We start from the raw sequence: 144,179 nt of genomic DNA, 5'->3' as shown, positions 1-144,179 counted from the left end.
ATGTTGAATGTATAACACATATAATCTTTAATACCCCTACTAATAGGGGTATTGCTTCTGTCACATGTGTCATTCCTCAATCTGTCTCCATTAAGTGATTTTTCTCCTCTTTATGGAGAATATTTCTCTTCTTACATATTTTTATTAGATATCAAATATCTGAGTTCTATTCTGGTGGAGTATTTGCAGCCCTTTGAAAACCTCTGGATTGTGTTTGGTGGTGCAGTAATTATATGGAAATAGACTGACATTTTCAAGTCTTGCTTTGAAGGTTTGTAAGTCATATCTAAAATAAAACCTTTCATACATGGCTAATTAGCCCCATGGCTGAAATAATATGCTTGTCAGGATTCTGTTTAGTACCTACCGGCTGAATGAGATCTTTCTATTCTGGCTTGTAAAGATGCCACCTATTTCTAGCCCTGGTGAATTTGGAGTAGTCTGCCTGCTTACTCTTAGTGGCTGCCCCCAGCTATGGACAGTGTCTTCACATGCATTTGTTTCTTAGAACAGGTGACAACTCTACTCAGGCGTAACTAGGATTCTTAGCTTCAGTGAAAAGAATGTCAGGATGAGCCAGTATAGAACAGAGATAGAATTTATAAGAGCTTTTAAGTAGATTATAAACATGAATATTGAGAATTTGAAAAGAGGCTCTGGAGAAGTAAGACACATTCCAAAGCCGGGTGCTTACAATATTGTCTTCACGTTGGCCATAAGTACTATTTTGGTAGATTTTGAGGCTGTTAGAGACCTATTTCTAGGGAAACTAAATGATTACTAATGATTACTGGGTGGTCCCAAGGCTATACCGACAAGGCTGCAATTGATGGGGTAAATGTTTAGGCCACAGGGATGCACAAAGTTAATGTTCAGTCTTGCTTGAGACTCCCAGAAACTATGAGACAGGAAAAAGGCCCTACCCAAGTCACGTACATTCATGCTGTCAGCCTAGGTCACTGCTATTTCAGCATAACATTTGTGTATGAAATGAATGCTTTATGTGAGCCACCTTCACAGCAAATGCTGTTGGTGCTGGAACTCTTGCTTCTCAGCTGGTTCCCTAGTGAGGGGTTCATGTCTTCCTACTTTTCCCTGTCTTCCTAGCCTACCTCATACTGTGTTTGGTTTGGATTTCTCTTTATGTATTGCTGCCTAAGTGAACACTTCATAGCTTTGGGCTAGGGCCATCAAGGTCTCTGTTCATTTCTGTCAGGGATCATTGTCTGTTACCACCTGCTATCCAAGGCATAGAAACCATTCTGATGGCCACTTTGAAACCTTCTAAAGCTTCTAGAAGCTGCCTATCATCCTTGACTCATACCCATTTCCTGTTTTCAAAGCCAGTAGTCTAATAACCCCTTACCCCTTGTCCTTGGCTGCATTTCATTTTCTTCTGCTTTCCTTAACCATGTTCAAGGACTATTGTGATTACATTGAACACACTAGAAAATTCTGGATACACTCCCTAATTTAAGATTGTCCAATAAGAGATCTTAATTTCTCCTTTGACAAAGAGGTAAACAAGCATTGTGTAGGTTATTGGGGTTTAGGGTGTGGACATTATTGGGAGGCCATAATTTCACTCACCACATGCATGTCTACTTTCCAGGTGCTAGCCAGTGTGACATGTCAGGGACATAGAATCTTGTTTCCCTACACAGATAATAGTCACAATTCTCTTCTGCTGTCAGGATTGAGTTTCTAGTTTTGCTCTCTCCAGCTCGCTCTCTCTCTCTCTCTCTCTCTCTCTCTCTCTCTCTCTCTCTCTCTCTCTCTCAACCCTTTATCTGATTAGGACTCATATAAGCAAAGAGAAGGACATTATTGTAGTCTATTTTGTGGTGCTGTAATGGACCACCACAAACTGGTACTTTATAATGAGCAGAAATTTATTTGTTTATTATTCCAGAGGCTGCAATGTCCAAGACCAAGGGTCTGATATCTAGAAAAAGACTTCTTGTTATGCTATTTCATGATAGAAGTGCAAGGAGAAAAGTATGAAGAAAAAGGACATTAAGAAATAGGGAAAGAGAGAGGGAGGGGGAGAGAAATAGGAAGAGGAGAGATAGAGGAAATGAGAAAAGATAGAGAGAGGGAGAAGAAGAGGGAGGGGGAGAGAGAGGGAAAGGGAAGGAGGCAGGGAAAGTGTGTGTGTGTGTGTGTGTGTATGTGTGTGTGTGTGTGTGTGTGTGTGTGAGAGAGAGAGAGAGAGAGAGAGAGAGAGAGAGAGAGAGAGAGAGAGAGAGAGAGAGAACATGCCAAGCTCATCATTTTAAGGAACTTACTCCCACTATAACAGGATTAATTCATTCTTAAGAGCCAAGCCTTCATGGTCTAATCACACTTGAAGGTTATTATCGCTGTTGGAGTAGTGATTAAGTTTTCAATACATATGCCTTGGAGGACACGTGCAAGCCACAACAAGAAACTCAGACACGTGACTTTGGCTCTCTGCCGCTTTCCATAAGCTGTAGTCATTTTTAACTCTTGTAGAGGAACAAAGAGCCTTCACAAGTGTCTTCCAAGTTTATTATATAGACATAAAAGTTTATAAATGATAAAGAAGAGGTGACTAATATAGCCATTCTCTTCATGTGATTCATTAAGAATCAAGTCTAGGAAAGTCTGTGTGGGGGCAGGGAGGGAGAGCCCAAGAAGGTAACAAAAGGATTTGATAGGAGGTTTACCAGAGAAGTGGGCCCCCACCTACAAATGCCTTAAAAGGTCAAGGAAAGAGGCAGCCACAGGTCAAGCCAGCCTCTGATTATCTGGTCTAGTGAACACCTCATTGGGGCTAGATGTGGCCAGATCCTTCCCTTTCAAAGACCTGCAGCCACCGAGCCCAGAGTTCACATCCCCACCAACAGATGAATGCCTTGAATGACTGAATGAATAAGCAGTGTTGCAGATGGTGATGGAGAAGGAAAAGAGCTTTTTTTTTTCTTTTTTTCTCTAAGGCATCAGCCATATGGAAGGAACTTCAAGCTAGAATTGTGATAATGATCAGGATTTAGGAGCCAGCTGGTTATTCTGATCTGACTGATATGCCTCCTCACCCCCAATCTGCTATTTCACACTGAAGGAGGAAGACTGTGTTGTTTCTACACTTGGCAGTGAGATGGAGCCAGTATGACCAATGGATTACGTCAGGTCTCATGGACTGGGATGGCAGCTAAATCTGCCAGCCTAATGAAAATATGATGCAGTCCCACTGAAAGCAGGAGTAATTAATTCACTTTTCTCTGCTGACAACTTCCTACCTCCCCTCTTCTCTGTGCTTACTTCTCACACAAGGGCCCTCCCACCACCATGCTGCTCCCCCTTGAAACAAATCAATCCAGGAACAAAGAAGAGTGACTAAATGGACACAGGCAGCTGAAGAATGTTTGTGTGTTTGTTATCTTGGGCCCAGTCCCCCAAATCCTGGCTTGATGTATTCTATCAAGTTCTATCAAGAGATTTATATAAACTGAGACTGAGCAATTTTCCAACAGCATTAGCTTCCTGCATTGCCTATAGCTATTTTTCATCATATTTCTAAGTGTTTATTGCATGCACACTATGTGTATCACTTGCTTTCTTGGTGAAATAAATGTTGTAAGAGGGTTAATTAGACTTAGAAAAGATGAAAAATAACAACCAAACGAAGCATGCCCTTCACAAACATGGTGCACTCAGATGTAAACAAATGGAAAATGCTGCAACTGAAGCCATCAGAAGGAACAGCTCCAATATTAATTAAGCTGTGCTTTTACAGCAACAGCATCAACAACAAATGCATTAGGTCACCAGCCCCCGACGAAATGGTGAAGCACTTCCAACACCTCATTTGCTTCAGGCTCCACCTCCCTGGTTGGCCATGTCTACTGTTTCCTTTTCCAGGTCCTCACTTTAAACCACTCGCCCACATCTAAGACTGAATAATTGTTTTATAAATGAATGCTTCAGAGAACAAAGAACAGCGTAAGTGAGGTTCTAAGGGACCAGTTGGCTGTCCTCCAAGAATCTTGGGGTGTTATGTCTCATCCCAGTGGAATGAAGCTCCACCAACTGCCTTTTAGACATTCCCTCTCAGCTCAGTGTCATTATACTTCTTGCGTCTCTGTCATCTTTGGCTCCTACCTGCCAAATCTTCCCCTTGTGCATCTTCCAGTCTTGACTACTTGCTTGGCTTTAAAGGCAATATTTGTATGAGTGCTCGCTCTGTACCAGGCACAACATATCTTTGAGCCATTTGTCATTTATTGTTGTTGTAGTCCTTCTCATTGTGTATTATTTGTCACATCTAAAACACAAGACAAGTAAGGATCAGAATTAGCACAGGCTTCCTACACAGCCAAAGGAAAGAATTCTAGTACTGACTTAGACCCATTGAATTCCAAGGTGTCATGAGATGAGTTCTCTGCCTCATGGTATAAGTAAAGGAAAAAAAAATAGATCTAGATGGGCCTTTGGAGGCACATGGAACACAGAGCCCAGCTTTGATCCCTTCAGTAGTTAATTCTGCCAGTCCAGGTTTCTAGTCCTACCTTCCGAGGATGAAGAGGATGTGGCACTCCCTGTGTTGGCTGTCATAGCAGCTTCCTTTACTCAGAACTACACTTTTCTCCTTTGAAAATCCTAGAGACCTAAATCTCTTGAGCTGCTGTCTGCTTTTATGTCCCTCCTTTTGAGCCATCTAGGTGATATGTTCTGACACTGGCCAAAATTCCCTTTCATCATCCTAGTAGCACTAGGTACTCTGATAGTCAAAGACACCCTGATGTCTCCAGGAGGACCGAGAGGGAGAGTTTGTTTGCAGGTAAATAATGAATCATTAACTATATTTACATACCAGAACATCAGCGGGATTGCAATAATGCTAACAAGTGCCGAGCACAGCTGGTTCCCAGGGAGGGTGGGGATGATTCACCACCTGCTTAAGAAAGCCCAGCCTCATTTCCTCCCCAGCTCAAGGGGATTTAAACCTCCACTCTGGCAGCCTGTCTTGAGGTGGGAGGGGAATGTGCATCTCTGGCCTAGAAGAGGAAGTGTGGAGCAGACAAGCCTAGGCAAAGACCATCTTGAACTATGCTCTACTCTCTCCTTGCCTTTCTCCTGGGTGCTTTTTTGGGTGGGTGCTCTCCCCCCTGGAAAGCCTCCCTTCAAATCTTTGCTCCCATCCCAATACCTTTAACCTGGAGTCTTTACTGCTAGCTTGCCTCTCTTGACCGCAGTCCCCCGCAATTACCAAGATATGCATTGGCCTTTCACCCCACTTGCACGATTGGCTCTCAGTTTCATATCATTTAGAAAGGACTTGGAACTCCTTGTCTCCCATTGCCCTGGAACATTTTTCATCCCTAGCTCTTCCAGAGCATTGCTCCCTGGGATTGATTCCCTGTGCCAGAGACGCAAGAAAATAAAGGCGTAGCACTTTCACTAACTAGGGGGCTTCTTCTCTAAATAACTCTTTCTTTTTTTTACAGGTGTCAGTACTCAGATTATCCACCAATGGCCAGCTGTCAGGGTGCAGCCTGTGGGCAGTTCACTCTCTCTGGAGTGTACCATAACAGGGAAATCAAACCCCAACCTCTACTGGTACTGGCAGGCCACAGGAGGGACCCTCCAGCAGCTCTTCTACTCTATTAATGTAGGTGAGGTAGAATCAGTGGTGTCTCGGAACCTCTCAGCCTCCAGGCCCAAGGATGGCCAGTTCACCCTGAGCTCTGAGAAGCTGCTCCTCAGTCACTCTGGCTTCTACTTCTGTGCTTGGAGTCTCACACTGAGAGGGGCGGGGCAGGCATCTGTGCAAAAACCACACCCTTTCCTTAGTCCTACCACCCTCACTAGGAGCCCTCACTAGGGATGGGTGGAGGGCGTTTGTGACTGAGTTTTTGGCTGTCAGCCAAGTTGAAGTCTAGAAAACAACTAGATTCAAGTCAGAGCTCTTCAAAGAAATTCATTGAATTCCCTATTCCATGACTCCCGTGTGTAGAACCTGTGAGTCGCCTACGCATAGTAAAGTTTCCAGTTCATGGGTATCTGGCGGTAGGATATCATATGCCAGTCCTCAAAGCAAGCTACTCTCCTCTAATGACTTACACTTGTCCCAAACTCCCATTGAGCTGCACTGGGCATACTCATGGACGTACATGGCCAAGAGAAGTGGGATCTACCTGTAGCTGTACGTGATGTCAAGTAGACTGGTGAGCGGGTAGGGGAATGCCAACTCATGGAGCTCAATTAGTTAATTTCACCTCTGAGAGTCTCTCCATCTTTCTGCTGAGGCTAGAACGTTTATAGATGCTTGGACCTGAGACATTAATCCGGGAGGAACAAGATGTCATCAGACAGGTATGCAGGATAGAAATTAATGCAGGGAGGTTCTCAGCATGCTGACTAAGGGCGAATGTAAAAGTTTTACAGAAAATGTTCATTCAGGAATTATGACTGCTGTTTTTGTTGTTTTGTTTTGAGACAAATTCTACTGTGTAGTCAAGGCTTGCCCCAAATTTGAAGCCACCCTCCTGCCTCAGCCTCACAAGCAGTGCCACAAGTCCAGAATGGTCTTGTTGTCATTTAAACTTCCCAGTTCTCTGTCTCTCATCTCTTCTTTTGTACCGAAACAGGGATGAGACCGACAGATGGTGGCATAAGAAATACAGGAGGCTGAGGATAAAAAGGAGGACCATGCTTGATAGAAAAGGTTTAAAAAGGAATAGTGACTTGGATGGAAATGAAGGAGAGAAAAAGACTGACATGAGTGGTTGGAAAGAAATACACTGGTTACCTTGGCAACTGAGATTCCTTTAACCCTCGGTCCTCTCTAGACCATATTCATAACAAGGAATTTTCCCCCAATGTCTCTTTTCCTCCACAAGAGGGCACAAGAAGTCTTAAAATCCTCTGCTCCTGGCATCACATACGTACATATCTAGGATGATTCTGACCTATGTTTATTTTCAGTATGATTTAATATACAGAGAAAAAAATCAAAAGAGAGATGCTAAGTGATCAACAGAACACGGGACAATGCCCAACTCTATTACACTTGAAGGATGACCTCTGTGCAAAGTAGCTAGAAGACAGAGAGCCATTATGAAGATTAAAACAACGACATATTAAAGATGGAACCAGGCAAAGTCACAAGTAACACATTTGGCTTCAAGTCTAGATTTCCTAGTTGCTAAGACTTAAGGGAAGTTATGCAATCTCTTTAGATCTTATTTCCTTCACCAGTAAATGTTGCCTCTGTGGATTGTTAGGTAGTAAATGAGATTATATTTTGCCAAGTACTATTACAAAGACTAATTTTCGGCAGGTGTCTTTTTCCTCTCTCGAAGCTTACAAAGTATTTTGATTGCAGCTCCTCCAAATCATCTCATTTTTAAACATTTAAACAGAAAATATGTAACAAACATTAGAATGCTAGATACACTTGTGTGGCAAACCAGTGCCAATTGTACCACATACTGGGTCTACTCTAAATTGACCCCCAATCTTTCTTGTTGGCACGCTACACTGCCTCAGGATTTGTTTTCAAAGAGAAAGATCACAGGTGTTGCCGTTAATCAGGTGGCATACGTGAAACACTTTAAACAGAGGTTTCATTCCTGTGTAGCTCTGTAGATAAAGTCTAGAAAACTTACTTTCAAAGGAGAAACAATTTTAGCTAGATTTAATACAACTTCATTCCAAGTGAGTGGGTTGTTTGAATAAAAACACAGAGGTCTCAGTGAATTTAAGATCGGGAAAATAGTGAGGGAGAAACAAGTCATGGTGGTGGCCGCGAGTAACCTAGCACATCCCTAGACCACAAGAGGCTGTTTAAGCTGGGCTCTGCTGACTCCCCATGGGAGACCTCGATTTGGGGGTTCTGGGGATGCGGGGTGGCATGGGAAAGAGGGCTGGGGGTGGGAGGAGGGAGGATGGGGGTCTGTGGATAGCATGTGGAGTGAGTAGAAAATTTCTTAATAAAGAAAAATGAAAGAAAAAAATTAAAGGGGGAAAAAAGGAGGCCTTGAAAACCAGGTATTATACACACTAGAACAAGTTAGCATCCTGCATTTAGTTTTTGGCTCCTATTCGTGCATAAGGATCCTATTGCCGTAACTGTTTCCATAGCACCCAGAACCTACAACCCCAGTCACTGTAACTACAGAGGAAATGGGAAGGCAGTTCAGGATGGCATATCCTAATCATAGGTGCCACCCCCTGCCAACATCAATCTCATGCTTCCTGGCTAGATGTGGCTATTTTCTAGAGAACCACAGGGACTCCAATTTTGACTCTGACTTTATAGGTGTGCCTACATAACTATTCCCACATCTCTCAATTTTCACACATGCATTACTGAGGACCATGGAAGTCAGGGAGACTGCCTTCAGGGATCTCAGCTATCATCGGAGTGATGTGGTGACACCCTGGGTCCTCTTGACCTCTTTAGGAAGGTAGAGCAAGGCCCCACTTTGGGAAGCAGCTGACTCTAAGACTGGGCTACTTCATATGATTTTCAAGGACTGTATGATTTATGTTGGGTATGAGATAGGCAATTAATAGACTGCTATAGGGTAGAATTGGTTTGTGTGGATCTTGAGACTGACTTCTCTCTGCCACCTTTGAGAGTTTCTGAAGGTCTGGCTTTCTGTTCTTTCCTGTATTGTATGTAGTTCTCTTCCTCATCTTGCCCATATGGGATGGGAAATCTAAAACACATGGACCTTTCAGGCTTTATTCATAGAGGATATACCTCAGTAAAAGCCAGCCAGTGCAACCCAGACAGAAGTTCACATGTCAAGAGACTATCCATTTTGCATTCTGTTCATTATTTAGTTAGTCTCTGTTCCCATGACTCATTACTTAAATGGACTCTCATTACATTAGTAGAAGGAAATGGAAGATACATGTGAAGAGAAGTTGGAGGGAGTGTGGGGACAGGTGGGAGGAGGGGGTGTCAGAGAGATGTGGGACCAGAGGAACCCCAATGAGGTCAGAGCAGTTATTGCAGCTGTCTCCAAGGTGCATACTGTAGGCTTCTATTTCCTGTGTGACCTCCAGCAGGTGTGAGAGAGGTTAGGTGGGGGGCTTGAGCTGAGATATATGGATTCCCCTTTAGAGACCCTCCTTCCCATCTTGTTCTTCCTCACTGTCATGGTGATAGCTAGAGGCCAATGTAGAAAGAACTGCATAAGAAGGGCTTGGGGGCAGGATGTGGCAAGTGTGGTTCCCAAAATGCTCAGAATGTGGGTGAGGGGAGGAACTTTCACAGGCACCCAAGATGTAGGACCCGGTAAATGTCAAACCACATCCTGTTGTGACTCTCTGAGATGGAGCTAGGGCAGGTGGCTGTTCTTACTTGGTGCTGATGTTACTTAGAGATAAACAGCCTGGCCTCCAGAACTGGGCTGAGATACTTCCATGCCTTCCCCCATTGTCTGCAGTAACCTAAAAGACTCCAGCATGCATCTCTTCACTTGCTGATATTTGATGCAAAGCCCTTCTTCTTATCACTGTTTTCTTATTTCATTCATGGTCCTGTATATCTTTCCTGGAAGAGGTCAAGGAAGCAGGTGTTAGGATCCCAATGTGCCTAATAAACTGTGGGACTCAAGGTCAGCACTGTCCCATTTTGGGTCAGGTGTCTTGTAAGGTATGTCATAGATGTGTGTGTCTGGAGCTGGGAAGAACTTAAATTTCCCCAGTTACCATTCTCAGTGCTACAAGGACTGCAGAATTTTAACCACCAAACCAACAAGCAGAACCTAAGACTCCTCATGGAGCACGTTGATTCAGGGAGATTGAGGGGGTCTGGAAGGCTGGAGATGATAAATGAAGAGTCTCGCACCCTGAGACTGGGGGCGGAGGAGGGTGAAGAGCTGATTCTCTGAGTTTTAGCCAGTCCTGGACTCCAGGCAGAGTTCAGAGAATGTGTGCTCCATATCAGGCTGAGATTTTGTGAATCACTTGTACAAGAATAAAGAAGGCAGTTTGAGATAGTGTGAGGATGGAGGGATAAATATAATGAACTACAGAATTAGAATCTTTAGAGGCTAGAAAAGTTGGAGATGCACTGGAGAAATGTGAGAAAATTGAAGTACTTTTTGTTCTCTCCTACACCCTCAAAGATAGAAAAGCAACGGTTTGTACACAGGAGCAGCACATGTGTGAAAGAACTAGAATTTTGAGTCACAAGTGATCTCTGAGTCAATGGCAGGATGTAGATTTAAAAAAAACTGAAAAGTTACCCCCACACAAATGACACCTAAGACCTTAAAAACAAGGGGTACAACTAGGTTCCTCTTCACCCTATGTAGGTCGGAACCCACCTGGTGTTGAGTCCTTCTGAAGGTGGTGCTTTCAGAAGGATAGAAGGATACGCTTGAGCTGAAATGTTTTTATAAGAAAGTATCTGATGTGTGAGGCACTGAATGCCCAGAACTGTGTATTTGAAGGGGAAAAATGAGAAAACTGGCAACATGGAGCACTGGAAAACATATTTAGGTGAACACAAATTACAGCACTTGATAGTGATTGACCCCATGCTAAAAACCGAAACATTGCATGGACTGAGTAAGGGGTTGTGATTGAGTGAGTCTATTTAACACAAAGGGAAGCTGAATCTTTGGTGGCCACCTGCTTAAAGTCACATAGCTGGGAAGATGCAGGAATAAAGCCCAAATCCAGATCCTTTTATCTTTAAAGTCTATGTTCATTGCAGTCACAGTTTTTAAAGTGAAGATTATTCTCCCTCATAGGTTTATGTAGTCCTCTCTAAGAGTTCCAACTGCCTTCTGAAGCTCTCTCAAGGGACAGAACTATAACCTGAGGAAAGTATGCATGGTAAGACTCATGGATACTTAAATAGGTAGAAATTCTTTGTAGAGATACCTAGTGGCTGAAGGACTTATTCAGACAAGTGGGAAGAGTGAGAGAGTTCAACACTGTGCTGTTGTTTTTTAACATGCAGATGGTCTGTAAGTCCAAGGTCCTTTTAAGACCATTGATCATATGGTGAATGTGTAGAGCTGTGATTGCTCATGTGTCCTAAGACTTGGAGCTGACGTCACTGTTTCCAAACCTATCACTTATCTAGAACAATGAGTCTGGTTAGAACACGGTGGGTGGCTGTGCTTATGGCATCAAGACACTGGTACATTCATAGATAAGAGCTGAAATCAGTTTTCTAAAAGTCCGATGAAACTTTGGAAACAGACACAATAGTTGGCCCATTTTAACTCTGTTTGCTGACCAGCAGATGGTATTTACTCTTCTCTGAGATACTGACCCCCCACCCCCACCCAGGCAGCCATCTTCGTCTTCAGTAAATATCTACAGGAGATGAAAAGACTATGGATAGAGAGAGAAAATAAACATGTAGCTGGGACTTAGGTGATGGGAATAGTTACCTGAATATATCTTGCCTGTTGGAAGGAGATATTTCATGTAAGATCTAGCATTGGCAAAGTAAATCTTAAAGAGAGGCAACGTGGTAGAAAATGAAGGGATTTTTGATCTGCAAATACACAGGTTAGGAAAGGCTTTTAGAGGGAGGAGGAAATATATAACAAACCTAACACTATGGCATGTTTTGTGTTTGGGTCCAGATCTCCTGAGCAAGCTGAGAACTGACTTGGGGCCTCTAGCCACTCTTCTACTCCCCAACACTCTAAGTGGAACTGACGAGGCATGGCTGCATTTGTGTTTTAATACAGAACTTCAGCAGAGGACTCCAAGACCCAATCCTCCACTCCTACATCTATACCTCATAAATAACTCTTCTATAGGACATGTAGGACCATGCATCACACAGTTCTCTCTGGACCACTACAAAGAAGAAAAATGGGGAAATGGCTCAAAATAAGACCTGGAGTTGTTAATAGAATCCCTTGGAAGTATGTCAGCTCTTTTTCTCCTTCCTCCATAATTGTTTTTTTTTTTTTTTTTTTTTTTTCTTTTTTTAGTTTTGGTGCCTGTCCTGGATCTTGCTCTGTAGACCAGGCTGGCCTCGAACTCACAGAGATCCGCCCAGCTCTGCCTCCTGAGTGCTGGGATTAAAGGTGTGCGTCACCACCACCCGACCCTAATTGCTTTCTTTAAGAAAGAACAGACCTTTGTCTCCCAGATGATCCTACAGACTCCTGAAGCATCTCCATTCCTCACGCTTACATAGCCCAGCACTGAGTACTGTAGTGGGAAGATCTCCAAGGATACTGGTGCCAATAGGAAAATTCCTCTGGGCAAATGGAGTTGACTCCAGTGCCATCCACGCAGGAATCCTTTTGCCTTCCAGGAAATTATCACTATCACATGACTGCTAGATGTCTCCTTACCCTTCATAATTCACAGATCGATAAAGGTTATGAGTTAGTTCCTCTCTGAGAGTGCTACCTATGAGGAACTCAGCGATGTCTCACAACATTGTGAGAACTTGGGAACCTCCAGGAGTTTTTTCAGAGAATGTTTTATGTGAGTCTCTTCAGCCAGTAAGCATGCTTTGTCTCGGCACTGGTGACATTTGTGGAGTTTGCTGTGGACCCTGTCATACATTTTTTTTGTCTATCTTACTGACAAACAAGTTATATCAGACTTGAGTCTAGAACAAGTGGACCTATTCAGATAAGTGAAGAATCTCTCTGGTGTTTCCCTTTACAACAATAACTCTGGACCAAACTGATGTTTCAGAACTTCCACCCTGAGATGTCCTGTGCTCTGGTCTTATGAGAACAGTCACACTCACTCTCTGTGTCCTCAAATCACACCTCTTCAGTAGCCTTGCTGTGCTCACTTGTTTTAGATCCTACGACAAACATTATAAATAGCCCTAGCTCCACCATTTTTTGCTCAGCTTACCCTCAGGCTGAATGGAAAGGACCCCTGGATTGGTCCAAAGGGATCCACTTTGATTCTAGAGAAAGAGGCTGAGGCTCTGAGTGCTGGGAGCGTTGTGAATTGTGTCCTTTGGGACAGACAGGGAAACTGCAGTTAAGACTTGGAGAGAGATTTGGAGGCTTCCCTCCATCCTGCAAAGTGTTGGATGGGGTTGAGGTAGAGTCTGTAACTTCCTTCACCTCTGTTATGTGCCCTGGACTGAGAGGGCTGAACTACCTCTGGCCTTGTGTCTTCCAGAGGAAAGGCCTGCTGGCGAACTCTCCTCCTCCAGCCTGCCACCTCTTCTGTGCCTGCCTTCTGCACCCAACAGCAAACAGTTGCCAAGCCTTCAGACCCAGTTATCTCCCGCACGGAGCTATCCTCTCCCCACCTCCACTCGGGTCTAGTGCTAAAGGTGCTTAGTCTGTGGCCGATCTACTTATTCATACCCTGTTCTCTAACATCCCTCCCTACTCTAATCTCCTTGGTCCACACAACAACTCCAGTTTCTCCAAAGCATTTGCTGGCATCTCTCATGTACTTATCTTTCCACCCCCACATGAGAATGGAAACACCACATGTGCTTATTACCTCCATAGGTCTAGGGAGTGGAAGACATCTTTTGTGAGTGCAGGTGTAGGACTTAAAACCCATCCCCACTGTTATTATATATTTTAGCCATCATCAAAACAACTACAGTAAAAAATATACACAAGTGACAAAGATAATTACCCATAGAAAACCCAAACCACAAAGCCTTAGCGTAATTGGAGGCATCTATAAAGTTACCATTTAAAGATGTAACTATAATGTTACAATCTCCTAGGCGGAGCCTGACAAGAAGCTTATCCTTTCTGGGCTATGAAAACTCCCAATCTGGAGCATTCCAATTTTACTTTCTGGACATGTAATGTCTTGAAAGGAATAGTGTAGCTCCAGGATCATGCCCACCCAGAACCTCCAAGGGAGGTTTTGTTTGGAAAAAGGTCTCCTCATCTGCAATTGGTAAAGGGCTAAAAATGGAAATGTTCAGGACTTAAGGTGAGTCTCAAATCCAATGACTCATGTGTAGAAAGAGAGGAGAGGGGCATGCACACACGGAAACATGGGGGAGAGTGCCACATGAAGGCCAAGGCAGAGCTGGCACAAGACCAGGAGTACTGAGAGCAATGGGAAGGAGGAGGAGCAAGAAAGGATTCTTCCCTGAAACTGCCAGAGAGCACTGACCTGCTGGCAATGTGATGCTTTTGGACTTGGGGCCTCCAGAACTGCAAGAGAATTGATTTCTACTGCCCTAAACCACTCGGTGACACTTTGTTGTATGTCTTGTACATGTTGTGTTGGCAGCCCTGGAAAACTGATATTCTGTGGAACTTAGGCAGCCTCAGTGTGATTCTTTCTAGAGGTACTTTCCTAGAGCTTGTGAGCAGCTGCTCCAGGGTCACCATGACACTGTGAATGAGCACACCATCATGGTGACTGCTCCAGGGTCACTTTGACACCATGAGTGAGCACACCATCAAGGTCACCAGGAGGGGGAAGCTTCTAGAATCATTATCTTTGGAAAAACATATTGCAGTTTCCACGGTTACTATTTGATCTGCAAACTACCGTGTCTACAGCTGTGAACTAGGGAAATAATTTCCTTTTAGTGTCACTGTAATTACAAATGCATGTGTCACTGCTTAGCCTAAGACCCAGAGACAGTGAGCAGTCTCTCAGGAAGGCACTTCCTCCTTATCCTCTCCTTTCTTTGCTTTTAGACTTTGTTTCTCATCCCAACACTAACAACTGACTTTGATGTAGGCCCTGTCACTGTTCTGTGCTATGCATTCTCTATTCTCTGCCCAGTAAATTGTTCTAATGATTAAACCACACAGTTTACACTGCTAAGGTAACTGTCTCTGTCTAGGAGTGGCACCTAACATCCTCAGCCCAGGGTGCTCTGGTCTCAATCTAACAAGGAAATTTACATACTGGAAAGGTTACACTTCATGTGTAATACCTTAGTCTCTACTGGACCCCACCCAGTATCTGACCCTGTGTGCCATGATCCTGGGGAGACCACTGTTCCTAAACTTCATCTGCCAGTTTTTCTAATCTCATTGTCTTCTCTAAGACCCGAGGCTAGACATGGAGAGTTCCACAGATTTTTTTTTTCTGAGACAGGGTTTCTCTGTGTAGCTTTACAGCCTGTTCTGGAACTTGTGCTGTAGCCCAGGCTAGCCTCGAACTCACAGAGATCCACCTGCCTCTGCCTCCTGAGTGCTAGGATTAAAGGCGTGTGCCACACAGCCACCTAGCCAAGTTCCACAGATCTTTAGTTAAAACTTTCAAACAAGATAAGCCAGTGATACTAAGGATAGACACAGATAAAACCCAAAGCTGTAACAACAGGCCTGGGCTCTGTAATCTCTAGGTCTGCCTAGCCTCTGCGCTGTGATGGGTGGGGTTATTGTTAGGGGTAGTTTTCTTTCTCTGTCCATATCCTGCTGGTGTTCCAGGACACAGTCATTGCCCTTTGGACAAAATGGCTCCTTGGAGGATCTTGAGTAGACAGGAGAAAGATACATTTTTGGCAAGGAAGCAGGTTTGCCACCTCTGTTTGGCTTTTCAGACCAGTAGGAGTGTCAGTAACAGCACTAAACAGTAAAGGGTCCCAAAGATGCTGCTGATGAGACACAACCAGGCCCAGCTCAACATTTTTTATTGATTTAGTCTGTTTCAGAGTCAAGAGGTCAGTCTTTGGGTAGTGGCAAGGAAGGACAGATATCCATGGAGGAAGAAGAGATGCTTTGAATAAAGAATAACTCCGGAGGAACAGGGATTGGAGAAGGTGCAGGAGAATCCAGGACTAGGATGGAGAACAAGCCAGGATGCACAAGAGTTGGTCTCAGGAATTTTTTTTCTTGACCTGAGGAGGAAAAGGTATTGTTAGAGAGCCAGGAACCATGAAGTAGGGGGAGGGGTCAGATTAGGTGGATTCTCCAGTATGATTTTGAAAAGAGCTCCCTGGTGCTCTTCATCTGCCAAGAGTGCATACATAACCGTTTCTTCATTTTTCTCTTTGGTCAGTGTCCCTTATGGTCTTTTTGAGGTGACAGGATATATTGGGGGCTGGGTCCTCCTCTGAGATCCCCTTACATTCCAGGTACAGTAGTCTATACCCTCCCTTCAACTGCTTGTCCGATCTTTCCATTCTTACCATGGCCATCAGCACCAGGGCGCTGACGAGCACAGCATACAGGGTGGCCTTCCCCAGTAGGATCTCATAGAGGATGGTGGCAGACAGGACCCCCTGGCGATAGGATTCTGTTGACAGGAAAGGAAAATGGACAGTCCCTGTGAGCAGGTGGCAATGGTCACCCTCGTCCTCGGTGTCTGTAGGTTCTTGGCTTTCCAGAGCCCAGACCGTGGAAGAACTCAGAGAAAGGGGGGAGGCTTACTCACCTGAGGTGATGCCACAGTCTGAAAGAAAAAAGAGGGAGAAAAAAATGGGTGAGAGAATGTCACAGCTTGGGACTATTGAGCCCTAAACAGCAAAATTTAAAGCTGAACTCGAAGGCCACAGACAAGTGCAAGTCAGGTGGTATAAGCACCCTCCTCACACTGTCTTTCTTAGGTTGAAGGACAAGTACAAGCCACTATCACTGTAGCCTTAAAAATCTAGGACCAATAATGTGGCTGAGACACAGCACATAGATGCTGGGCTGCATGGTAGGTGTGAGGGAACCTATCAGCACAGATCGGAGGCACTAAAGGACTGGGGAACCAATGGGCCTGAGCTGCCCCATTAAGTTTAAGTACTCTGTGGGAGGAAGTAAATGCTATGGTTTTCTAACACCATGTCCCTGATCATCACTTCCAGCACTCCGGCTTTCTGCTAGGTCTATTCTTTGCTTCTACATGGATCTTTCCATTTTTCTGGGATACTGGCGCTATACAGTCTCCTCACCAACACCCTAGGTCCCACTTACCTGCACGGCCCCATGCCTCTGCACTGATGTTCTGGGTGACAGGCTTGGGCGAGGGCTTGTCCCAATCATCTTCAGCTGTAAGTCCATAGAACTGGACTTGGCAGCGGAAGTGGTTGCGATGATTGTGCCAGAAGGTTGCAGAGACCCTCAGGCGGCTGCTCAGGCAGTAGGTGATGTTATTGGTCTCCTTGTAGGGCTGAGGGTCTGTGCTGACTCCACTGCGGAGCTCCTTCCCGTTCACCCACCAGCTCAGTTCCACATGGTCAGGGTAGAAGCCCCTGGCCAGGCACACGAGGGTAGCCATTTGTTTGTCGACAATCTCTGCTTCTGATGGCTCAAACAAGGTGACCTTGGGTGGACTCACCTTGCTCAGGTCCTCTGGAAAGTAAAGAGGGGTGGAATTAGCATTTTGTTGACCACTCTCTGAGACGACTGAGGGCTGAGAGAGTTTCTGAAAAAGCAAGTGTGTTGTAGCAGGCCCCATTTGCTTTGGAATCACTACTCCATTTCTCTTTTCTTCTTGCCCATTACTTGTATTCATCCAGTATTCCCTGGCCTTCCACTCTCATAAGGGGATACTATAAATGGTCCTGCCCAACACTCTGCACAATGTTCCTTTATTGACATTGTTTTAATCATCCTCCATCAAGTAAAGGTTACTTCTGATTATTATATGTAGCAGTTAAAAGGAGCCTGCTACAGAAATCAGAATTACAGAAACTGAATCTCAAGCAATGACCTTCCATGCCCATGTGACCATGGGAGAGTCTTTTGAATGTTTCTGCATCAGTTTTTCAATGCTTGCAAAATGAAATGCACAGCACTGACTTCCAGAACTGACATAAGGATTCAAGATATCCTGCCTTAGCCAGGGTTTCTGTATCTGAAGCTAAAGGGCAGAGGAATGAAGGATAATTAAGAATGAGATAGCCATTTGGCATAAGGAAGCTTCCCTCAGACCACAGTCTATAGATGGCCTATTTTCATAACCTGGATGTGAAGATACCTTGGTCTACAGTGTGTTCAGGAGGATGTAAGTTTTACTGAATTTTGTGGTGTGTGAAATAAACCTATCAACTTCTCTGCCTCCGAATACCACCAGTTCTTTGCATTTTTCTGGCTGTTCTTTGTTTCCAAGCAATTTGGTGAAAATGCAGAGATAGATACATTTTGTTTCAGCAAACCACAGTCTTCTGGATAAGGGAGAAACTTTCCTCTGCCCCTTCCTTATATTTCTACGGATATCACCTCATTCCAGGGCTCATGTCATTGGCATCTAATCTGCAGAATTCTTATGCAAGATCACAGGCTTAGTGCTTGTTGTCAATCTCTGCAGCCATCACTTTGGAGTTCTGTTTCTTGTTAGTAGAAGTCTCCACATTTTTCATTACACCCCCTTTTTTTTTGACAGCATCTTCCTCTGTGGTCCATAATGGCCTAGAACTCACTATATAGTCCAAGCTGGCTTAGAACTCATTGTGTAGCCCAGGTTGACCTCACATTCATGGCATTCCACTTGGGTCAGTCTCTCTAGTGTCTAGTGTTGGGATTGTAGATGTGGGTCACCACACCTTGCCACATTTTTATTTTTGGCTAAGCACCGAAGCATCCTGGCTGCCTCTGCTTCTGCTCAGCCTCTTCCCCTAATGCCTCATTTTTTATTTATTTAAGTCCAATGGACCTCCATGGAAATGGTAATAATCTTACTTCTCTCTGTGGTACATGACTCTTATCAATTTTTCTGCTTTTGGTCTGACTAGCCTAACTTTGTCTCATAGATACTGGCATTGAGAGTCTCCCAGGCTTCTATGGAACTGACCATCTTGCTCAGTACTCATCTAGTTCCTGTTGCAAAAGCCAAAGACTTGCCTGAGTCAGGCATTCCGTTCTCTATTAATCAACACCATAGTCAGGACAAATAGAAGCAGCTACTCACTATACCCTAAGTATTACTTGTATCACTCCACAGGGAGACTGGGAGTAGCTGTAAATCCATTTGTGTGAGTCCCTGAGGATTTGTGGGAGGTAGAATTGCCTGTGAGAGTGAACTGTGTTTTAGTAAGCTACTGTTGGTATGTGATTTGTTTGTGAACTGGACTTGCTGTGGGAAAAATTATAAAATTCCTTTTCCTCCTTCTCAAACCACCTCCACATCTGTATCTACAGAAGAGGATCACACATTAACTTACTTAAGCTTACCTTATCACCAAAGAGCCAGGACTGAATTTAGCCTCATCTGGTTATAATGTCTGACTATTTTCTCTATCCCACCTGACCACAGGAAACCAGAATTTCCTTTAGGCACACTTTTACATGGCTGAGTCCCCTTGGATTCCGCTTCGTGTTCTAACCACAAATGGTGTCCACTGTTGTTATGGTTATCAAATAATACAGGTTCACATTCCCAACCTGTGAGTTATTTCTCTTCTATAACCTTGGCCCCCATTGCCAAGTGATAGTTAAGGTCTATTCTAGTATCAGGATCCTAAGGTTGTTCAAGCATTTTTCCTCATCTCCCAGGCTAAATATTTGATTTTAATGTGTGCTTATGATCAACAAACTCCCTTCATGATCTGGTCTGTCTAGCCTGGAATACATGGTATGAACAATGAAGATTTTGAGTCAGGATTCAGGGGAATAACCTGAGGATATATAGACCCAGTGAATAAGATCTCCCTGACTTGGGGCTGACTAGCCATAAGAAGGTATAGAAGCATGTCACTAGGCTCCCATCCCTGCTTCAAGGGATTCCAAACTTAGAAGGGAAACAGTGGATGGAGTTTAAAAACCAATAGCATGTCAACACCACCAGACTTTTGATTCTTCTGTTCTGGCTTATGTTTATCTGTCTGTCCTTGGTTTCTTGCCTGGCACATTCTCCTCCTTTGAAAAGACCCTCGTTTGAACAACTTTTGCCAATGAGACCATCCTAGAGGTCAGCGGCAACACCCCTGACAACCCCCTGCCTCTATATCTGCCCTTTTCTCTCCTGTTACTTTGCTCTCCTGTTACTTATTTTCAAAAACAAGTTTGTTCCGGAGTCCTGATAAATCCTTTTCTCCACCGCCCACCCAGTGCGTGCAAACCTCAGAGAAAAAAGAACTAAACCGACTCTGTCCTGGCTTGCGAGAGCAATGCTTGGCACCCAATATCCTCCCTCACGCAGCCCTCCCAGAAGCGGTGAAGTTGGAAGCTGTATCCTATTGCAGACTCGACAGGGAGCCCTAACCCCGATCTACCCCAAACTCCCCCGGGGACCCAGGAACTAAGGGTGGGAGCGCGCGCGAGATGCCCGAATCTTACCTAAGACCGTGAGCCTGGTGCCCGGACCGAAATACTGCTCATAGGAGCACAGAGGCGCAAACCCACACGCAAACCCGCGCAATGCGGTGCAGCGAGCTCGTCCCCAGCTTTGTGACAATCTCCACGCTACTCAGCCTTGCACAGGGCCTGGGAACCCGGTGCAAAGACGCCAGCGGCCCCGAGGCTCGCCGCTGCAGTTGCCTTGCCGAGAAGCTCACCTAGCATGGTCAACTGGCTGCCAGTCCCGAAAACAAGGTCTGCGGAGCACAACCGGGGGACTCCCCACAGAAACCCGGCCAAGGCACCCGCGCCCACTGCAGCCCCATCCCGCAGCCACCGTGCTTGGGACCCCAGCTTACCTAACACGAGGAGCCTCGTGCCTGGCCCAAAATACTGAGTATCTTGGTTCACGGCACCAGAGCCCAGCACAAAAACACCACAAACTCACCTAGCACTGACAGTCGGGTGCCTGCACCGAAGTACTGGGTGTTTTGGCTCACAGCCCCTTGCTACAGCACAAAAACTGGCCCTGGCCATTCTTACCTGGGAATCCCAGTAAGGAGATGCTTGCCCATTCCCTCGGCCCCTCCTATCACTAGGTCCCAACTTACCAAGCACGGTCAGTCTGGTTCCTGGGCCAAAATACAGCGTTTCTGTGCTCACAGCCTCCAGGCTCAGGACAAAAACTCAGTGTTGCCCACCCCTGCTATCCCAACCCTGGCTCAGATCCCCATCAACCATGAGTGCTCTCTTGATGCCAGCATCCAGTCCAGAAATCCCTCCCGCCTGGGCAGGTCAGCTCAGACTGAGAGGAAGCTGAACAGCTGCCCTACTCGGTCCATCTTACCCCCATGGTAGCCCTCCAGCTGCCCTGCTTACCCAACACTGTCAGCTTGGAGCCTTCCCCAAAGTACAGCTGCCCGGTGTTTGCACAGTTCGGGGGTTGCTGGCACAAACCCCGTCTTCTCTGATGCAGGGCCTTGGATGGCTAAGCGCCCAACTAAGGCTTTCTGGCTCCAGGGGTCTGTCTCCCTGGCTGATTATGTTACCTTCTCTCCCACCTGTGCGGCTGCTGCCTTCTTACCTAGCACCGTGAGTCGAGTCCCTGGTCCGAAGAACTGTTCAGCATAGGAACACAGCAGAGAAGGGCTGCCAAGAACTCTTCCTCCTTCCTCACCTTCCTTAGTGTAGACCCAGGGTTACCCGCTTTCTCCATCTAACTCCAGAACTGACAAGGCAATCTGGACACTGCATGAGGCCAACCTAAATTTGAAGAGGAGATGCAACATTTGGCTTGGGAATCAATATCCACCTAATTCCCTCGGGGGTTGACTCAATGAACTTGAAATCTGAAGGCTTCCTGGTAGGGTTGGATAGCCTCTGATGAGAAAAGACTTGTAATACCTTTCCCACAACGTGTTTATTTATTTGCTTAATATTTTTAATGAGTTCTTAATTTACTACGCATGTACAGATACTTTGCCAAGGGTAAGCCTTATAAAAGGGGCTGAATGGTGAACCTACTTCCCTGGACTGGCTTTCACATTCATGGGAAGCTGTCTAGAGCAAGGAAATTCATAGCCAACTGTAAGACCTTGTGGGACCACTCACATAGACCCCCTCCTCACATGGCAAATGCATTCCTTGGGCTGAGAGTTAATGTTTTCAGGGGTAGAGCTTTTTGTAAAAGCACCTCCTCTATTTGAATCATTGTGCCCCCCCCCCCCAGTCCCCACAATGTTACACCATGATACAAAAAAGTTTCTCCCCACAGGTGCCCTCCCCTAGTCCCCGGGCAGGGGCAGGAAGCCCAGGTGGCAGAGAGGTTAGCCTGACTGAGAGGGGCTGGGGAAAGACTAAAGCTGGGTAAATTTAAAGAAAGGAGGAGCTTGGAGAAGATCTTGGTACTAATGGTGGTGGTGTTGATGGGGGCAGGGAGCCCCTGTTCTGAACATGCTCTCACCCTGGGATACCATCTATGTCACTGGGTCTCCCCTCTTTGACTGACAGTGCCCACCTCCTCAGGCTAGCATTTATAGTGAGGTGGGTAGGAGGAGGGAGGCGGAAGGGCCCCCCTCATAGGAGAAACTCCAGAGCAGTTGATGCAACTTAGAACACAGAGACCAATAGCACAGAAACTGCCATCATTCCTATTGCTTCCCAGACAAAGCTCAGCTTGCTCACTCACTTAGTCCACAAATATTTAGCGGGTACCTATATGTGTTAGGTTATGCGCTGTTTGTAAGGAAATGAGCCTGTTCTCAGAGGGGTATGTGCTGATATCATTTCTCAGCCTTGATTTTGATTATTTCTGTCTCTGACCCTTGCACCCTGGTAAATGGCTAACCCCCGAAGCATCCAGACACATAGTGTGTGCTTTTTCTCCTGCTTTCTGGTAAGCATGACCGCTCTCTAGAGTGCACAGATGAGACCACTTTTGAAGAATCTGTCCCTTCTCGTGCCCTTGTCTGATTAGCTAGCTGCTGAGTGCAGTATAGTGGACAGTACACAGTAACTTCAAAGCACTGGCTTTTATTTCTGCTCTTTTTCTTCATGGCTTAGTCCCTTTATGGATAGGTGGGTTTCTTGAGGACTGTGGTTTAGTTACCTCTGTTCCGTGGGTGGTCAGAAGTAATACATTACAGTTGTATGTGTTTAGTGAGTGGGTACTGTGAATATACATGTAAATGCATGTCTCTGTGTAGCTATATATGCATGATTGCATAGATTAAACTCTGAATCATATACAATAAAGAGGGGAAGGCTGTGTGGAAGTGTAGATGGCTGTTTTGGGAGGACTCCACAGAGATGACTGCATCTAAAATAAGATCACTTTTATTTCCCTCATTATTCACACATTTATTAGAAAATTACTACCAAGTGTCTATCCTGATACCAAAATACCATGAAGTATTTTGAAGTACAAAAAAAAAAAAAAAAATACCCTGGTTATGGAAGAACCAGCAATTACATGTGGGGGGGAGATCAGATAAGAAACAGTAATTGTCATGAAGGAGGTCTTCATAAGAGCCCAGATGGTAAAATACAGGATGTAGTTGATCTAGTCTTAGGGAGTTCAAAGTAAGGACTGGGCAACAGAATGCTAGAGAAGATTCCAGGAAGACACTTAAAGCCACGTAGGGTTACTGGGGGAAGAAGGGGCTCCACATTGCTCCAGATGGAACAGGCAGAAGAACATACAGAATGGCCTGAAAGGGATGAGAGGAGTGGGGAATGTGGGATTATGAGGTAAAATGAATCATCAGCTCTTTATGCTATTCTCAGGATGGTAGCTACCCCACCATGGTGACATGACTACCCAATCATGGTGACATGACTACCCCACCATGGTGACATGACTACCCAATCATGGTGACATGACTACCCCAACATGGTGACATGACTACCTCACCACGGTGACATGACTACCCCACCATGGTGACATGACTACCCCATCATGACATGACTACCCCACCATGAGAACATGAATATACTGCCATGGTGACAATGAGGACACAGGGAGCTCGTGAAGGCTTCCTAGATGTAGAAATAAGTCTTGCTCTTGTTTTTAGGAAGCTGTATTTTCTGTACTTCTGGGCACAACCATGGGGTGTTGTTTAAATCTACCTATTTCACTAAGTAATAATTTACCAACAGATTGGTATCTTAAACAAAAGGCATGTCTTCCATTGAAATATAGTTTTCCAAGACTGCATGATTGTGCCCAGCTGGAAAGCTGCTTGGTGAACAAACATGTGTTCACTGAGAGGCTGAAAGGAAGATTGGTCACACACAGGAAACCAAGCCTTGTTAGCCACTAGAAAATGACCAGTTGCAGAGGGATACTTTTGGGTAACCTGTAGCTGATGCTCCCAGAGTGCTGTTCTGAGCATCAGAAACTTTCTGTACTCAGAACCTGTCTTTCTCTCTTGAGAATTTTTAGTTCCCATCATCACCTTCCAAATTTAGCTAGCCTCTTCTGTTACTCTCAGGGTGGGGGCCCTCAGTTTTCTTACCTGAGGGGGGGCCACCATTTTTTGAATATTTATTTCTTCTTTCATGATTGATTAGGGAGTTCAGGGAGAGACAAGAATAAGTCATTCTAGAACATGTTTATTGTTTATGTTTATTGTTTTTAAGTGTGCTAGGCACTCTCCAGGTCACAGGGATTTCAGATGAACATGTGTAAGCACACATGACCAGAAGGCAGACTTTAGGATGCACAGACAAGTGAGAACAGCTCTTCAGAAGTACTGGAAAAAGAGAATCCGAGTTCACATAATGGGTTGGAAGCTCTGGGCTCTGCCTCCAGGTCTGGCCTCAGGAATGCTTTCTTTTAACCTGCAGAAGAGAAAGGTTTTAGATTTACGAAGGGCCATGCACAGTGGAGCTTGAGGAAAGGCCATTCAGAGAAATGACAGGGCTCCTCAAATATCCCTTGGGGTTTTGGGGTACCACAGCTTGTCCTCTGCATGACTCATTCACTGCAGTTTTTGAAGTTTCTGCTTGTCTTTTATGGTATGGGAGCAAAACTATCTATTGCTCTCCTCTGGTTCTGCTAGAGCCCTTAAACCCCTGGGTCTTAGTGTCCTGTGTGCCACCCGTCACCTCCCATGTATGGTCCACTTGCCCATTCCTTACCATGGCCATCAGCACTAGGGTACTGACAAGCACTGCATACAGGGTGGCTTTCCCCAGCAGGATCTCATAAAGGACGGTGGCCGACAGGACCCCTTGTTGGTAGGATGCTGTTGAGAGTAAAGGAGAGCAGGTAAGTACCTTTGGACAGGCAGCTCGCTCTGCAGTCGGGGCCATGAGAAGTGAAGAGGGAGTCAACTCACCTGAGGTTATGCCACAATCTGCAAGAAAAGGGAGACAGGAAAATGGATGAGACCTCTTTTTATTAAGCAGACTGAAAATTAAGCCAGCCTTGAGGCTAGCACAGTTTGACAGGTCCAGATCTGCCTCTCCAAGTGGCCCCAGAACCCTCTCTCTTCAGTTGTGTCAATGCAAACCCATTATTCTTGAAACCCACGGCTTCGGCACCAAAGATAATGATTCAGAGGCTGAGCTGCACAGGGCCATGGAAAGGAGACCCCACAGGTAAGGCTGCTGGCTGAGGATCTGGTGTTAGGATTAGCTGTGGTTGTCTAGCTTATCTTCTTGGCAAACTTTAGGCCCCTGCCACCGTTTTTGTTTGTTTGTTTGTTTGTTTTTTGCATCTGGGCTTCCTTCTGGCTTTTGCTTATATTTTTCCATTTCTCTTTGACACTAGTGATGCCCATTCATCTTACCAGCTGCTCCCCAGGTCCCACATACCTGCTCGGCCCCGGGCCTCTGCACTGACGTTCTGGGTGACAGGCTTGGGTGAAGGCTTGTCCCACTCATCTTCATCTGTAAGTCCATAGAACTGGACTTGGCAGCGGAAGTGGTTGCGATGATTGTGCCAGAAGGTTGCAGAGACCCTCAGGCGGCTGCTCAGGCAGTAGGTGATGTTATTGGTCTCCTTGTAGGGCTGAGGGTCTGTGCTGACTCCACTGCGGAGCTCCTTCCCGTTCACCCACCAGCTCAGTTCCACATGGTCAGGGTAGAAGCCCCTGGCCAGGCACACGAGGGTAGCCATTTGTTTGTCGACGATCTCTGCTTCTGATGGCTCAAACAAGGTGACCTTGGGCGGACTCACCTTGCTCAGGTCCTCTGAAAATGAAGAGAGGAGGACAGGTCTGAGAGCTATCTAGCCCTTGCTTGTACTGTGTGAGAGGGGGCTGGAAATGGTCATTATAAAGTACATTACAAACTATAGTGTAGTAGGTTCTGCTACCATTCTGTCACTGTCTAACTCTGTTGTGGGTCTCCCTTGATGTTCCCTCTTTTTTATGGGTTTATCTAAGTATATGCTCTGTATACTCTCTCCCCCATTTTCCTGAGGTGGAATGGTCTCCTGATTTTCTGGACTTTCTTGTAATGCCTCACATACTGTGACTTCGTTTGATCTCCTATGAAAAAGAATATACCCAGTTTTTTTTCTTTCAAAATCATAATATGTGCATGGCTATCTGATCTTTTAGATTTGAAATAGTTGAATTGGGAGAGCTTGAATTTTGAGGCAAAAGTGTCATATTAACATCATGATCCTAAGAACTAAGGTGATTTTTTTTATTACTATTTTCTTTTTGGGGGCGTGGTGAATGTATTAATGTGCTTGGGTGATTCTGCATACTATCAATATTTGTTGCCTAAAATAGACGTTTTCGACATAACATCCAGAAAAGTCTCTAAGTTTCTGAATACCTTGCTCAACACTCCCCGCCCCGCCCCCGCTCTCTGCATGTACTTGCTTTGAGGTCCCAGCTTGTCTCTGGCTCATGGCCTATCTGATGTTCCACATTTACTCCTACACTGAGGTGTAAGAGGGCTGTGGCGGCTTGCTCAGGAAAACTGCAATCCTTTGGAAGATATTATTCATAGGTTGAACTCTTCTATTTTTCCATGCTCAACAAGCCTCCTTGATGAGTTTCATAATTCTAGTTCACAGCCTAACTTTGATTTCTTTAATGTAGTGAATGATTAATTGCTCCTATAAACAAATCTTAAAGCACAAGGGTCCTTTCAGAAGCGGGTCTCCTCTGGAATGGCCTGGGCCACTCGCACACTTGGAAGATAGAACAGAAAAACCTTCTAGGATTGTTGAAAAGAATGACACCCTCTGAAGACACCAGAGATGCAAAAATTCACATACAACCTCCAAGCATCAAGCATTGTTCCTTTCTGTGGAGTTTAACATCCTCCCTCCCTGGCTCTGTTCTGACATGAAGGCAAGGTTCTTCTGATGCAGAAACACAAATTGCTCTGTCTGAAGTTGGGGACTTGTGGGGGAAATTGAAAAATGGGTTTGAAAAAAGACAAACAGTGGCTTGAAGGAAAATCAATAATAGAAATAAAGGTAGTCACATGAGGTGACCTTTGAATTCTTTAAACAAACTTGGGAGAGAGAAAAAAGTATGGGAGGAGTGAGAGAGAAGGAGGAAAGAGTAGGAGAGATGTAGAGTCAATACTCATGCATGAGGTTCTCAAAAGTAAAATGCAAACAAAACCAATAATTTTAACTTAGTCCTTTAAGCTAAAGTTAATTTTAAATAGTCCTTCCTATTTTATGTGTCTTACAGACCCTGGGACAGCTTAGCATTAAAAAAAAAAAAAAAAAACACTTTTGTTTTAGGGCTATCACCAGACAGTTCCCCAACTTTATTCCTTTGAGCTCCGGGCATTTGAATCCAGTGCTCAGTAGTTTCCTTTAGTATCTATGGTATGGGTCCTATCTTCAAGAAAATATCTGTGCAAGCTTCCAGTCCTGGGAGAACCAAGCTGTCCCATTCTTCCATTTTTTTTTTTCTCTCTCTCAGACCTCGTCACTTCCCTACCCCGCTCCCTCAGCCTGTCTGCTTTCCTCGAAATCATATTGGTTATGTTGGGCTTTCACAACAGATACATTAGCTTATTATCCCAAGACAGATCTGGAGTCTGAGGACCGCTTATCTCTTTTTTCTTCTTTATACATAATCTGTAGCTGTTGCTAATATATCATTTTTCTGGTTGTAAGCTTATTCATATCTATGCCTGAGATACCCACCAAGTACAATGTACTTCAAATTCCCCTGTAGGCAGCCTACAGCTCCTGTAATGCTATAACAAAGACTTATGCCCTCTACTCAAGATCAGCCCTTAAGTCACCACCAGCCTGGTCCCCGCTGCCATCTAGCCCTTTAAAACACACCAGGAAAACAAACAGGGGTCTTCAGAGACTGATAGAGAGAGGAAGAAAGATGAAGGCAGGATTAGAAGTCTGCAACTGGAGGTCAGTGTCAATATTTCAAATCAGAAGACAGAGCCATGTACCAAAACAAGTCAACAGTGCAGAAAAGGAATGGGAATGGAAAGGGCGGAGAAGTGGTACTAGAGAGAAAACAAGGCAATGCATCGTTTAGAAACTGCAGAGATGGGAGTCCAAAGAGTAATAAAAAGAAGGCAAAAGACTCAAAGCCCCAAAGCAAGGCATCCTGTGACTAGAAGGAGAAAACCAACTCAGGGATCCGCAAGCTGCCAGGCTCTAGGGAAAGCAGGAGAGGGTACAGGGTTCCAGACGGGAGCGGGTGACCTGCCTTCCAATTTTATACCTAAGTTCGTTTCCCAGGCCATTGTGATCCAACACAGGCACCCCTCCAGTCAGCAACAGAGCCCCCATACCTGTCACAGTGAGCCGGGTCCCTGCTGCAAAGTAGAGGGGCGAATTATAGGAACACAACGGCAAGTGGCCTGGGTAAAACCCGCTAGCGGCCCCAAGCCAGAGATCTAGCTTAGTTCTCTGAGCGTTGGATGACTGCCACTCTGCTTGCAGGCAGGATTCTGGACCACAGTCATCCCATGAGGCATGTGACAGGAGGGGACAGGAGGAAGGGACGCAGAAGGAGCACATCCATGCAAACAGAAAGGTAAGATCACGCTGGGGATAGGAAGGAGACCACTCAGAGATTGAAGACTTCTGGGGAAAGAAGCAGTTGCGGGTTCACCTTGTCATAAGGGGGTTAGAGGAGCCTTTTAGACCCCAGCAAGTAAAAGAATAACTAAATTCCTCGACCCCTTCCACCAGTGCTGGGGGTTCACAGACACTCTGGCTCTAAGGGACAGTAGCCCCATCTCTTTGGTTCTGTAGCTTACCTAGAACAGAGAGTCGAGTCCCTTCTCCAAAATTCTGGGCCTGATTGTTACACAGTACAACAGGAGAGTGACAAACAGCTCCCTCCCTCCCCCCAGCTGCTGGGGCCCTCCTTGAGACACTGACTCCACACGGAATTCCCAGGGGCTTCAGCACATTCTCCACCCTTTCATCCTCTGAGCCACAACCTAAGCTGAGTTTTCAGTCCCTTCTTTCTCCTAGGAACTTTCCCGCACCCCCAGGCTTACAACATACCCTCCCGAGAAAGAAACCCTTTACATACCCAGGACAGACAGCTTGGTCCCATGACCGAAAAATAATCTTTCGTTGGAAACACAACATTAAAGCCTGGTGGTAAAACTGCTTGCTGATTTCTGTCCTCCTCCCCATGCCCACCTGCCAGCTAGCTTCCCTCATTCTCAAGGATGCTTTTATCTCTGGGAGTGGAACTAATATAATTGACAGTCAGTTTTCCTGGTGGGTCCATGCATCCTCCTCTCCAAGATCTGTCTTCTGGCTGTGTGAGAAGGCCAAACAGCAGGACTATGAGCAGTATATGAGGCTGACTCCCAGTTGAGCCTGCCTGCATTTAGCAGGGTGCCCAGGCTTGGCACAGCCAGCCTGTGAAATATTGGAGATGGACATTCATCCCTTCTTGTAAGCATGAGCACAGGAATTTAGATCTTCCTGACAGAAGTACATTGCGGCGTAGGCACCCCAGACAGGGGCTGCCTCTGGTGCACAGCCATTTGGCCCTAACTTACCTACAACAGTGAGCCGGCTTCCTTCTCCAAAATAGACCATGTTTCCAGAACACAGCCTCCCAAGTCCACTTCAAAACTCTTCACTGTTTGTGAGCCCATCTCCTTTCTCTTTCCTGTCCTCCATCCCTGGTCCCTCTTGACTCAGCCAGGAACCTTCAGACCACCTTTGTGGATTCAGCCTCCCTAGAATGTAGTCCTTGTCGTGAACCGGCTTTCTCCCTTAGGTAAGACTCATGAGCTAGATCTTTCTTCTGGCTCCCAGGACAGAGTCATACTTTTCACCCCACACCCAAAGACCCTTAGACCTTACCTATTACCGAAAGCCTGGTCCCTGAGCCGAAGGTGTAGTCATAGTTTGCACATCAAAATATAGGAATTCTAAAATGGACACAAAGGACATGCTTTGTCCTAAGACAGACCTGGGAATTTACCTGAAAGATATCTTACCTACAACCGTGAGTCTGGTTCCTTTACCAAAGAAAACTTCTGTGTTTGCACAGTGCCATGGGGCAAGGAGGAAAACAAGCCTAAGATGTGAAGAGAGGACGGTCCCGGCTAGTGTCTAGAGGATCCTAGGAGAAATGACACTAGCTGGGACCATCCTCTCTTTACATCTTAGACTTGTGGGGATGTAGAACACGGCAGATTCCATCGAGTGGGACCGACATCCCTTTTGTGAAGAATGCCCTCTCTCAGAGACTACATATATATATATATATATATATATATATATATATATATATATATATATATATATATGGTCTCTCTCTGAGGGTCCATCAAAGTGAGGTAGGCTTGCCGAGAGCAGGTTCCCAGGACCAGCCCAGAGCTGAGATCTCCATGGCTTCTTTTTGAGCAATCTGTAGAATTGTTCACATCTGGTTCACCTTTCCGTTGGTGGTGGTCTGGTTCCATAGGGGTTGGCAGAAGGGGCCACAAGTCTACATCCCCACAAGTCTAAGATGCATCCTTTGCCTCTGGGGCCACTGAGCCATTCTTCTTATGTTTGCGATCTTTCTGCATAGGAGGCTTCCGACGAAAAGGCCCTTTTCTTTTCCATGATCTTGACCTGGCAAGCAGCAGGGGTAAAGTGGAAGCATTCTGGATCTAAACATATCTAGGCCTGGGTCCCGGGAGAAAAACAGAGGACTGTGGGGCCTCGGGGACAGACAGAAAGGTTTTTGTAAAGGTTTCCCATAGAATTGAATCACCGTGCCCCCTGTCCCCACAATGTTACAGCTTTATACAAAAACGACCCACCCATAGGTCCACCCCTTGAAGGTTGGAAGAAACCACCAGAGCAGCTGGTCCTCTGAGGGGAGCTGAAGATAGAAAAGGTGACATCGCCCCCATTGTGCAAGATGGTGTAAGAAGTGAGCCAATATAGGGAGTTTCCTCCTTGCCCCCTGGCCTTCTTTTGAATGTCTTTGTCCTTGGAGCTGGGTGTCATTGCAGTGCTGTTTGCTGAAGGGGCTGGATCCCCTCTTGTATCCACCCTTCTCAAGCTGTCGTCATATAAGGGAACCACCCACCCTATGAAGGAGTAACAGCCCCCAATCTAGCCTGGCTCTGCCCTTGCTCCAAGGCTGTGTGTCACTCAGAGGTTACATCTTCCTCCCAAGAGCAAGACTGTATAGTATGCGGACTCTCTCTCTTGAGACAGACTCAAGCCTTCTCAAGGGGTTAACTAGACTCTGGACTTCTTAGAATGATGGTAAAGATGCATCATATTTCCAGGAATGGGTATGAAATAAGGTGAAGTGACCACAAGTGTTATCATGTCATTACTCATCAAGTTAGGCAAAGGGAGATGGGGACAAGTCTCCTTGGAGGCTGGGTAGGGAGAGACACAGTTTGGAAATCATCCTAATTAATCTATAACAACAGGGCCATGTGATCATAGTCACAAGGTAGTCTTTCTCTGAAGACATTTCAAAGCTTTGGCAGATAGTTCAAATTTCGTGGTTCAGGATGAGTCTGGCAGGGAGTGGAGGTGCACACATCCAGCTCTGTGAGATGAAGCAAGCAAATCTGGGAATATGAGTCCAGTCTGGTCTATGTCCAGAGTTCCAGGTCAGCTAGGGCTATACTTTGAGACTCCATCTCAAAAACAGACAAACTAACTCTGAAGTCCAACCTGCTCTTGCATGCCCTGGGTATCTTCCCCCAGTGATGCTTCCTTTTATTGCCTGTCAAGTGATGATGTAAAACCCAGATGAAGAAAAGATAGACTTGACTATGTAATTTTGTCACATTTATATAAGGAATAGAAACAGAATCAAAAGCTAACTGAAAACCTGGGAAAATATTTGCAATTCTCACCATCAGGACTAGTAATCAATGAGAAGACAATTTAACAGCTCAATTTTTTTAAAAAGGCAAATAGCAGATGTTTTAGAGAAAAAGAAATCAAAATGGTGCTTAAGTGTAGGGAAAAGTCCTTACCATGATAATACGAAGAAAAATTACATTGAAAGCATGCCTTTTAGCAATTCAAAAATTGGGCTATTAGAGACTGTTTTTTTTGGGACTTTACAATGAAATAAAGACTTGAGTATATTTGTTGCTAGTAGGAATACAAAAAACAAAACAAAACAAAAAAGTGCACAACCTATCTAGAAAATGATTAGAAAACAACAATGAAGGTATAAATGCGTTTTCATTTTTATTTTCATCCAAAATGTCACCCAAGGAAATTTACCTTGTAGGTACAGTTGCATACAAATTGTTAGTTTTTTGGCTGCGTTGTGTTCTTACCCTGCAAGGAAATGCCACGAAACACGACAGAATCCGCTAACAAAGAGTTTTATTAAAGGTAAAGGGACAGAGAGTGAACAGGCCTGCGGGAAGCACGTGTGTGGAGAGGAAGGAACTGGGAACATGGCGCCTGATTTTAAAGGCTGGGTGTGGACAGATCAGCGTCACTACTACACGCAAGCGCGTAGATCACATGGCCACGTTGCGCGCTTACGTGGCTAGTGAAACGTCACGCATCTTGGTCACGCGAGATGCCCTGACCCGGAAATGGCTATCCTGACCTGGGCCTGGCTAGGCGGAAGTGTCCGCCAGGCATATGCGAACACGCCTGACCGTGGGGGCGTGTTGTAAAGCTTTCACAAATGAAACTTTCAGCACTTGGGAGGCTGAGGTGGAAAGATAGTTATGAGTTTAAGGCCAGCTGCTCACTGGTGGATTACTTGCATGATGGAGACCCTGGGTTTGATTCCTCAGAACTGCAAAACAAAACCAAAAAGAAATACAGGTAAAAATACAAAACAAACTATTTAAGGCAGTTACCCACCAACGACAGTGGCAGAGCACCGGCCATTTCTTACTGTTGATTTTGTGGTGAGATTTCAGTTTTGGAGACATATACCTATATTATTTGTTTTAAATAAAATTTTAAAAAGTCAGTATAAAAGGAAGGAAAACTAATAAAATGCCATTTTATATGAAAATCTTCTGCTAAAAAAATACTTAGTTTCAAGCCATTACTTTTTCCCAAAGATCGGTTTTTGTAAGAAGCTGTTTCATGATCTTGCTTTTAGCTCAGAGAGGCCTGGGCTCCTTAGGAAGCTTGTCAGGATGCAAATCTCTAACCAATTCCCTTGAGTTTTTGATTCAAAGTCTCTAGGACTGGGTTTGTTAACACGGTCAAGTAAATAACCAGAAGAGGTTCTTAAGTGTGTTTCTGTCACAGCAGGAGGCCTGGCACCTCCTGGGCCAGACAGGAAGTTGTAACCTACTGGTGCTCTGAACTGGACGTAGGGCAAAGGGGAGACAGTCTGTTTGTCTCATCAATAGTGGCCGATCTTACAACTCTACTGTAAGCCTGAGTAAAAAAGACAATCTTTTTTATCATTTGGAAGGTGGTAAAATCTATCCTTCATTCTTTTTCCATTGAGCTATACATTTTATTTTGATCTATTTTTTTTCACCTTTTGATTTCTCACTTTCCCTAGAAATGATTTATTCATTAAGTCAGAGTTTCCTTTTTTGTTTTTGTTTTTTTGTTTTGTTTTGTTTTGTTTTTTTAACCAAGGAAAAGTTTTATTTAAACTGTGCAATCAATCAGTATGTAGACATCAGTTTTCATAAACATTTTGGCATTTAAACTTTTATTCATTTTTTGGCATGACCTGTGGGGTAGAATATAAACTACCCGGCTGGGTATCTTAATATCATCTGGCCTTGAAGATAATAGTAACATGTGTTTTAGTGTCATAGTTTCTGATGGTGTTTTTCCAGTTTGCTCATCTAGGTGGGCATTGAGACCAAATGTAAAGGCGGCAGTATTTTTAAACAACAATAAAATTTTATCTATCTACCTATCTACCTATCTATCTATCTATCTATCTATCTATCTATCTATCTATCTATCTATCTATCTATCTATCTATCTATTATCTATCTATTCTTTTATTTACTCATTCACTAGTTCACTTCTTTTTTAAAAAAAAATCAATTGGGCAGAAATCAGGTTGTGGTCATTCATACATATGGACAGCAGGGGGCAGCCTTTCCTTATTTAATTTCTTTTTTTTTTTTTTTTTTAAAGACAAGGTCTCATTATGCAGCTCTGGCTGTCCCGGAACACACTGTGTCGACCAGGCTGGCCTGGAACTCACAGAAATCTGTCTGCCTCTGCGTCCCTAGTGCTGGGATTAAAGGCATGCAACCCTAAAACGTCTTTTTACTTTATTCTTTTGTCCTAAGTAATTGCCATTTGGGCTTAGCCATCAGAGGGGGTAAGAAGAGTGTGCAGAACACTGGTGGGCACAGGAAAGGAGTCTTTTTAAAGGTGCATGTTTGAGGTAAAGGGGCGAGATGGGAAGTCATACAAATAGCATTTTATACAGAACAATTCCTGAGCGTTTTAGAATGTTAAATGGGTTTCTTTCAACCCATCCTACCCTGGTGGGTTTCTCAGGAACTAAATAAAACACAAAGACGTTAAAATGAATAGCGAATAGTAAAAAGGTCAAACTACTCAAGACTCTTTATTTGAGTTCTGGGGCTGTGGCACCTAGCTGATACTCCCGTTTCTTGGGAAGCCCATCCCTGGTGCCCGACTGACTGAACTCATAAGGTCACCTTTTACGGCTAGGGGACTTAGACAAATCACTAAGCCTTTTAAGCCATAAATATCCTTGTATGTAAGGGTAATGTCTATTTTAGGCAGTTGTGGGTGCTAAGTGAGATAATTCATGCCAAGACGGCAGAGAGTGGTTTTGTATTGTATTGCCAAGTCTTTTGTTATGCAGCCATTTCTGGTATTTCACTGTGCAGCCCAGGCTGAGTACAAGCTTGTAGCAATCCTTCTGCTCCACCTTCCTGTTGCTGGGATTATAGTGTGCACTATTATACGGGGCATCTAGGAGCACTGTTAGCACACTTCTTCAGTTTCATCATGAGGAGAGTGGCCTGGAAGGTTATAGATTACTGAGCCCCACCCCAGGATTTCTTACTCAATAGTTGCAGAGTGGAGTCCAGTGTTTTCCTTGTTCCTAAGTCTTCATGATTCTGGTGATGCTCTTCAAGGGTCATTCTTTCAGAAGCATTCTGAAAAGTTGTCTTCCACTCCCTGTATCTACGCCTCTTCAATGTTCTATTCATTCAATCACTGTTTACTTAACTACATGTCAGGTTTAGTTTAATCACTGGTTTGGGGAATGATGAAGACAAGATTTCTTGCCAAGTGGTTCAAGGTCAGGGTTGGAGAGATGGTTCAGTGGTTGAGAGCACTGGTTGATCTTACAGAGGACCTGGGTTCAATTCCCAGCACCCACGTGGCAGCCCATAACTGTCTGTAACTCCAGTTCCAGGGAGTCTGAAGCCTTCGCATCAATGTGAGAGGACTGGGTGGCCAAATCAGGGCCATAACAGGCTCCCCCAGCAGCCCTGACATGGACCAGAACTTAGTTTTGGTTCACTAGAACCGGCTGGAGCTGAGCAAGCAGTTCTCAGGAAAACCACAATCTAGGGGCAACCAATCAACAGGGGCCCCCCAGCCTCCTGCTGGCTCAGCAGCTGCCCCGAAGCCCCTTCTGCTGGCTCAGCAGATGTCCCCAGACTTCTGCTAGCTAACGACAGCCTTTCCTACCCTCTTGTCAACAAGCCCCTAGGCACTAGAGCCCCCACCGCCAATCAGTCCCTAACCACTAGAGTCTCCTACCAATCAGCCTCCAGACTAATCTTTCCTCCACCAATCAATACCAGATTAATCCCTCCTCCATAGAATTCCTCTAACTCCACCTAAAAGGAACTTATGACCTCCCTTCAGGGTCGCTGTTTGCCACCCTAACATGCTAGAAATAAACGCTCTTGCTAAATAGTATACATGACTGTTGGTCTTTCTTGGGGGCTTCTCTCGGACCCTAACACAATGCACACAAATACCAATAACTTTAGATAACTTAAATAAGTTATTTAAAAAATATTCTGTGCCATTAAAGTGGGTTTCTTCTTCTTCTATACCACTTATTTGTAGGTTTGGTTCTTTATTTGCTTGTTTTTTGTGCTTTTTTTTTTTTTTTTTTTTTGGTTTTTGGAGACAGGGTTTCTCTGTGTAGCTTTGGCGCCTTTCCTGGAACTCACTCTGTAGCCCAGGCTGGCCTCGAACTCACAGAGTTCCGCCTGGCTCTGCCTCCCGAGTGCTGGGATTAAAGGCGTGCACCACCACCGCCCCGCAGTTTGGTTCTTTTATAAAGTGTTGGAGTTTTGGGATTTGACATTTTCTATGACTGCCTGATCCAATTTCTCTACCTTGTCCTCAGCACCTGAGAGTATCTCTTCTGGTGGAGTCAATGTATCTATCCATGAGGCTTTCCTCTGAGATTTTTGTTTGAATTACTGAATTTTTACTCTCTCTCTCTCTCTCTCTCTCTCTCTCTCTCTCTCTCTCTCTCTCTCTGGTGAAACTTGAAATTTTTTTTTCCTTGTATCAAAAACAGACTTTTTTTTCTCACATAATATATCCGGATTATATTTTCCCCTCGTTTTACTTTTTCCCCCTGCTCTTCTCCACATTCCCCTAGATCTGGATTCACGCCTTTCTGTCTCTCATTATAAAACAAACCCCACTTCCATGATGGGACACCTAGCACAGCCTTGAGGTGAGGGAGGGGCTTGGACCTGCCTCTACTAAATGTACCTCCCCATTGGAGGCTTTATCTTCTTGTAGGAAAGAATGGGGGGTGGGTTGGGAGGGGAGGCTGGAGGGGCGGGAGGAGGGAATAGGGGGATCTTTGATTGGTATGTGAAATGAATAAAAATTTTTCTTAATAAAAAATAAAAACAAACAAGTTTCTATGATATAATAATAAAATAAAATACGATAAGATAAAATAAAAATCAACACATTGGAATCGGACAAAACAAACAAACAGAAGGAAAGAGCCCAAGAGAAGGGACAAGAATCAGAGACCCACTCATTCCTACACTCAGGAATCCCATAAAAACACTAAATTGGAATCCATAAAACATCCACAAAGGACCTGTATTTTTTTTTAAAAAAAAAAAAGAAGAGGAGGAAAAAATATAAATAAAATAAAAACAAAAAGGTAAAATTAAAAGAAGCTCCCTAACATATTATTATGAGACAAGAAACCTCCATGGATGCTATTGCGTTAGTTTCCTGTTGGCTGTCTACTGGTGGACACGCTGCTTACCCTTAACAGTAGCTTGTTTCCCCAGTGAGTCTCCACTGGAAGAATCTAAAGTTTTATTTACAAGTGGCTATTAATTGGAGACAGCTTCTGGATTAGGGATGGGGGCATGTGTCAATTTTCCTTCTCAGCTCTAAGACCCTATCTGTTGCAGACCCAGGAACATCCTTTGTGTGTGCTGCCTCAGTCTCTGTGAGTTCATTATGAGCATGGATCATGTTGACTTAGAGGGCCTTGTTTCTTAATGTCCTCTATATCTTCTGGCTCTTACACTCACTCTTTCCTCCTCCTCTTCTATGGGGATCTTTGAGGCCTAAAGGGAGGGATTTGATGGTGGAATCCCATTTAGGTCAAGTGTTTCAAGGTCTCTCACTCTCTGAATAGTATCAGGCTATGGGTCTCTGTATTTGTTCCCATCTGCTGCAGGAGGAAACTTCTTTGATGATGGCTAAGGAAGGCACCAATTTATGAGTATAAAAGAATGTCATTTATTGGTGTGTTACTTGCTTATTTATTTATTTATTTATTTATTTATTTATTTACTTATTTACTTACTTACTTACTTACTTACTTACTTACTTAAAGAACAGTAGTTCTTTGAAAAAAAAAAAAAAACAGAGTTTTGCCCTTGGTCCCTGGACCATCTAGTCTCAGGATCTTGGTGATACAAGTAGTGTCTGGTATTGGTTCTATCTTGTGGAGTGGGCCTTCAGTCAAATCAGATACTGGTTGGTTACTCCCATAAGCTTTGTACCACCATTGCACAAACATATCTTAAAGGCAGGACACCATTGTAGATCAAAGGGTTTGTAGCTGGGTTGGTGTTTACATTTCTTGTTTGGTAGCATGAAGAGTACCTTCTGTATTGAAGATGCTAGCATATAGAGGCTAAGGCTTGCCTTTTCCATGTTCACTGAGTGATATAGGTGTGGTCTTCAGCTGGGGGCCTTGCTGTCAGTTTGTGGAGAGCAATCTACAGTCTTGGCAGCATCCTGAGTTGTTTGTGGGTTCCCATAGGACACTTTTGGACAACTCAATTGGATTTAACCCAATCCCAGTATTGGATGCATTTGGAGATAAGAGGTGGACAGTTGGAGCTCTGTCTCCCCCATTATTTGGAGATTTTATTTATATATATATATATATATATATATATATATATATATTTCATATATATATATTTCATATATATATATTTATATATATATGAAAGCTTGTATTATATTAGGTTTCTGTAACACCCCTAAAAGTCCCTTAATTTTAGCTGTTCCTCCCCATATCCCCTTATTTCTCTCTTGCCTCCACTTGATCCTCCTTTTCCAGCACTCCCCCATTCATCCATAGCTTTCTATTCTATTTCTTTTTCCAAAGGAGAACTATCTTTCTCCCTAGGTCATTACTGTGTGCCTAACTACTGTGGTCCTATAGATTGTAGTTTTGTTGCCTTTGACTTAATGGCTAATATCCACTGATAAGTGAAAACATACCATATTTGTCTTTCTGGGTCTGGCATACCTTACTCAGGATGATTTTATCTAGTTCCATAAATTTATCCATGAATTTCATCATTTCATTTTTTAAACAGCTGAGTAATAAATACTCCATTGCGTAAGTGTACATTATTTTCTTTGTCCATTCTTCTGTTGAGGAACATCTTGGTTGTTTCCAATTTCTAGTGATTATGAATAGAGCAGCAATGATCATGGTTTAGCAAGCATCTCTGGTGGGATGAAGCGACCTTTGGGTATATGTCCAAGAGTAGAATAGCGAGATCTTGAGTTAGACAAATTACTATCTTCCTGAGGAGCCACCACTCTGATTTCCATTGTGGTTGTACAAATTTGCTCTCCCACCAGCAATGGAGGAGTGTTCCCATTGCTCTACATCCTCCCCTGCATGAGCTGTCACTTGTTTTGTTGATCTTGGCCATTCTGAAAGATGTAAGCTAAAATTTCAAAGTAATTTTGATTTGCATTTCCCTGATAACTAAGAATATTGAACATTTCCTTAAGTCTTTCTTAGCCATTTGATTTTCTTCTTTTGAGAAGCCTCTGTTTAGAGCTGTACTACATTTTTAGTTGGATTATTTGTTTTCTTGAGATCTGGTTTTTTTTGAGTTCATTATATATTTTGGATATATCAAATGTGTAGCTGGGAAAAATATTTTCCCATTCTGTAGGCTGCTGCTTTGTGTGAATGATGGTGTCATATGTCTTACAAGTTTTTCAATTTCATGAGATACCATTTATTAGTTGTTGATCTTAGCCTGTGCTATGTTCTGTTCAGGAAGTGTTTCCTTGTACCAATGAGTTCAAGGCTGTTTCCCACTTACTCTTTTATCACATTCAGTATATATGGTTTTATGTTCAGGTCTTTGACCCATTTGGAGTTGAGTTTTGTGCAGGGTGATAAATATAAATCTATTTGGACTCTTTAATATTCAGCCAACAAGTTTGACCAGTACCATTTGTTGAAGGTGTTGTATTTTCTTCAGTGTGTGTTTCTGACTTCTTTATGGAACAAACAAACAAACAAACAAACTAGTTGTCCATAGGTATGTAGATTTATGTCTTAGTCTTCAATTCAATTCCATTGATTGGTATGTCTGTTTTTGTGTCAATATTATGCTGTTTTTATTACTATAGCTTTGTAGTACTACTTGAAATCAGGAATGGAGATACCTCCAGTGGTTCTTTTATTGTTTAGGATTGTTTTAGCTATCTTGTTTTTGTGTTCCCATATTAAATTTATAATTATCTTTTCAAAATCTGTTAAGTATTTGTTGGAATTTTGATGGGTACTGCACTGAATTTGTAGATTGCTTTTTGTAGGATGACCATTTTTGTTATATTAATTCCTCTGATCCATGCATGAGTATGGGAGATCTTTGCATCTTCTGATATCCTTTTCTATTTTTTTCTTCAATGCCTAAAGTTTTTATCATACAAGTCTTTCAATTACTTGGTTAGAGTTACCCCCAGGATATTTTTTATTGTTTGAAAATATTGTGAAAAGTGTTGTTACCCTGATTCTGTCTGTCTGTCATTTGTATGTAGTAGGTCTCTGATTTTCTGATTTAATTTTGTATCCAGCTATTTTGCTGAAAATGTGTATGAGCCATAAGAGTTTCCTGATGGAATTTTTGGATCACTTTGCATATGATAATATTATCTGCAAATAAAGATACATTGACTTCCTCTGTTCCAATTTGTGTCCCCTTGATCATCTCCCTCAGTTGTCTTACTGCTCTAGCTGAAAATTCATGTACTATATAGACTAGGTGTGGAGAGAGTGGACAACCTGTTGTGTTCCTGATTTCAGTGTAATTGCTTTGAGTTCCTCTCCATTTAAGTTGATATTGGCTATGGGCTTGTTGTAAACTGCCCTTATTATGTTTAGATATGCCCCCTTTATCCCTAATACCTCCAGGACTTCTATCATGAGGAGATGTTGGATTTTGTCAAAGGCCTTTTTTTTCATCTAATGAGATGATCATGTAGGGTTTTTTTTTTTAGATTTGTTTATATAGTCTATTACATTTATTGATTTTTGTGTATTGAACCATCTCTGCATCTCTGGGATGAAGACTACTTGATTATGGTGGATGATCTTTTTAATATGTTTTTGGATTCAGTTTGCAAGCATTTTACTGAGAATTTTTGCATGTTTATAAAGATAATTAGTCTGTAATTCTCTTTCTTTTTGGGTCTTTATGTGATTTAGATATCAGGGTGACTGTGGCCACATAAAATGAATTGTGCAATCTTGTTTCTGTTTTTATTTTGTGGAATCATTTGTGGAACATTGGCATCAACTCTTCTTTGAAAGTGTGGCAGAATTCTGTGCTAAAACCATCTGTCCTTGAACTTTGTTTGTTTGTTTATCTGTTCTTTATTTCATTTTGGTAAGTGCTATCTATTGAGAAAATTATCTGTTTTTATAAATTTTTTTTTTTTTTTTTTTTTTTGGTTTTCCAATTTGGTGGAGTCCAGGTTTCTAAAGTATGTGCTTATGATCTGTGGATTCCCTTTTTGTCTGTTTCTATGTCTCCAAAATATTTATAATTTTGTTAATTTGGGTATTTTTGTCTCCACCTTTTAGTTAATTTGGATAAGCATTTGTCAATCTTACTGATTTTTTGCAAAGAGCCAACTCTTTGTTTCATTGATTTTTTTAATTGACTTTTTATGCTGTTTGTTGTTTGTTCCTATTTTATTGACTTCAACACTGACTTTGATTATTTTTACCATCTACTCCTTTTGTGTTTGGCTTCTTCCTTTTTTTCTAGAGGTTTCAGTTTTTCTCTTAAATTTCTCATATGATATATCTCCATTTTTATAAAAGTAGGCAGTTAGTGTTATAAACTTGTCTTTTAGAACTGCCTTATGGCTTTAAGTCTCCATTGAAAAGTTGGGGTCATTCTAATAGATCTGCCTTTATAAGGTACTTGATTTTTCTCCCTTGCAGCTTGTAATATTCTTTCTTTGTTCTATACATTTAGTGTTTTGATTATTATGTGTAGAGGGGAATTTCTTTTCTGGTCCAGTCTATCTGGTGCTCTGTATGCTTCTTGTGTATTGATAAGTGTCTCCTTGTTTAGGTCAGGGAAATTTTCTTCTAAGGTTTTGTTGAAAATATTTTCTGTGTCTTCCTCTATTCTTATCATTCTTAGATTTGGTCTTTCACAGTGTCCTGCATTTCATGGATGTTTTATACCATGATTTTAAAAAAAGATTTAACGTTTTGTTTGATCATTTCTTCTGTTGTGTCTTCGATACCTGAGATTCTCTCTTCCATTTCTTGTCTTCTGTTAGTAAGTCTTGCCTCTAAGGTTCCTATTCAAATTCCTAAATTTTCATTTTTAGATTTCCCTCAGTTTGATTTTCTTTATTGATTCTATTTCTACATTCAAGTCTTCAACTGTTTTATTCATTTTCTTCCACTGTTTATGTTTTCAGATTTCTTTAAGCAATTTCCCCCTTTCCTTTTAAAGGACTTTTCTCATATTCATAAAGGGTATTTTAATGTCTTTCTCTTGTATTTTAGCTATGTTGCACTACTCTGGACCTACTGTGTAGAGTTGCTGGGTACTAGTGAAGACATATTGTCCTGGATGTTATTGATTGTGTTTTTATGCTGGTGTCTAGGCATCTGGGTATGGAAAGATTGTATATCCAGGTGCTGATATCTAGTCTTGTTTTTGTTGGGTAGTATTTAATTCCTTGATACCTGTTGCCCTCTCTGATTCTTAGGATAGAGTGGTGGTTTTATTTTACCTGGTAGGAAAATCCTCTGGAATCCTAGTAGGTGTGGCCACTGGGGTTTCAGGTAAAATGCTTTTCTTCATATTGGGGGGCTGACACTTGTGAATGGAATGTGGACTTTTGGGGAACTGAGAGGGTCCACAGGAAGGTGGAAATCTAGAAGTTCACCAGAATCTGCTTAGTCCCCTGGGAATGTGGGCAGAGAGTAAGAATAGGCCACAGTAGGCAATCTGCTACAGATCTGGAGATGAAACTAGGAGTTTTCATATGGAGGAGATGAAGGAAGGTGAAGATCTGAAGCTTATGTACTTGCTTCACAGGTCTACTTACTTCTCTGGCAGGCATTGCTTGTGAGTTTCTGGAGAAGTCTGCTGGAGTCAGGGTCTGGGATAACAGTGGGGAGGACATTTGGAAGAGAACTGCACTATCTGTTGAAGATGAGGGCAGGGAGTAGAGGGAGGCTTCAGCATGTGCTCTACTACAGAGATGGAGGTGAGACTACCTGCCTCCTTAGCCATAGTGGCCTATGGTTTCCCAGGAAATTCCTGAAGGACATGGGGACTAAGATAAAAAGATGAATGGAGGGAGAAAAGTTTGGAGGAGAATATCTTTGGTTTTCACTAGGCATGGGGTCAGGGAGGGAGATGGCACTGCACCAGGTGGTCTGCTACAGAGCTGGAGATGAGATTGGGGGATTGGTGTAGGAGGGGAGCTGTATGAGGCTTAGCATTTTCAGGGAGAGGTGAAGATCTGAACTTGCGCTATTTGCTTCTGTGGCAGAAGTGACCTGCAGGTTGGTGGAGGATGTCTGCAGGAGTCTGGGGATGGGATAAAGCAATGAGTCTCCAAGAGGAAATTAGGAGGGGAAAGTCTACTAGATCCAGTGGAGATGGGGAGAGACGGGGGAGGGAGGCTGCAGTAGTTGGTCTGCTACACAGGCAGGGGTAAGGCTGGAGGATCTGATTTAAAGGAGTCAAGGGTGAGGTAAAGGTCTCAGGTAGCTTACCTACTTCCCTGCCAGGGTGAATTCCTGAATTTCTCATATTGAGTTTTATTTCATTTGGCTTTTCTTCAGAGATTCTCTCTCTTCATTAAATTCTGGCTTCATACTTTGATTTTATTTTGTTTTATTCCACTGTTTGTGTTTTCATGATCTTCATAGTAGCAATTGTTCATTTCCTATTTAAACTCCTTGACCATGTTTGTTCTTGTTATTCTGAAATCTTCGTCTTGTGCTTTAGCTAAGTCACTTTTCTGGAGAAACATTACTATGATAGTACTAACTTTTGGCTGAGTGTACTGTCTTGTTTATTCATGTTTTTTTTTTTTTGTTTGTTTTGTTTTGTTTTGATGGGACCTATGCATCCAGAGTCAGGTCATAATTGTGTTTCCTGGTATGGAGACTTTGTATCCCTTTTGTTGAGTAGGTATTTAAATATCTGTTTCCTGTTACTCTAACTGATCAGGTTATAGGGTAACTGTATGTGGCTTAGGGTTCAGTGTTTCAGTGTTGAGGCAACTCAATGTGGATGTTCAAATGGGGTGTCAGAAATAGTTCCAGCTCAGCTTTAGCTAAATGAAGTTTCTAAGCCCCGGAACTGACCTTCTTTAGAAGTTAGAAGATTCTGACAGTCAGTCTTTAGGGGGCGCGGTGGTGGGGGGGTGGGGGGGAGGTGCACAGTACTTGTACTTAAGCATTGGGAGTCTGTGGCATTGGTGATGCAAATCTAAAAATCCTACCTTAAAGGTGAGGGGCAGAGGAGAGGGAGTTGAGACAGGTGTGGGGCATGTTTTCCTGAGCCAGGTCACAGGAATGGGTGGAGATGACAGTGTTAAGTCTGGGGCCCCTACCTGGACAGGGTGGTCCTTGGGGCACAAGAATGGGTGGAGTTGCCAGGATGTCTGCATAAAGACAGGGCTAAGGGCTTGTGCCATGAACAGATAGATGGGTTGAGTTGGTGTTAGGAACCTAGTATTTCTACCCAGAAATAGGTCCAAAATGGCACTTGTAAGGGAGGGATAAAGTTGGTAGTGTGAATGTGGTGTCCCTACCTAGAAGGGAGTGGAAAAGGGTCCCAGAAGACAAGAAGACTTAGTGTGTGTATGTATGTGTGTGTGGGGGGGCAATGGAAAGAGATGAGTACTACTAAAGACATTTCAAAATGTCACATCGATGCTAACTAATGCAGAAGCTTCTTTATATATATATATTTAAGGGTGGAGTTACCCTGTAACAAGTTAAAAATGCCCCTACTAGAAATCACACACTAAGAAATAAAAAGCCCATTGTCTGGAATGGGTTAAATCTTTTGGAATTGTTGGCCACCTAGATCCCACATATTCCCAAAAAGTACAGTTTATTTCAATTGCTCTTGGTTACTTTCCAGAACTTGATGATACAGCCCCATTGTGCAAGACACCAGATACCACATAAAAGAGTCATAGAACATGAAGAAAGCAAGTTGGTACTGATCCTGAAACTTCATTTCTATAGGCTAAATATCATAAGGCTGGTAAGTAACATTTACACTGTCAGAGCAGGAAAGTAATCACTAGTCTTACACAGCTTGAATGTTGTGATAGACAGTAATGATTGGCCTGGAAATACAGTGACAAACCTCATGGGAGTAACCAACCACTTTCTGATTGGATTTAAGGCCCACTCTACAAGTTGAAATTCATAACTGGCATCACTGTTAGGACCAAAAATCTATGGCCAGAAATATCACAGACTCTTGGGCAGAAGGTACTACTATTATTCTGCTAAATGAGCATAGAATTAAACTCACTATTAATGACTTGTTATTATATTTACAGAACAATGAATCTTTCACACCTCATCAGAAAACTTTTTTTTGCAATAGATGGTGATAAAAAGGAGCTCACAATAGGTCAAGGTTCCAAAAATGAGACTTCTGGGTGTTCAGCCCTAAATAGTATATCTATAACATACGACTTCCTTCCAAGGATCAGGGACAATTGCAAAAGAGGGTATAGAAAGAGTATAAGAGCCAGAGGTTGTAGATGACAATAAGGAAATATTGTCTTCTGGATACAACAGGGTAACAGCATGTATGAACTCATAGTGGTTATGACAGCATACACAAGAGCCGTGAATACTTAAGTCAGACCAAATCCCAGCAGGGAGCTGGCAGGAAGGCATGAAGATCCACCAATAGCTGAGGAATTACTGACAATGGATGGCTGTTGGGAGAGGTAGAGTCAGTTTTTTTTTTCTGAGAATGTAAGCAATACTCCAGTGGATTATCACACATCAAAGAATACATGGGTGGCACAAATAGGATTTGATGTGTCTAAAAAGATAAAGAAAAGAACACATCCTGGATAGATAGGGAAGAAGGGGAGATTCGGAATGAATTGAGAACATCAATATAATCAAACTATAATGCATGAAATTCTTAAAGAATTAAAATATTTTAAATGGAGAATTAAGCCTGAAAGCAAGCCAGTAAACAACATTTCTTCATGGTTCATGCTTTTAAACTCTTGCTGAGTTCTTTCCCTGACATCTCTCAATGATGCACTGTACCTTGAAGTTTAAGTCACTAAGTTATGGTTGGTCAGAGAGTTTTATTGCAGCCATAGAAAGGAAACCATGAGAAAGGCAAAATAGAGCCCCATATTCCCTGAGAAGAAGCTTCAGTGGTGTCTTGAACATTGAGGGAAATCAGGAAAGTGTTAAATCAGAAAAAATGCAATGAGCAAGAGCTCTCTATAAGTAGACAGATTTCATGGAAGGCTGTAACTGGGGAATAATTTCAGGAAGTGCATGGAAGTGGACATGGATGTTTGTTGGTGAGGATGGGCATAAAAGATGTCAAAAATCAAGTAGGATGGGCTCTTCCTCATCTGAGACCACCAGTAGGAAGAGAAAGGAGGCCAGTAGTGGGCATGGAAATAGCTAAGCAATTCTGACAATAACCAGTTCTATCACCTTTAAGGTATGAGATAGGGTGCACAAACAATCTTCTCTGAATTATTGCATTGTAGCTGTGGCATTATAATACCACTACAGAAGGGAACCTGAAGTAAATGTAAACATGTCTATGGAAATTCTCAAGACAGTACATGCACATTAGTATTATTGTGTGAGATAAACAGAAAGCAGATTGCTTAGAGATATGAGTGGTTTAGATCCAGAACCTCTTATTTCTTCTATAGAAACACAAGTGAGAATTAGGTATGCCCACTCTTAGGATGGAGTAGAACTGCATTAGCATGAACACTTTCAGGTAGAGAGCCTGCTCTGTTGGTGCAACCTATGTTCTAAGCATTCAGTAGCCTGAAGCAAGAAAATGACAAGTTTAAAGCCTGCTAGGATTACAGAGCAAGACTTTGCATCAAAGTTCCCAAAATGATTATGAGGGAGGGAACTCAGAAGCCAAGGTGGTTAATCATTGCTAAGGTTTACATTGGGTACAAAGAGTTTCTGCCATAGTCAAAGAAATCAGTAGTCTTGTCTACCACAACAGTGTATGCATACTTTACAACTTCAAATCCCCTTGATGTACTAAGGAAAAAAAAATCTTTAACTCTGCTATTCAGACATGACTTATCTTGAAAAAGTAAAATGAAATAAACTCCCTAATATGGTTCCACTGAAATTATTGTTCTGTTTCAAATGTTGCTGATGATTGTTTCATGAGGCCCATGTTGAGTCCAGGATAACTTTCAATGGAGAATGTCTGCCTTATCACAAAGCCCTCAGAAAAGAGCTTGCCTCCCAGAGCTAATGGACTAGAGAGGTCAGACAGAGGAACAGATTGTGATGGCAAATGTACTTTATTGACACAGGGACTGAGGAGGGATTGGGGATCTCTAGTTGGCAGCAATTGTGTTCTGGATCCAGTTCACATAGTTGCAGACCTTGGTGTACACACCAGGGAGGTTCTTCTGGGCACAGCCATAGCCCCAGGAGACGACGCCCTGAAGTTGTCCATTGCAGACCACAGGGCCACCAGAGTCACCCTGGAATGGAGAAATACAGTGTTTAAAGAAGTGTCATGAAGAAGAAAGATCACCTCTGCTCTTACCTTAAGACCCGTTCCAGTCACCTTCTGACTCCATTTGTTTTTCATTGAAACACATCCTCTAATCTTACTAATGAGATGAAACAGCCAGAGTAGAGCTCACTTCCCCCATCTCACTGCTTGAATCTCTAGTCTCACAATACTGAATATTCAAATCCCCCTCCCTGGAGAAGAGGGGTTTCATATGCAAAGGGAGCCACTCACCTGGCAAGAATCCTTGCCTCCCTCAAGGAAGCCAGCACAGACCATGTTTTTGGTGATTTCTCCAGGGTAGGAGGCTTCACAGGCAGCCTGAGTCAGCAGAGGGGCATCCAGGCACTGGAGCAGGTCTGGGTTATTCACTTTGAGAAAAGGTAGTAATCAAAGTAGAAATATGTATTAGAGTACCCTGAGGAACAATAATTTATCCCTGAAAACCATGGCTAACCACCAGAGAAATCATTAAGAGTATAAATTCCAACCAAGAATTATAGCTTTCTAAAACTGTAAAATGACCATTGTTGATCTTGTTTTCAGTATAATAACACACTGTATATTTGTTCTCTTTAGGTTACAGGAAGTGAACCTCTTGGTATTTTGTAGCCCTTTACTACCAGGTATACTCTTCTTATAGTTGGTACTTCAAATATATTTGGAAGGTGAAAACAAATAAGTTCAAATCCAGACACATGTCTAGTTTTGGAAAACATGGGGAGGAAGGGATGGAGTAGGTAAATGTCATACTTACCACCTGAGCTAAGGGTGTTGCCCCAGCCAGAGATTAGGCACTGAGTGCCAGCAGGTGCACAGGAGGTGGGCAGAGCTACAGGGGCCACTCTGGCATTGAGGGTCACAGGGGAAGCTAGCTTGATCAGCATGATGTCATTGTCCAGGGTCCTCGAATTGTAATTGGGGTGCCTGATGCTTTTGGCAGCACTGACAAACTGCTCATTGCCCTCAAGGACATTGATGTTGTGCTCTCCCAGTCTCACTTGGATGCGGCTGTTGGAAAGAAAAGACATGGTTGAGAGTTTCAACACATTACCCAAAACACACTACAGGTTCCAAAACTTCATGTTCAGGGGTAGCTCAGAGGAGAAGCTCTTCAGTGATGGACAATTTTTCTGGTTAGGCACCCTGGCCCTTTAATCTACAGAGGTTGTTAGTATATAGGGTATAAAATAAAGGAGTGCAGTTTGGACTGGTTTTTGACCTGCCATACTATAGCCCCTGATACATCCAGGGATGTGGACCCAAGTTTACATTTGATGTGCACTTCACCCTCTGAGTCTTTTTTAACTACAGTAAGAACTATGACAAATACTTCTTCCTTTGTTAAAAACTATTACTATGTAGAACCTAATCCTGTGGAGACCAAAGAGTTGTGCCAGGACTCATAGCAGTGTGACATAGGACCCTAGAGAGAAGTTTACATTCTTGATTTCACCTCCAGAAATACTGAGCCAGAATCTAGCCCTGGGTTCAGTGTTTTAAGAAACTTTGTCATCTTTGTAACACATACTCAGGACTGAGAACACACAGTAGAGACTGCATTGATTTAACCAATATTTAGCTGTATTTCTGAAAACTTGGTATTTATTTTTCATTTTAGCTAGTGGTCCTTATACAAAGTTCTCGTCTGACTTTCACTGGTGTCTATAATAACAAGATCAATTGTTCTGGGTTTAATCCTTGCTATATTATGGGTTTGTTTGGGGAAGTGAGAGGATTTTTATTCTGGATCAAATTTCACTCTTACTCATGATACTTAGCTGCTGCCAGCAATTCTTTTCTTCAAGGCTTTCCCTAGTTACATTACAACTTCACTACTTGCCCAATGCTATGTTCTAATCATGTCCTAGCCCATGAACTCTGCATCCAGGGGCCCCATCACTTACCTCTTGTAGCAGTGAGCAGCAGACACCACCCATTGGCTATTGATGAGGGAACCTCCACAAAAGTGGTACCCAGAGTTCAGAGACACCTGGTAGGGCACAGAACTCTCCCGGCAAGTGTATCCTCCGACGATCTTGTCATCATCGTCAACAGGAAAAGCAACTTGAATGGAGATAGGAAATGAGAATAAACCAATTTATCAGGGTGCTAGAGGGTGAATCCATTGGCTCTATGGCAGCTTAAACCATTAGAATTTCTTACTGAGCATGATGAGAGTAGGAAAACTGGGATCACTCTATGCACAATATGCAACATGGATTGTAGGGCTTCCCAGTATTGCATTTTGCAGGACAGATAGGTAGTTCCTACAGGGCTCAGATCTCTCCTAAGCATCAGGGTTGGGACAGCAAGAACTATCTAAGAACGCACTTGGTGGGATCCCATTAGAAGCTAGGTTTGCCCACGGCCTGCTTTATTTTTATGTCTATTACTTGTTTGTGCCACCTGAATGTTAACTTTTTAGAGTGTCAGAATGATTTGACCTAGGCCAGCTTCCCATAGAAATCAGCTCTGTAGACTGAGGCCAGAATAGAAAGGAATTCCCAGCCAACTCAGACATAACAAAGGGAGGGTCAGCAAATGGCCAATGTAACAGCACTTCATAACTTTCAATGCGTGACTGGTAAGATTCAGTTCATCTTGGGACTTTAAAACCCCAGCAAACAGACAAGACACAGGACACATAAAGTGTCTCTAATGGTCATATCTTGGGCAAAAATAAGTTTTCCATGTCTTCAGAAACACTTTTTCTTAAAAGTATCTATGGTGGAATTATCACAGTGTTGTGGAGCCAAGTAGTGTCCAATCCTGCTCATTTCACGGAACCTCTATCAGTCCTACCTTTCAACATTCCCTGCTTTTGGTACCAATTACGAAGAAGACTGTTGGTGAGAGCAGATTAAAGGGGAAGTGAGAAAGGTTAAGTATGAGAGCCAAGGAAAATGGGTAGAAGATTTGTGAGGCTGGTGAGACTATCAGAAGATAGAGAGACAGCATTAGGACAGTTCATATATTCTAGTTAATTGGATGGAAAGAGCGTGGAGAAAGGCATGAAACTCACCAGCAGCTCCCACAAGGGCCAGGATCAGGAGAGCACTCATGGTGGCAGAAGGTAGTGAGCATGGGAAGAGAGCCTCAATTTATAGCTCCCTAAGAGGAAGGCGTAGAGTGGAGGGGTCATTGTCCTCCTGCACAAACATAACTGCACGTTTCTCTTTCCCAGAGTCTTGCATCAGCTTCGCCTTTTGGCACCCTTGTCACTAGGAGACTTACAGGTGACAAGGAAACTTTTTTTCCTGAGGCCAGAGAGTGGGAATCAATGGTTCTTAAGATGTCACTGGCACAGATCAATCAGAGGAAGTCAAGCCCCTGTCTATACAGTGGGATTCCTAATGCTAGGAGATTAAAGTTAGGAAGAAATAATAGCATCTAGGATCCTTAGAATCCTCTGACTTTGTGGATATTATTGAAGAAACTTCGAGGATGGCCTGGTTCTGGTAGCTAGTGGGGACGTTTGGAAACCCCCTATTGCCTAAGACATTTACCTGTGAACCTGAGTAATCTACTGAATAGGAATATGAAATATAAGGGCTCTGAAGTCCTCAATTAAAACAGCAAGAATGAAAAAGTAGGAAGTAAGGAGTTCCTCACAAGTTTGGGCTTTTAATTGTCTCTTTTCTAACCAGGCTCTTGGGTAGCAGGTGTCTTGAAGAGGATGGATGAAACTAACATAGGCTCTTCCTTGATTCATCACAGGGAAGGAATACTCACTCCAATACTGTGGTCTTCTTCCCGATTGACTTTTGTTAACATGTGCCATTTCTAAGAGTCATCAAGGCCCCAGAACTGCACTAATTTCAAATACCCTATATTCCAGGAAGATGCCTCTTGACATAAGAGTATATGGTGTTTTGGATATTAGAAAATGTTTGGACAGAGTCTGGGCTCTGAACAGAGAATCAGCTGTGTATTGATATGGAGAGATTATGTCATTTTATATTTTGTATGTAGCAAGAATATCATGCTACGTGCAGCCTTCAATTTATTGAGGTAAAACCTGGCTAGCAGAGTTTATTGACTGATGATGGGTCAATCTGAATCTAATTAAAGAGTCAGTTATAGAAACCTTGCTATCAATTGCTTATCTTTCATTTTCTCCATTCCAACCTTAGGCCTAGGGAGATGTAAGTTGGAGTTGAGATTATGTATCAGTTTTCTGAAACATATTGAATGTTTCAGAGACGCTAAATAAAGGTGGAAAAACTTGGCTTTAATTGTGGCAGTTGTGTTGGTGATGGTAAAATGACTGGAGACTGGAAAATGTAAAATGAGCTACCGGAAATGCCAACATTGTTTTCATAGGCTATGCTGTGGCTCTGTTCTCAGTATTGTTAGACCAGCTTTACAACAAAGTCCCTCTGCTAAGTGCTCTCATTTCTGCATCCTGCATCGCATCTAAAGAGATTGAGCTCAAGCCTAAGTGGTAGATCTGTCCTATTGAACAATGTCTGACAGATTTTAGAAATTCTCACATGTTTACTTTTCCCAAATGTTTTAGTATGAGGAACTCAGAAAGGATGCATTCCAATGATTCATTTTTACCCAAGAAATTAATCTAAAACTGGCATGCTTCCCCAAAGCTTCTGGAAAACATGGAATTTGTCAGAGTGTGAGATTTGCTGCAGGTGACTGTCAAATAAAAGGTCATCATGGAACAAATTACACATCCACTTACTTCTTGCAAGCACTTGTCTCCTGGCATAACATGAACACATTTGCATTCCATTATGTATTTTGTCTCAGACTCTTACCTTGCCATGTAATCCCATTGGTTGCCTGCCACACACATTTGCACACAACTCTGTGTTCACAGCTATATCATAGTATTGAAGGATTTCACTATGTGTGGTCTAGAATTTTCCACAATGTAGTTTAGCATGCTGCTTGCTGGCGTTTGTTTGCAGGACTCCTGCTGTAGAGGTCAATTATTTTCTTTAGTGTCTACCCATTTCCTTGTACCCTGACACGTGGCACACAGAGAATAAATTAGCAACATATAAGAAATGAATTTGGCCGGGCGGTAGTGGTGCACGCCTTTAATCCCAGCACTCAGGAGGCAGAGACAGGAGAATCTCTGTGAGTTCTAGGCCAGCCTGGGCTACCAAGTGAGTTCCAGGAAAAGGCACAAAGCTACACAGAGAAGGCCTGTCTCGAAAAAAACAAAAAAAAAATGAATTTGGCTAAACGGAGTTTGGGATTGGTCCTTGACACTCCATGTAAAAGGAACCATCTGAGGACGTAAGCACTTCTGTAGCTCAAACTTGAAGATCAGCATTCACTTCTGTAGCTCGCTCAGACTTGAAGATCAGCATTCACTTGATACACTGTCACAGAGTGGACTCTTTCTATTTTCTCCTTACTGTAAAAGGCAGATATTTTGAGCTTGTACATCATTGTTTTCATTTTCAGGTCTTCTCCAAATTCCTTAGCTCCTTCTTGAGCTGCAGTTCCATATTCTACTCTATAACCCACTTGTTACACTCCAGGCTCCCTTCCTTTCAGATCTCAGCTCCTTTACTTCATTTTTTCTCCTCTCCAAAGAATTTTGTTTTATCTAAGAAAGTTTATGTCCAGAATATGTTGTCCTACATTCACTAACTTTGGATAGTAAAGAAAACTCTATGTTAACACACGCACGATCATGCATGCGCGCGCACACACACACACACACACACACACACACACATACATTCTGAAGTTTTAGAGAGAGGCTTAGGGTCCTAAGTTAGCCATGGGTGATCAGCTTATTGGAGTAGATCATCCCCTTTCTGCACTACCTCTCACCAGTCATTTGAGTTTATAAATCACATGAAAACTTTATGCCCAGGGAAATGTCATTTGCACATTGTATTCATTCTCAGATTTCATTCACTGTAGTAAAGTAAATGGAGAAGTCTCCATTGATTGTGGATTTAAAGTATTAAGGATAGATTGAGGTTTCAGATAGGACAGTGTATTAGAAATTTTCCCCATGGCACACATACATAAGAAGAGTCAGGGTAATATTGAAGAGCCTGTGTGAAAATATCAGAGTCCCATCTCTGAGAACGTACAGCCAGACTCCATCTTGAGGAGGGGCCTACTGACTGGGAGTGAGTGATTTTAAGGATTTGGAAACAAAGAGAAGTAGCATAAGCCAGCTAGGCTGGGGACACTTGGCTGCACATTTGGCATAGAAGATTGCCATGAGAGTCATTCATAGAGGAGGTCAGGGTCTGGTGTCCATGGTAAGCACCTTAAGCAGTAGGAAACTGGGGCTTTGGAAAGTGATTCAGTTTGAGGCCTTGAAATGTGACAAAGAGCAAGTCTTTGGCCTACACATTATTGGGGTCACTGAGCACTCCAGAACACAGGCAGTTCCCTGCCTCTGTTGCTGTGTCTCTGCTGTATATAGTTTTCTGTCAGGCAAGACTGAGAATTCTCAGCCCAAGACCTGTGGACCCCCCTATTCCTCAGTCTCCTGAACTCCATAAGATGATTTGCTGCTAGGAAGAATCTGAAAGCATTGAAAATAGCCAGAAAGGCACCTCCTGTTCTGCCACTTCAGTGCAGATGTGAATGCTTATCTTACGTATTCCCGAATATACTCAGGATGCACTGCTCAGCTTAGATGTTTGTGTCTTTGAAAGAAAAACCAGAGAGCCTCTGAAGAAAGTGAGAACACTTCCAGCTCACAAGGTGCAAAACTCACTGAGGTTAGGGCAGGCTCCAGGCACTCAAACTAAGGAAGTTTCTAAAGTGAAGATGCAGATTTGACACTGGCAGCATCCATTTGACCTTACAGCCTCATGCCACAAGGCGAGTGGGATGTCACCAATATGGTGACAACAGAGATGAAGTACAATAGATTCCAGGCAGGACTTGTAACACTCTCCCTCAAATAAGTTACACTTACTAGAGGACTCAGTGAGGTCCTGCTTTATATCTTAACTTACTTTTTGCTCTATTACTTTTTCTTTAAATTTTTCTTGTAATTCTCAAATTTGGTATTTGTTTTATTTTAAAGTATTTTATACTCGGGATTTTTTATTCTTATATTCATCTGACTTCATGTACATATATTTTTTCTTATTTTATATTTGCATTTAAATCTCTTGCTCTTTTATTCTCATTTCCTCCTTTTCTTGCCTTTATTCCTTTGAATTACATTTTAAATATGTATTTATTCTTTGAGAATTTCATACATGCATATAATGTATTTTGATCATTTCTATCCCTGATAACAGTACATTATGTTTTCTGAATTTAATTTTATGATTTTTAGTGGCATATTATTTGAATGTAACTATCCTTCTATTATGGATGAACAAAAACATGAATGATTTATTGAAAATGGTCCTATAGATTATACATATTTTAATTTTACCATACATTATTCTGGCATGCATAGCACTAAAATTACTACCCAACCATAATGCATGCATTAATTTTTAAAAGTATTGTCCATTGATTGGAAGGAAATTTTGTTGTTGTTATTTGTTTTTCAAGATAGGGTTTCTCTGTGTAATAGTCCTGGCTCTCCTGAAACTCACAGGCTGACTTTGAATTCATAGAGATCTCCCTATTTCTGCCTCCTTAGTGCTGGGATTAAAGGTGTGCACCATCACTGACTGGCTGATTGGAAGGATCTTTTACTAAAAGCAAAATACATAAAATTAAATTGAGAAGAAGAAAAGTTGAACATTTCATCTATAAAACCTTGAAAAATCATTGGTATGTTTCTAAAGGGAGACTCCTAGGTAATTAGAATTTTCATATTAGGCCATAGCCATATAAGGAAGGCATTAAAAATTCAAGTCATGGCAGAAAATACACAAAATCAATTGCAATCACTCATAAGAAGCACTGAAGAGACAATTTTTAAGGATCAGATACATGAAGTATTTAAAAACTCATTTTTGATGCTTTAATCTATCAGAGTAGCTTATCAAACATTCTGAAATATATATATCAATAAAAATCCATGGATTATTCAGGATTCCACAGCAAAAATAAATACTTCATCTATACCTATCAATGTGCTAGACAATGATGGGAGAGTTAGGATAAGAGGACACTTACAGGACTTCAAAGTATGAGAAACATGGCTAAGGAAATGATCTTCACTCATTGCAAAAGAAATGTATTTAAGCTCCAGAAAAATTATTTTTGCAGAAACAGACTTTTTAAAAGCTTGGCTTCTCTCTTTGATCTTAGAACTTCTTACCTGTGTTCTCTGGTCCATTCATCCTACCTCCTGGATAAGTGGCTTCTGTGTGGTCTTCTCTCTTCACATTCTTGGGCTCTTTTCTTTGGTTGACAAATGTGACTAGACATGACTTAAAGAAAGCAAGATTCATTTATGTAAAATTATCATGATGCTTGCTTGGAGTCTCCCAGTAATGATTATTTCTATCTCGTTACTGTGCTTAACAGTACTGTACTTAGTAGGAAAGAAAAGATACTTTCTAAAGTCTAGAAGTTTGCCTCTCTGAATGTTCCCTGACATTTACATAGAGAGGTTTTCAATTTTCAAGTGCACACAACTATTGTCTATTTTTTTTAATTTTTAAAGATTTTTTAATTTATTTTATTTATTATATATACAGTTTTCTACTTGCATGTATGCTTGCACACCAGAAGAGAGCACTAGATCTCATTAGAGAGGGTTTGTGAGCCACTATGTGGTTGCTGGAAATTGAACTCAGGACCTCTGGAAGAGCAGCCAGTACTCTTAACCTCTAAGCCATCTCTCCACCCCACTATTGGCAATTCTTAGCTACAGTGATAAAATCAGACTTTAAGGTGAGGATCACAATATTTTGAGCTGATGAACTTCTAAAATGACCACCAACTAACTCAGAGGGAAGGATACACACTTCCTCAAGAAAGGAATGAGTTAAAATCAAGAAAGTAATGCCATCAAAGTTACCTTGCCTAAGCTACTAAAATGTTGATTACTGTTTTCCTTAAAGAAGGAATCTCAAAATTACTAGTGCTACATGGAAGCTTCCATGAGGCATTCCATGGCAGAAGTAATAGAAATGTTTACAGTGTATTCAGTATTCTCTAGGAAGTACCTTCACCCAGAAGGATTAGGTTTCTGAAATCCTGTAACAGTACATCCCTAAGCAAATGCTACTGATCAGGGTCTAAGCAAGTTTCTCTGGAAAGAAAAAAACATGTTTACACCCTTGAATGAAAACATATAAATGTCCCATAGGCATTTATTTTCATTTTATGACTTTTTATTTAAATTTTTAACCCTTATTTTGAGAATTTCATATGTAAGTAATATATTAACATAATTTCTCCTTCTTCTCCTCCCCCAACTCCTCTCATGTCCTCTCCTCACTTCTTTTCATTTTATAACCTCTTAATTTTTAATTATTATTTTCACAACACATTTGAATTTATAGACAAAACCTGATGAGTTCATTTGGTGGTACTCATATGTATGTGAATTTAGATTTGACTGATTGGGATTGTCCCTGGTGAAGGCTGATAGTCTTTTTCTCAGCAGCCTTTTAATTTCCTGTAGGTTTTCATCATTGGTGTGGCGAAGTATATTCATTTTCCTTTGTTCTTAGAGACATATGCAGGATTTTGAATTATAGAACTTCTTGGCTTCTGGGATGTCATGGCATCTTCCCAATAATCTTCCAGCACTGGTAGATCACAGGATGACAGACATTGGGGAACAGGTATAGAGTGTGGGGACAGATCCTGAGTTCTTCAGTTGGTTTATTATAATTTTTTATATTTTGATTTTGATTTTGTTTTATTTCCATGACTAGTTTTCTCCTCTCTGAGCAGTGCTGGGTACTGAACTATCAAGAGGAATCTGTTCACTCAGAATGAAAGACCCCCTGAAGGCAGTCTTCCCTCAGGAGAGACCCTCGCCCAAGGATCACACCGAGACCACGAATCAGATGCAAACAGCAAGAGGCTTTATTCGGGAACACGGGTACCCGGGGCGACACAGTCTCTCAAGAAGCTCAAGGGACTGGCGCGCCCACGGGCTGGAGCAGAGGGTTTTTATAGGGTCGGGCAGCCGAAGCTCGGGTACAGAAGCAAGAAGCCTGGTTACAGGGTTTTGATTGGATGATTCAAATGAGGCCAGGTTCAAACCCAGGACAGTTCGTGGTTTCTCCCCGAACTCGCCACGCCTAGCTTTTGTCTAGGGTACAGGGTGTTTTTCTGACCTTTTAGTTCCTCGCTCTGGGGCCAGGTGGCTAACCACAAATGTTCTGTTTATTCCATGTCCGTTAACTGAACTCCTCAGTACCTCTCAGGCTTTATTCAAAAACAGCTGAGCTAAGCTATGTTAGGCGGGGAGGCTGGGGGTCTTTCATTCCCCCATTTTCTTATCTCAGGAATGGAATCCTCCATTCATGGGGAAGATTGGTGACGTGACTCGAGTTCCATCTGGTTGAGCCTTTGGTATTGCTGGGTTAATACCAAAGTCTGAACAATAGAGACGCGTTCCCTGATAAATTGGACAAGTCTACTTAGGATACAGGGCCCAAACGTCAGGAGGAGTAATAGAATCAGAAGGGGTCCCAGAAGGGTGGAAATGAGGGTGGTGAGCCAGGGGGACCTTCTGAACCATCCTTCAAACCTTCCATGTTGCTCTTCAAAGAATTTTTGTCTCTGTTCTAATTGTTTTCTCAACTTAGCCATGCTATCTCTTACCACCCCAGTATGATCCACATAGAAGCAACATTCCTCTTTAAGAGCGGCACACAACCCTCCCTCCTGTAAGAATAGAATGTCGAGTCCCCTTCTGTTCTGGAGCACTACTTCAGAGAGGGAGGTCAGGGATTTTTCTAAGGCGCTTACTGATTCCTCTAGGTCCCGAATGTCCTGATTCATGGCCGCTTGGAGCTGTCTGAATTGTTGGGTTTCCATTAGGGCGGTAGTGCCTGTCCCTACCCCGGCTGCTATTCCTCCCATAGTCAGCCCCCCCAATAATAGGGCCAGAGTGAGAGACGCCAGCTCTCTCTTATACCGATAGGGTCTCATCTCAAAGTGTGGGTAAATCTCCTCTGGTGTATGGTAAACAATCTTTGGATACAACTCGATGAGCACACAAAAATCAGAGGTAGCATTGAGGGCTGAGGCTGAAACGCAGGGGGTGAGCCCAGTATTACATGCCCAATAGGTACCATTAGGGCCGGTGACATAACCAGGGACAGCACTTATGGATAGGGTGCGGTTACACAGGTGTTGGTGGGTGCGGGGGACGCTCCCTAGACATAGTCTTTGTCCTGACACCTCTGAGATTGTGAGCTTATGTTGGGCTGTCCCTAGACATTGGCTCGGAGGGGGACTGTGAGTGTTAGTATAATTACCCTGGGTTGCTATCCCCTCGTAGTAGGGAGGTTGGGAAACCAGACATAGCCAACATTCTTGCGTTCTATTTGGGTAGGTTACATTTAAGGCCTGGTAAGCCCCTGCTAGCAGACCCAAGAGCCGGTCTCCGGTTCCTGGCCGGGGCGGTTTGGTAGTGGCCGGAGTTAAACCTGGGCTGGTAATCGAACCGGGTCGAGGGGTAATCTTCGGGGGTGCTGGAACAGGTAAGGAGGGGCGCTTCTGGTCAGAGAGAACCTGATTGGGGCCTATAGGGGCGGAGGCCTCCTCAATCTTAAGTTTGATAGTGAATCTTACGCCCCGATCATATCCGGTTTCATATAACCTGAGCCCCCAAGTGCGCCCCCGTTGCCAGTTTCTATCAGCCTTCCCTGGGCCAGTGAAAGTTATATTTAGGGGGAGTGAGAGCCCGGGCTCGAATCGGCTGACCTCGGTGGACCCAGCTGAGCAAGACCCCCCGCGTGTAGCCTTCCTGAATCCTCTATTGGTCTGGATCAGGTCCCAGCTAGAGCTAGGACTCCAATATGCTGCGCCAGTGGTCTCGCAGCCCCATTGGGCACAGAAGAAATCTCCTTCCCCCCCGCATTTCTTGGCGAGGGCCCAGCCCCTCCCATCCCCCGGACAGACATAAAAGTCCGACTGGGCGAATCTACATCTCGCTTGAGGGTGACGGCATCCCGGATCCGGCCAATGCACCCCCCCCCGGGTGGGTGGAGGAGTTTAAGGCATCAAGCTTAATGCCCTCAACCCCCCAGAGTCCCGAATTCAATGCCAACTGACAGAAGTCAGGGGTTAGGGGGGGCCACCATGTAAAGGGGGTATGAAGGGCGGTCGTCTGCCAGACCGTTTCCCCAGTTTGTGAGATGACCTGCCAAGTGAGTTTCTTGACTAGGTGCGGGCTCTCTGCCGCCCTAGTCCCCTGGGGGTAGACAGAGAGCAAGAAGAGGGGGAGGAAGAGGAGCCGCGGGCCAACCTTATTTTTAGGGGGTTCTGTGTGCAGTACACTGTCCATGTTGATTCTCTGGATCCTGCTGGGTCGGTCTCCCCGGCAGCCTTCACATGAGAGGCGTGGATCCATGCAGCAATCCCGTCGACCTTGAGTGCAGTGGGGGTGGTCAGCAAGACAGTGTAGGGCCCCTTCCACCGTGACTCTAGATTCTTAGTCTGGTGGCGCCAGACCCAAACGGAGTCCCCAATCTGGAAAGGGTGGGGGACCACCGGCTTGTCCAGCTGCTCTCGGTAGGCTTTAGCCAAGGGTTTCCAGATCTCCTTCTGCACCAGCTGGAGGGCCTGTAGATGTGCCTCTAAAGTGGGGCTGGTGGCAAAAGATGAGATATCAGGATGGAGAAATTTCACGACTGGAGGTGGGGCCCCATATAGAATTTCAAAAGGGGTTAGGCCGTGCGGCCCAGGAGTATTCCGGGCTCGGTAAAGAGCCAAGGGAAGTAGGAGCACCCAATCTCTAGTGCCAGTTGCAAGCGTTAATTTGGTTAAAGTCTCCTTAATTGTCCTATTAGCTCGCTCTACCTGTCCTGAACTCTGGGGGCGGTATGCGCAATGGAGTTTCCAATTAACCCCCAATAATTTGGCCACTTTCTGACTTACCAGAGAGACGAAGGCAGGCCCGTTGTCCGACCCCAATATATGAGGCATCCCATACCTGGGGAAGATCTCTTCCAACAGTTTCTTTGTTACCACGTTAGCCGTTTCATTCTTGGTTGGAAATGCCTCAATCCATCCTGAAAAGGTGTCCACGAAGACCAGGAGGTACCGGTACCCGTAGAGTCCGGGTTTTATTTCTGTAAAGTCTATTTCCCAATGTACACCAGGACGATGGCCTCTTTGGCGGGCCCCTTTGTTTAGATGAATTTTTCCTGCGTTGACCTGGGCACAGGCTGGGCAGGTAGAAGTTACCTGCTGAAGCACCCGGTCCTGGTTCAGTAGTACTGTCCCGGTGTTTTCTCTGTCTAATAGGGCCTTTATTTTGTTTCTGCTCAAATGGGTCAACGCATGGAGGAATCTCAGCATATATCGGGTATGGGAGGTTGGCATGACCACCCGGTCCCCTAATATATAGGCTTGCCTCTGTTGTTCCCAGCCCGCCCTCATTTTCTTTGCTAGCTCATGGTCTTCTGGGCTATAGGGCATGGGGTCTCTCTCAGACTGTGGTTCTTGGATAGCCATCAACTGGCTGCTCTCTACTGGCTGGGAAGCTACTGTTCGGGCAGTCAGGTCCGCCAATCGATTCCCTCTGGCCGCCGCAGAGTCGTTCTTCTGATGCCCTGGGCAGTGGATAATACTGAGTTGGAGCGGAAGGAACAGGGCCTTTAAGAGGTCTAGGATCTCTTTTTTGTTCTTGATCTCCTTACCCGCAGATGTCAGCAGACCCCTCTGTCTGTAGATTTCCCCGTGGACATGTGCAGTGGCGAAGGCGTATCTGCTGTCAGTATAAACTGTGAGCTTCTTACCTTCTGCCATCCGGAGGGCTTGCGTAAGCGCAATCAGTTCTGCACGTTGGGCCGATGTCCCAGGCGGGAGCGACGATGCCCATATCACTTCTGATTCGGTGGTAACAGCTGCCCCGGCTCTGCGTTCCCCCTCTTCCAGAAAACTGCTCCCATCTGTGTACCAGACAACGTCGGGGTCCTTAAGCGGCTGATCTGTCAGGTCAGGGCAGGTGCCATGTACTTCGGCTAGAATCTGGAGGCAGTCATGTTCCTTGGAGGGGCTAGGTAGCGGTAGCAAGGTGGCAGGGTTAAGGGAGACTATCGGTCCAAATTTTACCCGGTCTGAGTCCAGTAGTAAGGCCTGGTAGTAAGTCATTCTGGCGTTGGAAAGCCATCTGTCCGGAGGTTGGCGGACCACGGCCTCCACTGCATGGGAAGCCAGCACAGTCAACGGCTGTCCCAAAGTTAGTTTCCCAGCATCCTTGAGTAATATGGCAATGGCTGCCACCATGCGAAGGCATGGAGGCCATCCTGTAGCCACCAAGTCCAACTTCTTGGACAAGTACGCCACAGGTCTCCTCCAAGGTCCCAGTCTTTGCACCAGCACCCCTTTAGCAAAGCCCGAGTTCTCATCTATAAACAGTTCAAAGGGTTTGGTAAGATCTGGCAGACCCAGAGCCGGGGCCTCAAGTAAGGCCTTCTTGATCTGTTGGAATGCTTTCTGATGCTCCTCTTCCCATTGGAACATGGCCCCTGGTTTAGTGAGGGGGTATAATGGGGCTGCCAGTTCGGCAAAGCCAGGAATCCAAAGGCGGCAGTACCCAGCCGTACCCAGGAACTCTCGAACTTGGCGGGGGTTCTGAGGAGGGGGGATGGAGATTATCATCTCCTTCCTTGCTTCTGTTAGCCACCTTTGCCCCCCGCTCAGGGTGTAGCCCAGGTAGGTAACCTTGTCTCGGCATATTTGAGCCTTCTTGGCCGAGGCTCTATAACCCTTCTGTCCAAGTCTGGCCAGTAAGGCCCGAGTGCCCTCCAGGCACTCGGTTCGACTCCTGGCTGCCAGGAGTAGGTCATCCACGTACTGGAGCAGGGTCAGGGTTGGGTGCTCAACCCGGAACCCGGCCAAATCTGCATGTAGGGCCTCATCAAAGAGGGTTGGGCTATTTTTGAAGCCCTGAGGGAGCCGGGTCCAGGTTAGTTGTCCCGAGAGCCCTTGTTCTGGGTCCCTCCATTCAAAGGCGAACAGTAGTTGACTTTGAGGGTGTAGTCTCAAACAAAAGAAGGCATCTTTCAGGTCTAGTACCGTGTACCAGACGTGGGTCGGTGGGAGGGTGCTCAGAAGGTTATAGGGGTTAGGCACCGTGGGGTGTATGTCCTCCACCCGCTTATTGACCTCTCTCAAATCCTGGACTGGCCTGTAGTCCCCTGTCCCCGGTTTCCTAACAGGCAAGAGAGGGGTGTTCCATGGGGACTGACAGGGCTTCAGCACCCCTTGGTCCAGGAGCCTCCGGATATGGGGTTTGATTCCCTCATGAGCTTCCCGTGACATTGGGTATTGTCTGATTGAAACGGGAGTCGCGGAGGCCTTTAATGAGATCATCAGCGGTGGCTGATCGCGTGCCAACCCCAGGCCCCCAGTCTCTGCCCAGGCGCGAGGAAACTCTCTCAACCAGTTCTGTAGCTCCTCAGGTGATTTCTCCGGGGGTTCTGACTCAAACAAATGGTATTCTTCCTCTAAATTGAGGGCAAGGATTTGTAGAGGGTCTCCTTTAGGACCCGTGACCCTCGGTCCCCTCTCATCAAAATAGATTTGCGCTTTTAATTTGGTTAGTAGGTCCCGTCCTAACAGCGGATGGGGGCATTCAGGTATGTGCAGAAAGGAGTGAGTTACTTGCCCTGAAGCCAGTTGGACTTTTCTCTCGATAGTCCAATAATATCTCTTGTTTCCAGTTGCCCCCTGCACCAGTGCAGAATGCCGGCTAAGAGGCACTCCGGCATGAGTTAGGACTGAATGTTCGGCACCAGTATCAACCAGGAAGGTCACGGGCTGCCCCCCGATCTTGAGGGTTATCCTAGGCTCGGGGGGGGGCTCCTGGCCTCGACCCCCCTAGTCCTCCAGACTAAGGAGGTCCACGGTCTTGGGCTTGGGCCGGCGGGGTCCTTGTGGCTTCTTGGGGCATTCTCGGGCCCAGTGTCCCTTCTCCTTGCAGTAAGCACATTGATCTTTATCTAGGGGTGGCCTTCTTTGTTCTCCCGACCTATCTCCCTCTCTCTGCTGTCCCTGAGACACAATGGCGGCCAGAACCTTCTTCATCTCCCTATGTTGTTTCTTATCCCTTTCCTCTTGTTTCTGCCATCTCCTTTCCTCACGCTCCTCAGGAGTTTCTCTCTTATTGAATATTTTCTCTGCTTCCTTCAATAGGTCTGGCAACCCTAGCACCTGTAAACCCTCTAACCGCTGCAATTTGGTTCTGATATCTGAGCTAGACTGATAGATAAATGATAGGATGACACCTGGTGCTTGACCTGGGTCTTCTGGATCATACGGAGTGTACATCCTATAAGCCTCCTTCAACCTTTCTAGAAATGCAGCGGGTGTCTCTTCCTTTCCCTGTATCACATTCCTTACCTGAGCCAAATTGGTAGGCCTTCTAGCGGCTGCTCGGAGACCCGCTAAGAGCAACTGGCGATAGAGACGTAGATGCTCCCTACCTTCAGGTGTACTGAAGTCCCAGTTAGGGCGGGTCAAAGGAAAAGCTGCATCGATGATGTTCGGGAGTTGGGTTGGCCTCCCATCGTCGCCCGGAACCTGCTTCCGGGCCTCCAGGAAAACTCTCTGCTTTTCCTCTACTGTTAAGAGGGTCTGCAGGAGCTGCTGACAGTCGTCCCAAGTCTGCCTGTGAGTCATTAGGATGGACTCAATTAGGTTAGTTAAAGCAACGGGGTCCCTGGAAAAAGGGGGGTTATGTTGTTTCCAATTATAAAGGTCTGAGGCAGAAAAGGGCCAATATTGCATTTGTTGGTTGGGCCCTTCCCGGAGCGAAAAGGCTTTGGATGCAGGAGGGGGAGAGGCGGCCCGTCGGCCTCTGAGGCGACCTGCGACGGGAGACTGGGCTGCTTCTTCTTCGTCCTCCGAGTCTTCAGCGAGCGAGGTCATCATAGAGGGCGCGCTGCCGGTCATGGCTGGTGCCGCAGCAGAGGCCGCCGCCGCCGCGGAGGCGGCCGATGCCGGAGCTGGGGCCGCCACGGGCTCAGCCGCCGGAGGGGCGGTCGGTGCCGGTGGGGGTGGCTGATAGGGCGGTGGCTCGTCTGTCAGGAGGTCTATGAGAGGAGAGTTAGAGTCTGGGGGAAGGACAGGGGGCTTGGGAGTCTCCTTGTGAGGGAGCACAGGGTAAAGGGAAGAGTCCGGGTTGAGGGGTGCAGAGGGCCCAGAGACTGGAGGGGGCTGTGGAAGGAAAGGCTTGACCCATGAAAATGGATTTTCGACCAGAGATCTCCAGATGGCGATGTATGGGACCTGGTCGGGGTGTCCATAAGGATTAGGGGCAAAAACCTTGCCCTCCACCTGTGAAATAAGAGAGAGGTTAAAGGATCCTTCTCGCGGCCAGCCAACATTCATCATGACCCATTCGGCCTCGCAGAGGGTGATCCATTTTTTCTTTTTGACAATGACACCTTCATTGTTTCCTCGGGCCTTAACATCGGACCAGTGGTTCGTGGTTAGGCTCAGTGGGGTGGTGACGGTCTGTCCCATGGTGGTCTCTAGATAAAGAAGTGTTAGACAAGTAACGATAAACAAAAAGACAAGACAGACGACAGAAATTCGCGCTGCGCGGCTTTGGCGTAAAACCGAAAGCAGAAACTCAGACGGGGATGTGGAGGAACCTCGATCTCCGTCCCCTGCCAATACCACGTATCCTTCTGACACGGGAGAGGCCCCGAAAAACCGTGCCCCAGAGGAGACTTCAGTGACCCGTGGAACGTCTTCCAGGGTTTTGGTGGGCGAAGTCCGAGCTCATCAGCTCCTTCAGCCCCCACCGACTCAGACCTGAATTAGGGCGCCCGACGAAAACGGAAGACAAGTAGACAGACTGGGACAAGACAGATAGTGGCCGGCCAACTTACCTCCTGACAGTGGGTCGGTGGTCCCGAAGCAGGGGGTCTCTAATCCCGGACGAGCCCCCAAATGAAAGACCCCCCTGAAGGCAGTCTTCCCTCAGGAGAGACCCTCGCCCAAGGATCACACCGAGACCACGAATCAGATGCAAACAGCAAGAGGCTTTATTCGGGAACACGGGTACCCGGGGCGACACAGTCTCTCAAGAAGCTCAAGGGACTGGCGCGCCCACGGGCTGGAGCAGAGGGTTTTTATAGGGTCGGGCAGCCGAAGCTCGGGTACAGAAGCAAGAAGCCTGGTTACAGGGTTTTGATTGGATGATTCAAATGAGGCCAGGTTCAAACCCAGGACAGTTCGTGGTTTCTCCCCGAACTTGCCACGCCTAGCTTTTGTCTAGGGTACAGGGTGTTTTTCTGACCTTTTAGTTCCTCGCTCTGGGGCCAGGTGGCTAACCACAAATGTTCTGTTTATTCCATGTCCGTTAACTGAACTCCTCAGTACCTCTCAGGCTTTATTCAAAAACAGCTGAGCTAAGCTATGTTAGGCGGGGAGGCTGGGGGTCTTTCAAGAAGACACCAGTAAACCACCAGAAGAGATATCCATACCAATAGCTGCAGAAATCTCACCATATGGAAAGAAATATGAATAGGCAAGTCAATATGAAGGAGGATTAACCTAGAGCACTGAATGAAGTAAAGATAATTGGAGATTTGTTCAAGAAACTCAGCAAAGAGATGGATGTTATAAAATGAAAAATCAATATTAGAAGGGAAAAATACTGAATCAAACAAAATACAATGGATAGCATTACTAATAGAGTAGACCAGCTGAATGAAAGACACTAAATTTTGAAGACATTGTTGAGAATTTGAGGACAGATTTACTCTCTGTGGTACATTCTCATGATGCCTCAGTTTCAGAGGGTAGCTACTTTCTTGCCTTTTTTATCCCCTATAGAAGATCATAGAAATTGGGTGCTTTCAATAAACTATCATTAAATCTTCCTTTTAACTTACCTTATCTTTTGGCTTATTAAAAGTTTATTGTTATCTAATGCAGTTTGTTTTATTATAAAATTTTAGTGCGTGTATTTTTGTCTACTTTGTTCATATTGGTTCTCATTACCCTGTTTGGCCTCTCACCCCCCAACTTTTCCCCTTTCACCACTGAAGAGTCTGGTTCTTTTTTGCATATCAATGTTCATCATATGAGCTACACATGGGATAACTGTCTGAGTCCTGCTTGTTTCTTACTCTTTGGTTTTACAGATATCTTAATTAGGAAGATTTTATTGCATGTGAATTTGAATAGATTTCTAGTACATACTAGGTAGTGATCTACTTCAAGGCTTGAAATAAACCATTTGTACCTGCTTCCTCATATGGGGTTCAACTCAGAAATCTGATGTGATTCTGATGAGTTCACGTTTGTGAGTTTGCTTTTTTTATTGTCAGTTTTATTATTATTTCCTGATTGTGTAGTCTTTACATCTTAACTATTAGGTGTCATGTAGACATTCTTTTCTGGTTGTGCCGATTCAGGATTCTTGAATGTCCAAGTCTTTCCATGGATTTGAAAAATTTTTTGCTGTAATTTTATCAAACTTATTTTCTGTGATGAGATTTTATTTTCTCTTCTTCCTCTAGATTATTGATTTTCAGGATTGGACTGTTAATCATTATTCTAGAGTTCTTGAAATACATGACCTTACCCACTTTTCAGTTTTTGGCTGAATGTAGTATTCCTTCAGCCTTGTCTTCCATTCCTGGTATTCTTTTTCTGTTCAGTCTAGTCTACCTGGGATGCTTTCCATCATAGATTTTGCTTCAGTATTTGAATTCTTCATTTTTAATAGTTACATTTTTAGTGTTTTTACTTTATTTTGTTTTGAGTCAGTATCTCAATATCTTAACTAAAATTCTCAGAGATGTGGTACTCATGTTCTTGTTTTTACCTTTCTGAAATAGTTTATTTTCTTTTTAGAAACAGAATTTGATTTTTATATTTTTGACATTTTAACTTATTCACTATCATTGGATTCAGTATTTAAGGAGTTATTATCTTTCAGGGGAGCTTCACTACCTTGATTTTCCATCACAGGTGCACATTGTTTGGGATGACTATCTCTTCCAGCTTTATTTCTGTCTTCTTTGTGAGTAGTCTTCTCTTAAAGGCTCAGTCCACAGGACCCTACAAAGAAAAGAAATCAATATAACAACAATAGTGCATTAACTACTTGTTTTATTGCTATGATAAAATACCCTGGAAATTGAATTTAATCAATAAAACATTTATTTTAGGTCACCATTTGATGGTACAGTCCATTATTACAGGGAAGTTATGACAGAAGAAGCCTGAGGTAACTCACCATATCTCAGTGCTACAGGAAGAAAGAGATTGTAGAAATTGAGGGCTCTTTTTGACCTGAGCTTCAAATTCCTCACACTCCATGGTAGAAAACCACATCAAAGAAACATCTTTGTAGGTCTAGCTGGATTGTGGCTTATGGTCTGGGTTGGTCAGTCTCTACTTATCCAAAGGTGGTGGGATTAATCCTTACTAAATGGTAGGGCCATAAGGCATGGTACCCTTCATACCCAAATTGCTTGGATACTTCAGTTCAGTGTGTCCACATTTGTCTGTCCCATGGTACACAACTGCCTCTTGCAGCCATCTGTCTCAGGTTTATTTACCTGTGGTTTTTTTTTTGTTTTCTATGACTGTAAAGTAGTATGGTGTAGTGGGTAGCCATTCCAGCTTTGATCTGGAAGTTCCAACCCCCATTGAGGCTTTGGTAACTGTCATGCCTACAAGGTGGGGCAGAGAAAGGACCCTGAAGACCCAAGATCCAGATGCACCAGCTGCTCTTGGTTCCTGGACCCTGGACGCTGGAGGTAGACCAAGCAGAGTTTTCCAGAGAACACCACCAGACTGTGCTACACCTTTCCCAGACCTTGTTACCTATCCCTTCACTTGTAAGTTACCCCACAAAATAAACCTTTTTAACTACATGGAGTGGCCTTAATAATTTCACTAATATTTGGTGCTCACTCAGGGCAAATTCCAAAAGCCTGGGTGGCTCCCACCCTCAGCTTCCTCCCCAGCTGGTGGGCACTTGAAGCTGCAGGGTACCACCTGCAGAGCTCCATAAAACCATAAAAAACCTACATGGTTTTATTCCTGAAAAAGAACTAATCTGGTCTCAACTCCACAGCAAGTTTAGCCCCCAGACCAGTGAAACTGCTGTGAGTGAGGCATTCCCCCTCCTCCTTGAGTGCCGGCTCCCTGCCCTAGCCCAAGGCTTCCACAGTTTCACCTAGTTAAAATAGACATGGTACTGTCCCTGGTGGCACCCTACTTTGGCACAGAGAGGCCTTGGAGGTGTGCCTGCTGGCAGACCTCCTGTCTGTAGAGGCAGAGAGGGGCTTAGAGTGGCCTGGAACTCTCCATGCCCTGAAGCTCCAGGGAGTCACCGGAAGAACTGCCTACTGTCTGTGCTTACTCTGCTGCCAGCCAAGGCATTCAACAGGACCTGCTTTGGAGCTGTACCAACACCTCCTGCTGGCTGAAAAGTGCTACTACATCCCCTAAAACCATGGAAAGGTAGGACAGGCAAACCAGCATCTTATTTCAAGTAATAGTACTTGATAATTTTACATCTTAAAACTGACTAACAAATTTTGAGTAATTCTTGTAATATGGCCGACAACATTACCTCACAAGAATTTAAAAACCTTTTTGCCTGTATGATGAATGCCATTTTCCTGGAAATATACAACCTTCCTAAGGCATATCTGGCCTGTACCATTTTGACATTCATTGTAATAATTCACACAGTGTTCAAATACTGGTTTAATAATAATAACAAAGATGAGTCATTATTATGACTGATACAGGCTTTAAAAGATAGCAATGAAAGCTTACATAAAAAGATTCTTTCTCTGGAATCTGCTAACCAGGATTTACAAAACAGGTTTGTACCCAAAATTGATTTTATTGATAATAAATATGAATATTTAATGGATAGAATACTAACTCTCCAGAGTGAAGTTGTGGCTACTCAGACACTGTATAAGGAAGAAAGATTATCATTAATTGATAAGATAAGGTCCATGAAGTCATGTGTTTCTGAAGAACATACAAACTTCCATGATTCCATGAGAAATCAGGAATCCCTTGCAAGAGAGGCAGTTCACTCCCTAGAACAGACCCTAGGTACTCGTCTGTAAGCCCTGGAAGAAACTCTCAGTAAACATGACAAGGGACCTAAAAAGCAGAAGGGCAAGACCATACAGGTTGTAACATCTCCAAATGGCTCTCATACAATGGCTTATCCTGTCATCATCCATGAGAAGCCAGCAGATGGTACACACTCTGAGCCATATATGACATATACATTACAACCAATTTCAACAAGAGACTTTAAAAATATACAGGAAGCAGTAGTTACATATGGGATACATTCCACATACATAAGACAGATGTTAAATTTGTGGTCTACCTCACATAGAATCATTCCAGATGACTGGCATCAGTTAATTTCAGCTGTTCTAGAACATAGCCAGCAGTTACAGTGGAAAAGCTTGTTGAGAGAAGAGGCAAGAAATTTAGAACAACAAGTTAAACTCAGAGGTTTTGAGATCTCCCAAGATCAAATACTTGGTGAGAGATGTTTTGCTGACAGGAATGTACAAGCCAGTTATGAGGAGCATACAATATCCCTATGCCATACAGCAGCTCTAAATGCTTGGAAGAAAATTCCAGAACCTGGAAAACCAACTGAGGTATACACAAAGATATTTCAGGGACCACACAAACCCTTCACTGATATTTTACAAAGGCTGAACACAGCTATAACAAATGCTGTGTCAGATAAAGAATTAAGAAAAGTATTAATTGAGTCCTTGGCGTTCAACAAAGCTAATTCAGAATGTAAAAGAATACTTACACCATTAAAGGTCAGATCAGCTCCTTTGGAAAAATGGATTCAGTATACTAATGGTGTTGAGTCTCTTAACTACAGTAATGAGGCTTGGATAGGAAAGACAAATCCCAGAGGTGAAAGAAGGCCCAGTGGTACCAAATGTTTTAAATGTGGTACACCAGGTCATATAAGTAAAAACTGTGCATGGGGTGCTCTTAGAGGTAATACTACTTCTAGAAATAGCCCAAACAGGAGACCCCAACTTCCTGGAATATGTAGATGTGGCAAAGGCTGACAATGGACCAGTGAGTGCAGATCAAAAATAGATATACGAGACAACCCTTTACTGGCAGGAAATGCCTCAGGGGGCCTCTTGCAGGCCCCCAAATCAAACGTGGTACAAACATTTCCAGCCACTCTGGAAGAAATTCCTCTCCAGGACAACTGAATAAACCAATGCCTAATGTAAAAACTGATATTGCAGTGGATGAAAAAACGGCTCTGATAGATGAATCACATGTTCCAAAGAACACAATAAAACAAATATTTTGGCACACTTCCATAAATGATCAAAGACCAAAGCTTAGAATTCGAATTAATGGCCTGGTTCTGGAGGGCCTGGTAGACACAGGTGTGGATGTGACTATAATTACACCAAAATCATGGCATCCGAAATGGCCTCTTCAAGAGGTAGATGTCCAACTTCTAGGGATTGAAACCCTATCTCAGATAAAACAGAGTTCGAGATGGGTTTAATGCATAGGGCCAGAAGGACAGAGAGGAAGGCTAAAGCCATATGTAGCAAATGTAGCAGTAAATCTTTGGGGCCGAGATCTGTTATAACAGTGGAATACCCAGATTAAAATTCCTACACTCTCAGAAAAGGAATACAGATCAATGCATGTTTTTAGGAATAATATCATAACATGCTATAAAAAACAATCACCAACCATTCAGGCTGTACACAAACAGAGCACAACTGCTGTTGAACTCTCAGAAGTACCAACTGCCTTACCTTTAAAATGGCTAACTAATAAATCTCTCAGGGTTGGACAATGGCCTTTGACAAAAGAGAAGCTACAAGCTTTAGAACAGCTGGTTCAAGAGCAATTAAATGCTCAACACATTGAAGAATCTACCAGCCCTTGGAATTCTCCTGTATTTGTTATTTAAAAAAAAGTCTAGTAACTGGAGAACGCTGACAGATCTGAGAGCTATTAATAAAGTAATTCAGCCAAAGGGCTCCCTACAGACTGGGATGCCCTTGCCCTCTTTGCTACCCAAAGAATGGCCTACAATAGTTATTGACTTAAAAGACTGTTTCTTTACTATACTCTTACAAGAAAATGGTAGAAAAAATTTGCCTTCACAGTACCTAATCATAACAATTCCCAGCCAGTCAAGAGATATCAATGGTAGGTCCTCCCACAGGGAATGTTAAACAGCCCTACCTTGTGCCAATACTTTGTACAAAAACCATTGGAGATAATTCATGTGAAGTTTCCACAATCCATAATTTATCACTATATGGATGATATCCTCTTAGCTGATCCAAAGTTGGACACATTAGACAGCATGTTTGAAGAAGTAAAAAAAAGTCTTGCCTTGCTGGCGACTGCAAATTGCTCCTGAAAAAATACAAAGAGGAGATTCTATTAATTACTTAGGATATAAGATAGAGCTACAAAAAATTAGACCCCAAAAGGTACAACTAAGGAGAGATCAATTGAAGACTCTTAATGATTTTCAAAAGTTGTTAGGAAGCATTTCCAACTTACTGGGTATCATGGGAATACCCAAAGATGGACTACAAAATTTGGCTAATACTCTAGAAGGGGACAAAGAATTAAATAGTCCAAGAGAATTATCAGCCGAAGCTGAGAAGGAGTTGGCTCTAGTAGAAAAGACAATTCGAGAAGCATGTGTAGATCCAGAACTTAAATGCATTCTTGTCATATTTCCATCCAGACATTCCCCAACAGGTATTTTGATTCAGAGGGAAGATATTATATTGGAATGTTTATTCCTACCACATAAACCAAATAAGAAATTAAAGACTTATACAGAAAAGATCTCTGATTTGATTCAAAAAGGTAAATTAAGACTTTGCCGGTGGACAGGAATGGACCCAGCAAAAATTGTAGTACCTTTAACTAATGAGGAAATTTCATCACTATGGAAAGCTAATGAATACTGGCAGAGAGCCTGCAGAAACTTTTTGGGAGAGATTAATAACCATTATCCAAAAAGCAAGAGAATAGAATTCATAAAGAAGACTGAATGGGTCCTTCCTCACATTGTATGACAAAAGCCAATTTCTGGAGTGCTCACAGTCTATACTGATGCAAATAAATCATGGAAAGCAGGATATAAATCAGGAGATTTAAGTAAAGTGGTACAAATCCACACAACTGGGTACAAAAGGCAGAACTGTATGCCATTCTTATGGTACTGATGAACATCACAGAACCCCTCAATATAGTCACTGACTCTCAATATGCAGAGAGAGTTGTTTTACATATTGAAACTGCTGAATTTATTCCTGATAATACAGAATTAACTTCATTATTCATACAATTGCAGTAAATCATCAGAAAAAGGGAACATCCTATATATATATAACACATATCAGATCCCATACAGGTCTGCCAGGATCTCTAGCACAAGGTAATGGTGAGATTGATCAGTTACTAATAGGTAATGTGCTAGAAGCCTCAGAATTTCTTAAGAAACACCATGTAAATAGCAAAGGTTTGAAGAAGGATTTCTCCATCACTTGGCAACAAGCTTAGGATATTGTGAAAAAATGTCCTACTTGTTCCTTCTATAACCAAACTCCATTACCTGCAGGTAGCAATCAAAAAGGTGTACAAAGAAATGAAATTTGGCAGATGGGTGTGTTTCATTTTGCAGAATTTGGAAGATTAAAGAATGTACACCATACCATTGACACCTATTCAGGATTCCAGTGGGCAACTCCATGAGTTCTGAAAAGGCTGATTCTGTGATTACACACCTATTAGAAGTTATGGCCATCATGGGAATACCTGTACAAATTAAGACAGACAATGCCCCAGCATATGTCTCCAATAAAATGAGACAGTTCATTGCTTATTACAATATAAAGCATGTTACAGGTATGCCACACAATCCCACAGGCCAAGCAGTCATAGAAAGATCCAATCAAACTTTAAAGGATACACTAAATAAACAGCAACATGTAACAATGACTCCTAGAAATAGATTACATAGTACTTTATTAACCTTGAATTTTCTCAATGCTGATGAGAAAGGAACAACAGCTGTGGAGAGACATTAGATGACAGACAAAACTCCTGAGCTAAACCAACCAGTTTATTTCAAAGATGTGTTGACCTCAAAATGGAAAAATTGGTATGTCCTACATTGCGGAAGGGGTTTTGCTTTTGTTTCTGCAGGAGAAGAAAAGCTATGGATACCAACAAAATTAATAAAAATTCTATTTGAACAGGAGAAACCCCTTGATGAGGAAAAGTAAAAGCTCATCCACCAATGTGATGTCTCTACAATTTGTAAGAAAAAATTAACAATCAAAGGTTGGGGTAGGGTTCTGTTTTTGACTTTCCAGGATAATGGAAACACACGTCTTCCAGAAATCATAAGGCCTTGGATATCAGGAGGTCTACAGCAGAAAGAATCTATTGGTACCAACCTACACAGGGTAAAATCTCACTGTCTAACATCTATATCTCTATCAATCTAGAAAAGTTGTGGTTCCAATTTCAATTATAAACCAAGCTGGCTTTGGAGATGGAATCAGCTCACTCCTTCTCTAAACCCAAGCATACTGCTAAAAGAAAAGTTTGAGAGATTCTTCAGTCCCATATCAGAAGAGCCCTCTGGTGTGGGACAGAAGGAAACCAATAGAAAGGGACCACTGTCTTCAAGATTCTAATTCTCTCCATGCTTACTCTTGATTTCTCGGAATCCTTTCTTACATATTATGTCACCTTCACTCCAAACTTTCCATTTTGATAAAAAATAAATTTTTCCAATAGCAATCTCTGAAGTCTCCAGAAGGAAGATGGGGCCCCAACAACAACAACAACTCTACCCAATCCAGAATGATGCCATAATAATCATCGTCATACTACACTTCTTGCCAGAATTTCAGACAATCTTACCCATTACTCTGAGACTTGCTGTGGAATCTACAGTTAGTCTAACTGACATTTAACTATCTGAGCTTTCTTACAGTACCAAACAGAGATACTATCACCCCCTGAACAGCAGGAAGCAATTCTAAGAAAACAACACCCCTTCTCCCTAAGGTTTCATTTTTCTCAGGGTTATGGATAATGGTTATAGGGTTAGGGGTATAGAAAATATTAAACTCAGTATTCTCCTTAAGAAAAGAAAAAGTGTCTCAAACAAAGGGAAAAGAAGAAATGGAGTGGATAGGTATAAGATATTATGGTAGATTATTGTATATACTAGTAAACAAATTTAGTAAAATAGCAGTCTTAGATAATTTGCGCTGTAATTTGTACTGTTAGGGATTCTTATATGTTAATACAAATGTAAACTATTTTTATATTCCTGTTTAAGATAATCTGTATATTGATACAAATACAGAACTATATTTGTTATAATGTACATATATTTCTACTCTTATTTGAAATATTTGTATATTGATAAAAACGTAAATTTATATCTGTCATACTGTATGTATGTTCTACTTCTGATATTCTGTATATTGATATATAGTTAAGATTATTGTCATATTGCATATTGCACAATACATTCCTACCTCTGTTATAAATATCTTGTGTATTGTCACAATTTTGAAGTCATCGTCCTTTACTGTACATTTGCTTATAGACTGTTTACCTCGTTTACATGAAGACTTAGTCCTTAGGTTATTTAGGTAGATAAGACTTACAGATTTATAGTTACCTATGCTTGTCATCTCTATAGTTATGTTAGTTAAGTAATCCAGATTTACAGATACATAGGTCAGATGGACAGGCAATCTTCAAACACTTCATAGACCTAGAGAACGTGACATTTAAATAACTTAGAATTTTGTTGACATGAGACACAATTGCTCCTGGCAGCACCAATTTGATCCCAAGAGAATGTTTGGCTTCTAAGACATTTTCATTTGGAAGTTTGTCTTCTTGGCATAAAATGGCCTATTGGGCAAAGAACTGCCCTTGCCTCAACTACTGACAATACAAGTGCTGTCCTTCTGGACAAGTGGGACACAAGGAAAAGTGACTTCTGAACTCTGCCACGACAGGGTAAGATGGTCTTTCAGAATTCCTGCTTCTGAAAATGGTCTGTCAGATACTCTAGGCCTGTAGCCAATTTGAATGCACCAACAATGCTGAGAAACATTAGGTGACTGTCCAGGCTGCCAGCTGTCTCTGTCTATTCTTGCAAGATTACCAAAAGTTGCTTGCATCCATCTTCCATTTCTTAGGTACCTTTATATTCCTTCTCAGGTCTTCAATGGGATTGAAGACTAGTAGTTATAGTTACAACTTAGTATATATATATATATATAATATCTTAGATAGAACATATTAAGTATTAGATTCAGGTTCTTTAGGATAAGACATCTCTTGGAATGATCTTTGTAACATGCCATTTACCTACGCTCTAGACTTCTCTGGATTTTAGTATGTGTTTCTCGCATTGGTTGTAGTTTCATCTTATCTAGGTCATTATCCCTCATTACTCCTTGACAATATTTGATAACAATTCCTTTGTATATAGTCTTGTATTAGGTTAGAACCTTCTTATTTAGAGAAAAGGGGGAGATGTAGTGGGTAGCCATTCCAGCTTTGATCTGGAAGTTCCAACCCCCATTGAGGCTTTGGTAACTGTCATGCCTACAAAGTGGGGCAGAGAAAGGACCCTGAAGACCCGAGATCCAGATGCACCAGCTACTCTTGGTTCCTGGACCCTGGACGCTGGAGGTAGACCAAGCAGAGTTTTCCAGAGAACACCACCAGACTGTGCTATACCTTTCCCAGACCTTGTTACCTATCCCTTCACTTGTAAGTTACCCCACAAAATAAACCTCCTTTTTAACTACATGGAGTGGCCTTAATAATTTCACCAATAGTATGGTCTCAATCAATAGGCTCCCATCTCAAGATACTATCTTGTTGCAGCCCTCCATGGTGGAGTGACAAATGTATTTACTTTTTATGTTGACTTGTTACACAGAAGGGATCACTGTCACACTAAAAATTTTCACCTACGTGTAAGGGTTTTGATAATCATGTGCATGCTCTTTGTGTACACTTGTGTCTCTTTCTATCATAGTACTTGACATACTTTCTCAATGAAGTTCTGTTTCTCTTCCTCATATGTGATCCTTGCCTGGCGATACATGTTGATTGCTCCATTTCATAGCCTTTCTATATCTCCTTGCTTTTCAGCTGTCTAATCATCTCTACTGTGATTTCTGGTGTTCTCCCATTCTTTTTGTGCAGTAGTGTGATTTCCTAGTTACCCCAAGTCTTTTTCATCTTTACTACACTACAAGTGGCTTCTCAACCGCCATCTCATTGCAGAAATTGAACATCACTTTTCCTTAAGACCTTTTTCTATATTAAATAAATATATACTTAACTTAGTTGAAAATTCTAGAAATTTTTAATCTCTAAGTAACAGTGTTACATAAAATAAACTAAGACCTTGCTCTCATCACATTTGCTCATGCATTGGTGCATTGTAAGCTTCCGTAGGCATGTGAGGGACAGAGATACAAAGTAGACAATAGGCAATGATAACAATATGTGTTTATCCTAGAGAATGTGATGCTGTGTTATTAAAATAAAGTGTTAATAGGGTATAAAATACAGGCATAGTGTTTGGAAACATGCTATCTTAAGAAGAGTATTTCAGTAAATGATGTATGACAAGGAGTAATGAGGGAGACTTCTATTATTCCCTCCTGAGTCTGTAGCAAAACCAAATTCCCTCTCTCTCTTTCTCTCCTCAAGACACACCTGAACTTTTTAAAAAAGTAAATAAACCTGTCATCCAGATAGAAACCTTGGTATTAGTTTTAAACTGTTAAATGGTCATCAATATATTGAACTATTCTTATAAAATATGATATTTTTGACATGAAGTGGTGTTTACATTTGTATTTGTCATTAGCAGATACATACTAAAGCAATATATATGATCCAGCTATGTTGCAATTGAGTGTTTCTTGTTCTTACATTAGTATTCTGAATATTTTATGATAAATATGCATCTCATGAGGAAAATACGAAAAAGAAAGTAACATGATTCTAGTCAAGATTCATTACAAGTTAAGGCAAAATTCAAGTCAGGTAAAAGGATTGGACGGTAGGAAAAATCTCAGGCATAACAGTAAGAAACATGTAGGGAGGGACTTACTACCTTACTGTTTGTCTCTCTCAGTTATAATTTAATGTATTTAATATGGATTCTTCTACCTCAGTTTTTAAAAATGCCTTTATTAACTCTGAAAATTTTTATATGCCCGCAATACATTTTGAATTTTAATGAAACTTCTCTCCAAATTTAAAAAGGAAAATTCCCCTTCCATTTCAGTACCATAAAGTCTCATGTTACCTATCATGAATATCTAACCATGACATGAACAAGGCCAACAACCATAGATATATTAAAATGCATGAGGAAAGACCATGAGGCTTCAATACTATATAAAGAACTACAGGCAAGAAAGGAATGCTGACAGCAAGAAAAAGGCCTTCCCCAGGGAAGAAGATACCAACTAGTCAACCAGCACATCAATTTTATAAGAAATCCTCATTCAAAAATCTTATTATTAGAGCCAGACATGGTGGCTCATATGTGTAATTCTAGTATTCAGAAGACTGGGCAGAAGGACCACACAGCAAGTTAGAGGCCAGCCTTGGGTTCACATGGGATCCTCTCTCTAGAGTAAACATTACTATTATTCTCATTTAGTTAGAAAATAGTATACAGAGAATTTACAGGACCTGTTCAAGATTACATGTAGTGATAATGAGCAAGTGTCTCTCCACAGATTTGAAGTTCATAGCCATGCTGCTTTATAGTTTTTTGGGGTACAATTTTGTTATCCAATGTCATCATCTTTTAGTGATTGCTGTAGGAGAGTCTGGAAAGCTGTGCACACAGTGAGCACAAAGGCACCTGGGGAACAATCACTAGATTTATCATCAGCTATGTAGAAGTGTTCTATGAGCCAATACCCTGTGTACCTTTGCTTTCTACATGTAAACTGAATTAATAACCATTTCATAAGAAAGAGTGAACTAAGTGTGAAAATGTCTATATAGCTCTAAGGATGGAACTGAGATATTGTATTATTATGGATGGAAGCAAATGTCTTCAGATTATGAAGAATAAAGAGGGAAGGAGTCCTTATCTTTGCTGTGGGATTATGAAAAATCCTTAAGTGTGTTTGCTTTTGGTACAAAAAGTCTCCCAGGTTAGTCAAAGAAGGCAATGTTTTCGCCATCCATGGCTGCGAATGCATATATTAGCATCTTCAAAATCCACAGTAAAGAATGTTTTTTAAATTTCCCTGTATATTTGTTTTATTAAAATGAAATATTCAGTATAATTCTCATTGAAACAAAATCACCTATAAAAATAAAGGGCTGTCAAGAATGCTATGTAATATAAATTTTCTGTGATGTATTTTTAGAAGAAAATGCTGTTTTTCCCTTTGGACAAAATGACAGCCTAAAGAATGGGAAAAGATCTTCACCAACCCCATATCTGACAGAGGGCTGATCTCCAAAATATATAAAGTATACAATAAACTAAACTGGACATCAAAATACCTAACTGTCCAATTAAAAAATGGGCTACAGAACTAAACAGAGAATTCTCAACAGAAGAATCTCAAATGGCTCAAAGACATTTAAGGAATTGTTCAACATCCTTAGTCATCAGGGAAATGCAAATCAAAATGACTCTGAGATACCATCTTACATCTGTCACAATGGCTAAGATCAGAAACACTGAAGACAGCTTATGTTGGAGATGATGTGGAACAAAGGGAACATTTCTCCACTGTTGGTGGGATTGCAAACTTGTAAAGCCCCTTTGGAAATTAGTATGGCAGTTTCTCAGAAAACTGGGAATCAATCTTCCTCAAGACTCAGCTATACCACTTTGGGCATATACCCAAGGGATGCTCAATCATACCACAAGGACACATGCTCAACTATGTTCATAGCAGCACTATTCATAATAGCCAGAACCTGGATACAACCTAGATGCCCCTCAACCAAAGAATGGATAAAGAAAATGTGGTACATATATACAATGTAGTATTACTCAGCAGTGAAAAACAATGACATGAAATTTGCAGGCAAATGGATGGAACTAGAAAATATCATCCTGAGTGAGGTAACCAAGACTCAGAAGGACAAACATGGTATGTACTCACTCATAAGTGGATACTAGATATAAAGCAAAGGATAACCAGACTACAACCTATAGCTCTAGAGAAGCTAGCTAACAAGGAGGACCGAAAGAAGGATGAATGGATCACCCTGGGAAGGGGAAATAGATGAGATCTCCATGAGTAAACTGTGGATGAGGGTTGGGAAATGGAGGGTAGGGGATGGTGGATGAGAACATAAGGGAATGGGATGGTCAAGCTGTAACAGGGATAGAGTGGGAGAGCAATGAATGAGATACCATGATAGAAGGAGACATCATGAGGGTAGGGAGAAATTGGGTGCTAGGGAAGTTCCCAGGAATCCACAAGGATGAACCAAGCTTAGACTACTAGCAATAATGGAGAAGGTGCCTGAATTGGCTTATCCCAGTAATCAAATTGGTGACTACTCTAGCTGTCATCATAGAGCCTTTCTCCAATAACTGATAGAAGCAGATGCAGAGATCCACAGTCAAACGCCCAGCCAAGCTCTGAGAGTCCAGTCAAAGAGAGGGAAGAAAGATTATATGAGCAAGGGGCATCAAGATCATGATGGGAAAACCTGCAGAGACAACCAAACCAAACTAGTGAGAACTCATGAAATTTAGATCAACAGCTATGGAGCCTGCATGGGATTAGACCAGGCACTCTACATAGAGAGAGAAAGTTGTGTAGAATGATCTGCTTAAGGGAGACCCTGGCAGTAGGATCAGAATCCATCCCTGGTGTATGAGCAGGTCTTTTGAAGCCCACTTCTCTGATGGGACACCTTGCACAGTCTTGAGGCAGGGGAAGGGGCTTGGACCTGTCTCTATTAAATGTACCTCCCCGTGGGAGGCCTTATCTTCTTGTAGGAAGGAATGGAGGGTGGGTTGGGAGAGGGAGGCTAGGGGGTGGGAGGAGGGAAGAGGGAGATCTTAGGTATATAAAATGAATTTTTTTAAAAAAGATTATGTATAAAGTAAAAAAAAAAAGAAAAAAAAGTCACCTCTAAAAATTAAGGCTGTCAAGAATGATATGTCATATCAATTTTCTGTAATGTATTTTCACAAGAAAATACTGTTTTTCCCTTTGTTTTGAGTTTTGTCTCTTCACATGCTGCTGAACTCCATGCAATGTATTTGGATATAGTGGATGCTCTCCAGAACTTTCAAAGGGAGGAAGAAATGATCTCCAATGTGAGTGTATTTCCCAAGAAGTAGAGAGAGTAGGCACATACAAGGCAGTAGGACAAATGCACTTTACCGGCATAGTGACTAGAGGGACGGGGCTTTTTAGTTGGCAGCAGTGGTGGCCTGAATCCAGTCCACGGAGCTGCACAACGTGTTATATACTCCTACTCCAGGATTGTTATTATGCAAGTGATGAATCCCTGGAGCTCCCCATTGTAGACTCTGGGAAGGAGGAAGAATGTGCCAAGAAGAGGGCCTTTGAAATAGGGTCACTTAATTACCTATGCTAGTTGTTCTGTGGCTCTATGTCTTTGTGATGGTGACCCACTCTGTACCTTTAGAAAGCAGGTGGCATGTTGGGCTAGAGAAGACATCTTCACTTTTCTTTAATCTTACTTCTTCAACTTTCCTGTCTTATGCCCTTTGGAAATCAATTCTACTCCTAGGGAAAGAGGGGTCTTTACATGTAAAGAGAGCCACCACCTAGAAGTAATCCTTGCTTTCCTGGAGGAAGTCAGCTCAGAACATGTTATCAGTGATCTTCCCAAGTTAGAGGCTTCATAGTCAGCTTGAGACAGCAGGGGGCATCCAGTTACCACAGCATATCTGGGTTTGTTTACCATGAGGAAATAATCTGGTAGAACAAATCTGATTAAGACCAGACTGGGTTGTACCAACCCAAAATTAAACACTGTTGGCAGCTACTGGTGTGATTCCCCAAGATATTAAGTTCTAGCAAGGACCTGTGGTTATTAGATCCTAGAGTAGTCACTGTTTGACTTCATTCTGGAGTTCATAATAGCACATTCTGCATCTGCCCCTTTTACATTCTCTGGATCAGCTTACTGAGTATATAGACATATGTGGAACCCACTGCAAATGACCGTTAATATGGGTGCCTGAATTGTATCTGGAGGATAGTGCCCAAAGCTTAACTGCCAGAGACATGCTAGATTCTGAAATGTATACACAGAAATGGAAAGCAAATGAAGGGCCCTACTCACCACCAAAGCTCAGGGTGTTTCCCCAGCCAAAGATGAAGCACAAGAAGTTGTCAGAGAAGCTGGTGTCCACAAGGCATTGAGGGGCATAGGAGAAGAGAATATGATCACCATAACACCATTGTTCTGTATCTTCTTAATGAAGTTGAGGTAGCTAATATTCATGGAAACAGTAACAAAGTGCTTGTTGCCCTCAAGGACATTGATATAGTGCTCTCCCAGTCTTATGTGAATGCTGCTGTTGAAAGGGAAGGCATGATAGAGGCTTTCTCTCTATGGCTCAAGACAGCATAGGTTTCTCAAACTATGCTGTCTTGCTCATGTGTAGCTCTGAAGATTGTGAAAGAGCCTGCTGCACTCTCAAGAGGAGATGAAGAGGAACTGTTGAATGTGATTTTGTTTGGCACCTTGTGCCTTTCTTAACAGAGAAGATAGTCTACAAGGGCAGAGTTTGAGAAGGACTGCAAGTGTAGACTGCTCTTCATTCCACTATAACCAAAGCCCATCATGTATCCAGGGCTTTGGACACAGGAGCTATTTGAAGCTCTCTTTATCGTCTATGTCTTTGCTGACCTCACACAGGAATGTAACTCATATCTTCACTTTGGAAAGGACTAATTTTCTGTTGTACCATGTGCACTGGTACCCAAAGTATCATGTCTGGGTCTTCTCCAGTATGAATTGGGGCCTTATGAGAGGTTCACTTTTTTCCTCCCAACTCCAAAACTATGTAATCATGATCTGGGACACAAGGCTGTCAACTCCACATTATAACAAGCTCTTCTCATCTTTCTCACCCACATTCATAATTGAGATGGTGGCTCTCAGCTCTCTATATAGACTAAAATCAACTAGAGAAAAAAAAAACTAAGAATAAACCAATATTCAGTTGTGTTCCTGAAATCTCTGAGTTTATTTTTCTACTACAGTACCCAGGTGGTAGTTGCTTTGAATAATTTTCACTTGGTTCATTGCTGATCTCTATGACAACAAAATAAAACACTCTTTCTTTCATGACTAACTGTATTTGATATTTTATGTGTTTGCTTGTGGTATGAGATCCTTCCTAGTGTGTGTCAATGTTCATCCAAATTAAGATACATCAGCTACTGTCTACAACTTCTCTTTTACAAAGCTTTCCCCTTTCACCTTATGACTTCACTACTCTCTCAACCTTATGTCATGTCATGATGTTCCAGGCTGTGGGAGCTACAGGTAGGGATCCAGCACTTACAATTAGCATCAGTGAGCTGCAGATACACACAGACACTGGTTATGAGGGTGCCTCCATGGGAGTGGTATCCAGAGTTCAGAAACAACTGGTAGGGGGTGGTAGGTGTATTCTCTGATGATCTTGTTTTCATTGTCAACAGGGAAAGCAACTTCAGTGGAGATATGAAAGAGCTAATTTGTTAATATGTTGGAGGATAAATCCACCAGCTGCTCAAAAGCAACTTCCTGATACTTGGTTATTCACTTCTGAGCACAACTACTGTGAAAAGGTTGGGAGCACACTGTCTCCAATAAGCAACACAAGATTTCAAGTTCCACAGTGGAAGTGATGCAGGACAGGGAGCTAGATACTATGGGGCTCAGAGCTCTCCTGAGCTCCAGGTTGGACAGAAAAAATGATCTAAAAACAAACTCAGTGAGACTGAATCACACATCAGTCATCTCACCCATTGCCTGCTTCACTCTGAAATTCATCAGTTGTCTATAATACAAGAATATTGGATGTTCAGGGTATCAGTTAATTTTGCCTAACTAGAAAAATATCCTGGCTGGGTAGTGTTGGTTCTGTCTTCTCACATCACTGAAATGTGTACAGGGATGCCAGAATAGAGAGGATCACCTAAGCAAACTCTGACAGAACAAAATGGGCCCCAGCAACTGGCCAATACAGGAGGACTTCTTAACTTTCACCAAAATCTGCCAATACTAAACTTATATGGAATCTTTCAACCCCTGTGATGGTTTTACTGATGACACATTACATCAGTATTTCCATGGTGACATTCTGGTAAGGCAAGTCTGTGGTGGTATTGTGTTCCCCAAAATATTGTGCACCCTAATAAACTTATCTGGGGTCAGAGACAGAACAGCCACTAGATACAAAGGCTAGAAAATGGTGGCACTCACACCTTTAATCCTAGCACTCCAGAGGTAGAAATCCCCCTGGATCTCTGTGAGTTCAAGGCCACACTGGAAATGGCCAGGCATGGTGACACATGCCTTTAATCCCAGAAAGTGAGCCTTTAATCCCAGGGAGTGGTGGTAGAAAGCAGAAAGGTATATAAGGTGTGAGGACCAGAAACTAGAAGCATTTGGCTGGTTAAGCTTTCAGGCTTCTAGCAGCACAGTTCAGCTGAGAGCCATTCGGATATAAGGACACAGAGACTTCCAGTCTGAGGAAACAAGATCAGCTGAGAAGTTGGCCAGGTGAGGTTAGCTGTGGATTGTTCTGTCTCTCTGATCTTCCAGTGTTCACCCCAATACCTGACTACAGGTTTAATTTTATTAATAAGAACTTTTAAGATTCCTGCTACACAAGTCTTTCAGTGTCACTAGACACATTTTCTGTCACAACAGCTACAATTAAGGTCCCAGAGTTGTTGGATTCAAGGAATAAGGTTTAGTAGTGAATTTGATTGATTTTACCTCTGGATTTCCTGTCAGTCTCTGTAATTTTCACAAGTAAATTTTCTTTTTTTCTTTTACTTTTTGGTCATTTAAACTGATTTAGTGCCTGTGAACTCAGTATTTCCAGAACTAATGTCTTTGAAGGAAATATGCTGTTCATCTTTTAGGTGCTGTTGTGTTACTGTGTGACAATCTATCCTTTTTTTTTTTTTTTTTTTTTTTTTTTTTTTTTTTTTAGAATAGGCATCTCTCCCAGATATTTTGGGGCATCCTCTTAATGAATGGCTTTGTCTTGAGAAATTTATTATCCCTGGTGCCCTACAGATAACAAAAGAGAACAGAACAACTAAACTACCACTGTCATGGCCACACTACTTTGTTAATTATTTCATTGTTCAATTTAAAACGTTCTGACTAAAACAAGTTAAGAGAGAAAGGGTTTATTTTGATTTGCAATCTGAAGACAGTCTATCATGTTAGGAACATTATAGCAAGAGGAGAATGAGGTGGCTGGTCACATTGGGTCTATGTCCACTTGGATGACAATAATGCATGCCGTGCTCAACTTTTCATTTTTTTAATTTCATCTTTAAATTTGATTTAAATTGAATAATGTTCTGAAGTCTCATATGAATGTTCCCACACCAATTAACATCATACAGATAACTCTTCATTGAAGGGTCCCAGGAGTGGTATGTGTATATATATATATATATCTTCATATGGTACCCACAAACTTGTCTTCTATGTGATTCTTCAATTTGTCCACCTGATAATCACTATTAAACCTCAGTCATTAAGAAAACATAAGAGATATGGAAATACATTTCAATGGCCTTATTGACAATGACAATAGAGGAAAAATGAGGAATAAAAAATTTAGAGTCATTCAGTGGAATTTTACTGCTTGAGTGCAGTCCACATCAGTTCACATCAGTTTACATCCCCCCAAATCATTCTGCCTCCAAAGCCCTCCAACCTCATCATCCTCCCCAAGCCCAGCCCTTCTTCCCAGAGACCCTCTGCTATACAAAAGGCCCAGCTAACCACCTGAAGGCCAGCCTCCAACTTGGACAGGGACTCCCTACTAGATCAGAGGTCACACTGGCCACTAGAAATCCAGGCCTCAAAGACTAGAAGACCAAAAAGGAAACAGAAACCAAGGAACAAAATGCCCATCTAATAAAGACAAATCAGAAACCAGGACCTAGACCTATAATCATACCAAAACCAGAAGCCTAAATGCCAGTATAAGATACAATGAACAACCACCAGGGCAATATGGCACCACCAGACGCCAGCTTGCTATGACAACAAGATGTGAACATTCCAAGACAGCTGAAACAGAAGAAAATGATCTTAAAAACACATTTATGGTCCCTAGATGATAGATGATTTTGGTCCTTAGAAGATGATAGAGGTCCTTAAAGAGGAAATGAAAAACTCCCTCAAAGAAATTGAGAAAAAGACAGCCAAAAAATTGCAGGAAATCAATAAATACCTTAAAGAAAGCCAAGAAAACAAAAACAAAACAAACAGGCAAAAGAAACTATTCAGGACCTGGAAATCAAAATAGAAGCAATAAAGAAAACACAAATTGAGGGAATTCTGGAAATGGAAACTCTAGGTAACTGAGCATAACCAATAGAATTCAACAGATAGAAGAGAGAATTTCAGGTGTTGAAGATTCAATGGAAGAAATAGATTCATTGGTCAAAGAAAATGTTAAATCTAAAAAAAAAATCCCTGATACAAAATATCCAGGAAACCTGGAATACTATGAAAAACATCAAACCTAAGCATAATAGGAATAGAAGGAGAAGAATCTCAGCTTAAAATCCCACAGTACATTTTTAACAAAATCACAGAAAAAAATTTCTTAACATTAAGAAGGAAATGCCTACAAAGGTACAAGAAACTGATAGAAAACCACATAGATTGGATCAGAAAAGAAAATGTCCCCACCACATAATAATCAAAATACTAAATATACAGAACAAAGAATATTAAAAGCTGCAAGAGAAAAATGCCAAGTAAGATATAAATGCAGACCTTTCATAATCACACCCGACTCTTCAATGGAGATCCTAAAAGCCAGAAAGGCCTGGACTGATGTCTTGTAGACTCTAAGAGAGCACAGATACCAGCCCAGACTAACATACCTAGAAAAACTTTCAATCACTGTAGATGGAGAAAATAAGATATTTCGTGACAAAGTCAAATTTAAACAACATCTATACACAAATCAATCCCTAGAGAAGTTATTAGAAGGAAAACTCCAACCAAAGGATGTTAGCTACACCCATGAAAACACAGGCAATAGATAATCTCATACCAGCAAAACCCAAAGAAGGGAAATACACACACACACACACACACACACACACACACACACACACACACAGACAATCACATATACTACCCCCCCCAAATAACCAGGAATTAACAATCACTGGTCGTTATTATCTCTTAATATCACTGGACTCAATTTGCCAATAAAAAGATGCAAACTAACAGAATAGATGTGAAAATAAGATCCACCCTTCTGTTGCATACAAGAAACACACCTTTTGTATGATATTTTGTTTGTATTCTGACAAATAAAGCTTACCTGGAGATAAGAGGGTGTAGCTAGCCACTAATTAATCATAGCGGCCAGGCAGTGGTGGAACACACACTTAATCCTAGCACTTGGGAGGAGGAAGCAGGAAGATCAGGAATTCAAGGCCACCCTGTGCTACATGAGACTGAACTAGTCTAAAACAGAAACATATCTGGGCAGTGGTGGCTCACACCTTTGGTTCCAGCACAATCAGAAGGTGGAGACAGGAATATAAGGTGGATAGAGACAGGTTCTAGGCCCATTCAGTCTGAGGATTCCTTGAGAAAGGACCACGCATTCAGTCTGAAATTTCAAAGACCTAAGAAGTCTCTGGTTGCTGGCTGCTCTGCTTCTCTGTTCTTCAGCTTTCACCCTGGGTTTTCATTGATTAAGACTAATTAGGATTGTGCTTGATACATCTCAATATCAAAGATAGACATTACCTCAGGGTAAAGGGTTGAAAAGTTTTTCTAACCAAATGGACCTAAGAAGCAAGCTGGTGTAGTTACCCTAATATCTACCAAAATAGATGTCAAACCAAAATTAATCAAAAAAGATGGAGAAGGACATTTCATACTTATCAAAGGGAAAATACACCTAGATGATGCCTCAATTCTGAATATCTATGCCCCAAATACAAGGGCACCCACATTTGTAAAAGAATCATTGCTAAATCTTAAATCACACATTGAACCTACACATTAATAGAGGAAGACCTTACCATTCCACTCTCAGCAATGGACAGATCTACCACAAAAATTGCACAGAGAAATAACAGAACTAATAGATGGTAAAATTCAAATGGACCTAACAGATTGAAAGGGAAAAATCAGTAGCCATTTTGAGAGATGCTTCCCCTTCTCCTCCTCCAAAGGTATTTGCTGACCAGCAGTTTTAGAAGTGACCAGAAGTTGAACTTATAAGGCTGGGACAATAAATCTATGTATCCTGGACTTGGTAAAACAAGATATGGGGAGTAATGGGCTCAACTGACCAGAAATTGAACTAATAGGAGAGCAAGACTGCAACAATAAATCTGAATGTGTATATCCTGGGTTCAACAAAAGCAGGACATAGGGAGTAAAAAATTGATGTTTCTGTAGATACCCTGAATCCTGTTAGCCATCAGTAACCTCATGCTTATAGTTCAGCCAGTAACTTCAAAGAACTACCTCACCCCTAGCCCCCTCGTCCAATCCCAAGCTGCATGTAAACCTTTCCTATATAAACCCCTTAAAGTGAGTGCTGGGGGCCGTCCTCCTCCACCTGCTGTGTCAGGAGGGGACCAAGTCCTGGGCTTGCTTGTTTTGTTATTAAAAAAACCTCTGTGTGCTTGCATTGGATAATGGCTCTGTGGTGGTCTTGCTTGGGGGTCTTGCCACCTGGGCACAACAATATCAGGAAACAAATTTAACTGGATAAAATGAAAGTATACTATGAAAAAATAATAGGTTAGGGAAAACAGTGGAAGAAAATAGTTGAGATTAAAGGGGAACACATCCTCGAATTAAAAAGTGGGAGTAGAGTAGTAAAAGGTGCCAGAAATTAGGAAGTAATGACTAAGGTGATCTGAGAGAATTCCAGAGTGGTTTAGATATGAAAACAACCACGTGGAATCTAGAAACTTCCACCTCTCCTCTGCAGACAACCCAGAGAAAATTCACTGCATAGGAGTGGTCAGGTAGACCAAATGAGGGACTAGAAGCTGGCCAACATAACAGTACGTATTAACTTTGGGGCAATCTGGACTTCACACTCCAAATACAGAAACACCAAATACAGAAACTGTCCTTGGATGGCCCCCTTTACAGTGTGGCAAGAAACAGTGGACTATCAGGCAAACTGAAAACTCTGTGTTCAGACTCTTCTAGGACGACAAATGCCGGAAGGAAAATGGGTGTGTAATTTGTCCCATTGGGACCTCTGATTTGATTGTCAGTAGATTACATTGGTTGCCACCTGCAGGCAGTCTCACATGCTCTAACAATTTCCATATCTTCTTATGGCCTTGGGGCAGCATGTCAGTTTTAGATAACTTCTCAGGTGAAAAGGAATCCATCCAAATCATTTCTTCCTGAACACCTTGCACTAGCATGTTTGTGAAAGTGAAAGTATGTGAATAGTCAGGAAAACCTGACAGACATGGCAATGACAGACATGGCAATATGACAGTCCTTCCACGTAAGTATGAGCCCAGGAGGAAAAAAATGAGAAACAGGTTACAGAGACAATAACTCTGAGTGTCTGTTTAGGGCTGTGAATCTCATCCAGCCCTGCCAGTAATGGGACCACAACATATGCTACGAAGCCCATGTTGGCATTACCTGAAGTTTCTTCTGATTTTCAATTCCTCCACCTCCAGTCAGTTTACCCCTTCCCCAAGCCAATTGTCACAGTTGTAGCTAAACTTCTCCTCCATTACTAGGTAACTCCAGAATCATCACCAGTTTTCAGAGAACTCAAACGTGATCTCACCTCCAACATGTAATTCCTATAACTGTGGTCAGTGAAGAGAAAAGCATCAGATAGGAAGGACCCTCCAATTGGGTCTTATAAATAGGCACAAGCTGACACACAGTCAGGCACTGCCCTTCTATGGCTGGTTTGTGCTCTAGTAAAATGGAAACTGAGTCTGAGAGATGATTTAAATTGAAAAAAAAACTGAATTCAATACAAAACAGTCACCACTGACTGAGCACAACATTATACTCTTGTTACATATATAGTAAAAATATCCATAAACCTCCCATTACTGCCTGTACCTCATTCTTGTTCAGAAACCATGTTGAACATTGTCCCAAACCTTTCTTTTCTTGAAAATGAGTGTAGACTTCTACCGTAGGCTGTTTATCCTAGAATATGAGGTAGCTATGTTTAGTATAGATATTCAGTGCAACATTTATGAGCCTCAGGATCATCATGGTCTATATCTGCAGTATTGTTTGTATACTCTCTGTGTTCCTGGGTGACCTTCATATGACATGGGCATGAGAGGCAAATATCTTGAAATTGAGATCAAAGTGAAGCACTGGGTTCATGTAGCTCTTTACTCCACTAACAAAGTAAGATATTTCCTACTCAACCCTCACCCATTCCCTTCCACCATGTCTGAAATCCATGAGCCTGGTTAGGAAGCAGAGTATGTAAAAGCTCACACTTGTTAGGAACTCTACCTTCTTTCTTAACATCAGTGATGTTCCAGTGCTGGTCCACAGAACTCTCAAATTTCCATTTCCTATGAGGTAGATTGGTCAGGTTAGAGCAAAGAAATTTAGAGAACACTGATAGACTCCCATGGGCTTGGGGGCTTCACAAAAACCGACTATTTACTGGAACTAGACCTTCTTCAAAGTTCCTAAAAGCAACCTACCTTCAACAAAAGAATTTTGAGCCTCCCATGGAGTCTTTCTTTTCTAACATCCATGGATTTAGTCTAGTACAGCAGATCTGCTTAGACAGATTGACTATCACTGTTTCCTCCATTCCAGGATCCATTTAAGAACGAGTTTTTTTCTCCTCTTTTCCTGAGAATAGAATTTCCCTTTACACCTGAAGGACTCCTACTGACAAGAAGGCATAAGAGCAGAGGAGATGTAAGAATATAGGAAGGAAATATACTGTGTCCTTGCTCAGGAAGAAGTAATGAGACCCTACCTCCCCTTCAATAAGCAACCTTCTGACTCTGCAGGGTTAAAAAGGCAGAACGTCCTTCAGTGCTCATCCCTTTTGACATCATGAGTGCACTCCTGTCCCTGGCTATTGTGGGAGCTGCTGGTGAGTTCCACGCTGATTCTGGCTCTGTCTTTCCCATTAACTGGATCACATGGACTCTATCTTCCACCACAGCCAGCTCACCTATCTTCTCTTCTCTTCTCTTCTCTCCAGTAGTCAAATTTACTCTTTGATATCCTACTTCCAGCTGTGGTAATCTCTCAGTCTTCACCTTTCTCACATTTCCATGAGTCCACAGTCTCCAAAATCCTGTCAGATCTATTGCTGTGTCACTAAGGCTAGAATGCAGCTCAAGGAGAATTTCAACAGAACGACCTGGCAAACACATTCCTCCACTGAAATGGCTCTGGCAATCCTTCACCATAGATTCTGTTAAGGGAAATGTGCCTCAAGGCTTTTTAAAACTAATTTACCGAATTCTCAACCTTAGTAAATCTGATGAATTACTGTGCCTTGTATGCAGGGGTTTAACATCCCCAATGGCTTTAATATTACCAGGTTGCAGCCAAAGTTAATAACTACTGTTATATTGGCAAGCTTCTAGTCACTCATTTGATCTACCTGACTTTGCTTGGGAATACCTCTCCTTTCGGACCTCACGGTACCCAGTTCAGTGATTTAAGGAGCTAGGAACAACAGACACTGTCTATGTAGCCTGGGCATTTTCCTAGGTAGCCATATCTACATGATACCCTGAAAAGTCCATTTATTGTAGCATAAGCAACTGAAGAATTTCAGAGTGAAGCAAGCAATGGGTTAAAAAACTGACATGTAATTAGATCCTACAAAACTATTCTTATGTCCTACAATCTCTGACTGTCTGGAACCTTAAATCCTGTGTTACTTTTTGCATATTTTTTGTGTATTCCCTAATTTCTCTTAGTCATTTTGCTTAGAAAGTAATACTAAAATATTTGGAGGGTGATGTAGATCTGAGGGATCCACCCTCCAACATCTTAATGAACTTGCTTCTCCTTTTATCACTGTTCTAGTGGCTTTTCATGATAATGATGATGAGGAGATCACAGAAGGATACACCCGTCAAGAGAGAATTCTTTTCCTTACTAGGTGTCCTTGAACTCTGGCCACCACTCTGTGGCAGCTCCAAAATCAGTGACTAGTGAGTGATATCTGTGGCTCACTGCTACAAGTACTAAGTGATGGTTCCCTGACTGCACTGACCACAGAGGAGGGTGTTTTTGTGCCAGGCATCAGTATGAGCAAATGATAAAGTTGTTGCAGAGAGGGGAAAGTAAAAGTGAAGTTGCTAGCAGGCACTGATATTCATGGGGTTTGGGTGACCATAGACCCATAGTATGTTTCAAACACTGAAGAGAAAACAAAATATGTAGAAGAATGTGCCATGAAAGGAAATAGAAATTTTCTTATTGTAGAAACCAGTGAAGAAGCAGGCAAGGATTGTCACAAATACTACCTGGGACTTATCTCAGGAAAGTGTAATCAGAGTTTTTCAAGAACATGGCTGAAATAGACTTTATTCATTTTCTTCTGTTATGGAATTTATTCTGTTTAAGGGGATGATAAACATTGTCCCCACCATGGGCTTTCACTGTTGATAGTGAGTGAGAAATACTGAAAAAAAAAAAAACTTGGTAAAACATGGCTACATAACTTCATAATACAGATTGTGATGCAATAGATTTGGAGTTAGGAGCAAGGAATTGAACCGAACCACTCACAAGATGACAGATCATACTGTTAGTGGCCTGGACACAAGATCTTGCCCCAGTTGGTTGAGGCACAACAGCACAACAGTTCTTACAATAGAAAAACGATGATTAAACATTCCTGTGTAGTTACCAAAGATGCAGAGGATGAGATGTGCTTCACATAGCTCCTTCAGTCCTCACCAGTGGATTCATGAAGGTCTTTTGGTTTCATAGAATGAAAAGAAACCTGTATCTGCAGTCCTTCACTCTCTCCCCCAAATACCATATCTCTATCAATAGTAAAGTAAGGAGGTGCTTTACTACAGTTCTCCTCCTATGAAAATGATACAGGCTTTCTCACAGACTTTAAAGCCACAGATGGGTGGGAAGCTTGAGAAACTTGGAGCTGGTTGCACCATAGAGCGAGGCTTTACTGTCCTTCATGCTCCCAATAGCTACATCAAAGTGAGACTGAGAGAACATCCTTGAGGGCAATGAGCAGTCTGTCACTGCTAATGAGATCATCAGCCACCCCAACTTTAATGGGCAGACCCTGAACAATGACATCATGTTGATCAATCTCTATTCCTCTGTGACCCTCAAAGCCCAGGTAACCCCAGGATCTCTCTTCCACATCTTGTGCACCTGCTGGCACTCAGTGCCTCATCCATCATTGGGTTAATACTCTCACTTTGTGGTGATCAGGACCCCTTCCCTTTCTTTGTATTCCCTCCACAACCAGGCAAGTGTCCAAATTTATCCCACTGGCTTCCGAACTGCAAGTGTTTTGAACTGCCCAGTACACACAGGTTCTTCAGGTACAAGAGAAAACTACACAGCAAATCATGACACATGCAGAAAGTGCTGTGGTTACTTTCAGGAGGGATATCAACAATGAGTATTCTGAGATCAAAAAGCCATAGTTCCAAACTGGAACATAGTATCTTTGGGAACACTCCATTGCTTGCCAGCTGTTTCAACACTGGATTGTTGCCTATATACACATGTTTTCATTCTTTTCTTTTCCTCACAGTCAGTAAACCAGACATACTTCAGAGCCTAGATACCCCAATGCTGCTTCAGGCTGACTATGAAGCCTCCTATTCTGGAAAGATCACCAATAACATGATCTGAGCTGGCTTAACATGGTCAGAGGGAGGCAAGGATTTCTGCCAGGTGGTTGACTCCCTTCACTTATCCAGATCCCTGTCCTCCTGGGACTTCAATGCCCTATAGTATGAGTCAGAAAGGTTCCTGAAATGGTTTCATGGAAAATTAGGTCTACCCTGGATGTCAAATCATTTGTGAGAATAGAGAATGGACTGCCATGAAAACCAAATGGAACCACAGATGGACTAGAATGGAGTATTAACTTTAGAGTAAATGTGTCACTGTTTGTACATGCCCCTCCTTTACAATCTTCCCCCTTCCCAGGCTACCTCTGGTAGCTCTGTGCTTTTGCCTGATCTCTTTAGCTTTTTGATAGTGATGAATATGCTTCCGTTGAGGTTATCCAACTCTTTCCTTGAGAGAAAACAAGAGTATCTTGTACCTCAAAAATAGGTTACATATAATAGTTTAGTAGCATGTGAAGAAATGAAATGCTAAAGAAAAATTATAAAACAATGTCAGAGAGGCTGATTTTGATCTTTAGTAAATACAATTCAGAAAGTTGATGTGAAAAAATTTTCAAAATATCATTTAACACTTAATGTGATTTTTAAATGAACATTTTAATGAACAAATTCATTATTGTGATATCTGTAAACACAACACTGACTAGTTGCATACCATGGTAACTGTGAAGGTGCAATCTCATACCTTGTTGGTAACCAAGGTCTAATTGGACTTAAAGCTTTCAAAATCGCAAGAAGGAAATCATGCCTGGTACTAGAAACCTAGCTAACTTCCCGTGGCTAGTGAGATCAGGAATCTTTCAAGAAAATCTACTATTGTTGTCTTACTAGAGCAGCATAACTCCTAACTACATTCCAAAATTTATCTTTAAGTGAAGATATATGTATAGCTCTCATTGCCCATCAGAGTAGTTTCTTTTTAGAGCAAATGCAGACCACCACAGAAAAACATAAATGGCTACAACGCAGAGATCAGTGGACCCTGGGGTGCCTAGCCCCATTTACCACACAACTAGCTCAAATAAAACTTCAGCTTTTTTTTAACACTGTATGAGAGTGGGGAATTGTAAAAGCCAGAAGACCAAGAAGTCAGCTATGAGTCTTTGTCCTCTTGAGTGGGCTACCTAAGCAGGACACGAACAATGACAATATGTTGTTAGATCCCTCTTTATTGGGCAAGTAGATTTTGTTTTTTATATTTTTTATTTTATTATTTTTATTTTTTTGGTTTTTCAAGACAGAGTTTCTCTGTGTAGCTTTGCGCCTTTCCTGGAACTCACTTGGTAGCCCAGGCTGGCCTTGAACTCACAGAGATCTGCCTGGCTCTGCCTCCCGAGTGCTGGGATTAAAGGCGTGTACCACCAACGCCCGGCTTGTTTTTTATTTTTAAAAGAAGTTTTTGTTGACCACTTTTGTTCTCTCCTTCATTTTCCATTCTTTAACATAGGCTAGCATTATGTTTACGTTTCTGTGTGTCCTCCATTTATGTTTTCATTTATATTTTCCATATTTAGTTAATTATCAACTATCAATTTTTTGGCTGTTATTTGTTTTCTTTTGTAACTTTTTTTATTAAGAAATTTTCTATTCACTTTACATATCAACCACAGTTCCTCCCCTCTTCCCTCTTTCCACCCCCCAGCCTTCTCCCAAACCCACCCCCTTCCCCACATTTTCCAAGTCAAGGTCTCCCATGGGGAGTCAGCAGAGCCTGGCACACTCAACTGAGGCAGGTCCAAGCCCCTCCGCCCTGCAGCAAGGCTGTGCAAGGTGTCACACCCTAGGCACTAGGCTCCAAAAAGCTCACCCATGCACCAGAGATGGATCCTGACCCTCCTGCGGGGGAGGGGGAAGCTCCAAACAGTTCAAGCTAAACAACTGTGTCCCATATCTAGAGGGCCTAGTTTAGTCCTATGGGGGCTCCACAGCTATTACTTGTTCTTTTTAAAATTTAAATTAAATGTATTTATTTATTTTACATACCAACCCCAGTTTCTCCTCCCTCCTCTCTCCCCATTCCCCTCCACTACCTCCCCTCTGGCCCCAACCCCAAATCCACTCCTCCATTTCTGTTCAAAAATGGGCGGGCCTCCCATGGATATCAACAAAACATGACATTTCAAGTAGTGGTAGGAAAAAGCACCTCCCCTTGTGTGTGGACAATGCAACCAAGTAAGAGGAATAGGTTCCCAAAAGTCAGCAAGGGAGTCAGAGACAGCTCCTACTCCCACTGTTAGGAGTCCCACAAGAAGACCAAGCTACACAACTCTTACATATATGTAGAAGGCCTAGGCAAATCCCAGGCAGGATCCCTGGTTTTCCATTCAGACTCTGTGAGCTCCTATGAGCCAAGGTTAGTAGATTCTACTGGTTTCATGTGATGTCCTGACCCTTCTGGTTCTTAAAATCCTTCCTTCCTCTCTTCAGCAGGATTCCCTGAGCTCAGCCTAATGTTTGACTGTGGGTCTCTGCATCTGTTTCCACCAGTTGCAGGGTGACAGCTGTCTGCTGACAAATGGGCTAGGCGCCAATCTATGAGTATAGCAGAGTGTTGTTAGGCATCATTACACTGACTTTTTTTTTCTCTAGTCGTGTTTGGTTCTCTCCTAGGTCTCTGGGTCATCCTGTCTCTAGGTCCTCATGCCCCAGCTAATGTCCACTTATAAATGAGTAGATACTGTGTTTGTATTTCTGGCTCTGGGTTACCTCACTCAGGATGGTTCTTTTTCTAGTTCCATCCATTTGCCATTTCTCTTGCTCTCAGCATTCCTTAGTTGCCTGTAGTTCTTTACATAGGATTGAAGCCTCATGGTCTTTCCTTATCCATTTTAGTATGTCTGTGGTTGTTCATGTCATGGTTAGGTATTCATGATAGGTACCATGAGACTTTATAGTACTGAAATGGAAGGGGAAATCTTCCTTTTTAAATTTGGAGAGAAGTTTCATTAAGATTCAAAATGCATTGTGGGCATATAAAATTTTTCAGAGTTAATAAAGGCGTTTTTCAAAACTGAGGTAGAAGAATCCGTATTAAATACACTTTTTTGTATCTGATAGAGACAAACAATAATATAGTAAGTACCTACATGTTTCTTACTGTTATGCCTGAGATTTTCCTTCTGTCCAATTCCTTTACCTGACTTGGATTTTGCCTTAATTTGTAATGACTCTTGACTAGAATATCTTACTTTCTTTTTCATATTTTCCTCATGTAGATGCACATTTATCATAAAATATTCAGATTACTAATGTGAGAAAAAGAAACACTCAATTGCAACATGGATAGATCATATATGTTGCTTTAGTATGTATCTATTAATGATAAATACAAATGCAAATACCACTGCATGTCAAAAATAATCATGTTTTATAACAATAGTTCAATGTATTGATGACCATTTTTTATGTCATCAGTTTTAACAGTTTGAAACTAATACCAAGGTTTTTATCTGGATGATGAGTTTATTTAATTTTTAAAAAAGCTTATTGGGGGGAAGAGAGAGAGGGAGTTAGGTTTTGCTATAGACTCAGGAGGAAAGAATAGAAGTCACCCTCATTACACCTTGTCATACAACTTTTACATATATATCTTAAAATGGAATGTTCCAGACCACTGTGCCTATATTTTATGCCCTTTGAATACTTTACTCTTTAAATAATGCCATAGTCACATTCTCTTGGATAAATACATATTATTACCATTGCCTATTGATTACTCTTTATCTATGTCCCTTACATGCCTATGGAAGCATGCAATGCATGAACAAATGTCATGAGAGCAAGGTCTTAGTTTATTTTATGTAACACCGTTACTTAGAGATTAAAATTTCCTAGACCTTTAAACTAATTAATCATGTATTTATTTAATAAAGAAAAAGGTCTCAAGGAACAAAGATGTTCAACTTCTGGGATGAGATAGCAGATGAGAAGCCATTTGTAGTGGGATGGAAAAGACTGAGGGTAACTCATGATATACACTACTGCACAAAAAGAGTAGGAAAACATCCAGAAATCTTAGTAGAGGTGATCGGACAGTTGAAAAGTATGGAGATATAGAAAGGCTATGAAATGGAGCAATCAGCATTGTATCTCCAGGCAAGAATCACATGTGAGGAAGAGAAGCAGAACTTCAAACAGAACAGAAAGTAAGTCAAGTACTATGATAGAGAGAGACACAAGTTTAAACAAAGAGCATACACATGATCATCAAAACACTTACACACAGATAAAAATTGTTGGTGTGACAGTGATCCCTCCTGTGTGACAGGTCAACATGAAGAATGAATACATTTGTCACTCCTCATACCATGGCGGGCTCTAACGAGATAACATCTTGGGATGGTTGCTGATTGATTAAGACCATGCTACTCTGCAGTCATGAAAAACAGGAACAACCAGAAGGAAATGGGTCTGAGATACTCTATGAGAACATTTCTGAGAAAGATGGTTACAAGAGGCAGTTGTGGACAATGGGACACACAAATGTGGACACACTGAATTGAAGTAGCCAGGCATTAGGCTACAAAGGACACCATGATTTATGGCCCTGCCATTTGTAGTAAGGATTAATCCCATCACTTTTGGATAAGTAGAGACTGACCAACACAGACCATTAGCCACAAGTCAGCTAGACCTACAAAGATGTTTCTTTGATGTGGTTTTTCTACCATGGAGTATGAGAAATTTAAAGCTCATGCCAAAAAGAGCCCTCAGTTTCTACAATCTCTTTCCTCCTGTAGCACTGAGATATGATGAGTTACCTCATGGACTATACTATCAAATGGTGACCTAAAATAAATGTTTTAGATTAAATTCAATTTTCAGGGTATTTTATCACAGCAACAAAAGAAGTAACTAAAGAAGTGCTGTTGTTATATTGGTTTCTTTTCTCTGAAGGGTCCAGAAGACTGCTCACAAGGAAGACACAAATAAAGCTGGAAGAGATAGTCATCCCAATCAATGTGCACCTGTGATGGAAAAGCAAGGTAGTCTAGCTCCCGTGAAAGATAATAGCTCCTTAAATACTGAATCCAACGATAATGAATAAGTTAAAATGTCAAAAATATAAAAATCAAAATCTATTTCTAAAAAGAAATAAACTATTTCATAAAGGGAAAAAGAAGTACATGCATGCCGCATCGCTGAGAATTTTAGTTAAGATACTGAAATACTGACTCAAAACAAAATAAAGTAAAAACACTAAAAATGTAACTGTTAAAAATGAAGAATTCAAATACTGAAGCTAAAAGTATGATGGAAAGCATCCCAGGTAGACTAGACTGAACAGAATAAAGAATATCAGAGATAGAAGACAAGGCTGAGGAAATACTACATTCAGCCAAAAACTGAAAAGCAGGTAAGATTATGTATTTCAAGAACTTTGAAATTATGATTAAGAGTCCAATCCTGAAAAATCAATAATCTAGAGGAAGAAGAAAAATAAATCTCATCACAGAAAACAAGTTTGATACAATTACAGCAGAAAATATCTCAAATCCATGGAAAGACTTGGACATTCAAGAATCCTGAATAGGCACAACCAGAAAAGAATGTCTCCATGACACCTAATAGCTAAGATGTAAAGACTACACAATCATGAAATAATATTAAAACTGACAATAAAGAAAGCAGACACACAAACATAAACCCATCAGAATCACATCAGACTTCTGAGTTGAACCACATATGAGGAAGGGGATACAGAATGGTATATTTCAAGCCCTGAAGGTAGAACACTGAGTAGTATATACTAGAAAAGAAATCTATTAAAATCCACATGGAATAAAATCCTCCTAAAAAGGATATCTGTAAACCCAAAGAGTAAGTAACAAGCAGGACTCAGACAGTTATCCCATGTGTAGCTCATATAATGAACATAGATACGCAAAAAGAACCAAGACTCTTCCGTGGTGAAAGGAGAAAAGCTGGGAGTTGAGATACCAAAGAGGGTAATGAGGAGCAATATGAACAGAGTAGACAAAAATACATGCATTAAAATTTTATAATAAAACACACTGCATTATATAACAATAAATAAACTTTTAATAAACAAAAAAATAAGATGAATTCAAAGGAAGATTTAATAATGGTTCATTCACCTAACTTTCACCACCTTCTCTAGGGGATAAAAAGTCAGCAAGAACGTAGCTGCCCTCTGAAGGTGAGACATGATAGAAAGATACCACAGAGAGTAAATCTGTTTTCAAATTCTCAACAATGTCTTCAAAATTTAGTGTTTTTTATTCCTGGTCTACTCTATTAGTAATGTTTTCCATTGTATTTTTGTTTGATTTATTATTTTTTTCCTTCTAATATTGATTTTTATGTCATAACCTCTGTTTCTTTGCTGAATTTCTTGAACAAGTCTCCAATTATATTTACTTCATTCAGTGCTCTAGGTTAACCCTCCTTAAGGCCGCTGATAGTTTTTTAAACTAGACTTCTAAATTCTTTGTCCAATATTCCATTATGTTACCATATTTGCAGGCTATCATGTGCTGAAGATTGATGGATTTCTGGCATATTCATATTGACTTGTCTATTCTTATTTCTTTTCATATGGTGAGATTTCTGCAGCTGTTGGTATGAATATCTCTTCTGCTGGTTTCCTGGTGTCTTCTGAGTGAACAGCTTTCTCTTGATAGTTCAATCCTCAGCACTGCTCAGAGAGGAGAAAACTAGCTATGGAAACAAAAAACAAAACAAAACAAAACAAAACAAAACAAAATCAAAATCAATTAAGACATAAATTATAATAAACCAATTGAACAACTCAGGGTCTGTCCCCACACTATATCTGTTCCCCAGGAGTCTCAGTGGCTCACCAACGTGTCTTTCATTCTGTGATCTACCAGTGCTGAAAGATTATTGGGAAGATGCCATGGCATCCCAGAAGCCAGGAAATGCTGTAATTAAGAATCCTATATATGTTTCTAAGAATAAAGTAAATGAATATACTTGGCCCCACCCATAGATGAAAATCTATAGCTAATTAATGGCTGCTGAGAAATAGAGAATTGGTCTTTCCCAGGGACAAGCCCATTGATATATTGTCCAATCACAAGCAGTCAAACCTAAATGCATACATATGAGTACCACTAAATAAACTCATCAGGTTTTATTTATAAATTCTTATGTGTGTGTGCATATATAGGTGTTGTGAAAATAATAATTAAAAAATAAGAGGTCATAAAATGAGAAGAAGTGGAGAGGGGACAAGAGGGGAGTTAGAGGATGAGAGAGAGGTGAAATTATGTTAATATAGTGCTTGTATATGAAATTCTCAAAATGTGGGTAAAAAAATAAAAATTTAATAAAAAGTTATAAAATGAAAATAAATGTTTGTGGAACATTCATATGTTGTCATTCAAGGGTGTAATCATGGGTTTTTCTTTCCAGAGAAACTTGCATAGACCCTGATCAGTAGCATTTGCTTAGGGATGTACTGTTACAGGATTTCAGAAGCCTAATCCTTCTGGGTGAAGGTACTTCCTACAGGATACTTAATACACTGTTAACATTTCTATATTTCTGCCATAGAATGCCTCATGGAAGCTTCCATGTGGCACTAGTAATTTTGAGATTCCTTCTTTAAGGAAAACAATAATCAACATTTTACTGGCTTCTGCAAGGTAACTTTCATTGCATTACTTTCTTGATTTTAACTCGTTCCTTTCTTGAGGAAGTGTGTATCCTTCCCTCTGAGTTAGTTAGTGGTCATTTTAGAAGTTCATCAGCTCAAAATATTGTGATCCTAACCTTAAAGTCTGATTTCATCACTGTAGCTAAGAATTGCCAATAGTGGGGGTGGAGAGATGGCTCAGAGGTTAAGAGCTCTAGCTACTCTTCCAGAGGTCCTTAGTTCAATTCCCAATAACCACAGGGTGGCTCACAAACCCTCTCTAATGTTATCTGGTGCCCTCTTCTGGTGTCAAGCATACATGCAGGCAGAACACTGTATACATAATAAATAAAATAAACAAATAAATCTAAGAAAAAACTTTAAAAAAAGAATTGCCAATAGTTGGAAGTGAGTCTGAAAACTCAAAATCTTTGAAAATGTAATGTAAATGTCAGGGAACATTCAGAGAATCAATCTTCTAGACTTTAGAAAGTATCTTTTCTTTCCTACTAAGCACAGTACTATTAAGCACAGTAATGGGATAGAAATAATCTTTACTGAGAGACTCCCAAGAAGCATCACGATAATTTTGCATAAATAAATCTTGCTTTCTCTAAGTCATGTCTAGTCATATTTGTGGACCAAAGAAAAGAGCCCTGGAATGTGAAGAGAGAAGACCACACAGAAGCCACTTATCCAGGTAGGATGAATGGACCAGAGAACACAGGTTAGAGGTCCAAAGCGCTAAGAGAGAAGACAGGATTTTAAGAAGTGTGTTTCTGTAAAAATGACTTTTCTGAAGCTTGAATATATTTCTTTTGCAATGAGAAAAGAACATCTCTTTATCCATGTTTCTCATACTTTGAAGTCCTGTAAGTGTCCTCTTATCCTAACTCTCCCATCATTGTCTAGCACATTGACAATTATAGACAAAGTGTTTATTTTTTTCTTCGGAATCCTGAATAATCCGTGGATTTTTTATTGTTATTTATACTTCAAAATATTTGATAAGCTACTGTGATATATTCAAGCATCAAAAATGAATTTTTAAATACCTCATGTATCTGATCATTAAAATTGTCTCTATATGCTCCTTATGAGTGATTGCAGGTGATTTTGTATATTTTTTGCCATAACCTGAATTTTAAATGCCTTCCTTTTATGGCTATGGCCTAATATGAAAATTCTAATTATCTGGGAGTCTTCCTTTAAAAATATACCAATGCTTTTTCAAGGTTTTATAGATTAAATGTACAACTTTTCTTCTTCTCAATTTAATTTTATGCATTTTGCTTTTAGCAAAAGATCCTTCCAATTAGCCAATCAGTGATAGTGCATGCCTTTACTCCCAGAACTGGGGAGGCGGAGGCAGGCAAATCTCTATGAGTTCAAAGCTAGCCTGGTCTACAAAGTGAGTTCCAGGACAGCCAGGACTGTTACACAGAGAAACACTATCTTGAAAAACAAACAACAACAACAAAAGTTGCTTCCAATCAATGGCCAATACTTTTAAAATTAATACATGCATTATAGTTGGGTAGTAATTTTGGTGCTGTGCATGCCAGAGTAATGTATGGTAAAATTAAAATATGTATGATCTATAGGACCATTTTCAATAAATCATTCATGTTTTTGTTCATCCATAATAGAAGGATAGTTACATTCAAATAATAAACCACGAAAAATCATAAAATTAAATTCAGAAAACATAATGTACTATTATTAGGGATAGAAATGATCAAAATACATTATATGCATGTATGAAATTCTCAAAGAATAAATACATATTTAAAATGTAATTCAAAGGAATAAAGGCAAGAAAAGGAGGAAATGAGAATAAAAGAGCAAGAGATTTAAGTGCAAATATAAAATAAGAAAAACTATATGTACATGAAGTCAGATGAATATAAGAATAAAAACTCCCAAGTATAAAATACTTTTAAATAACATAAATACCGAATATGAGAAAAAGAAATATTTAAAGAAAAAGTAATAGAGAAAAAAGTAAGTTAAGATATAAAGTAGGACCTCACTGAGTCGTCTAGTAAGTGTAATTTATTTGAGGGAGAGTGTTACAAGTCCTGCCTGGAGTCTATTGTACTTCATCTCTGTTGTCACCATATTGGTGACATCCCACTCACCTTATGGCATGAGGCTATAAGGTCAAATGGATGGTATATTCACTTTAGAAACTTCCTTATTTTAAATGCCTGGAGCCTGCCCTAACCTCAGTGAGTTTTGCACCTTGTGAGCTGGAAGGGTTCTCACTTTCTTCAGAGGCTCTCTGGTTTTTGTTTCAAAGGCACAAACATCTAAGCTGAGCAGTGCATCCTGAGTGTATTCAGGAATACAAAAAATAAGCATTCACATCTGCACTGGAAGGGCTAAACAAGAGGATCCGGGTGCTGTTCTGGCTATTTTCATTGCTTTCAGATACTTCCTAGCAGCAAATCATCTTATGGAGTCAAGGAGACTGAGGAATTGGGGGTCCACAAGGCTTGGGCTCCCAACTTTCAGTCTTGCCTGACAGAAAACTATGCACAACAGAGATGCAGCAACAGAGGCAGGGGACTACCTGTTTTCTAGAGTTCTCGGTGACCCCAATAATATGTAGGCCAAAGACTTGCTCTTTGTCACATTTCAAGGTCTCAAACTGAATCACTATCCAAAGCCCCAGTTTCCTACTGCTTATGCTGTTCACCAATAGACACCAGACCTTGACCTCCTCTATGATGACTCCCAAGGCAATCTTCTGTGCAAAACACGCAGCAAAGTGTCATAGCTGGATTATGATACTTCTCTTTGTTTTTAAATTCTCAAAATCATTCACTCTCAGTCAGTAGATTCCTCCTCAAGATGATGCCTGGCTGTACGTTCTCATAGATGGGACTCTGATATTTTCACACAGGCTCTTCTTTATTACCCTGACTCTTCTTATGTATGTGTGCCATAGGGAAAAATTCTAGTACACTGTCCTATCTGAAACCTCAATCTATCCTTAATATTTTAATTCCACTATCACTAGAGACTTCTTCATTTACTTTACTACAGTGAATGAAACCAGAGAATGAATACAATGTGCAAATGACATTTCCCTGGGCATAAAGTTTTCATGTGATTTATAAACTCAAAAGACTGGTGAGAGGTAATGCAGAAAGAGGATGATTTACTCCAATAAGCTGATCACCCACAGATAACCTAGGACCCCAAGCCTCTGTCTAAATCTTCAGAATATGAGTGTGTGTGTGTGTGTGTTTGATAACGTAAAGTTCTCTTTAGTATCCAAAGTTAGTGAATGTAGGACAACATATTCAGGAAATAACTTTCTTTAGATAAAGCAAAATTCTGCTGCAGAGGAGAAAAAATGATGAATTAAAGGAGCTGAGGTCTGAAAGGAAGGGAGCCTGGAGTATAACAAGTGGGTTATAGAGTATTATATGGAACTGCTGCTCAAGAAGGAGCTAAGGAATTTGGAGAAGACCTGAAAATGAAAACAATGATGTACAAGCTAAAAAACATCTGCCTTTCACACTAAGGAGACAACAGAAAGACTCCACTCTGTGACAGTGTATCAAGTGAATGCTGATCTTCAAGTTTGAGCTACAGAAATGTTTACTTCCTCAGATGGTTCCTTTTACACAGAGTGTCAAGGACCAATCCAAAACTCTGTTTAGCCAAATTCCTTTCTTATATGTTGCTAATTTCTTCACTGTGGGCCACCTGTCAGGACACAAGTAAGTGGGCAGACACTTAAGCAAATTATTGACCTCTACAGCAGGAGTCCTGCAAACAAACCCCAGCAAGCAGCATGCTAAACTACATTGTGGAAAATTCTAGACCACACATAGTGAAATCCTTCAATACTATGATATAGCTGTGAACACAGAGTTGTGTGCAAATGTGTTTGGCAGGCAACCAATGGGATTACATGAGAAGGTAAGAGTCTCAGGCAAAATACAGAGTGGAATGCAAATATGTTCATGTTATGCCAGGTGCTTACAAGAGGAAAGTGGATGTGTAATTTGTTCCATGATGACCTTTTATTTGACAGTCACCTGCAGCAAATCTCACACTCTGACAATTTCCATGTTTTCTAGAAACTTTGGGAAGCATGCTGGTTTTAGATTCATTTCTTGGGTAAAAATGAATCATTGGAATCCATCCTTTCTGAGTTCCTCATATTAAAACATTTGCGAAAAGTAAACATGTGAGAATTTCTAAAATTTGTCAGACATTGTTCAGTAGGACAGATCTTCCATTTAGGCTAGAGCTCAAAACTCTTTAGATGTGATGTAGGATGCAGAAATGAGAGCACTGAGTAGAGGGACTTTGTTGTAAAGCTGGACTAATAATACTAGGAATGGAGCCACAGCATAGCCTATGAAACCAATGTTGGCCTTTCTGGTAGTTCATTCTACATTTTCCAACCTCCAGTCATCTTATCATCTCTGACACAATTGCCACATTAGAGCCAAGTTTTTCCACCTTCATTTAGAATCTCCAGAACATTCAATATGTTTCTGAAAACTGATATATATTCTTAACTCCAACTTACATCTCCCTAGGCCTATGGTTGGAGTGGAGAAAATGAAAGATAAGCAGTTGATAGCAAGGCTCCTGCAACTGACTCTTTAATTAGATTCAGATTGACACATCATCAGGCAATAAGCTCCTCTGGCCAGGTTTTACCTCAGTAAATTGAGGACTGGTCTAGCTGGAACTCTTGCTACATACAAAACAGAAAATTACAGAATCCCTACTGGAATACATTTCTGACTGGATAGAGGTTGCTGTCTGCCATAAGCCTAGCATACTTTCTTTAAGCTTGGCAGTAGTTTTCTGTTCTCTACCTGTCCTTATCTGGAAAATGTCCCTGGGCCTTGAGGACTGACCTTATCTGAAAGCTGCCTTTAAACCATATGCCTGTCTCTAATCTAGATGCCTGATTCATCTTTAGCTTGACCTTTGGCACAAATCCCTGCTAACAGGACTTGTGCTAAGGAGCTCTGCTATAGGACCCTACTGCCACATACTAAGCCTTGGGATAGGATGCAAATTAAGGTTTGTCCCCAGGCTCCCCAATCCTATATATTCCTTATACTCTGGAATAAAGTTGAGCTGATTAACTGAAATTAGTCTCCTGGAGGCCTCTCTTTTCCTGCTCATGGGCCATGTACAAAGCTTTCTGTCACCCCTTCTGCCTCTCTCCCCTCTCGACCTGGTGGTCAAGAGGCCAAGAGGGAAAGAGGACCTTCACAAATCCCCCATATCTATACACAGCTGATTCTCTGATCAGAGGCAAGACTCCGTCCAAACTTTTTCTAATATCTAAAACATCATGTACACTCTTAGATCAGGAGGCATCTTCATAGAATATAGGGTACTTATAATTAAGGCAGTTTTCTAAGCCTTGATGACTCTTAAAAAGATACACAATGCTAGCAAACTATAAGGGGGAAAAAGATCACAGTTTTGGTGTGAGTTTTTCACTCCTGTAATGTATTGAATAAGATCAGATGTAATTTTCATCCATCCTCTTCAAGACACCCAGTACTCATGAGTCTGGTTAGAAAAGAGATAATGGAAAGCCCAAACTTGTAAGAAACTGCTCACCTCCTGCTTTTTCATCATTCCTGTTTAATTGCAGGCCTCAGAGTCCTTTAATTTCATCTTCCTACTCAGTAGATTAGTTGGCTTCTCAGGAAAAAGACTTGGACAATACTGATTTCCTATCAGGGGGTTTCCAAATGTCCCCACTACCTACCAGAACCAGGCCATCCTCGAAGTTTCTTCCATAACATCCACAAAGTCAGAGGATTCTAAAGATCCTAGATGCTATTATTTCTTCCTAACTTTAATCTCCTAGCATTAGGAATCCCACTGTATGGACAGGGGCTTGACTTCCTCTGATTGACCTGTGCCAGTGACATCGCAAGAACCATTGATTCCCACTCTCTGGCCTGAGAAAAAAAAGTTTCCTTGTCACCTGTAAGTCTCTTAGTGACAAGGGTGCCAAAAGGCGAAGCTGATGCAAGACTCTGGGAAAGAGAAATGTGCAGTTATGTTTGTGCAGGACAATGACCCCTCCACTCTACGCCTTCCTCTTAGGGAGCTATAAATTGAGGCTCTCTTCCCATGCTCACTACCTTCTGCCACCATGAGTGCTCTCCTGATCCTGGCCCTTGTGGGAGCTGCTGGTGAGTTCCATGCCTTTCCCCAAGCTCTTTCCATCCCATTAACTAGAATATATGAACTGTCCTAACACTGTTCTCCATCTTCTGATAGTCTCACCAGCCTCACAAACCTTCTCCCCATTTTCCTGGGCTCTCATTCTTCACCTTTCTCACTTCCCCTTTAATCTGCTCTCACCAACAGTCTTCTTTGTAATTGGTACCAGAAGCAGGGAATGTTGAAAGGTAGGCCTGGTAGAGGTTCCATGAAATGGACAAGCATGGGCTCTACTTGGCTCCACAATACTGTGATAATTCCACCACAGATACTTGTAAGGAAAAGTGTTTCTGAAGACATGGAAAACTTATTTTTGCCCAAGATACGACCATTAGAGACACTTTATGTGTCCTGTGTCTTGTCTGTTTACTGGGAATTTAAAGTCCCAAGATGAACTGAATCTTACCAGTCACGCATTGAAAGTTAAAGTGCTGTTACATTGGCCAGTTGCTGACCCTCCCTTTGTTATGTCTGAGTTGGCTGGGAATTCCTTTCTATTCTGGCCTCAGTCTACAGAGTTGATTTCTGTGGGAAGTTTGCCTAGGTCAAATCATCCTGACACTCCAAAAAGTTAACATTCAGGTGGCACAAACAAGTAATAGATGTAAAAAATAAAGCAGGCCATGGGCAAACCTAGCTTCTAATGGGATCCCACTAAGTGCATTCTTAGGTAGTTCTTGCTGTCCCAACCCTGATGCTTAGGAGAGATCTGAGCCTTGTAAGAACTACCTATCTGTCCTGCAGAGCCCAATACTGGGAAGCCCTATAACCCATGTTGTGTATTGTGCATAGAGTGATCTCAGTTTTCCTACTCTCATCATGCTCAGTAAGAAATCCTAATGGTTCAAGCACCCTAGAGCCAATGGCTTCACCCTCTAACACTCTGATAAATTGGATTATTCTTATTTCCTATCTCCATTCAAGTTGCTTTTCCTGTTGATGATGATGACAAGATTGTCGGAGGGTACACTTGCCAGGAGAATTCTGTGCCCTACCAGGTGTCTCTGAACTCTGGGTACCACTTTTGTGGAGGTTCCCTCATCAATGACCAATGGGTGGTGTCTGCTGCTCACTGCTACAAGAGGTAAGTGATGGGCGCCTGGATGCAGAACTCACAGCCTGGGACATATTTAGAACATAGCACTTGGGCAAGGGGTGAAGGTGTAAGGTAACTAAGGAAAGCCATGAAGAAAAGAATTGTAGGCAACAGCTGAGTATCATGAGCAAGACTGAAATTAGATGCAGAATAGAAATCCTCTCACTTCCCCAAACAAACTCATAATATAGCAAGGATTATGGGCCATTAAACCCAGAAGAATTGATTGTGTTATCATAGACACCAATGAGAAAGTCATACAAGAACTTTGTATAAGGACCACTAGCTAAAATGAATAATAAACACCAAGTTTTCAGAAATACAGCTAGATATTGGTTAAATCAATGCAGTCTCTACTGTGTGTTCTCCTCAGTCCTGAGTATGTGTTACAAAGATGACAAGGTTTCTTAAAACATTAAACCCAGGGCTAGATTCTGGTTTAGTATTTCTCAAGTTGGAACCAAGAATGTAAACTTCTCTCAGGGTCCTAGGTCACACTGCTGTGGGTCCTGGCACAACTCTTGGGTCTCCACAGGATTAGGTTCTACATAGTAATAGTTTTTAACAAAGCAAGAAGTATTTGTCATAGTTCCTACTGTAGTTAACAAAGACTCAGAGGGTGAGGTGTGCATCAAATGTCACCTTGATTCTGGATCCCTGGATGTATCAGGGGCTATAGTATGGCAGGTCAAAAAACCAGTCCAAACTGCACTCCTTTATTTTATACCCTATATACCAACAACCTCTGTAGAATAAAGGGCCAGGGTGCCTAACCAGAAATTGTCCATCACTGAAGAGCTTCTCCTCTGAGCTACCCCTGAACATGAAGTTTTGGAACATGTAGTGTGTTTTGGGTAATGTGTTGAAACTCTCAACCATGTCTTTTCTTTCTAACAGCCGCATCCAAGTGAGACTGGGAGAGCACAACATCAATGTCCTTGAGGGCAATGAGCAGTTTGTCAGTGCTGCCAAAAGCATCAGGCACCCCAAGTTCAATTCGAGGACCCTGGACAATGACATCATGCTGATCAAGCTAGCTTCCCCTGTGACTCTCAGTGCCAGAGTGGCCACTGTGGCTCTGCCCACCTCCTGTGCACCTGCTGGCACTCAGTGCCTCATCTCTGGCTGGGGCAACACCCTCAGCTTAGGTGGTAAGTATGACATTTACCTATTCCATCATTTTCTCCCCATGTTTTCAAAAACCAGACATGTGTCTGGATTTGAACGTATTTGCTTTTACCTTCCAAATATGTTTGAACTACTAAGTATAAGAAATGTATTGCTGGTAACAAAAGACTAAAAAGTACCAAGAAGTTTGCTTCCTGTAACCTAATAAGAGGACAAATACACACTGTGTTATTATACTGAAAACAAAATCAGCAATGGTCATTTTACAGTTTTAGAAAGCTATAATTCTTGGTTGGAATTTATACTCTTAATGATTTCTCTGGTGGTTAGCCATGGTGTTCAGGGATAAATTATTATTTCTCAGGGTGCTCTAATATGTATTTCTTCTTCGATCACTATCTTTTCTCAAAGTGAATAACCCAGACCTGCTCCAGTGCCTGGATGCCCCACTGCTGACTCAGGCTGCCTGTGAAGCCTCCTACCCTGGGAAAATCACCAACAACATGGTCTGTGCTGGCTTCCTTGAGGGAGGCAAAGATTCCTGCCAGGTGAGTGGCTCCCTTTGCATATGAAACCCCTCTTCTCCTGGGAGAGGGATTTGCATGTTCAACTTTGTGAGATTAGAAGGATCATGCATTGGGATCAGGAAAAGAGATCTCTACCCTGGATGTCCTTTCATCTCATTAGTAAGATTAGAAGATGTGTTTCAATGAAAAACAAATGGAGTCAGAAGCTGATTAGAATGGGTCTTAATGTAAGAGCAGATGTGACCCTTTTTCTTCATGCTGCTTCTTTAAACACTGTATTTCTCCACTCCAGGGTGACTCTGGTGGCCCTGTGGTCTGCAATGGACAACTTCAGGGCATTGTCTCCTGGGGCTATGGCTGTGCCCAGAAGAACCTCCCTGGTGTGTACACCAAGGTCTGCAACTATGTGGACTGGATTCAGGACACAATTGCTGCCAACTAGAGATCCTCAATCCAATCCCTGCTCAGTCTCTGTGTCAATAAAGTACATTTACCATTACTACCTGTCCCTCTGTCTGACCTCTCCAGTCCCTTAGCTCTGGGAAGCAAGCTCTCATCTGAGGGCTTTGAGATCAGGCCGACATTCTCCACTGAAAGTCATCCTGGACTCAAAATTGGCCTCATGAAATAATGATCAGCAACATTTGAAACACAACAATAATTTCATTTTATTTTTTCAAGAAAAGTCATGTCTAAATAGCAGAGCTAAAGATTTTTTTCCCTGAATACATCAGTGGGACTTGAACTTGTAACGTATGCATACATTGTGTGGTAGACAAGACTACTGATTTCTTTGACTATGGCAGAAATTCTTTGTACCCAATGTAAATCTTAGCAATGATTAACCACTTTGGCTTCTGAGTTCCCTCCCTCATATTCATTTTGGGAGCTTTGATGCAAAGTCTTGCTCTGTAATCCTAGCAGGCCTTGAACTTGGAATTTTCTTGCTTCATGCTGCTGAATGTTTAGACCATAGGTTGCACCAACAGAGCTGCGTCTCTACCTGAAAGTGTTCATGCCAATGCAGTTTTACTCCATTCTAAGAGTGGGCATCTCCAATTCTCACTTATGTTTCTATAGAAGAAATAAGAGGTTCTGGACCTAAACCACTCACATCTCTGAGCAATCTGCTTTCTGTTTATCTCACACAATTATACTAATGTGCATGTACTGTCTTGAGAATTTTCGGAGACATGTTCACATTTACTTAAGGTTCCCTTTTGTAGTGGTATTCCAGTGCTACAGTTAGAAAGCAAAGATTCAGAGAACATTCTTCAAGTACCCTATCCCATACCTGGAAGGTGATAGAACTGGTTATTGTTAGAATTGCTTAGTTATTTGCATGTCCACTAGTGGCCCTCTTCCTACTGGGTGGTCTCAGGTGAGGAAGAGCCTATCCTACTTGATCTTTGTAATCTTTTCAACCCACCCTCACCAACAAACACCCATGCCTGCTTCTCTGCACTTCCTGAAAGCATTCCCCAGTCACAGCCTTCCATGAAGTCTGTCTACTTATAGAGAGATCTTGCTCAATGCATTCTTTCTAATTTAACACTTTCCTGTTTTCCCACAATGTTCAAGACACCACTGAAGCCTCTTCCCAGGGAATACAGGGCTCTATTTTTTTTCCTGGTTTCCTTTCTATGACTGCAATAAAACTCTGAGCAATAGTAACTTAGTAACTTACACTTGACATTACAGTGCATCATTGAGAGATGTCAGGGTAAGAACTCAAGCAAGAATTTAAAAGCATAAACCATGAAGAAACGTTGTTTCCTGGCTTGCTTTCAGGCTTATTTTCTCATTTAAAAAATTTAGTTCTTTAAGAATTTCTTACATTATGATTTGATTATATTGATGCTCTTAATTCCTCCCAAATTTCCCCTTCTTTCATACCTATCCAGCTTGTGTCTTTTTCTTTTTCTTTTTAGACACATCAGATTCTATAAGTGCCACCCATCTATTCTTGGATGTGTGATTCTCTACTGGAGATGGCTTACAAACTCAAAAAAAAAAAAAAAAAAAAAAAAAAAAGCTGACCCTACCTCTCCCAATAGCCATCCATTGTCAATAACTCCTCAGCTGGAGGTGGATCTTCATACCTACCTACCAGCTCCCTGCTGGAATTTGGTCAGGCTTAAGTTTTCATGGCTCTTTTTCATAATCACTATGAGTTCATACATGCCGTTACCCCGATGTATCCAGAAGACACTGTTTCCTTATCATCATCTACAACCTCTGCTTCTTACACTCTTTCCACACCCTCTTTTGCAATTGTCCCTGATCCTTGGGAGGAAGTTGTATGATATAGATATACTACTTAGGGCTGTTCACTCAGAAGTCTCTCAGTCTTGGCACCTTGACTGGTTGTGTGCCCCTTTTTTTATCACCATCTATTGAAAAAAAATTTTTGGATGAGGGTTGAATGAGTCAATGTTCTATAAGTATAATAATAAGTCATTAATAGTTAGTTTAATTGTATGCTCATTTAGCAAAGTAATAGTAGTAGCTTCCGTCCGAAGGGCCTGTGATATTTCTGGCCATAGGTTGTTGGTCCTAACAGTGATGCCAGTTACAAATTTCAACTTGTGGAGTGGGCCTTAAATCCAATCAGAAAGTGGTTGGTTACTCCCATGATATTTATACTACTATTGCCCTAGTGGCATTGTATTTCCAGGCCAGTCATTATTATCTATCACAACATTTAAGCTGGGTAATTCTAATGATTACTTTTCTGCTCTGACAGTGTAAATGGCACCTCTCAGCATTATGATATCTAGCCTGTAGAAATGAAGTTTCAGGGTCAGTACCAACTTGCTTTCTCCAAGTACTATGACTCTTTTATGTGGTGTCTTGATCAATGGGACTGTAGCATCAAGTTCTGGAAAGTAACCAAAAGTAATCACAATAAACTGTACTCTTTGGGGTTATATGGTACCTTAGTGGCCAACAATTCCAAAAGATTTAACCCATTCCAGACAATGGGTTTTTTATTTCTTAGTTCATGGTTTCTAGTAGGGGCATTTTTTTTTACCTTGTTACAGGATAACTCCATCATTAATGCTTTTTATGTATATGTACAAATATTTTAATAAGCTTCTATAATAGTAAGCATTCATGTGACATTTTGAAATGTCTTCAGTATTAGTTATCTTTTTTCATTACCCCCCCCACACACACACACACGCTCACATACACACTCACACACAAGTCTTCTTATCATCTGGAACCCTTTTCCACTTCCTTCTATGTAGGGACACCAGACTCACACTATCAACTTCTTCCCTCCCTGACAATTGCCATTGGACCCATTTCTAGGTAGAAATACTAGGCTCCTACCACCAGCTCTACCCATCTGTCTATACATGCCATAAGCCCTTTGCCCTGTCTTTATGTAGACATCTTGGCAACTCTATACATTCTTGTGCCCCAAGGACCACCCTGTCCAGGTAGGGGCCCCAGTTTTAACATTGTCATCTCCATCCATTCCTGTGACCTGGCTCAGGAAAACATGCCCCACACCTGTCTTAACTCCCTCTCCTCTGCCCCTCACCTTTAAGGTAGGATTTTTAGATTTGCATCACCAATGCCACAGACTCCCAATGCTTAAGTACAATTACTGCAAACCCCCCTCCCTGAAGATTGACTGTCAGAATCTTCTAACTCCTAAAGAAGGGCAGTTCCTGGGCTTAGAAACTTCATTTAGCTAAAGTTGAGCTGGAACTATTTCTGACACCCCATTTGAACATCAACACTGAGTTGTCTCAACACTGAACCCTAAGCCACATATAGCTAAGCAACTCTATAACCTGATCAGTTAGGGTAACAAGAAACAGATTCAAATACTTATTAACAAAAGAGATACAAGGTCTCCATAGCAGGAAACATGCTTATGATCTGATTTCAGATGCATAGGTTCCATCACAAAAACACAAGCATGAATAAACAAGACAGTACGCTCAGGCAAAAGTTAATAATATCATAGTAATGTTTCTCCAGAAAAGTGACTTAGCTAAAGCACAAGACAATGATTTCAGAATGACAATAACAAACATGGTCACGGAGTTTAAATAGGAAAGGAACAACTGCTACCATGAAGATCGTGAAAATACAGTTGAATAAAACAAAATAAAATCAAAGTATGAAACCAGAATTTAATGAAGAGGGAGAATATCTGAAGAAAAGCCAAATGAAATAAAACTCAATATGACAAATTCAGGAATTCACTCTGGCCAGGGAAGTAGGTAAGCCACCTTAGGTCATCACCTCTCCTGATCCTCCAGCCTCCTCCCTGCCTCCATAGAAGACCAACTACTGCAGCCTCCCTTCCCCTTCTCCCCTTCTCCATTGGATCAAGCAGATTTTCCCCTCCTAATTTCCTCTTGGAGACTCATTGCTTTATCCCATTCCCAGACTCCAGCAGACATCCCCCACCAACCTGCAGGCCACTTCTGCCACAGAAGCAAACAATTCAAGTTCAAATATTTACCTGTCCTCCAACACCCTTGGCCTCATACAGCTCCACTCCCTCACCAGTCCCCAGTCTCATCTCCAGCTCTGTAGCAGACCACCTGCTGCAGTGCCATCTCCCTCCCTGACCCCATGTCTAGTGAAAAACAAAGATCTTCTCCTCCAAACTTTTCTCTCTCCATTCTACTTTTTATCTTAGTCCCCATGTCCTGCAAACATTTCCTTGGAAACCTCAGGCCACTATGGCCAAGGAGGTAGGTAGTCTCACCTCTGACTCTGTAGGAGACCACAAGATGTAGCACCCCCCTTTCGCCCTGCTCTCATCTCCAACAGATAGTGCAGACTTTAGCTTCAGATATTAAATAAAACTTCTGAATAAAAAAAAAATCCCTGAATGACCTAGGGCATGAAAATAGCATGTTGTGCCTACATTCAAGGTGAGGAGCCACAAATGTGATAGAAAGAAAATACTTGAAATATCTCATTGGTGATTACCAATGAGCAGCCCTGAGATCACAGTTAAGGACTAAGATTTTATCTTGAGAAGGGAAGGCACAAAGGATTTCTTCACTATACAGAGTAGAGGAATATTGAGTGTCACATTCATGAAGCAAATTTCATTGGATAAAATAAGAGTGTAACATGAAAGAAATAGTAGGCTAGAGAAAAATAATGGAGGAAATCGTTGAGATTAAAGGGGAACATATCCTTGAATTACAAAGTGGGAGTACAGAGTAGTAAAGCATACAAGAAATAAGGAAGGGTGAGTACGGTGATCTGATAAAATTGGAGAATAGTTTAAATATGAAAACAAACGTGGGGTCTAGAAATTTCCAACGTTCCTCCTACAGACGCCTCACCGAAACTCCACTCCATAGGTATATGCCATGGGTAATCTGGACTTCACACTCCAAGTACAGATACACCCCTTTCCTTTGATGGTCCCCTTTACACAGTGTGGCAAGAAACAGTGTACTAACAGGGAAACTGAAAATTCTGTGCTCATGTTCTCCCAGGAAGAGAAATGCCAACGTAAAATGAGTGTGCAATTTGTTCCATTGGGAACTCTGATTTCATTGTAAGGAGATCATTTACCTGCCACCTGCAGCCGGTCTCACATGCTCTAACAATTTCCATATCTTCCTGTGGCCTTGAGACAGTATGCCAATTTTACATAATTTCTCAGGTGAAAAGGAATCCATTCAAATCAATCCTTTCTGAATACTTCCCACTAACTTCATTGAGAAAATTAAAGCATGTGAATAGTTTGAAACTCTGACAGGCGTGGCAATATGACAGTCCTTCAACCTAGGAATGACCCAGGAGAAAGTGAATGAGAAAAAAGGATGCAGAGACAACAGCTCTTTGTGGCTGTTTGGGGGTGTGAATCTCATCCAGGCCTGCCAGTAATAGGACCACAACATATGCTATGAAGCCCATGTTAGCATTTCCTCCAAATTCTTCTGATTTCCAATTTCTCCACCTCCAGTCAGTTTTCTCCCTCTAACCCAATTGTTACAATTATAGCTAAGTTTCTCCTACATTTCTGTGTAACTCCAGAACCATCACTAGTTTTCAGAGAACTCAAACCTGATCTCACCTCCAAAATATATTTCCTATATCTGGAGTCAGTGGAGAGAAAAGTATCTAATAGAAAGGACTCTCTAATTGAGTTTTATAAATAGGGATCTTACACCTATCAGAATGGCTAAAACCAAAAACACTGAGGACAGCTTATGTTGGAGAGGATGTAGAGTAATGGGAACATTCCTCCACGGCTGGTGGGAGTGCAAACTTGTACAGCTACTTTGCTACTTTGGAAATCAGTATGAAGACTTCTCAGAAAATTGACTCAATCTACCTGAAGATTCAACTATACCACTTTTGGGCATACACTTAAGGAATGCTCAATCATACCACAAGGAAGCTTGCTCAACTCTGTTCATAGCAGCTTCATTTGTAATAGCCAGAACCTGGAAACAACCTTGATGGCCCTCAACCGAAGAATGGCTAAGAAAATAGCAGTACATTTACACGATGGAGTATTACTCAGCTGTAAAAACAATGACATCATGACATTTGCAGACAATTTTTGCAAAGCTGAGTGAGATAAACTAGACTCAGAAAGACAAATATAGTATGTACTTACTCCTAAGTTGATATTGGATGTAAAGCAAAGGATAACACAGACTATAACTCACAGCTCCAGAGAAGTTAGGTAACAAGGACTCTAAGAGGGATGCATGGATCACTCTGGGAATGGGAAATAGATGAGATTTCCTGGGTAAACTGGGGGCAGGGAAACCATATGCAGAAGGTGATGAGGATGAGAATATGAGGGAATGGGATGGTTGAGCTGGGGGAGGGACAGAGTGGAAGAGCAATCAAAGAGATATCTTGATAGAGGGAGCTAGTATGGGGTATTGGAGAAACCTGGTGCTAGGGAAATTCTGAGGAATCCACAATCTTGACCCCAGCTTACTACTAGCAATAGTGGAGAAGGTGCCTGAACTAGCCTTCCCCTGTAATCAGATTGGGGAATACCTTGTTATTCAGTAACTGATGGAAGTAGATGCAGAGTCCACAGCTAAGCACCAAGCCAAGCTCCTGGAGTTCAGTTGAAGAAAGGTAGGAAGGCTTATATGAGTGAGGGGGATTAAGGTCATAATGGGGAAATCTGCAGAGACAACTGAACCAAGCTCTTGGGAACTCACCAACTCTAGATCAATAGCTGTGGAGCCTACATGGGACCAAAGTAGGCCCTTTGCATGTAGGAGACAGTTGTGTAGTTTGGTCTGTTTGAGGGGCCCCTGATAGTAGGATCAGAATCTATCCCTAGTGCTTGAGCTGGAATTTTAGAGCCCATTCCTTATGGTGAGATGCCTTGTGTAGACTTGGTACAGTAGGGATAGGCTTGATCCTGCCTCAACTGAATGGACCAGTGTTGGGGACCGATTCCGGACAGCAGTGTCCTTACTTTATCAAACCTTACAAAGGCAGGAAGTTCCTGGCCTAACCCGCGGGCTGTACAACTTCCTGGAGTACCTGCTAATCAGCCAGCTGCAGGGGCCTGGGACCAAAGTGACCTCACCCTCCCTTAGGAATTTTCCATCCTTCTCTCCGTGCTTCCCCTGTTCCCCCTCCCTGCCTGGAGCCCTGTTTATAAGCCTCAATACCCAGTCAATAAACGGAGACCTCGACGCAACTCAGAATGTCTCTGTCTTCCTTTACGCGCCTGGTCTCCTTTCTCTCTAGCCCCCATTGATCTTTCAGGAGGTGCCTCCTCGGGTCTCATCAAATAACCTGGCCCGCGGGACCAGGCAAGTGGCGCCCGAACGTGGGGCTCGAGGCACGGTGACCTGCCAGACGACGGACAACGGAAGGGGCCCCAGAGAGGATCAGGGTAGAGACGCCCGGACTGCATCACTCGTGCAACGCGGGAGAGTCTTGAGGTAAGTATGTCGTCCCATCGATCATGGGCAAAAATTTATCTAAAGAGGCTGTTTTTCTAAAGGAGATGAAAAGGTAATCTTAGGGAGAGAGGAATAAGAGTTAAGAAAAAGGATTTGATAAAATTCTTCCAATATGTGGAGGAGAAATGTCCCTGGTTAGTGATTAATGGACCAGGAATTCACCCTCTGACTTGGAACAAGGTTGGAAAAAATATTAACAAATTAATCAGAGATGGGGAAAATGTCCCGGATGCCTTTTTTAGTTTTTAATGGTGTGATTAGAGATGTTCTAAAGGAAGCAGAGGGAGATGGGCGTGTTTCACATTTACTAGCCCTTGCAGAGGATTTTCTCTCAAACTCCCCCTGCCTGACACCCAAGGGTCCAGAGGTTTATTGACATCTACCGGTAAGAGCGCTCTCTGTCCTGTCTGTGTCTTTGTCATGTTACTTTTGTTTTGTACCGGTCGATCGATTTGTACTTTGCAGGCTCTCACTGGGGCAGACGTGTCCAGACAGTGAACCTGGCGGCGAAGGGAGACGTCCCAGAGCCCTAAGGCCACCTCAGAGGTGACGATTTGGTTTAGGAGCATCTTTGGGTATCTTCCCCCACAATGGGAGGAAGTGCCACCTTGTATTTTGTCCCAGGAATTTGTCAGAGCCATTTTGTGGGTTTTTTTGTATGTTTTGTTGTGATCATTGTTACTTTACTGTCTCTCCTTCTCTTCCAAGAAAAAAATTTTTTAACTAAATGAAAAAAGGGGAACTGCTGCAGGCCGTAGGAATATATCATAAGAACTCAGCTGGTTATGGCAAAGTCACTACCTGGAGGAATCAGGGAATTCCTCCAGAGGAAGCCAAATCCTAAGGAGTTTTTGGTGTTACTTGGCTTGTTATATATCAGCTGTATTCTGTTATAAAAATCATGTGTGCCTTCATAGTTTTCCCAATTGATTTTTCCCTAAGAAGGGCTAACAATGTGCACTGATCACTCTCTAGACATACACATTCCAGGCATTGGAGAACATTTGGAGAAAGCCCCAGGAAAGGCTTTCTCTGGAATCAGATATCTCCCCTAGCCATTTTCAAGGACTAAAGGAGACACCACCCAGGTGGTCACCCAACTTCCGAGGACTAACAGTGATAACCACCCACAGGCGAGTCTCCTGACTTAAGGTAAATTCCACAAGGAGACACCACCCAGGTGGTCACCCAACTTCCGAGGACTAACAGTGATAACCACCCACAGGCGAGTCTCCTGACTTAAGGTAAATTCCACAAAGAGACACCACCCAGGTGGTCACCCAACTTCCGAGGACTAACAGTGATAACCACCCACATACAAGTCTCCTGACTTAAGGTAAATTCCACAAGGAGACACCGCCTAGGAGAGGTGGATGTTAAGTAATAGCTTTACACAGTTTAGCTTGGACCCTCCCTTTTATATACCGGGACTTCCAGGGCACAGAAAGAAAAAGAAAAAAGAGAATGGAAGAACTAGATGGGTAAGAACTTGAGAGGAACAAACTGAGATGGGGAAGAACTAGATCGAAGGGCTAAAAGAGAGGACTAGAGGAATGAGATGGAAGATGAGAAAGAGCCAGATAAGAGAGAAGGAGATGAGAGAGGAGCTGATAGGGGAAAGAACTAGATAGATGAGAACCTAGAAGGGTCAGAACTATATGAAGGAATTAAGATAGAACCTAGAGGTAGATAAATATAGAGAAATCAGGCAAGAAAGGAGCTAGACTTGAGAGCAGAATAGAAGCTGTGTAGAGAGAGAACTGTCACAGAATAATAGTGTATGAACTAAAAAAGAAAAGGTGCATGTCTGACTGACAGGGATGTGGAAGCCCCTGATGTCTGTTTGATCACGGACAGAGATCCTGGAGTCTGGATTGTTTTTGATGTGATTGAGCCTGGAGGGTCAAAACCCTCCTCCCCCCGCCCCCCAGAGCACATCAGGCTGTCATTGTTCTTGGAGCTTTGTTGGTTGTTTTATTGGGGAAAAGTTTTTTCGTGTGCCCTTGGTCTTGTGTGTAATGTATTAACTGTTCTCTTTGTTGACTTGACTGTGACGGACGCTATGGGACAGTTCCCTTCTTCTCTACTAGACCTTTGCCTAGCCCACTGGAAGAATATGTGAGCCACAATAGAGGGAACTGAGTTCCCCACCCCCACTCCCCGATTGAAGTGAGATAAACAGGTAGCTCCTGCCAGGTGGGGCTTGCATACTGCAGGAGGGGCTTGCTGGCTGTGAATGAGGCCATCATCTCAGTGCTGATGTACCAGTTCTTGGATTGTCTGTGTAAATGTTATTTGTTTCTGTCTGCTAACCTCCCTTATTTTCCTAGAGGAAGAGGAGGAGAAAGAGGCATAACAAAGGCCACCTCCGTCCCTCCCTAGCTCTCTTGCTATCAGGACTGCAGCCAGCTGGCTGCTCTCATGAGCGTGGGGTGCGTGCTCTCTGTACAGGCGGGCAAAGATGGGAGCTTTGGACAGGGCAATGGGGACTGCCTGCAATTGACAAAAACTGTGTGAACACTAAAGAGAGAATCTGACCCTCCCTTCCTTTACTGTGATAACTTCAAGGTCTCTTCTGCCGGCCAGCAGCTTCTCTTGTTAGCCCTTCTCTGTCCTGATACTGCTTAAAAAGAAATGTTAAATTACCAGTTCAAGATACTGGGAAAATTATGCTTTTGTTTCCACAGGAAAAATAAAAATTTACATGGGTTTTGGTCATTTGAGTTCAGTGGGTTACAAATACTTGCCATCATTTAAGAGAATTGGTTTCAAATTATTGTTGGTTAAGATAAAATATAATGTTTTTATAAAAAATGACTTGAGATATATATATATATAAAAAAATGAAACATGTTTCATATTTCTTTGTCTTGCTATTCTGCTGTTACATTGAGACTCCAAAGGGTCATAGTTGTAAAAATGTCTGTCTACAGGTATGAATGAAAAATGTGGCCACATGTATGTTTGGTTTTGAATGTCTGAGTTTACATGTCCTTTGTGTTAAGAAATGCAAGTTAATACTAGTCATCTGGCTATTCAGATACTAGTTTAAAGCATAAACTGTTTTATTTTAATATAAAAAAAACTGAGAGATATATTTGACTAATATATCTATAGGAGAACAAATTGCCCTGGTTATTGTTACCAAACTTAGAGATATTTTCAAGATTAGGCCTAGATTTGTTTGGCTCAGATACATTTAATAGATAATGGTCCTCAAACCTGTGAAAGATCTGATGAATATGGCATTTACATTATTTGATAAAAAGCTTCTATAGCAAACAGAGACTCTGAGCTCCCCAGCTCCTAGCAATGACTCCCAAGGTCTCCAAAGAAGATATGAAACAACGACAAGAAGATGCCACCTGAATTGTGGACAATGCTGTCCTGACACCTGTCCTGCCAACACTATGAAGACTATAGGAGCCTGGGATGATGACAGTCTGGGTTTCCACTTGGCTGACAGATACATCCAAGCATCATTTGCTGGTGACAACCTACTGCAAATGACTATGAGCCCTGAACTTGCTGAAAGCTGATATGGACCAATTCAGCCGATATGCATACCATCTCTTCAGCTGGTCAATAAAACGTTCCCTCTTGTCTTTGACTAACATTCTGGCTTTCCAGGGCCTTGACAACAGCATCCCAATGTCAGCAGGAAGTAATTATAGAAGAGTGAAAACATCGACCCTGTTTCCCCCCCACCCTGGAATGTTAGCTCAAAAGGGAATTTCTTGTCATAGGGAACCTGAGATAAAGTTCCAAGTTCCTTGAGGATAAGGAACTCTGTCAGCCATCATAAGGCTTTTGGCCTTGTGCTTCTGCTAATTACTGTTGGCTCTTATATCACTGATGTCTTAACTAAATGATGATTCATGTCTGGGTACCACTAAACTGAGGATGCTAGAATTCCAATATCCACCTCGGAACCCATGACACACTTGCAGATGGCAAAAACTGAATAAGGGGAAGCTCGCTTTGCCATTGATAATGGGAAAACTCTTATGTTATGGTCCAATTAGTCTCTGATATGGAATTCTTTGAGCAGAGAGGCAGATACACTCAAGAACCTGTGTCTATGACTATTGCCCTCTTGTTAGGTATTGGGGGCATCACTGCAGGAATTGGTACAGGAACTACTGCTCTCGTGCAGAGCAACCATCTTATGCAGTTACAAATGGCTATGACTACTGACCTAGAGGCCATAGAAAGATCCATTTCTGCTCTGGAGAAATCTTTAACCTCGCTCTCTGAGGTTGTGTTACAAAACATAAGAGGTCTGGATTTACTATTTTTAAAGGAGGGGGTATTATGTGCAGCCTTGAAGGGAGAATGCTGCTTTTATGCCGACCATACTGGTATTGTCAGGGAATCGATGGAAAAATTAAGGGAAAGGCTGGTTCAAAGAAAAAGGGAGTTTAAAAATCAGCACGGGTGGTTTGACCTTTGGTCCCTGGGCCTTTCAGCGGTTGACTCGGTTTATCAAAAATCAGATTGATTCGGCCTTACCACGACACGTCTCGATTCATTATCACAGAGTAGATTCCAAGGAGGCCGGCCAGGAGCCCCATCAAGGACTCAGATTCAGTGTCCTAAGGCCCTAACGTCCCCACGGTCCTGCTAGAGGGTACTCAATGACAGGAATAGTACAGGGCCCACGCCGGAGACAACAGCATACAGAGGTCGCCCGAGACCGGCTCAACATGGCATGCTGCCGAGCGTGGGAAGCCCCCTGTGTAGCCTAAGACAGGGACTCTCTCGGACCACCCCGATCACATGGACTTGGTCCATTTTTGAGAAAAGAGGGGGAACTGTTGGGGACCGATTCCGGACAGCAGTGTCCTTACTTTATCAAACCTTACAAAGGCAGGAAGTTCCTGGCCTAACCCGCGGGCTGTACAACTTCCTGGAGTACCTGCTAATCAGCCAGCTGCAGGGGCCTGGGACCAAAGTGACCTCACCCTCCCTTAGGAATTTTCCATCCTTCTCTCCGTGCTTCCCCTGTTCCCCCTCCCTGCCTGGAGCCCTGTTTATAAGCCTCAATACCCAGTCAATAAACGGAGACCTCGACGCAACTCAGAATGTCTCTGTCTTCCTTTACGCGCCTGGTCTCCTTTCTCTCTAGCCCCCATTGATCTTTCAGGAGGTGCCTCCTCGGGTCTCATCAAATAACCTGGCCCGCGGGACCGGGCAGACCAGGCTTTGTTAACTCCACATGGGAGGCAGTATTACCCTTTTGGAGGAGTGGATGGAGGGTGGGTCAGGGACTGAGGGTAGAGAATCAGGAGGAGGAATGGGAGCAAGAACTGTAATTGATATGTAAAATGGAAAATTTAAATAAATAAACACTAAAATGCCAAGCTAAAGTCTTATGAATAAATATATAGGCACAATCAGGTATTGGCCTACTATGGCTGATTTATACTGTAGCAATATGGAAAATGAGTCTTAGGATGATTTAAGCAAAAAAAAAAAAACCCTGGATTCAGTACAATAAGAGTCATCACTGACTGAGCACAGCATTGTACTTTTGCTACACATATAATAATAATATAATAATACATTATTACACCAAACCAGCTGTTTATACTCCATTTGAAAGACTGTGCTGTTCCTATACTATTCATCCCAATGTGCAAATTCCTTTATATCTTTCTCTACAGAATTGGTCTAGTCCTGATTGAATGTTTGGCATGTCAAATAATTGCATTTTGAGATTTGCAACAGCGTGTATTTTATGCTGCAGATTATAGTCTTCTATGGACCTTTTATTTATTCTATCATTCTGCCTTTTATAGATGATGAACTGTTTTTACAGAGCTGGATTAAGATTTTTAAGTTAAAGCAATAACTAGTGTAAATGTGAAGCATGGTAGACAGACTCTAGACAGAGATGTTCTGGCAAGAGCATTCTGGTTGCCTTGCTCTTGTACCATACTTGCCCCGATCTCATGAAAGAGGCAGATAACAGATACTGTTATCTCATTTTCAAACATGAAGAATCTGTATCTCTGAAGAGAAGTGGCTTCTTCATAGCTGATCCCTGAACCTCTTCCTCTGAACACTGAGTTTGGTTCCCATTATTCGTGGCTATGGAGTAGAATGTTTCTGATGTCCCTATAGTGGAGTAACAGCCTAAGAATATATTTTTTCCTCATGTCCACAGGTAAGTTTAGTGCTCAATCCTCATCAAGGGAAATTTCTTGGCAACAGACAGTGACTAGTAACTCTCTTTCCTTTCAGGGCACCTTCTTCTTGCTATTTAATGTTTTAATTTCTTTTTAACAGTTCTTGAAAGATCATATCATGCGTCCATGGTCACCCAAAATCCATGAATGCCTGCTGCTGCCAGCAACTTCTCTCTTATATGTCTTTCCTTTCTCCCTTACAACTTATCACTTGCCCATACTGATGCCTGGTGTAAAGATGCCCCACTCATGGACAATGTAGTAGAGGAACCACCACTCATGACTGTAGTAGTGAGCTGCAGGCACCAAGCATTGGTCATTCACGATGAAGCTTCCTCAGAAATGGTGGCCAGAGTTCAAGGATACCTGTTAGGGGACAGAATTCTCTTGACAGGTGTATCCTCCTGTGACTTTGTCATCATTATTATCACCAAAAGCCTCTAGAGTGGAGATAAAAGGAGAAGCAAATTTATTAAGATGTTGGAGTATGTATCCCTCAGATCTACTACATCACCCTCCTAGTTTTAGTATTACTTTCTGAGCAGAATGAGGAAGAGAAATTAGGGAACAGACTGTCCCTCAAAACAACACAGGATTTGAGGTTCTACAGTGGAAGGGACTATAGGACAGGTAACTAAATTCTAGAGTGCTCAGATGTCATTTTAGTTCCAGGAAAATGCAGAAGAAATGACCAAAGAACACAGTTTGTTGGATTTATTTATTTATTTATTTATTTATTTATTTATTTATTTATTTATTTATTTTTGTGGGATCCAATTCCATGTCTGTTTTCTAAATTATTGCTTGCTTCACTCGGAAATTCACCAGTTGTCTATGCTACCAGAAAAATGACTTTCCAGGTTAATCACTTAGATATAGCTATCTTGGAAAATGCTGCAGATACTCTGGAGTCTATTTCAGGCTGCACAGACTGTGTTGTTTCTAGCTACTTACATCACTGAAATGCATACAGTAAGGACAGAAGGGAAAGGTGTTCCCAAGCGAAGTCAGGCTTAACATACGAGGGCCAAGAAGCTGACCAATATAAAAGTAGTTATTAACTTTGACTGCAATCTGGTAATATTAAAGTCATCTGGTATAGTACCTCCTGTGTGCAAGGCACACCAGACACCTTCATCAAAATTACTAAGGTTGAGAATTTGGTAAATTAGTTTTAAAATGACTTCAGGCACATTTCCCTTAACAGACTCTATTGTGAGGGATTCCCAGAGCTATTTCAGTGGAGGAATGTGTTTGCCAGTTCATTTTTGTGGAACCTCTCGTTGAGCAGAATTCTAGCCTTAGTGATCACAGTGATGGATCTGACAATGATTTTTATAGATTGTGGATTCATGGAAATGTGAGAAAAGTGAAGACTGAGCAAGTACAACTGCTAAAAGTAGGGTGCCGTAGGGTAAATCTGACTGCTGGAGTGAAGGTTAGGTGAACTTGCTGTGATGGCAGATAGAGTTCATATATTCTAGTTAATTGCAAAGCGGAGCCAGACTTAGCATAGCATGGAACTCACCAGCAGTTCCAATAAGAGCCAGGATTAGATTTCATTCATGGTGGCTGAAAGTGATCAGCACTGAATGGGGTCTGTAGCTGAAGTTTTCTCCAGTCCTGCCTGGCCCACAGTCAGGACAAATCTCTTTTACCCGCCAGTCTGACAGACGCTCAAACCCAACCGAGTAAACAAACAGAGACTTATATTGCTTACAAACTGTATGGCCATGGCAGGCTCCCTGTATATCTAGTTCTTCTATCTTAAATTAACCCATTTCTATTAATCTATACTTTGCCACGTGGCTCATGGCTTACTGCTACTTTACATCCTGCCCCTCATCATGGCAGCTGGCAGCATCTTCTCTACTCTGCCTTCCTGTTCCCCCCATTATCCTCTTTGCTAGTCCTGCCTATACTTCCTGACTGGCTACTGGCCAATCAGTGTTTTATTTATCAATAAATCATAGCAACATATATTCATAACACACAGGGCATCGTACAGCAGGGGTCCTCTTTATATAACCCTATGGAGTGAGAAGACAGCTTGTTGAAGTGGGAGTAGGGTCTCATTACTTCTTCTTGAGCAAAAACACTATTTTTCCCTTCCTAAACACTTACATCACCCATGCTCTTATGCCTTCTTGGCAGGAGGAGACCTTCAGGTGTGAAGGAAAATCTTATTTTCTCAGAGGAGAGGATGAAACAGCTGATCCTTTAAAGGATGCTAGAATGGACGAAACAGTGATAGTCAATCTGTATAAGCAGCTCTGCTTTACTAGACTAAATCCATGGGTGTTAGAGAAGAAAGACTCTATGGGAGGCTCGGAAATTATTTTTTGATAGTAGGTTGCATTTAGGAACTTTGAAGAAGGACTGATTCTGGTAGATAGTGGGTTTCTGTGAGTCCCCCACACCTGCCGAGTCTATCAGTGTTCTCTAAATTTCTTTGCTCTAACCTGACCAATCTACTTCATAGGTAAAGCAAATTTAAGAGCCCCATGGACCAGCACTGGAACATCACTGATGGTAAGAAAGGAGGTAGAGTTCCTAAAAAGTGTGAGCTTTTACATACTCTGCTTTCTAACCAGGTTCATGGATTTCAGACATGGTGGAAGGGAATGGGTGAGGGTTGAGTAGGAAATGTCTTACTTTGTTAGTGGAGTAAAGAGCTACATGAACACAGTGCTCCACTTTGATCTCAATTTCAAGATATTTGCCTCTCATGCCCATGTCATATTAAGGTCACCTGGGAACATGGAGAGTATACAATCAATACTGCAGATATAGACTAGGAGGATCCTAAGTCTCATCAATGTTGCCCTGAATACCTATATTAAACAAAACTACCCAATATTATAGGATAAACAGCCTTGCTGGAAGTGTATACACAATTTCAAGAGTAGAAAGGCTTTGAGCCATGTTCAACCGGATTTCTGAACAAGGATGAGTTACAGGTATAAATGGGAAGTTTATGGATATTTTATTATCTGTGTAACAAGTATACAATGTTGTGTTCAGTCAATAGGGACTCTGATTTTCTGTTTTATTTTAAATCATCCTTAAGACTCAGTTTCCATTTTAGTAGAGCACAAACAAGCCATAGAAGGGCACTACTTAATGGTCTGTGAGTTTGTGGCTATTTATGAAACATGTTGGGGGGTCCTTCCTATCACGTGTTTTTCTCTCCACTGACCCCAGATGCAGGAAATATATGTTGTAGGTGAGATCATGATTGAGTTCTCTGAAAACCAGTGATGGTTCTGGAGTTACACAGTAATGGAGGAGAATCTTAGCAACAATTGTGGCAACTGGGTTAGAGGGACCAAATTGACTGGAGGTGGAGGAATTGGAAATGAGAAGAAACTGCAGGGAATACCAACATGGGCTCCATAGCACATATCGTGGTCCTATTACTGGCATGGCTGGGTGAGTTTCACACTTCCAAACAGCCACTCAGAGTTGTCATCTCTGCATCCTGCTTTTCATTTATTCCCCCTAGGTCCTTCCTAAGTGGAAGGTCTGTCTTATTGCCACGTTTGTCAAAATTTTTAGACTATTCACATACTTTAATATTTTGCGATCATATTAGTAGAAGGTATTCAGAAAGGACTGATTTGGATGGATTCTTTTTCACCTGAGAAATTATCTAAAACTGACATGCTGCTCCAAGGCCATAGGAAGAAATGGAAATTGTTGGAGCATGTGAGACCAGCTGCAGGTGGCAGGTAAATGATCTGCTGACAATGAAATCAGAGTTACCAATGGAACAAATTGCACACCTATTTTACATTGGCATTTCTCTTCTTGAAAGAACATGAACACAGAAATTTCAGTTTCCCTATTAGTACACTGTTTCTTGCCACACTGTGTAAAGGGAACCATCCAAGGACAGGTGTGTTTCTGTACTTGGAGTGTGAAGTCCGATTACCCCTGGCATGTTCCTATGGAGTAGAGCCTCTTTGGAATGTATTTAAGAGGAAAGTTGGAAGTTTCTAGGTCCCACATGGTTGTTTGCATATTTAAACTATTCTCCAATTTTATCAGATCACCTTGGTCATCCTTCCTTATTTCTTGTATGCTTCACTACTCTACACTTCCAATTTGTAATGCGACGATGTGTTCCCCTTTAATCTTAACTATTTTCTACCATTATTTTTCCCTAGCCTACTATTCCTATCATGTTATAATTCCATTTTATCCAGTGAAACTTGCTTACTGGATATGACACCCAATATTCCCCTACTCTGTATAGTGAAGAAATTCTTTGTGTCTTCATCTCTAATACTGCAGTCTTAGTTAATATCTCTGATCCCAAGGCTGCTCATTGGTAATCACATAATTTTAGATACATTCTTTCTATCCCATTTGTGACTCATCACCTTGAATTTGTGCATGATATACAATTTTCTTGTCCCAGGTCATTTGGGGATTTCATTTATTCAAATGTTTTATTCAACATCTAAATCCAAATGAGACCTCTCTAGGTTTTAAAGTATCAAGACTTGTTTGGGATTCTTAGATCAGATGGTGAAACTGGTGATTCTTCTATAGCACAAATAAAATCACCAGCCTGGTTAACAAATGGGTGTCTGTATTCCAAAGCTTGAAGGAGAGCAGCAATGCAGGAGTACAGGGAACTTGTGTCAGGACTACTAAAGAACACAATGACACAATCAGGTAATAGAGAGTAAATAAAATAATCCACAGGCCTAACACTACTCCATGCAACAGACCTTGTCCCATTTTGAGTAATAAATAAGCTAAACCTCAGAGGTTGGATCTCCAAGTTCAGATGGGTGCTGGTGGCTAACCATGGATGTCAACTTGACTTCATGTGTTGTTGACTAAAAACATACCATTCAACTGTATATTTGAAGGAGATATTTTCCTTACTGGATAACTGGAAAAACCCACTTTAGGTCTGGGTCATAACTTTTTGTGGCAGTCCACTTAATGGACAAGGAAGAAAGAAGCTTTTGCTTTTTTCCTGCTTGCTCTCACACTCACTGGCAAGTTTGAATAACCCATGACATCATGAAATATTGTTTTGCATTATTAAAACCCACTTCTTGAGTTCTACTGGATAGTTTTATGGCAACTTGACACACGCTGAAGTCATTTCAGAGAGGGAAACTCAATTAGGAAGGAGCCTCCATAAGATCAATTTGTAGGCAAGCCTGTTAGGCATTTTCTTAATTAGTGATTGATGGAAGAGGACCAGCTTGACCTGCTTAAGGGTCCCACGGGAAGTGAGATCAGGATCTGTCCCTGGTGCATGGGAGAGCTTTTTGAAATTCAGTTCCTATGATGGGACACCTTAAACAGCCTTGGTGCAGAGGAAGGGGCTTAGACTTCCCTCAACTGAATGTATCAGGAGGTGGGAGATGGGAGGTGGGTTGAGGGGGGACACTGGAGAGCAGGAAGAGGGAGGAGAGTGGAATCGGTGGTTGGTATGAAAAATGAATAGAAAATTTCTTCATAATAAAAAAAAGAAAAAATAAGGCATTTTCTTACTTACTGATTGATGGCAGAGGACCCAGTCTATTGTGAGTGATGTCATTCCTTGTCTGGTGATCCTGGGTTCTATAGGAAAAGAGGCTGAGCAAGTCATGAAGAGCAAGCCAGTAACGAGCACCTCTCCATGGCCTCATATTCCAGCTCGTGCTCCAGGATTCCACCCTGCTTTATCTCCTGCCCCAACTTCTTTCTAGAATGAACAGTTAATTTGAAATATAAGCCATATAATTTCCTTCCTCTCCAACTTGCTTTTTGATCATGGTATTTCACTGCAGCAACAAAAAGTGTAACTAAGTTTAGAGTCCAATATAGACTCAAAGCCAGTAGCTAGCTGTCTAAGAGTACTCTAGGATCCATTGCACATTGGAGGTGCTGAGACATCAGTTCTCATGGAATGAGCTGCTATAGGATTCTTGGCCTTTCAGACTTGAGACAGCCATGATTGCACTACATGGACCATAGCTGTATTCCATTCTAGTAACTCCCCCTTTTAATATGGATATAGTCATTCTATCAGGTCTGTCCTATTACAGAACCCTGATTAATATAATAGGACATCAATGATTATTGACAGGTAAGCCTGGAGTGAACAGATGACTTTGGCAGCAAAATATCAGCAATTATACAGAAAAAAATTCTGTGCTGTTTTCAATACTTAATTCCAGTGAGCTACGTGTGTGTGTGTGTGTGTGTGTGTGTGTGTGTGTGTGTGTGTGTGTTTACTATATTTTGGCTGGTATTGATTTTTGTTAAACCATGACTTATGTAACTAATCAGCAATGGATAAGGTATGATTTTCACCACTGCCATATCATAGAGGGCTATAGCTAGGCACCATCTTGAGAAGGTGCCTAATTCTTGATATTGGTCCTTTGGGAGGATTTGAAAATAATGGTGACAATCTTAGGTTTGAAACCCAGGAACAATTTGCTGCATTGTCTGGATAGAATACAACCACATTAGGTTGTCATATATGATGCTCTGAGGAAAATGGATAAACTAAAGAGCAGGAAATTGAGGCTATGGAAGATTATAAAATTTCTGGTCCCATCTTCTAATGCAAATAGTAAGTCCTTTTCTATGTGGATTACAGGAGACAGTAAGAATTTCATGATCCACACATTTCTGTGTTCCCATAGATGCTTTGCCAGGAAGCTCTCATTTCCATAGAGTCCTGCATCCACTGTGTTATTACTCCTGAGCAGTATTTGAGTGCACAGAAACTGAGCAGTAGAATATTCAGTTCCTTCAGCTCTCCCCTTCCAGAGCAGACCTCAGTTCTTTGGTCATCTTCTCTAGTATCATGTACTCTCAACACACCACTTGGCTTGGATCTTGGTTCAATTTTGTGTAAATAAGGATACCTCTAATAAGAATAAGAAACATCCCTGCTGACAAGGAGCAAAGGTCATTGGTGGGTGAGCAGATACAGTTATGTAAAGACAGTTCTAAAATAAATGCAGACCTGACATTGCCAAAATAATCTTGACCTGGAAGCCAGCATTCTACCAAAAGCAGTAATAAATGAGCTGTAACTGAGAGGAAGTACAGTAGCAACATCCCATGACATTCAGCACTCTCCTTCCAACAACAGTGAGTTAGAATGTTAGAACACCCATCAAGAAACAGATATAAGTCTTTGTTTTTCTTTTTTTTCTTCTTCATCCTCTAAAACTTTTGTTTTCACTATTATTTTGTAACACTTATTTTACCTTCAAATATTTTATATTTGTATCCATATTCTTACTGGTATCTAATTTCACACACCTACGCTTTTATTTTACAATTGAATTTTTATATCCTTTCTCTTTTCATCACATACTTTACATGATATTCTTTCCCTCATTCTCTTGTCTGATTTATACCCACCAGTTTCTTTTTCCTTTGTCTTGCTCCACCACTTTAACTTCATTGCTTTATCACTTTTACTTGCATCTTCACTAAAAACATATATTACATAATTTTAATTCCATGTAGAGATTGGCTTTTAAGATGTTAATGTGTACTACAATTTGAATAACCATAGAGTTCATGCAGCTTGTAAGAATCAGGGAGAAGGACATTGCCCATTGAAGGGTTTGGTTTAGCATTGTATTTAATTCATTCAATTCTTTATTTTAATCCCCCTTATTACAATTAATATTTTTCCATAACATGTCCATGTAATATATATTTATCATAATATTTCTCAGGACATATTATCACTACACCCCTACACAACTAAATTTATGTTCTTTCTTGCTCTTTAATCACATAAAACAAAAAACTGAAAATCAACAGGCATACTAAAAGAGAATGCCAATAAGAAAAAAAAACATTTAAACAAAAAGTAAATAAAAAACCATGAAGACCGTTTTCTACTGTTCAACTAACATGAGTATGTGGCCTTCCCTAATGTGTCTTTGGTATACCCAGTGATACTCAATTGGAGAAAACTGATTTTTGCTTTCAAAGGTATCAGTTGTAAATAGCTTCTTGCCTAGAGTTGGGACTCTGTGTCCAATTCCTCATCTCAATCAGAGGACTCTGTCAATCTTGAACTGGTACAGGTCTTGGGCATGCCATCATAGGCACTCTGAGTTCCTATGTGCATTACTCCTTTTGCATCTAGAATTTACTGTTACCTTGGTATCATTCATTACCTCTGGTTCTTCAAATCTGTTTGGCTCCACTTACACACAGATTTATGAGCCTTCAGAAGAAAGGTTTCATGAAGATATCCCATTTAGAACTGAGATCTCAAAAAGTTTCTCACATTCAGCACGTTGTCCAGTTGCTGGTATCTGTGCCCATTACTGTTTCCCACAAGAAGAAGATTCTCTGTTGAAAGTTTACAGGTATAACTCCATGGCTATAGCAATACTTCATTGCTATGTTCTTTTTTTTTTTTTTTTTTTGGTTTTTCGAGACAGGGTTTCTCTGTATAGCTTTGCGCCTTTCCTGGGACTCACTTGGTAGCCCAGGCTGGCCTCGATCTCACAGAGATCCACCTGCCTCTGACTCCCGAGTGCTGGGATTAAAGGCATGCACCACCATCGCCCGGCTCATTGCTATGTTCTTATAGTGAATTATAACATCAGATTTCCCCCTGTGCCTATAAACTACCGAGTCTCCAGTTCTTGGACAATTTAGAAGTGCCAGGAATGGATTTCACCTCATGGAGTGGACTAGTCAGGGTCTCTAATGGAACAGAACTGATAGAATGAATGAAGACATAGTAAAAGGGGGATTTTGAGTGACTTCCAGGCTGTGTCCCAGGTTGTTATACAATGGATGTCTCAAGAAATATAGGCCAAGAATCTTAAGTTGTTCTGTCTATGAGGCTTGAAGTCATAGCATTGCAAATGTGGTATTGATCCTAGAGAATTCTGAGGCACTTATGATGTTCAATCTATGTTGGATTTCCATGAAATAGGTTCCAATACCAGTTAATCAATGTCTCAGGATAGTTTAGGATATATCAACTTGCCATTGAGTGTGAAGGTAAGTAGACAAAAAGCAAATGATCCTTGATACTTCAAAACCCAGAATATTCTCATTTACCTTCAGATTAGAATAGAACCTCTGAATAAATAAAACCTCCAAATGGAACTATCTTGGGCAGGAAAATTGCATGTCATGCACACATTCAAAGTAAGTAGCAGCAAATGGAATAGGAAAAGATCTACCTAAATTAGCTGATTACCTATTTCCATCGTTGACTTCAGAGATTTTGAATAAGATGTCAACTTCTGAGAAGAAAACAAAAAGATTTCTTCACTATCGATAAAGCAATATTAGATGCCATAATCAAACAGCACATTTTATTGGATAATGTGAAAGCATGACATGAAAGAAACAATAGGCTAGTCAAAAACAATGGGAAAAATAGTTGAGATTAAAAAGGAACGTACTCTCACATTACAAAGTGGGAGGACAGAGCAGTAAAGATACAAGAAAGAAGGAAGGGATGACTAAGAGGTGACTGATAAAATTTGAGATTGGTTTAAATATGAAAGCAACCATGCAGCATATACAAACTTCCACCTTTCCTCCTTCAGACAGCCCAGAGGATATCCACTCCATTGGAACACACCAGGAGCTATCTGGACTTCACACTTCAAGTATAGAAACACTCCTGTCCTCAGATGGTCCCCTCTACACAGCATCACAAGAAACCATGCACTAATATGAAAACTGAAAATTCTGTGTTCATGTTTTCCAGAAAGACAAATGACAGAAGGAAAAAGGGTCTGTAGTTTACCCCATCCCATTGGGACCTCTGCTTTGATTGTCAGCAGACCATTTAGCTGACACCTGCAACTGGTCTCACATGCTCTAACAATTTCCCTATCTTTCTATGGCCTTGATACAGCATGCCAGTTTTAGATAATTTCTCAGGCGAAAAAGAGTCCATCCAAATTATTTCTTTCTGAACACCTCCCAGTAGAACTAACATGTTTGTAAAAAGTGAAAGTGTGCATAGTCTGAAAAACCTGACAGCCATGGCAATATGACAGTCCTTCCACTCATGAATGACTGTAGTTGGTAGCCATTCCAGTTTTGATCTGGAAGTTCCAACCTCCATTGAGGCTTCGGCAACTGTCACGCCTACAAGGCAGGGCCAAGGGAGGCACCTGGAGACCTGAGAGCTGGATGGGCAAGCACGTGCTCTTTTCCGGGACCCTTGATGGTGGAGGTGGACTGAGCAGAGCTCCAGAGAACACCGCTGGACTGTGATACACCTTCCCCAGATCCCACAACCTACCTATCCCTTTTTTGTAAGTTACCCACTAAATAAATCTTCCTTTTAACTATGTGGAGTGGCCTTAATAATTTCACCAATATCTGGCTCCCAACGTGGGGCTAATTCTAAAGGCCTGGGTGGAGAAATAAATGAGAAACAGGATACAGAGATGACAAAGCTGAGTGTGTCTGTTCAGGCGTGTGATTCTTATCCAGCCCTGTCAGTAATAGGACCACAGCAAATGCTATGAAGTCCATGTTGGCATTTCCTGCAGTTTCTTCTGATTTCCAATTCCTCTACCTTCCAGTCACAGTTTGCTCTCCCTCAAATCCAATTGACACTATTTTAACTAAACTTCCCCTCCATTACTATTTAACTCCAGAACCATCACTAGTTTCTAGAGAATGCAAATCTTACCTCACCCCAATGTATATTTCCTATATCTGGGGTCAGTGAAGAGAAACACATCAGATAGGAAGGATCATCTATTTGTTTCTTATAAATAGGCACAAGCTGACACACCATTAGGTATTGCCCTTCTATGGTTGGTTTATACTGTATTAAAATGGAAATTGAGTCTTAGAGATGATTTAAGTTGAAAAAAATAAGGTGGATTCAATACAGGATCTGACTGGTCACTGCTTGATACTCTTGTTACATATACAATAGAAATATCCATAATCCTCCCATTCTACCTATACATCATTCTTGTTCAGAAATCTGTTGAACATTGCCCTAAGACATTGTATTCTGCAAAATGAGTATAGACTTCTAGCACAGGCAATTTGACCTAGAATACAGGGTATTTACTTTTAATGTAGTTATCCAGGGCAACATTGATAATCCTAGGAATGATCATGGAATATACCCATGGTATTGTTTGTATACTCTCAAGGTTCCTGGGTACTCTTAATATGATATGAGCATGAGAGGAAAACAGACCATCCTATTCATGTAGTTCTCTACTCCCCTACAAAGTAAGCCATTTCCTGCCCAACACCCATTATTCTCTCATCCAACATGTCTAAAATCCATGAACCTGGTCTGAAAGAATATTCTCTAAAACCCATTATGTTAATAACTCTGTATCGCTTTTCTTTACATCATTGATGTTCCTGTGCTGGTCCACAGAGATCTATTATTTCTTCTTAGTATTAAGGTGATTAGCTAAGATCAGAGCAAATGAATTTAGGAACCACTGATAAACTTTTGGGATTAGGGCTATTCATAGAGTCCCATTATCTACCAGAATCAGACCTTCTTCAAAGTTACTGAACTCAACCTTACATTCATCAAGGAATTTCTTTATTTTTGATATTATTTATTTATTTATTTATTTATTTATTTTAACACTCTGCTACTGTTTCTCCTCCTTCTTCTTGTCCCTGTCCTCCCATCCCATTTCCCATCTATCTACCTTCCATACTCTCCTCAGTTTATATTCAGAGGAGCAACAAAACATGGTATATTAGGTTGAATGCTAGATAAGGTAGCCCAGTATGTGGATAAGGGTCCCCAAAACCAATAAGATTCAGAGACAAATTCTGCTCCTACTGTAAGGAGGCCCACAAGAAGACCAAACCACAAAACTATTCGATATATGTAGAAGGCTTTTATCAGTCCCATTCATGCTTACTGGTTCAGTTCAGTCTCTTTGAACCCCTATGAGCACAGGTTAGCTGATTCTATGGGTATTCTTGTGTTTTCTAGTTACGGATTTCTAAGCATCCCATAAAGTCTTTCTTTTCCAACACCCATGTATTTATTAGAGTAAAGTAGAGGTGTGTAGACAAAGTCATGACTACTATTGTTTCTCCCATTCTAGCATCCTTTCAAGAATCAGCTGTTTCCCTCCCTTTTCCTGAGAATAAAATTTTACTTGACAGCTGTAGGTCTCTGACTGCCAAGAAACCAAGAAGAGTTGACCTAAGAATCAAGACGGGGAAAATGCTGGTGTGTTTGTTCAGTAAGAATCAATGACATCACACCCCAACTCCACAATGGTATTTTCCATCCTCAGTCCTATAAAAGCATGCTCCCATTCAGACCTCACTACCTTCTGCCACCATGAACACACTCCTGGTCTTGGCCCTTGTGGGAGCTGCAGGTGAGTTTCAAGCCCTGTCCAACCTTCTCCAGCATCTTATTTTCAACCTTTGTAATTTCCCAGGCTTCAGTTTACTCCTGTCTCCCTCAATGCACTCTCCACAACGTCCTTTGTTGAATTCAGGGCCTTGATTTCTGAGGCAGAAAGGGAGGCAAAACTGAGGGGGCATAAAAGGAACCAGGTGACACATTCCTCAGCAGTAACTGCACTGGGGATCCAACAACATAGTTATTGATGAATTTCAGAGGGAAGCAAGGTAACTGATATGTAATCAGACCCCTTGGAGTGTGTTCTTAAGTCATTTCTTCTGTCCTTTTCCTGGATCTCTGAGTAGTTCTGAGCTCACTAGGATCCACTTCCCTGCCTTGCAGTCCTTTCCCCTGGCAGATATTGAATCTGAGTGCTGACTACTAGAGACAGTGATTTCCCTGATTTCTCTTAGTCATTCTGCTCAGATAGTAATACTAAAACAGTGGGAAGGTGATATGGTGCTAAGCAATCCACCCTCCAACAGCTGATGAATTGGCTTCTTTTGTTTCCTCTCTAGTTGCTTTCCTTTCTGAGGCTCTAAAAAGCCAAAATACAGGTGGCACAACCAAATAATGCATGGAAAAGTAAAGCAGAGTATGGGCAAAACTGACTTGTAATGGGATCCCACTGTTTGTGTTCTTAGGTAGTTCTTTTATTCCAGCCCTGATGCTCAGAAGAGATCTGGGGCCTTCGGGAACTATCTGTCTGTCCTACAGACACCAGTACTGGGAAGTGCTACAATTTATGTTACCTATAAGAAACAGTGATCTCAGTATTCATACACTTGTTGTGCTCAGTAAAAATACTAAAGGTTAAGCTCCTGTAGAGCCAATGGCGTCACCCTCTTGCCCCCTGATTTTTTTTTTTTATTTATTCCCATTTCCTATCTCCATTCAAGTTGCTTTTCCTGTTGACGATGATGACAAGATCGTAGGAGGATATACTTGCCAGGAGAATTCTGTGCCCTACCAGGTGTCTCTGAACTCTGGGTACCACTTTTGTGGAGGTTCCCTCATCAATGACCAATGGGTGGTGTCTGCTGCTCACTGCTACAAGAGGTAAGAAATGGGTCCCTGGATGCAGAGCTCATGGCCAGGGACATGATTAGAACATAGCATTGGGCAAGTGGTGAAGTTGTAAGGTAACTAGGGAAAGCCTTGAAAAAAAGAATTGCTGGCAGCAGCTAAGGATCATGAGTAAGAGTGAAATTTGATACAGAATAAAAATCCTCTCACTTCCGCAAATAAAACGGATAATATAGCAAAGATTACAGGCCATTAAACCCTGATGAATTGATCTTGCTATCATAGACACCAGTGAGAAAGTCAGAAAAGAACTTTCTGTAAGGACCACTAGCTAAAAAGAATAATAAACTCTAAGTTTTCAGAAATACAGCTAAATATTGGTTAAATCATTGCAGTCTCTACTGTGTGTTCTCCTCAGTCCTGAGTATGTATCACAAAGATGACGAACCTAGGGCTAGATTCTGACTCAGTATTTCTGGAGTTGGAAGCAAGAATGTAAACTTCTCTCAGGATCCTATGTCACACTGCTGTGGGTCCTGGCACAACTCTCTGGTATCCACAGGATTAGGTTCTACATAATTACAGTTTTGAACAAAGCAAGAAGTATTTGTCATAGTTCCTACTGTAGTAAACAAAGACTCAGAGGGTGAAGTATACATCGAATGTAAACTTGGGTCCACATCTATGGATGTATCAGAGTCTGTAGTATGGCAGGTCAAAAACCAGTCCAAACTGCACTCCATTATTTTATACCCTATATACCAACAACCTCTGTAGATTAAAGGGCCAGGGTGCCTAACCAGAAATTGTCCATCACTGAAGAGCTTCTCCTCTGAGTTACCCCTGAACATGAAGTTTTGGAACATGTAGTGTGTTTTGGGTAATGTGTTGAAACTCTCAACCATGTCTTTTCTTTCTAACAGCCGCATCCAAGTGAGACTGGGAGAGCACAACATCAATGTCCTTGAGGGCAATGAGCAGTTTGTCAGTGCTGCCAAAAGCATCAGACACCCCAAGTTCAATTCGAGGACCCTGGACAATGACATCATGCTGATCAAGCTAGCTTCCCCTGTGACCCTCAGTGCCAGAGTGGCCACTGTGGCTCTGCCCACCTCCTGTGCACCTGCTGGCACTCAGTGCCTCATCTCTGGCTGGGGCAACACACTCAGTTTAGGTGGTAAGTATGACATTTACCTACTCCATCCCTTCCTCCCCATGTTTCCAAAACCAGGCATGTGTCTGGATTTGAACGTATTTGCTTTTACCTTCCAAATATGATTGAAGTACCAACTATAAGAAATGTATCGCTGTTAAGGAACAAAAAATACCAAGAGGTTCACTTCCTATAATCCAAAGAGGACAAATATACACTGTGTTATTATACTAAAAACAGGATCAACAATGGTCATTTTACAGTTTGAGAAAGCTATAAATCTTTGCTGGAATCAATACTCTTAATGACTTTGCTGGTGGTTACCCATGGTATTCAGGGACAAATTATTGTTCCTCAGGATGCTCTAATGAATGTTTGCTCTCTTTGATAATTATCTTTCCACAAAGTGAATAACCCAGACCTGCTCCAGTGCCTGGATGCCCCACTGCTGACTCAGGCTGCCTGTGAAGCCTCCTACCCTGGGAAAATCACCAACAACATGGTCTGTGCTGGCTTCCTTGAGGGAGGCAAGGATTCCTGCCAGGTGAGTGGCTCCCTTTGCATATGAAACCCCTCTTCTCCTGGGAGAGGGATTTGAATATTCAACTTTGTGAGACTAGAAGGATCATGCACTGGGATCAGAAAAAGAGATCTCTACCCTGGATGTCCTTTCATCTCATTAGTAAGATTAGAAGATGTGTTTCAATGAAAAACAAATGGAGTCAGAAGCTGATTAGAATGGGTCTTAATGTAAGAGCAGATGTGACCCTTTTTCCTCATGCCACTTCTTTAAACACTGTATTTCTCCACTCCAGGGTGACTCTGGTGGCCCTGTGGTCTGCAATGGACAACTTCAGGGCATTGTCTCCTGGGGCTATGGCTGTGCCCAGAAGAACCTCCCTGGTGTGTACACCAAGGTCTGCAACTATGTGGACTGGATTCAGGACACAATTGCTGCCAACTAGAGATCCCCAGTTCTTCCTCAGTCCCCGTGTCAATAAAGTGCATTTGCCATCACAATCTGTTCCTCTGTCTGACCTCTCTAGTCCCTTAGCTCTGGGAGGCAAGCTCTTATCTACAGCTTTGAGATGAGGCAGACATTCTCCATTGAAAGTCATCCTGGGCTCAAAATGGGCCTCAAGAAACAATCATCAGCAACATTTGAAACACAACAATAATTTCAGTGGAGCCATAATGGGGAGTTTATTTCATTTTACTTTTTCAAGAAAAGTCATGTCTAAATAGCAGAGCTAAAGATTTTTCTTCCTGGGGAACTTCAAGTTGTAAAGTATGCATACGTTGTGTGGTAGACAAGACTACTGATTTCTTTGACTATGGCAGAAACTCTTTGTACCCAATGTAAATCTTAGCAATGGTTAACCAACTTTGCTTCTGAGTTCCCTCCCTTATATTTATTTTGGGTGCTTTGATGTAAAGTCTTGCTCTGTAATCCTAGCAGGCCTTGAACTTGTGATTTTCTTGCTTCAGGTTGCATAATGCTTAGACTCTAGGTTGCACCAACAGAGCTGGCTCTCTACCTAAAAATGTTCATGCCAATGCAGTTCTACTCCATCCTAAAAGTGGGTGTCTTACTTAGATAATGTCTCACTGGGTGTCCCTAATTCTCACTAATGTTTCTATAGAAGAAATAAGATGTTCTGGATCTAAACCACTCACAGCTCTGAGCAATCTGTCTTCTGTTTATCTCACACAATAATATTAATGTGCATGTACTTTCTTAAGAATTCCCTTAGACATGCTCACATTATTTAAGGTTCCCTTCTGTAGTGGTATTCCAGTGCCACAGCTACAAAGCAAAGATTCAGACAAGGTTGTTCATGAATGCTATCCCACACCTGGAAGGTGATAGAACTGGTTATTGTCAGAATTGCTTTGTTATTTGCATGCCCACTAGTGGGTTCCCTTCTTTTCTTACTGGGTGGTCTCAGCTGAGGAAGAGCCTATCCTAGTTGATCTTTTACATCTTTCCAACCCACCCTCACCAACAAACACCCATGCCTACTTCTGTGCACTTCCTGAAAGTATTCCCCAGTCACAGCCTTCCATGATGTCTGTCTACTTATAGAGAGCTCTTGCTCATTGCATTCTTTCTGATTTAATACTTTCCTGATTTCTCACAATATTCAAGGCACCAACAAAGCTTCTTCTCAGGGAATATGGGCTCTATTTTGTCTTTCTCCTGGTTTCCTTTCTATGGCTGCAATAAAACTCTCTGACCAACAGTAACGTAGTGACTTACACTTGATGTTACATCTGACACCACCATTCACACAAAGCAGCAGCCTACAGAGTGGGAAAATATTTTTCCCAGCTATACATCTGATATATCCAAAATATGTAATGAACTCAAAAAACCCAATCTCAAGAAAACAAATAATCCAATTAAAAATGGGGTACAGATCTAAACAGGGATTCTCAAAAGAGTAAACTCAAATGGCTAAGAAACCCTTAGAAAATGTTCAAAAACCTTGGTGTAGGGACAGGGAGGGGTTTTGAAAGGACTTGAGGAGTGATAGCATATTTAAATTTAAACACTGTTTTAAATAGTAAAAATATAACACAAGTAAAGCAAAAAACTCTCAAATGATTACAAACCATAAACTAAAAAAATTGATGAATAAGTATCATGGAGTTTAATTCAGTATTAGGGAATAATAATATTATGTTCTTCACAGGAAAAATGGATGGAACTTGAAATTTTCATTTGAGTGAAAGGAGTAAGTCTCAAAACCTCAAATATTACATTGCTCACTCATAAGATGAACATATACATGAAAGTAGAATGGAGATGATTGGGAAGAAAAAAGGGTCTAAGGATAACTGGGAGAATGTCAAGGACTGTAGTGGGGAGGATCGAAAAGAGAAGTGGACAATGGCATACACGCTTGAAAACGTCAAGGTAATACTCATAATATGGTACACTAATTGTAAAATTTTAGCGGGGAAAAGGATAGGAAATGTGGTAAGGTGATGGAAACAAGGGTTCAGTAGAAGTAGCCAGGCTTCATGGCCAGCTAAATCAAAGTAGCAACAGAGTAGTTAACCCCTCAGTGATTCATGGCAGGGAGGCACCACAAAAGATACCACGTTTGCTTGACCTCCTATCCAGATGTCCTGGACATTAGGGTCATGCATGATTTTTGTCTCCAAAATCAACCAATTTAATGATTTCTCAACACTGCTTTTCACATATGGTATTGGTTTCCTCCCTGGTCTACTCTGCTACTCTGGTACTTTCACTGTGTTTTGGGTAGTTGAGTCAGTTTCATAGTTCGAAGGTTGATTTTCTTTCATAATTTATAACCCTTTGTGAAATTTCTTAGTATGGATTTGAATTGTCTTTTCATCATTCAGTTAATTTAATCCACTTATGGTCAATAGTAATGTCTTTAAAGATGAATTTATTTATTCATTTATTTTTTTATTATGTATACAGGATTCTGTCTGCACGTTTGCTTTCACACCAGAAGAGGGCACCAGATCTCATAATAGATGGTTGCTATCCACCATGTAGTTGCTGGGAATTGAACTCAGGACCTGTGGAAGGGCAGCCAGTGTTCTTAACCTCTGAGCCATCTCACCAACCAGATTATAGATCACTAATAATTTTTTTTTTTTTTTTTTTGGTTTTTCAAGACAGGGTTTCTCTGTGTAGCTTTGCGCCTTTCCTGGGACTCACTTGGTAGCCCAGGCTGGCCTCGAACTCACAGAGATTTTCCTGGCTCTGCCTCCCGAGTGCTGCGATTAAAGGCGTGCGCCACCACCGCCCGGACACTAATAATTTTTATATGAAAATTTTTCATTCATTTTATTTTGATCACAATTTTTCTCTAACATACATACCATTTCCACCTTCTCTCTCAACTATATTCATCTTCTTTCTCTTCTCAAAAACATAAAACAAAAAGATGAAAGTTAAAACAAACAAACTAAAATGAGAAAACCACTAGGGAAAAAATAACAAAACATAAAAAGTGCAAGAAATGCATGGTGTCCTTTTTGTGTGGTCTGCGTAGTTTGTATCCTCAGTGACACTTCACTGGAGAAAACTGATTTTTCTCTTTCCCAGCTGGCATAACTTGCAAAGAGTTTCTCAGGTAGGGGTCAGATGCGTGCCCACTTCCCTCTCTTCATGATTTGGACTTTGCAGGTGTAGTGGATGCTGTCATAGTTCCTGTGAGTTCAATTGTGCATTAGTCCTGGTGCATCTCTAGGATGCTCTTTCCTTGGTGAAATCCACCACCTCTGACTTTTAAGATCCTTCTGGCTCTTCTTCCATGTAGATCTCTGAGCTTTGAGAGGAAGGTTTGATGAAGATATTCCATTTAGTGCTGGTTTCCCAAATAATGTCTCATTCTCTACACATTGTCCTGTTGTGGGTACCTGTGTCAATAATACAAGAAGAAGTTCCTCTGATGTCTGATGCTCTGCTTCATGGGTATGGAAACATGTCATAGGGAGTCACTTTTATTCCTATGTTCCTTTAACTGAATTATATTAGTAGGACCCCCCCCCCCAGGCCATTGAATTATCTAGTTTCAGGTTCTAGTTCGCTTTAGCAGTGTCAGGAATGTGTTCAACCTCATGGAATGATCATTAAATCTAATCAAAGTTTGCCTGGTTACACCCATATTATTTGTGCTCTTTATCAACTGGGAAGTTTCTTATTCTTATTAGAAGCATCCTTATTTACATAAAAATGGTAAAAATTAAGCCAAGTAGCAGGTTGAGAGTACATGAGATTAGGAAAGATGACCATATAGCACTGAGGTCTGCTCTGGAAGGGGAGAACTGGGGGAACAGAGATTCTACTGCCCAGTTTCGGTGCATTAAATACTACTCAGAAGTAATAACATAGTGGATTCAGGACTCTATGGAAATGAGTAAGGACATAAGACCAAAACTCTCAATGCTTCCTGGCAAAGCATCTATGGGAACACAGAAAAAAAATGGATCTTGGAGGTGTTACTGTCTCCAGTAATTCACATATGAAAGAATTCACCCCTTGCTTTAGAGGATGAGGCCAGAAATTGCATAATCTTCATAGCCTCA

General features: G+C 41.8%; 4 protein-coding genes and 2 gene segments (V, D, J or C); 2 read left to right on the top strand and 4 right to left on the bottom strand.

Moving 5' to 3' along the window:
- Window positions 1–15,548: 15,548 nt before the first annotated feature.
- Window positions 15,549–21,446, bottom strand: LOC131906836 (T-cell receptor beta-2 chain C region-like). The segment is given in 5 exon segments: window positions 15,549–15,766; window positions 16,058–16,164; window positions 16,303–16,320; window positions 16,830–17,207; window positions 21,217–21,446. Coding segments are annotated over 4 exon segments (450 nt in total).
- Window positions 21,447–24,773: 3,327 nt separating this feature from the next.
- Window positions 24,774–28,919, bottom strand: LOC131906835 (T-cell receptor beta-1 chain C region-like). The segment is given in 3 exon segments: window positions 24,774–24,880; window positions 24,974–25,829; window positions 28,377–28,919. Coding segments are annotated over 2 exon segments (636 nt in total).
- An 18,460-nt stretch (window positions 28,920–47,379) lies between these two features.
- LOC131906834 (trypsin-4-like) lies at window positions 47,380–50,626 on the bottom strand. The gene is made up of 5 exons (XM_059257640.1): window positions 50,587–50,626; window positions 49,469–49,628; window positions 48,319–48,572; window positions 47,796–47,932; window positions 47,380–47,529 (listed from the first exon to the last, which is right to left on the bottom strand). The coding sequence occupies exons 1-5, from the start codon at window positions 50,624–50,626 to the stop codon at window positions 47,380–47,382; spliced, it is 741 nt and encodes a 246-aa protein (XP_059113623.1).
- An 8,845-nt stretch (window positions 50,627–59,471) lies between these two features.
- LOC131906265 (uncharacterized) lies at window positions 59,472–91,366 on the bottom strand. Its single transcript, XM_059257025.1, is given in 3 exon segments — window positions 59,472–64,235; window positions 64,326–64,705; window positions 91,126–91,366. Coding segments are annotated over 3 exon segments (5,031 nt in total). The 3' UTR covers window positions 59,472–59,825.
- Window positions 91,367–107,586: 16,220 nt separating this feature from the next.
- Window positions 107,587–110,850, top strand: LOC131906830 (trypsin-4). The gene is made up of 5 exons (XM_059257635.1): window positions 107,587–107,626; window positions 108,582–108,741; window positions 109,651–109,904; window positions 110,293–110,429; window positions 110,701–110,850. Exons 1-5 carry the CDS (start codon window positions 107,587–107,589, stop codon window positions 110,848–110,850), a joined length of 741 nt encoding a protein of 246 aa, XP_059113618.1.
- Window positions 110,851–136,858: 26,008 nt separating this feature from the next.
- On the top strand, window positions 136,859–140,071 carry LOC131906832 (trypsin-5). Its single transcript, XM_059257638.1, has 5 exons — window positions 136,859–136,898; window positions 137,827–137,986; window positions 138,877–139,130; window positions 139,514–139,650; window positions 139,922–140,071. The coding sequence occupies exons 1-5, from the start codon at window positions 136,859–136,861 to the stop codon at window positions 140,069–140,071; spliced, it is 741 nt and encodes a 246-aa protein (XP_059113621.1).
- The last annotated feature ends 4,108 nt before the right edge of the window (window positions 140,072–144,179 follow it).

This window comes from Peromyscus eremicus, chromosome 3 (assembly GCF_949786415.1).
Source record: "Peromyscus eremicus chromosome 3, PerEre_H2_v1, whole genome shotgun sequence".
In the NCBI taxonomy this organism is placed as follows: Eukaryota; Metazoa; Chordata; class Mammalia; order Rodentia; family Cricetidae; genus Peromyscus; species Peromyscus eremicus.
The sequence above is the reverse complement of the archived record's forward strand: the minus strand, read 5'-3'. Positions and strand labels throughout refer to the sequence as shown.

Bases quoted from the DNA above. Each gene is read 5' to 3' on its own strand.
- LOC131906834 (XM_059257640.1), bottom strand. From the start codon at position 50,626: ATGAGTGCTCTCCTGATCCTGGCCCTTGTGGGAGCTGCTG. The intron at 48,573-49,468 runs GTAAGTGATGGG...TCTTTCCAACAG, and splicing joins GCTGCTCACTGCTACAAGAG to CCGCATCCAAGTGAGACTGG. The intron at 47,933-48,318 runs GTAAGTATGACA...CTTTTCTCAAAG, and splicing joins CAACACCCTTAGCTCAGGTG to TGAATAACCCAGACCTGCTC.
- LOC131906830 (XM_059257635.1), top strand. From the start codon at position 107,587: ATGAGTGCTCTCCTGATCCTGGCCCTTGTGGGAGCTGCTG. The intron at 108,742-109,650 runs GTAAGTGATGGG...TCTTTCTAACAG, and splicing joins GCTGCTCACTGCTACAAGAG to CCGCATCCAAGTGAGACTGG. The intron at 109,905-110,292 runs GTAAGTATGACA...CTTTTCTCAAAG, and splicing joins CAACACCCTCAGCTTAGGTG to TGAATAACCCAGACCTGCTC.
- LOC131906832 (XM_059257638.1), top strand. From the start codon at position 136,859: ATGAACACACTCCTGGTCTTGGCCCTTGTGGGAGCTGCAG. The intron at 136,899-137,826 runs GTGAGTTTCAAG...TCTCCATTCAAG, and splicing joins GGCCCTTGTGGGAGCTGCAG to TTGCTTTTCCTGTTGACGAT. The intron at 139,651-139,921 runs GTGAGTGGCTCC...TCTCCACTCCAG, and splicing joins GAGGCAAGGATTCCTGCCAG to GGTGACTCTGGTGGCCCTGT.